Source organism: Mus musculus, chromosome 4, assembly GCF_000001635.26.
Source record: "Mus musculus strain C57BL/6J chromosome 4, GRCm38.p6 C57BL/6J".
NCBI lineage: Eukaryota > Metazoa > Chordata > Mammalia > Rodentia > Muridae > Mus > Mus musculus.
The window spans coordinates 143,094,385-143,218,240 of NC_000070.6; the positions used below are offsets into that span (position 1 = coordinate 143,094,385).

The following is a 123,856-nucleotide window of genomic DNA, read 5'->3' on the forward strand; positions in this document are numbered from 1 at the left end:
ATATCTGCACTGTCATTAGGTACACCAGAAGAGGGCTTTGGATTCCATTACAGATGGTCTTGAGTCACCACGTGGTTGTTGGGAATTGAACTTGGGACCTCTGGAACAGTAGTCAGTGTTCTTAACCACTGAGCCATCTCTCCAGCCCTGTTGATGGCACTCCTAACAGCAGGAACACACGCAAAGGCTCTACCAAGCTTCTTTTCAAACAGTGAATGCCACTTCTTTCTTCCCTCCCCCAAACAGCTGTCTTCCCCAGCCCAACTGTGCCTTCTGTAGCCGAGCATAAGCAAAGTTAACGTTCCATCCTAGACTGAGAGCACAGGGAGGTCATTAGACCCTTGCTTGCGATTCAGCCACTCCTCCTCAGCCATTTGTTTGCAATTCTGCCCCCACTGTATGTGGCCTGGGAATCTCAGGGCATACAGTGCTAAGGTATATAGATCAGAAGAGGTTACCTGAGAGATACTCTATGCTGGGGAAGACTTTCCAGGGTAGTTGCTTTGGGGGGTCACACATGTTCCAGACAATAAGCCCTCACCCATGCTTTTAAGGGCTCCCAGTAAACTCACTGTCTCACTAGGGTGGTCCCTGGTGGAATCATGCTTTGGTTTGACATTGGGATCTTGTGAGAAGGAGGTAGATATCATGTATGTATCCCCTCAACAGGTCACAAGCCAGCGTTGACCTGAGCGTGATGGTCATGAGAACCCAGAGCTTAACCGCAAGATGTTGTCATCAAGTCTCCATCAAACTGGGGCTAGAGAGGTGGCTCAGGGGTTAAGAGTACTGGCTGCAATTCCAGAGGACCTGGGTTCAATTCCCAGCAACTACATGGCAGCTTACAATTATCTGTAAATAAATAAATTACTTTAAAAATGTTTTGTTTTGTTTTTTTATAAAATCAAGCCTCCTCAATCAGACCAATTTGTTCTTGTGTATCTTGTGATGTTACATATGCCCCTAAGGCCATACATCAAATCCTGTGTTGAAGAAAGTACTCTAAGCATTAGTGGACAATTCCATCTTGGTAGCATCCTGCAAATCCCTCCCCTTCCTGTATACACAATCTCACACTCTCCAGGTCAAGACCGCACTCTTAGCAAAGAGCAGGGCTCCACTGACTTGCAGGTGCTCCTGCTGTAGCCTTTAAGTGGGGGCACTGTGCCCTGAAGTACGTAAGAGAGCACAGGCCTCAGGTGAAGTATTGGTTTGGGAACTCTCTCCGAGTTAAGGTTTCTGTTGCTGAGATAAAACACCATAGCCAAAAGCCAACTAGGAAAGAAAGTCTTTCAGCTTAAACTCTCCATCCCTGAAGGAAGACAGGGCAGGAACCTGGAGGCAGGAACTGAAGCAGAGGCCCTAGAGGAGCACTGCTTACTGGCTTGCTTGTCATGGTTTACACAGCTTACTTTTTTAAATATAGCCCAGGACTACCTGACTAGGGATGGTACTGACCACAGTAGGCTGGGCACTCCCACATCAGTCACTAAGAAAATATCCCACAGGTTTGCCTGTAGTACATTAATGGGAGCATTCTCTGCACTGAGGTTCCCTCTTCCCAGATGACTGGAGTTTGTGTTAAGTTGACCAAAAAACAACCAGAACAAACTTCTAGGAGCCAGCACAGCCCAGGATCTCATCTTATGGACAGGCAAGGTCAGTGACAGGTTCTCTCCCAACCACTGTCTCAGCAGATATCACCGGGAACCTGTATGTGTCCCGTCAGCACATTTATGAGGGCTCACCAGAGGTAGTGCAAATGTGCATGTGTGAACATGTGTATTTTCTAAGCCCAACGAGGCCCTGGTGGGGACAGAGTTACATTTTTTTGCCCCTGGGACGGGACCCAGGTATGAATCTCCAGGAGTGAGGCTGGTATGGCATAAGGTTTGTTTGTATAATAACACACATATTTCACATTCCTTCAAGGACTGTCCTCTCTGTCAATGTTAATGACTCCATGAGAATTAGAAACAGCTGGAGTCGAGGAGACAAAGGTGCAACTATGTCTCCTATGTCTCTGCAAAATGGCAAACAATGGGACCTTCAGGACAGTCCTTAAGGTATGAGAAAGAGCTCTAAATACATGAGTTTGAAAATACGTAATTCCTCAACTGTACAAAAAAATAAGGCTGTAAAATGAATTATATGAGGTGCTTCACAAATCTAAAGGAACAAAGGCAGCGCATTAATGAGTCAGTTTTTCAGAAAGATACAAAGGCCGGCAGATTTCTGAGTTCAGGATCAGCCTAGGACAGAGCATGGTTAGACTCAGGGGTGGTAGAAATGGTGATCCCAGGACAGGGTCCCACCCAGCTAGTTTAGCTTCTGTGTGTAACACAGGCAGGAAGAGCTCTGAATTCTTCTGCAAGGTTAAAAGAAAATGCATGCTGACTGTTTCCTAAGAATCAAAGTGCTGAGGTCAAGGGATGCAGAGTCTCAGGATAACCACAAGGCAACCAGGAATAAACAACTCAAGTGACATGTAAAGACAAAACTGGGCTTTGGGTCTGCATGAGATGAGCTCGCAGAAAACAGAAAATTCTACTTTAGGATTTTCTCTAGTGAGAGCTGAGCTGTCTAAAGATCTCTGGAGAGCAAAAACAGCTCTTCAGGGATTTTTTTTTCTTAACAGGATTTCTGACTTGGTCAGAACATCCGAAAAGTTTTTATAGTAGCTTTTCTGACTTTGTTCAGAAAACCCATGAACTATCCAGATAACTTTTAGAATTTTTATTAGCAGAGGAAGCTGTCTCAACCAGAGAGTTTTTAGAATAGCAAGAAAAAGCTATCTAGAGGAGAGAGAGAAAGAGAGAGAGAGAGAGAGAGAGAGAGAGAGAGAGAGAGAGAGAGAAAGAGAGAGAGAGAGGAGAGAGGGAGAGAGAGAGAGCGAGAGAGCGAGCAAGCACAGGCTGGTCCTTGGCATCTATTCGTGTGTGTGTGTGTGTGTGTGTGTGTGTGTGTGTGTGTGTATTACGTAGTATGTGTGTTTCTGCATGTATGCACATATTTTGGCATGTTTTAATGTGTGCATACATGTGAGCCTATGTGTTTGTGAACTTGAGTATGTATGTGTATATTTGTATGATTGTGAAGGTATACATGCACGCTTATGTGTATGTGAAAGTGTACATGCATGTGTATATCTACATATATGTGTGTGCACATGATCTGTTAAGGAATGTAGAGTTTGGGAATCTGAAGCAAATGAAATAATTCTAACTTAGGTCATTGAAGGTGCGTTGAGGGCATCATGTGCCATGCCTTTCTTCATGGGCCCTGCAAGGCTCCTGCTGCCCCCAACCCTTTAGAGAGGGGGTAAACCCCACGATATCAGACCTTCAGAAGCAGAAGCAGCTCTTCCGAGCAGATGTACACACAGCTGGTGCCAAACATAACTACCTGGGACTTCTAGTTCCGAGGACTCCTCCCCAACACCAGAAAGACAGGGCATAATTCAGTAACAGAGCATAAACCCTATGCCTGTTCTCTTTGACCTGCTCTCCTTCCTGCCCAGTGCTTGAGGGGAGCACAAGGCACTGATTGGCACAGAAATTAGGGTTCTTGGCTTGTGTTGTGTTTACCTCCCATTAATGATTCAAAAGCAAAGGAAAAAGATAAATGAAGGGAAAACTAGTTGTTTGAACCCATGTTCTGTAGAGGCGCTGCCCACAGCTATGGCAAGGGCAAAGGGCACATGGATATTGTGACCCATTGGACCTAGAACCTAGATAGAAATAGACCTATGGATGTTCTTTCTTACGTGAGTGCCACCTATGCCCGGAGGGCTTTGTTTTAGGACACCCTCAAAGTCTACTCTCAGCCAGCAGATACTCTGTAGCATCATGATTTAGAGAACTTGAACATAGGAACTTTGAGTGGCATAAGGCAAGCTGCAGAGCCTTAGGAAACCAGGAAGAACTTTGTGCTCTAGGCCCTTGCAGCAGCTGGAGAACACTTCCTGCAGAAGGCACCATAGTCTATCTCCCTTGGCCTTTAAGAGTCCTGGTGTCTTGCTTCCCCTGTGAGACCTCAGTGGAGGCAACCATCCTTTTTGGACTTGTTTCCCTCTCTGTAAATTTGGGAGCACTAGCGGAGCCCTCCTTCCCCACTTCTACAAGTCAGGTACTGGCCTGCTGCATATTCAGTATGGCTTGTCAGTATGGCTCCCCTCAACACAATCATCCCAGCCCGATATAGACCATCAGGCTACAAGCTCACAGCACAGGGCATCCTTACTGGGTGCATGGGAAATCTCAGAAGGATTCTGAACACTGCCCACATTGGAAACCTTATCACCATCACTGACGGATGGTAAAGGTAATGGCTGTCTGAGAGTTTGCTTAAGGGCCTTCTATCACTCAAGCCAGCCTTGACCTCACCTTGTAGCCAAGGATGACCTAAAATTCCCAATTCTCCTGATCCCATGTCCCTGATCACAGATACATACCACCCTATCTGGTCTATGCCATGCTGGCAATGGAACCCAAGGCTTCATGCATGCTAGGCAAGTACTCTATTGATCTAGCCACATCCCCTGCCCCGACAGTCTTAGAGCTTAAAAATTAGTATGGACACATTGCCACTAACAGTCTGTAGGCCAGGGTTGATGTGCTTTTACTTTAAAAGCAAACTTAATTTTCCCAACAACATGCCAACTTTACAGACAAGCAAACTGAGGTACAGGAGGCACAACGGCACCTCAGGGCCACAGAGCAAGTTGATGGCACAGTTGGTCCTAGTGTTTATTTTTACAACAACCTGGAGATTGGAGATCTTGTTAGGTTTTCTCTTACTTTTTTTTTCCCAATTACTAACAACATAAACTTTCTAATTTAAACAAAAATAGTGTTTTGGGAATCACACCAGTGCCTTGGTGCTAAGGATGCTCAAATGGGTCGTCTGTGTGGTTGTTAAGGGGTAGGCGGGCAAACCTAAAGCCTTAGAAGCCACTGAGGGAGAGATAACCAGGGGGGCAGGCTTCATTCTTCTGGTCTCAGGTAGGGCTTTTGTGTATCAACCCTGCCTTCCCTCTCTTGGTCCTCAGCCCTCCTTAAAGTATTTAATTGCACTTGGGTGCCACAGAGTGGATGCATATCAAGGCAGTTCCCTGAAGCCCTTAGCAACAGCCCACTAGGAAACGCTAGCTCCCCCAGCAGAGAAGGGAGCTCACTGCTGGTGAAGCCCTTTCTCGCCCACAAATGCTTTTATTTTGCAACATCCTGCCAGCCATTGCCCAAACAGATCCTCTTACTCATTCCTCTGCCTCTGGGTCTTTATATCAGATGGCAAGAGAGGGCGGCTATGCATTTAAAAACCAAAGCGAGATAAAATCTCGGGCATAAAGCAGAAGGCAGAGCCACAATCCCAAGATGTAAGTGGCAGGTGTCAAGAGTCACTTGAACACTCTTTAAGAGTCCTCAGGGCCCCACTTGACATTCGGTGACCTTTGCATTCAAGGCAGGAGCTACTCTTGAGAGCAGGGGAGTCGCTGCTCCAGCAGCTGGGCTAAAGGCCAGTTGACTGTTGAGCATTCGGTGTCAACTGAAGACGTCTCTCAAGCTGATCCAGAGGAGAGGGACAGTGTAAGGGCAATTCGACCTCTGCACAGGGCTGCCAGACAGGGCAACATGGGATGCTCAGGCACATCTGAATTTCACATAAACGGCATTTTAGTGTAAGTGTGCCCTGTGTGATATTATGAATGGACTTACACTACAACTTTTTTTTTTTTTTGCATGTGTGATTTCCAAAAAGTTCACATTTGATGGGCATCCTGTATCTTAATCTGACAGCTGCTGTGGGAATCCGTTTGTTTCCTGGGAGGACACAAACAAAGGCCTACTTTTCCTTGTAGGCCACTGACAACAAACCAAAATATGATTCCACCAAAGCCCAACTTGGGGAAGCGATGAGTTAACTGGGCGTAGGGGAGGGCTTCCTCAGAGGAGCGTGGGTGGCTCCAAAGCAGCTGTTATTGCTGGAAATTCTCACCCCAACACGAATGGAGACTTTCCCATAGCTGCAAATATGTAGTCCTCCAATCAGTTAACCTTCCAGCCTCTAAGCACTAGCACTGCCTGAGGCCATGAGCAATTAGGGCAGAATTACATACAGATAACCAAAAGGTACAAGAGGGAGTGGTTAGCATCTCCCGAGGGTCCAATAATCCTCCCCACTCCTTCCCTCCATGTGGGAATGCCAATTGTCAACAAGCCCAATCACGGGAGTTTCTCATGAATGTCACAGTGTGGTCAAGGAAGATGGCAGCTGTATACTTGGAGGATAGCACTGTACAATAGCAAGATACCTGAGAAGCAACATTTACAATAAAGACACCTCACTTGGCCCTTGGACCCAAAGGTGGGCACACAGAGAGCTGACACAATAGCTGAGCCAGGCACAGAGACCATGTATAGAAGTGAGGACAGGCACGTAGCCCCTGTGCAGACAGAACACTGGTAAGCACAGGGCTGAATATTCTACCCAGCTTGACATCTGCAAACCAGTCTTTCCATACTGTGATGGTTTGTATATGCCCAGCCCAGGGAGTGGCACTATTAGAAAGTGTGGCCCTATTGGAATAGGTGTGTCACTGTGGGTGTGGGCTTTAAGACCCTCATCCTAGCTGCCTGAAACTCAGTATTCTGCTAGCAGCCTTAAGATGAAGATGTAGAACTCTCAGCTCCTCCTGCACCATGCCTGCCTAAATGCTGCCATGTTCCTGCCTTGATGATAATGGACTGAACCTCTGAACCTGTAATCCAGCCCCAATTAAATGTTGTCTTTTATGAGACTTGCCTTGGTCATGGTGTCTGCTCACAGCAGTAAAACCCTAACTTAAGTAAGACACATACCTTGAAGTTAAAAACAATACAGCCAAGGCCTCTCTGAAGTCTAATCTCCGACACACACAGAGGCCTCCGGTGCATCTTACAGTGACATCCTCCTGAGGCCAGAGGGTGGAGCTGGCAAAGGATACAGAGCTGGTCTTTCTGCACTCATAGAGTTGATGTTTGAGAGAAGCTAAAGACTGGAAGATCCCATCCAGCACCAGCTACAAATAGAAAGCTTCTGCCAACAGAGTGGACAGAGAGAGAGATCCTAGGGAGGTGGCCTTTCAGCAGAGATCCATGTGGCCATTGAAACAGGGAACAGATTTAGTTCATGCCAACACCTCATAACAGAGGATAGCTTATAGATCCCAGTATACCTTAGTGAAATGCAGCTGCTATGGCTGGGCTAAGAGAACAAGACACAGGAGGAAGTGATTACTCAGCCTAACAAACGCACAACACCTGGACCACAATAGGGGTACCCACGTAAGGTAACTGGGGTACAAGATTAGAAACGTTCACTCTCAGATTCTCTTGAGTTGGGAGGCTGAGATGGATTATCAGCTGATAAGATCTCGCTGCCAGTTGTAATGACCCGGGTTCAATTCCCAGGACCCATATGGTGGAAAGCGAGAGGGAACCCTTGAAAGTTGTCCCCTCACCTCTACATATGCACACCTGCACGAGAGAAACAAGTGCAATGAAAATGATTTTAAAATAATTTAGATTTCCACGAGTACCAGTTCTCACTCATAGCTCTTCCGGTAGAAGTTGGGTGGCAGTTATCACATGACCGGGCAACCTGAGCCTCTGAGCAAATATGGCCCTATTTCCTGAATGACTGTCCAAGTGGAAAGGCCAGTCAGAAAAGACAAGGTGAAAGGAAATTTACTTCACACTCCACCTATGGGGCCAGGTGGTTAGTCCCATTTTCCGATCGACTAAGGAACTACACCTAACAGGCTGTTATCATCAGAAAGGGGCAGAGACCAGCTTAGGCTTGGATGAGTCTCCTATGGGGATTCTAAAAGGAAGCTCGGTCTGCTCTGCTGCCTTTGGTAAAACAACCCAGAACCCTGAGTTTATGTTCCTCTAGTAGCAGAACCCCACCCTGGGGACCAGGCAGACAGGATGGAGTTGGGCATCTCACCCCAGATCATGGCCTTTCTCCCTTGCTACACACCCAAGGGCCATACCAAGCCTTCCTTTCCAAGGCACAGAAACTCCTGGCTCCCTTGTCCCACCAGACGCATCCTGTCCCTGCCCAGCATCCTGGAGCCCCAACTCCAGGGAGGACCTGTTTGCTGTCAAACAGGTTGAACCGCTGGGTACCCTACCAGGACCTGCACAGCTTTGGGGTTAACCTGACTTAGGCAATGGATGAAATGAAGAAATGGCAGACACGTGTACAGAAAAGCTGGAATCAGGTGGGGTAGGTACTCTAATGGAGACACACCAGAAACCTGAAATTTTGGTGCATTTATTAAGTACAACTGGATGAGGAGGAGGCCAGTTAGCAAATCTTGGTAGGGGTACATTGTAGGGAGCTGTCACTCATCCAGGAAGAGGGAAAGCTGTAGTTGATAGCTTCCGCATATACTGACTGTCAATATGGGTACACAGACCAGGAGAAAGCCCTGCCATTCCCCATGGGTCTCGGGCATCGGTGTCCTTGCTGTGGTCCTGTTCATGTCAACAGTACGTACGCTCAGGATTTAATCTAGTCTCCCTAGGCTTCATTTCCTCCCAGTTACCCAGGATGATGGTCCAACTTCCCAGCCAGGACTCGAAGCAGGTACTATTTAGGAAGCACTGTGCATTCAACTCCAGTCCTCTGGCATTGTTTGTTTTGTTGTGGTCACTCAGCATTTGTTATACCCCAGACTTCACCAAAGTCCTGCTTTGCTGTGATTCCCCACTGGGTTTGAAATCATCCCAGAGAAGTTGAGGCCATTCTAACAGCTGCTGCCACAGAGGGATATGGAGCCTCCTATCTCAATAGACTGTCCTTTCGTTACCTCTTTGGAGCCAAGTAGCTGGGTGCAGCAGGCTCTGGGAAGCACCTGGAAGATACACAGTCACAAGAAGGCTGGAAAGACAGATAGCTCGATCAATTGTGTGCCTTGCAACCATGACGACCTGAGTTTGAGTCCTCAGAGCCCACGTGGAGCCCACAAGTTGAGCCCTAACTTCTACACACACACACACTGTGGCATGTGCACACATACACACTGAATATATGTAAAATAATTAACTAGCCATGTGCAGTGGTGTGTGCTCATTAATTGCAACACTGACAGAGACACGGGGCATCCCAGGGCTTGATGGCCAGCCAGTCTAGACTATTTGGTGAGACTCTCTCTTAGAGATGGAATTTCGGAATGGATGTCAGCTGTGGTGCCAGGGAGAGGGACTGTGGTCTGGTGTGGGGTGCCCAACTATTTCCAACCTACCAGGTCTCCAGGGTGGCATCTAAGCATGACAAGTAATGTTTCCCTCTGTCCTCTACATGCACACATATATATGTGCATACGTGTGTAGGAGGTATACACATACACTTGAAGACACCTGTGCATCCGTGTATGCATGTGGACCTGCACACAAGAAGAATCATCAGGATGTCAGAACTACGTTGGCAATCTCAGTCTAGTGTCTGGCTCAGCTCTGCAATGCTGGGCTCTGATCTAGGTCACTCAGCTCTGCAGTGCTGGGCTCTGATCTGGGCTGGTACTGCAAAGCCTGGCCTGTGAAACCTGAGCCTCTTCTATGGCCATGAACCTGACTTGGAACAAAAGTCTGGCAGCTGAGTGCTCTGTCCTGGGGGTGAGACTGGTCCCTGTGGCAACATTCCCATCTGCTGGAGAAACCAAACCTGTGGAGGAGGAAGGAACAGTGAGGGCAGGAACCAGCAAGTAAGAAATGTCTGTCGGCCATTGGTCCCTCAAAGGCTTGTGTCCAGTTCCTGGTCCACATCCACCTGCTGTGTGATGCTGGCCAGATCGTTCAACATCTCTAAGCTTTTGGTGTGATGGTAATTGATGCCCACAGAAATGGCTTGTTGGGAACTGCCTGGCACATCATGGGACCCAGAAGCTGGTCCCTTGCAATGGCACCCACCTGCCTAAACACTGAGTAGATATAGTCTGGATGCATTTCTTAGCTTGCCAAAACACCACCTGCAGAGAGGAGCCTTGGGACCTGCCCTGCCACACAGAGCCTGTCAGATGAGATAGAACTGCTGAGACTTGGCAAGATTCCCAAAAGCCCCTCCCTGCTGCTTCTATTCCTGTGGTTAAAATAAAGCCCACCATGACCAAAAGCAACTTGGGGAGGAGATGGGTTCATTCTGTCTTACAGCTTGTAGTCCATCATCCAGGAAGGGCAGGGCAGGAAGCTGGAGGCAGGAACTGAAGATAACTATGAAGGAGTACTACTTACTGGCTTGATCCTCATGGCTTGTCCAGCCTGCTTTTTTATATTTTTGGTTGTGAGCCTAGCCTTTAACAGCTGAGCCATCTCTCCAGCCCCCAGCCTGCTTTCTTATATGATTCAAGACTACCTGCCCAAGGGTGGCACTGCCCATGATGGGCTGGCCCTCCCACATCAAACACTATCAAGAAAATGTCCCCCAGGCTCATACACACACTTTCTCAGTTGAGGTTCCCTCTTCCCGAGTGACTGTAGCTTGTGTGAAGTTGACAAGAAACCAGCCAGCACACCATCTGGGAAGCAGCAGCAAACATCTGGAGCAACATCTTGGGGAGGAAACTCGGAGGAGCCCACGTGTTGGAGGAGGCAGAGGTACCGACTGAGTTCTCAGACCTGTCCAGCTGCCTGTAAGTTATGCAGAGATCCTGGGTTGCTGCTTTTGTGTGCCATAACGCAATGTGTCACCTGTGCTATGGTGAACTTTTCAGAGATACAGCTGCACACATCAGTCCTGTGCCCATAATCCCTCACCTATGTTCCTGCTAGCCCCATTAAAAACTCACTAGTTCATCAAGGCCAGCAATGGCCCCACAGTTAAGAGCACTCCTGCTCCTGCAGAGTACCCAGGTTCAAGTCCCAGGACTGACATGGCAGCACAAAACCGTCTGTGTCTCCAGCTCCAAGGGATCTGGTGCCTTCTTCTGGACTGCCCAGGCTCTGCGTCTGTGTGGTTCACAGGCACACATGCAGACAAAACACCCATACACATAAAATAAAAAATTTAAATATACAAAAACAAAATCTCATCTGCTCACCAGGTTAGACTTCAGTGTAGTCCTTATTTATTTATTTATTTATCTATTTATCTATTTATTTATTTATTTATTGGTCTGTCCTGGACTCCCTTTCTGCGATGAGTATGTGTGTGTGTGTGTGTGTGTGTGTGTGTGTGTGTGTGTGATCTCTCCCCAGGAAAAGTCTGTCACACAACATTGCTACACAGAGAAATTACTTCTGGTGACCAAGATGGAGATCAGCTGAGACCTGATTAGCATCAGCCAGAGTTCCTGCGACTCCTTCCCTTCTAGAAAACCCTGATGGCCAACTCCAAGCGCTCTCAACACCCACGAGGCAGGCTGACCTCCTTAGCCGCTCTCTTTAGCATCTCAAATGCTCTACTTTCTCCTGCATGAACTCAGCTGGCAGTCTTCTTGCCGCCACCACTGTGGGGTTCCAGAGTGAGACCTGTGTGAACCCAGCCCTGAAGTCCAGGACCAGGGATTGAAGGTGCAGGCTTCACCGTGTGAGGAGGTTCACCTTCACATTGCTCCAGGGTGGGAGGTTGTATGCCGTGGTCAGTCCTGCACGTGGGTGGAAGTGAACACGGGATCAGGTTGAACCTGATTTCAAGGTATCTGAGGTTTTCATATGAGAACACCACTTCTTCAATCCCAGAGGATGTACGAGTGTGTCCGGCCTTGTACAACCTCTGGAAGGGGCTGAAGAGAACAAAATTAGGTGGAGCTCTGCCCGATCCTTGCCTGTCTTAGCATGAATGACCAACTGACACAGCATAAATATTCCCCTCTTAATTGAGTCTCAGTGCAGTCTGTGTACTTATCAGGTTGGCACAAGCTATTGTCTTCATTGATGTAGAACGGCCAAACCTACAGTGGGCTCTGTAAGAAAGCTAAGCATGAGCCTGTGAGTAAGCCAGCATCGTTCCTCATGGTTCCTGCCCCGATTTCCCTCAGTGATGGGTTGCAACCTGGAAGTGGAAGCCAAATAAACACACTCTTCCCCAACTCACTTTTGGCCCAAGTGGTTTTGTTGTTGTTTTGTTTCTGTTTTTGTTTTTTAATCACAGCAACAGACGGAAACTGGAACAGTACCCCCACTTAGGTGGGGCTGATGTAGCTCACCTCCTCTCCTGACTTGGGCCTGGGACATTCTGCTGACACCACTGGTTCTCAGGTCCTTGGACCCAGACTGAATGGTACCCTTTGCAAAGCTTCTCAACACCATGCTTGCAGACAAGCAGATCATGGTGCCTCCTTTTCCATATATGGAAATCTCCTCCTATTGGCTCTCTCTCTCGGGGGTGGGGGTGGGGGTGGGGGGTGCTGATCTGCCACTTCTGCTTTTTAAAGAGTGTTCAGGTGAAAATAGAGAACTCTGTAGAGAACTCTGGACTCTCTCTCCTCATACAGTATCTGGACATCAGAGAAGTTTTGCCCATAACATAAAACAAAACACTGATGCGTGTTCTTCTGTAAGTCTACTGCATCCAAAGCAAATTAGCTCTCAATAAACAATGGGGAGGTGGCCCGGGAGTTAGGAGCATGAGCTGCTCTTGCCAAGGGCCCAGTTTGATTCCTTGCACCCCCATGTCAGCTCACAGCCATATTTAACTCCAGATCTAGGATATCTAGCATCACTGTTGGGGTGCAGGGCCCCCCCCCCAACACACACAGGAAGACGACAGCGTATTGCAATCACAAGAGACTGACCAGCTGTAACTGAATATGGTAACATACTATCTGATGCAAGGGAGAGTGACTTGAAGCTAGAGAAACCTTGCCCAACCCAAGGACGTCCCCACCACTGGCCTTCTCTAAGCCTCTGGTTTCTTTCATTCCTAAATCAGAGCCTACCCCACCTTTGCTCCACCAGCCCACAATCCACCAACTCGGGAGATGAAGTCTGAAAACGGAGAATGAGCGTGCGCACACTCGGGATTCACAATCGCTCAGCACTTTTATTGTTCACTGTCTTCACATGGCAGAATACTGAATCTTCTTCACTGGGACGGAAATCCGCTAGCTTGGGAAGACCGCCACTGACCAGGAAACACCTCGTCTGACAAAACTTTCTCTTTGTTTTCCTGACAATCTGGGAAGTGTTGAAGGGTGACCCAGCACAGTTTGCACATGCAAAGAGAGGGAGGGAGGGAGGGAGGGAGGGAGGGAGAGAGAGAGAGAGAGAGAGAGAGAGAGAGAGAGAGAGAGAGAGAGAGAGAGAGAGAGAGAGAGAATCCCCCACGAGCCCAGCAACATTTTCCAAGTTTGACTGAAAGCAGTTTGCTAAGGCTTTGGGTTCGTGCGGTTTTTCCCGGCTGCAGGGCGTGGCTGGGATACAGTGCACGCGACCAGCTGTAGGACAGACTGTGTCAGTGGGGTTGGCGACAGCCATGAGTCCATGCTTTCGAGGACTAACTGCAGGGTGCGTAGAAGGAGAAAATTCCAGTTGAAGAAATAAAAGAGGGGCACGCCAGAGTCTGGCTGGGTGGGTAAATCGGAAAACTGTGACACTGGACGTTGATGGATGTTTTCCTGCCCATGTGAGGGTCTCCAGGGACCCTTTTTCCTGGACCAGTCAGTCCCCTTACTGCAGCCAGTCAACTGATTAATTAAATAACACATGTTATAAAACTTTAAAAATGGGGCATTTACAGCAGGGTCCATAAATACGTGCTTTTAAAAGTGTCTACATACATATCTACAGAGTTGCAATATCAACCATAGTAGCCCTGAAAAAGACAGCCCCTCTCTTGTGTGACAACTCTCCCAAGTTCTGTCCTCCCACTTTGACAGGTAGGGACCAGATCGGAGCTGAGGAAACATTACCAAAATCGTCTCAGGCATCCTCCGCCCCAAAGGCACAAAACCCAAGGACCTCAGTGAGCAAGGTCCGTGTTTCTGCCGGGCTCCAACTGTCCACCACAGCAGAGGTCAGAGGTCAGCCCTGCCCTCCCCTGGCAAGCGGTTTTATGGCATCTGAAAATCACCCGTTCAAATCCTCCTGGTTTTTGTTTGTTTGAACCCATCCATATACTTTTTATTTCCCTTTTTATTATTTTTTTTCCTTTGCTTCACTTTGCAGCTAACTTGCAAGGGTCAGATGCTAATGGTGTAGTGGGTCCCACCATGGGAGACAAAGAAGGGCACAGGAGAGTCACATCTCCACCCCAGCGTCCCTAGACACTGCTTCTACTAAATGAGAGACCAGGTCTGAGAACGGCCGCGGAGGCTGCATCCTGAGCGCGTGGGCTCCGGGGTTCCCAGTGGAGACTTCAGAGCAGTGGACTCCTGAACCTCAAAGGAGGAAATGACTTGAAAGCTGGCAGCTCCAGTTGCTTAGGGAGAAAAGGGGGTGGGGTTTCCTAGTGCTAGGGCCAAGGCTCAGGCTCAGCCCTGATGGATCTATATGCTATTTGCTATTGATTCCCAGAGACAGTGTGAGGAAAAGGTCGGTGGGGGCGGTGGGGAGGGGTGGCATGAGGGGCAGCTTGACCTCTGAAAGGTCATCCTTAGCTAGGACCCCTCCCCACCCCTCGGGGCCAGATCAAAGTCCCAGCGATGGCAAACGCACAGCTCAAGAAGCACGAAGCAGGGCCAAGGAACTCTTTTAAAAAATTGCATAGAAGGAGACGCCCCTCCCGGGCAGGATGGCTGCACCACAGAGCACGGTTCTGGGCCATGTCCAAGGATCATCCAGAGGATGACATGAAGGTCCTGCTCCTGAGGCTGGGACCACACACATGCACCAGCACACACATACATGCACACATGCGCTCTCCTCTCTCTCTCTCTCTCTCTCTCTCTCTCTCTCTCTCTCTCTCTGATCCTCTCTCATGCTCACTCTCTCACTCTCACAACTGGGAGAGGTCAGTGCTCTCTGCAGGGCAGACTGCTGGTCCCTTTGGCTTCACTGATTCCAGGTCACTTCAGGTGCTGAGGAGAGACAAAAAGAAAATGACAATGTCAGCCAGTACTCGCTGAACTTCCGATGTGATCTATGCGTTACATTAAGCAGTTTCTTAAAGTATGATGGACATATGGATAAAAGCCCCACTGGATATCTTTGAGGCATATGTCCAGCATCAGATGAAGATGCAGAATGTGACCCCAACCCATCCTGAACCATCCCCCTCAGGATGCCTCCCCATGCACAGCATCACTTTAGACGGCTTGCCCTTGCCTGTCTCCCTGACTTCCTTCCTTCCATCCTGGCCTCCTGCCTCCCACACTCTAGCCGCGCACCCTCACCACTGAGCAACATCCTCAATGCCTCTTTACTTTATTTTGAGACACTTTCACAATGTGGTCCAAGGGGACTTCAAACTCTGAAATCCTCCTGCATCAGCTTCCTACGTGTCTGGAACTATATCTTGCACCACCAAGCCTAGCTCATTTTTAAAAACTTAGACAACACATTGGGCACCTAAGGCTCTGTGCTTCAGTTTTGCATGTCTGTGAAGTTCTGGGCATGCAGTTATAGCTCTGTCTGTCTGAATATGCTGTGTTTCTGTCCATCTGACCATGTGGGTGTAGCTTTGTCTACATGCTGCTCTATAATATGTGGAAACATGCCACATCTGTCTGTCTGTCTGTCTGTCTGTCTGCCCCACTGCTGACGCACAACTCAGATGTTTCCGGTGGGTCAGTGATGCTCCTGGCGTGGCACCACTGGAACTTCCTGTGTGGGTCTAGAAGCCATGGATGATGTACCTGTGCCAAGGTGATGCTGGCAGAGGCACTGCTAAGCCCAAAGGAGCCAGGAGGTCAGTTTTGGTGGCCACTAATGGCTGGTTCTCCCTGTGAGCCAGCGTTTGCCCCTTGCTTCCCTCAACGGTTCACACAGCCTCTGCGGCAGACAGCGCAGACGCTCATGCATCATGAAGGAAACAGGCTCAGAGAGGACTAACTTTTCCTGAGATCACAGGACGTTTAGGTCCTTCTCTCCTACACGCACATGGGCAGCTCTCCCTCCCTGGGCATAGTCACCTATGGTTCACCTCCATCCATGCCAGAACTCAGAGGACCAGAGTTCTGATGCACGTCCTACCCATCCAATTCCCTCTTGAAACAGGAGGGTGCGGACCTGCGTGCTATCATCTTGAGCTGAGATTCTATGTCTCAGATGTCCAAACCTTTCTGTACCTGTGTCTGGTAGGTTCTACAATGAATTGTGTCTCCCTGAAAGCCCTGCGTTGTAGTCAAATCCCTCAGTGTGAAGGAGCATGACCTTGTAGAGATGATTAGGGCCCATCATGTGCGGACATGGTAAGAAACAAGATACTGTCTACAATCCAGAAAGAGTGTCCTCACCAGAACCGACTGTAGCAATCCTGAAGGTTGTCCTCTGACCTCTACATACACGTGTGCATACACACAATGCTTTGGAATATTAGATTTGTTATTTGTTATTTCCTTACGTGTATACGAGGCACGCTGGTGACTACTACCCTCCCTTGACCTCCCTTGTCTCCTCCCACCCACCCCCCCTTTTCGAGCCCCTCTCCCACTAAGTTCCTTTTTAGTCTTCCTGAGTTGTTTTGAGACCCATTGAGTGTAACCAGGGCTGTCTGTGTGATTGTGGGTTTGAACCTCTCCACTAGAGACATCTAGTGGAGCTCACCAGTGGGTACTCAACTGACGGCACTAGCTCCCCATTTCCCAGAGTCTCCCAGTGGCCATCGCTTCAGCAGTGGGAATACAAGGGCCGTGCAACCTCCCTTCCATGGTTGAGGGTTGGCAGGCCTGGTGTGGGCAAGCATATGCACTGATCTCATCGCTGGACCAGTTGTATTACACAATGTTAAAAGAAGTCTCTTATTGCCTGAGTCTGTTTGGGATGCCATAGCAAAAATATCATCCAATGGGCAACATCAACACAGAATGGTTTGGCATTCTCCCCTCTGGAGGCCGCAAGTCCACCTTTACACATACGGAAGTTGAGACTTGGAGAAATTGACTTGTAGCCCTACAGCCAGTAAATGGTGAAGCTAGGGTTTGAACCCTGGTGGTCCAGAATCTTCTTGCTAAGCTATAAAACTCATGCCTGCAGAAGGCCCCGTGCTAGCCTGGAGGGTGCTTGACACACCATCTCTCCCGCTTACTCACTCACCCAAGATGTACCTGGACCCCACCCTCGGACCCAAGAGCCAGGAGATGGTGCCAGGGCGCCTCTGTCTCCTACCTGTTAAGGAGCAGACAAAGTGCCTACTCTTTGAAGAAGGGTCCCTGGAACTGAGTTGCTGCTGCAGCCTTGACCTTTCTGCATTGTCTGGTGATATAAGGGGCTGTTGATGAGGCGCATCGCGATGCCAGGCGGAGGCTGTAGCTGTATGGAAAGAAGAGCGCAGGTCATCAGCAGCAACCAGTTTGGGCCTCTGGCATCACTGAAGGGGCGGGGATATCTTTGCCGCCCATATCTCCCAGGCCCACGCAAGGTGGCACTTCCTGCATGTTCGTGCCACGTACCTGGAGGGGTGACAGAACTTCCTAATGGAAATGTCAGTCCAGGGCCCTTTGTGTTTTACTTTTAAAGAAGTGTTGGAAGAGAGATGATCCCACCCACTTCTTTTGGCACACAGACTGCTTGTGCCCAGCTGGGCTCCCACCTCCTCTGGGAAGGCTGCCCTCTTTGCCTCCTGTGAGTGCACCCCACGCCTCATCCCCACTCTGGCTCCCCATTTCCGTCTCTGGCATCCCAAACTGCTATTGTGGGACACAGGAGCTGCTCTCCTCCTGGGGCACTAAGAGCTCAAGGTCATGGCTCCTTAGCTGCTGCTGCACCATTGGCTTAGCATGACAAGAGCCAGAATGGCTGTATGTGCCTGTAACCCCAGCAGCCCAGGAGGCTGAGGCAGGAGAATGGTGAGATTGGAGCTAGCCTGACTCATACTATTGACTGTGCTTCATATAGACCAGCTCTCTTCTTCATACAAGCGACTGACTCAGACTCATATTATCCTGAATTGACAGAAGGGAAAATGGAGGCACAAAGAGCCCAGGAGCCATCATCATGGGAAGCAGCATTATTTAACCAGGGCATGTGCTTGTCAGTGTCTGGTAGTATTTGGGTTGTCACACTGGAGGTGTGTGTGTGTGTGTGTGTGTGTGTGTGTGTGTGTGTGTCTGTTACACACACATACATACACATACTGCATATGTTAAGCAATGCTCAGGAAGTTATGAAACACCCCACTATGCACAAGGCAGCAAACAGCTATACAGCCAGAGTCTAACACAGTAGCACCCGCCCCTTAGCAACAAGGGATCTTCTCCAGGACACTCCATCCCCAGTGGGCGCTTGAAACTACTGAGCCCAGTACTGAAACAGTCCTGAGCTCAGTACACAGCATGGTTACACATACAAGCTGTAGTAAAGTTTGACTTAGAAATCAAATGAAGCCAGGCCTGGTGGCTCATGCTTGTAACCCCAGCACATAGAAGCTGAGGCAGGAGGATCACATGAGTTTGGGGTCAACCTGTGCAACAGATTCCTATCAGCCTAGGCTAGAATAAGATCGCTGAATGTTCTTTTTCTCTTAATATCTCACCGCACGTTCAGCTTCCCTCTGAGAAGCCTTGACAGCTACTCTCTGGCATCTGATACCACCCTTCCTTGTGAATCTACCCAACATTCAAAATCAGCCCCTAGACACAGAAGTCTTTGCAGGCCCCACCTTCCTCTCTAGGCGGCCCCTCTTCTCCAGGAGGCAGCAAACACAGACATTTCCACAAGGGGGCGCACCCTCTCCCCCGCCCAGGGTTTCTGTCCTAGTGTTTCCCAGCAACCTGCAGGAACGGCCCATTCTGTCATTACCCCTGGGCATCTTTGGCAGGAAGGGAAGACAATTTCAGCCACACTCCCAAGGCCTCTGTGAATTCCACATCCTTTCTCTCTGGATCCTCCACCCCAGCAGTCAAAAAGAGCAAATGATTCTATGTTCATTTCACAGATAAGAAAATGGAGACATGACTCAAGGACAGGGGCTTATTCTTGGGGGTGGCAGAGCCCAGGTCTTGCGCTCCCTGACTGTGGTGGACACCAGGTCACCACCTAGGTGACTGTCATGAAGTCTGGGGTTAAGACTCAACTGTGAGATAGACTCCTTCCTGCCTTGGGAGGTTGAGTGCCCACAGCAACTCTGGACCGAGTTGGTCCCCTGTTTAACCTAAGGATTATATGAGTTCCTGAGCCCCACTGCAGGTGATGACCACCTCAAGATCCTGGAGGTAAGCTTGGGGGGCTGAGGTCTGAACCTAGGGCTGACCCCAAGCCTGACATTTCTCAGCTAAGTCTCCCAGAGGGGACATCACCTGGACATTTGGGAAACCCCTTGAGTTCAGATCCTGACCTCAACTTGTGACACACATCATCTCTTTCTTGGTGACTGGTACTCTCTTGACATCCTGAAAGCCAGACCCACGGGGGTCTTCCTGTCCCCTCCTCGGCTGCTGTTGGAGGCTATCTGGTTCACCTTCCTCCCTCAGTCCCCCACCGTGGACACCTCTCTCCAGGTTTCCTGCCATGTTCCTTCCTCATGGGGCTTTTCCTGGCCACACGGGCCTCCCTCCAGTCTGTTCTGCAGATCTGTGATCTTTCCCCCAAAGGGCACACTAGACCACGACACCCCTTCACCGCACCTCTCCCTCCCACCACCCTCAGGACAAGCCTACTTTTTTTCTAAGGATGTACAGGATCCAGCTCTTCTGACCTCCTAGCCTACCTCAGTCGGTTCAGGGCTCACTGCTTCAGCTAACCCGGCCGGAGGGTTTGGTAGAAGCTGGGTTTGGACAGCTAAGAAACAGAGCCATGTTTTTAAGAGTTCCTTTCAAGCATCTGACTTCCCTGAGATTGAAGCTGTGTTGGGGGATGGGAGGGCTTTCTCTGTGCTTCACACGCACTGGCTCTGCGCAAGGGGGGTGCACCACCCGTAGCTTGCACAAGGTACCTTCCAGAAGCTGCACTTCAGGAAACAAAGTCCATAGGCCGCACACGCCATGCAGCCTACCCCAGTCTGTACGGACAGACGGCACAGTGCAGAGCGCCTTACCCACACCTGGCACTTAGGCAAGGCTCGGAAAAGGTGAGCAGGCAGGACACAACCATTCGACCGGGCAGCCATTTCTACTTCCTGTGTGTGCACTCTGCCAGGCTGTTCAGTCTATCAGGACTCTCTCCCTCTCAAGACTCCCCTTCCTTCCTCTGGATCTTCACTCAGATGCTTCCCTGTTAAAGCCTGTATCCGACCCCTCCGGGAAGATCTATCGGTGATTAATAGCTGCCGGAGGACATGGAGACATGCTATACGGTGGTGTAGCCACTGTCGAGGTGACAGTGATCCCGTACATAGTCCTCGCCCATACTCCTATCAGCAACTCTAATGACTCCCAATGAATGGGTCACAGAAGGGAGGGGGGAGGGGGAAAAAGAAGGAGGGGGAACGAGGGGGGAGGGGAGGAGGAGGAGAAGAAAAGACGACAGCTAGTTGGGAAGAGAAAGGGGACCAGTGAGAGTCAGAAAGGGAGAGGAGAGGACAATGGGAGACAAACATGACTAAATTACACTATATATATGTATCAAAACATCATCATGAAACCTATTATTATGCAATTGTGCATAGCTAATATGTGCAAATAACTCCCACCACCCCCAGCATCCAGGCTTCTGCCCTATGGCCTATAGAGGAACAGCTCTGTGTCCAAGGGAGCTGGGTTCTAGGGCTCAGGCCTCAGGCTGCCAAAGGGCTATGTTCCCTTTTCAGCTCCCAGGAATCCGTGTGAAAGGAACCCAGGTAAGACGGTTTGTACAGGAGAAATGGGAGGAAGTTCAGAAGAGTGAGTGTAGGGGGAGATGGGGATGGAGGGAAGTGATACAGGGGCACAGAGGAGCAGCCAGGAGCAGCCAAGTCTCAGGCTATCAGCAACACATGGTCCCCGAGGGAGTTAGTCTGCTTGTTTGTCCTGGTGACAGAGCCCCAGTGGTTACCACCAAGCCTTGGGGAGCAAGGGAAAAGGTTAGGTCACAACACCTGAGCTTTCTCGGGGACAGGGAACCTGAGACCAAGGTGAAATAAAGCCATAGCAAGAACTACAAAGACAACAACAACAAACAAAACCCTCAGAAGGGGGCTGGGTGTGGCCCGGTTGGCAGCTTGCTGGCAGCTATGGGTTCAAATCTACCAGCACATAAAACCCAACGTTCTGGTGCTGGGGAGGCAATGAGAAAGCCAAAGTCATCCTAAGCTACAGCAGGAGTTCGAGGCCACCTTGGGCTACATGAAACCCTATCCCAAAATAAATTAAGTAGAAGATAGGTAACTCTATCAAGAAGTCGTTTTAATAAACGACTTAAAATTGGCAAAAGATACCAAGTCACTGAACAAATTTCAAATATAAACACTGCTAAGTGGCAGAGCAAAAGAACAGCACATACCATCACCTTCAAAAGCCAGAACGAAGCGGCCTTTGCATGCGAGGAGACACGGCAAACCCAAGAACAAACCCCAGCTTCCACCAGAGGTCCCGCCACAACTCCTGAAGTCTGCCCACGGCACCCCTCTTGAAGCCACATTCCCAGACCTGATGCAGACACAGATCGCTGTCCAGCACAGCAAGGGGACCGGAAGCACAGCACACACAGGGTGTCAGAGCCTGGCTCCCTGGGCTCATGTGTGCTAGACATAGCCACAAGGCAAACGGGCACCCAGGACTCCTCAGCCCATAATGGTTAAGTGATCGCTATGTACAGAAATGAAGGCAGGAGAGAGTCCGAGACCATGCAGAGGGAAGGCAAGGGCCGCAAAGTCAGAGGACGGCTGTGTGTGAGCTGCCAAATGTGGATCTCAAAACACTTGGTTCTTACAGATGCTTGGGCAGAGGCGTGTCTAAAACACCAGAGAGGTGGAGGGGAGGGGAGGAGAGGGGAAGGGAGGGAAGGGGAGAGGAGGATCTTGTAGGCCCTGGGTGAAATGAGAGCTTGCTTGTCCCTGATGGGACAACTGTGGGTTTCCAGGGCCAGAACTGAGAAGACCAGCCACCAGGCACTTGATGCCATCCAGGAAAAAGTGATGGGGGCAGAGGGCTGGCCTTCGTGAACTCCTGGAGGCTGAGCAGTGAAAAGCCCCAGCTTTACACAAACTGGGATCATGGTAGGAGAAGGGCAGGTAACGACAGGGTTGGACATGGGTGTGTGAAGAGAACATGCAGTTTAGCTTAGCTCCAAAGCAGGATGAGTTTGTCCTGCTGCTGTGGGGAAGGGACTCCAGGGAGAGCCAGGCCAGTTAGGAGCAGAGCCACCACACATTTAGTCTCTCAGAGGCCAGTGTTAACCTTGGGAGCTGTGATTCCCACAACTGATGGACACAAATGTTCAACAGTGACTTCAAGAGAAGGCCGAGAGGAAAGCACGTGTAGGCAGACACTAGGTCATGGGAGCAAAGTGAGGACCTTGGAGAGAGCAGGTGACGTAAAGGGACAGGAGCTCTCCAAGGCATGAGGGTGGCTGCTGGGTCTCTCTACCTGGCTTTCACCTGGCTCCTCTCTCTCTCTCTCTCTCTCTCTCTCTCTCTCTCTCTCTCTCTCTCTCTCTCTCTCTCTCTGGCACAGATGACATTGGGCCTCACACTGATGCCTTACCTATCTCTATAAATTTGTGGCTCAGTTCACTGACTGGCAATCAGTTCTGGAGCGGAGGTGGAGGGGAAGGCCAAAGGCGTGGAAGCTGGTGTCAAGGGAAGACAAGCCTGAAACCTCTGCTGAAATCCTCTGTGTACTGAGTGAAGAAGCCACCAGACACCTCCAGCAATGCCGGTCACCTGGCATTTCCCATTATGGGCACCTGGGTGATCCAGGAGGCCCCTCTCATTCAGAGCCTAGCTCTGCCTCTGACTTGCCTTGGGGCCTCCACAAGATTCCTCAACCTCTCTGAGCCACAGGAGACTCTCCTGCAAAGTAAGTACCTCAAGAAGAGGTGGTGGCATCGGGCGTGGTGGCGCACGCTTTTAATCCCAGCACTTGGGAGGCAGAAGCAGGCGTATTTCTGAATTCGAGGCCAGCCTGGTCTACAAAGTGAGCTCCAGGACAGCCAGGGCTATACAGAGAAACCCTGTCTCAAAAAAAAAAAAAAAAAAAAAAAAGAAGTGGTAGCATGACAGCGTTTGTGACCTGAACACTGGGGGTCGGGGGAGGGTGCTATTTTGGGTCCTTTGCAGGAGTTCTTTGAATCACCTCCCCTGTGAGGCAGGGCGCCATGATCCTGTCTTATTGGAGGGGAAAGAAGAGGTTCAAAGGAGTGGAGGCACCAGCTAGCAAAGTTCACAGGGAAGCAGTCACGATACGAATCCAGAACCGTGTGCTCCCAAGCCTATTTGCACCCCTGACATAGGCCCAGCAGCAGTAGCGATGAAGGGTTCTTCAGTGTGGGGCTCCTCTGCCCTAGATCTGCTGACAGACCTCAAGGAGCATGCTTGGTCTGCTTTGAGTTGTCCCTTTCCAGGCTCAGAGGAAGCTGGGAACAGAGGCTTTCTAACTCAGATGCCCTGGTAATGCAGAAAACACCCAAGATAGGGCTCAGAGCCTCAGATATTTGGACTTGGCTCCCCCCTCCCCCCAATAGCTCAGCACTGGGCATGAGAGCAGGCTTGAAGAGTTGGTGAGCTCTGTACTTCTGCTCAAAATGAGGTCCACGGATGGGCAGCACAGTAACCATGTAGGTGGGACCTACAGACGCTCAGAACCAACAGAAATCTTAGAAGAAACTGACGGGGGTGGGGTTGGGGGTGATATGCTGAAGCTGCGAGGACCTGCAGCTGAGGACAGGTAGGTAGAGCCAGATGTACAAATATTTTCTGATCTGGGTTGGGGCTGGTGTCCAGCAGCTGTAAACAAGTCCCTCTAATAATGCAGGAGTGGGGAAGAAAAGGCAGGTGGTCCCAGAGGGCCAGAAAAACGCTGGCCCTCCTGGGTGGCCCGATGGCTCAGCAGGTTAAAATGCTTGAATAGCTTAATGGGATTGCTGGGATTTACACAAAAACCCCAGAAGTAGTGGTGCATATCTGCAATCCCAGCACTCCTACAGGGGGAGGAGACAGGAGACTCACTAGCAAGGCAACTAGACACTGTTGTGGAAATAAGAGCAATCTTGTCTCAAAATGAAGTGGAATGCACCATGAAATGAGTACATCTACACAAACACACACACAAATTTTTCAAAAAAAAAAGCAGAAAGAAAAAATTCTTGGGCCTGGATGGTTCTGAGTCTTATGATACTGGGGCAAGCTGCAGTTGACATGGGCAGTCGGCAAGCACAGCCTAGGCGCCTGCTTTTGGGGTCTCTTTTAGTTTCGTCTCCTCTTTAACACTGTAAGACGCCCGTACCCTTTTGATGGAGGAGGGTTTCTGTTCCTTTCCAACAGGCCCACAAGGACCTGGCCTCTTTCTCACCTAAAAGGTCTTATCTATTGGGCTCTGTCCTGTTGGGGCTTCTAGGTCAAACCTGTTTGGTCTGAGCACCACTACTGGCGTTTTAATGTCTAGTGTGTAGCAAGCTCCTAACACTTGACCCAGTTAACAGGAAGGCTGGCAGGCCAGCCAGGCCTGAGGACCTCAGCCAAGGAAGTTGCCAGTGGGGAAATCCCTGTGCGGACGCCTCCCTTCCAGCAAGCAGAGGAAGAGGCCAGCAGTGCAGTGTGGTAAGGAAGCTGCCACTGGCTTCTGTTTCACCAGGGCAAGAGCTGGTGGAGTGTAGGGAGCCCTAGGAACACAGAAGGAAGCTTGGGAGTCGGGAGTCTTAACTGGATAGACTCTCCTTTCCCTTCCAGCTGAACCAAAACAACCAACTGCAAAAACGCCAAAGGACAGCTTGTATCTGTCCATTTCCTACCTATGGGGCCATCACTGCTGGGGGCACAAAGGGGCGCCCAGAACGCGCATCCTAAACAATAAGGAACAAATCCACATCCGAGCTCTCCAACATGCAGGTCCCTACTCCCAAGAGTCAAATTCTCCAAGCACTTGCATCCCAGAGGGGTTCACTCACTGCCAGAGTCCTGCCCAGAACATGGGTCAAGGTGTCTGTTTTGAACAACTCTGTGAACACATCTGAAGATTCAGACCTCTCCCACAGACCCCACCCCCATCCCACCTAGTGCTGCCTCTTACATTTCAGGGACATCATCTCTGCAGGAACCCTGCTACCGCTTGAGCCAGCACAGGAATGATCCCCCTGACTTTCTCCTCTCTACATCTACTTCCAGGTTCTTTTTTTTCCTCCAGTTGAGTGAAAACACACCATTTGCAATAAAGCTGAGAAGAGAAATAAATACACGTGCCAGGAATGCTGACTGCCAGAAAATTAAGACAACCAGTGTGGAAAACCTAAAGAGGGATGCTCTTCCCTGGACGGTACATGGGATTGTTCTTGTCAGTGACAACGTCCTTTGGAGATGCTGAAAACATCATTAGGACCTGTCTTTTAAAGATGAGCTTAGCCAAAGATGTCAAAAGAGGTGAGTTCCAGGGCCAAGCAGGGCTCAACCTTCATGGGGTTTGCTATTGGTAGGCTTCATGTGATGTCAGTGGTGAAGATGGTTTATCCTAAGAACAAGCCCAGAGGTAGGTGTGCAGCTCACGAAGGCCTTACTGCCCCCACCTCCGTGAAGCCTGGTGTTCCTGGCTGGCAGTGAGTCCCAGACACACGGCTGGCACTGTCACTGGAAAGGCATGCTTACCATGTGAACGCATGGCATTAGTCAATGAGAATGGAGCTGCCAAAAGAGCAGGGATATCGTGGGATGGGGGCCAGGTCCCGCCTTCGCTTCTGTGCCTTCCCCCAAAGTCCTCACCCTGTCTGGCGCCAACCTCAACAGTTTAACCTGCTCTACAAACTGGAGGAGACAGTGTGGCCTCAGGTCACCTGTCCCACCCTGGGCTGCTTCTCCAGCTCACTGGGTGGAGGCCTTCTAGAAAGGCTCCTCCTGGCTGGGGACAGACAACCTGGCCCAGCTACATGCTGCTTCTAACTTGGGGAATACACAGGCTTGCAGCCACATGTAGGCAGGTATAGAATGGCATTCTCTCCATTTCTTCCCTTACCTGCCCTTGCTAACGGCATGCTGGGGGCCTTGTTCCTGGAGATTTATTCACCAAGAACTGTGAGATGGGTATGCCAGCATTTCACACAGGGTAAGCACCTTGCCCAAACCCAGACACCTGGCTTGAAGAACCAGGGTTGAACTCAAGCAGTATAGATTCGAAAGGATAGGAGGCAGCTCATTACTGACCCAACTTCTTTCCCCCATTTATCTAACTTGTTGGCACTATGTGATGTAGCCTTGAGCCAGGCTCAAACACTGCATACCCGGGAAGGCAGAGAAGGATGTTCTCCAAGGAGACGGATTTGCTCAGGGACCTATGCTAAGCCTCAAGAAGACCAATGTATAGTTTAGTTTTGTGTGCTCATGTGCATGTCAAAGACAGAGGACAGCCTCAGGTGTTGTTCGCCTTATTTTTAAAGACAGGATCTCTCCTTGGCCTGGAAGTCACCAAGGAGTCTTGGCTATCTGGCCAGGGAGCTCTAAGAAGCTACCCATCTCTGCCTCCTCTGGACTAGGACATAACTGAATCACACTAGCTTTCGGGAACAATGTTTTCATTAATGACTACTGGGAAGCAAACACTGGCTCAGTGGTGGTCAAGATTTACAGAGGCACCAAGCTGTAACCATTGGGTACAGTATGCTGGGGTGACACTAAAGGCAAATGAGCTCAACTGTGTCATTCAGTCCATAGCTGGTGTCATAGCAAAAAGTCAGAGTGTTTCTGGGGCCTCCCCACCTTGCCAGCTCCTGTGCTTCAACACTTTAGGCAACAGTGAGCATTCGACACACTCAGTGACTGAGACCAGTTTTCTTCATCTGCAGCCATCACCCTTTGATTCTGCCAGTTGCTTTATTACAGCAATTCTGACTCATGGGCGTGATGGAGAAATCACTAAGGTGAGTGACATTAGGCTGTGGAACAAGGCTTTAGAGACATGTTCAAACACAGCTCAGCCAAGTGGGTACAGCACTGTGCAAATCAGCCAACGTAGATATCAACAGGGGGCTTCCTTATTCTGGGTTTAAAACAAACAAAAAAAAAAAATCAGAAGACACAAGAGCAGTGTCTGCAATGTATTCTGGGTGGCAATACTGGAAAGGGTACCCACAGATGCCAAGTGTCAGGACTAAAGTAGGAGATGATCCTATTTGCAGCTCCCAAACTTGGATGAACATAATGGAAAACCTTGTAAGCCTATGTGGCTAGCTCAACTCCCTACGTTCAGGTGGCTTGGCTGAGGTCACAACTTTCCTGTAAGGCTTCAGGTGGACTGTGGAGACAGCAGCCAAATGTACCCGTCTCTGAATGAATGAATGAATGAATGAATGGTGCTACGCTGTTCTGCCAGCACATGCAGCCTCTGCAGATTGTGGATCAGCTGTCATGTTTTTCAAGTATGAACATGTGTAAGTACACATGAAAGCCAGAAGACAAACTTGAGGGTCATTCTTAGAAGTGTTCTCCATGTCCTGTGAAATAGGTAATTCTCAATGGCTTCTAGCTTGCCAGTTAGGCTAGACTGAAAGGCCACCCACCGGGTTGAAATGTACCTGTTTCTGCCTCCCTGTAGGAGGGTCTGGGGATTGAACTCAGGCACTTGTGCTTACAAAGCAAGTTCTTTACCCACTCTGCTACCTCCCCCAGACCACACCATGAGGGTTACAGTCTGGGGTACAAACCCTTAGTGGGGTTGGTCATCACCTGGCTCTACAAAGTAGCCCTTCTCTCTCAGTAGATTCTAATTGATCATTGCAACAGCTCCAATAGTCACATTTTAACCGAAACTTAGTGGAGTTAGTTTCCTTAGGGGGTCTTTGAAGTGGAGTAGCTTTCTTTTCTTTCTGTTATCTCACCAGCTGCGTTTCTGTATAGCTGTCAGGGCTGTGGCAGGTGCTGGGATAGACACATGGGATAGGCGGGTGCTACACCAAGCTGACCCAAGTAATGATTCAAGTTCCTATTTCCTTCTCAGGAAACTGCAAAAGGACAGACAAGCCAGAGAACCCTCAGTTCTGACTTTAGGACAGCCCTGGACTTTAACACTGTCCCTGACTTGCCAGTCACTAGAGGGTTATAAAGACGAAGAGAAAACATGCATGAAAGAGCCTGACAACTGAACTCTATACCAGGGAGAGACGGTAAAAGCAAGAGGAATACAGAATTAGAACATGAAGGAAAGTACCTGAAGAGTAATATATATCTTTTAAGATGGAAAGGAATCCGTAGTCTGGTCACAACTCATTTGGGAAGCCGATTTCAAAGTCTCGGGGGTTATGGTTTAGCATATCTAGAACCTTCCATAAGCTTCCCGGGGCTCTGGGTCAGACACAGAATGGTACCATTCAACACTCCAGCAAAACATTCCCCTCACCTAAGCAGGTCACTTAGAGCTCGGAATGTCACCCCAGTGAGACGGTGGCTCCCAGTGCCACTAATGGGCTTTTGAGAATACACATGCTTAAGGACAGCAACAGAAGTGATTTTGCACAGCAGTTACTTTGATCCCCACGACTGGGCTCAACCTGACCACCACTGGAGACAAGCAGCAGCAGGGGTTTCTTCAGCAGCCCCTTCCCTCCAAAAGTCCTTCAGTGACCATCGCCACGAGACTGCTCAAAGCACTTCCAATCCACTTCACATGGAGACAGTTCCTGAATGTCACCTGGCAGGTACTCAGCGACACCACCCAAGATTACGTTACTTTGGTACTTGACACCAAGTGGGTGTTGACAGCCGCTACCAGGCCTTCCCAGGAGCCTGTGTCACCTTTATTAACACTCGAGGCCACCACGAGTGGAGGCCTTGTCCTTACTGACAGAACCAAGGGAATCTTAGTCGTTCAGCTGGAACCAGCTCCAACTCCTCTCTACTGAAACAAAACCGAGCTCCAGACAGTGATGTATGTGTCAAGCTTAGAGCTATAGAAATGATTTTAATACAACTGTGGCTCAGCACAGCAGCTTCATCAGACTTTTGGGGTGTGGGGTCCCCTTACAGTAGTGTGGAACAGGATCCAAGTGCTGTCACCTCTCCCTCTGGGTTGCCTGTACTGAGAATCTACTTCCCCCAGATCCCAGGAGAACAGAGAGTGAGGTTCCATTATACACTTTATACAAGGAAACACACTGGCTACTTTTGCTCAACAGGATTAGTGCATTCCAGGCATCATCTCTAAGCCCAGGGGCACAGGGATGCTCTCCGGCTCCAGAGTAAGATATAGAATATAGCCAAATACCTGGTGATCCACGCCATGTTCTCTGACTGGCAGGAGCTAGAGGCCAGACTGAACACATCCAGTCAGTAAATGAAAACAGAAGCCATCTGAAATGCCACTGCTTCCTAGCTGCGCTGGCAGTGGCTGGCCCTGGTTATAAGTGAGAAGAGGATGCTACGACCACAAAACTAAATCCAAGAGGCTTACATGACTTTACCCCAGCAAGGAATACTGAAATATCTCTCAGCAGAAAACAGCTCTGAAAACAATACAGGGATTATACCCGAAGGTTGACATACATTCTTGCTGCTCATGTCTGCTGCAAATTCTACGTCTCCATGACAAGAATCCGGTTTAAAATTTACATTTAGATTGATGCCGACTCAATACATTATTAAAGTAGAACTCCAGTAGATACAGTCAATGTCTAAATACTGACAGGAGATCCCTGCTCGGAACATAAACGTACGCTTCAGAGTCCCAGACTCTGTGGCTCCCTACCTAAATGACATTACAGGTCTTGCTCCGTTCGTCTGTCCAACACCCCAAAGAGCACTTATCACAAGATCCCCAGAGAAGCGGTTTCTTTAGCAAGCTTTCGGCTCTGCTTTGTTGGCTAATGTCTTCTTTAAGATGTTTATGTCCCTTGTGACATCTGCCTGGATTTCTTATCACTTTCCTTCAGAGGCTTTCGAAGGACACCAAGCCAGCACAAGTGAGGCAGAAAACACAAGTATTTTCAAGACCTTCATGGCTCAAAATTGAATGACTTTTGGAATCACTTTAAGTACTCTAATGCAGTCACATAAGCGTGACCCCACCCCATCTCTAGTTCTCAAGATTAGTGAGAAAGTAAGTGAAGCTTACAGAGACCCTTAAGGCCCTAACACTCTTGTTACAATACAGGGGAGGGAAAGGCTGGTTTAGTTCCCAGCACATGACAGCTCACAACTGTTCGAAGCACAGGCAGGCATGCACTGCACATACATAAACACAGGTAAAACCCTCACAAGACAAACTTCAAATGACCTTTAAACATACTATAGGCAGATCTGAGTTTGCACTAGGAGCAGTTTCTGGGGTGGGAGGCGGCTCTACTGGCCTTCCTTTGGGGTTAACACACAGCTGACTATCATCTTCGGGCTGACTTCTTAAGAATCACTGTCAAATGCAAAAGGTGTGATGCTAACAGACTTGATTATATGCGAATGCACTTGGTTCCTGTTGCAGTCAACTGTTGATGAAGCAAAGGGTTCCCCCTGAGAAGGACAGTGTGGTGACAGACCACCTAGTCTGAAGGGAGGACAGGAGGACAAGGGAGGTGGGGCAGAACTGCCACCTAGGGCAGTCCCTCAGCCATAGTGTTCCTTTAAGATGACCCAAGGGGATGGCTCCTAGAGCAACCCTAATACTTCTGGAAAAGGGACGGGGTACAGGGAATGGAGCACCATTGAGTAAGAAATGAGCAGTGGCCCCAAGGCACAACTGAGACTACAGTTTACAGCAGCTGATGCCTTCCCTAATCACACAGTCACAAACCCCAGGTTTTGTCCTATTCATTATTCCCCTGTATGACACGGACTGCTTCTTAAACGGGATCTTAATGCAACAAAGATGTCATCTTCACCCTCAATCTGGATCTATTATTTGATACTGCACAGCACTGTTCACTTAAGGTCCTGGCAGGTAGACCTAAGTCTGAGGAGGCTGTGGTTGTCCACGCTCCCCTAGGCTCTGCACACACACCCTAGCCCTGTGCCACCAAAGCATGTACACCCCCACCCCCACCCCCGGTTCAGAATCCAGAGTTCAAGAATGACTCCTGCAGAGCTCTGGCTCTCCAGACATGTCCTGCAGGATGGCCACGAGGCACCAGGAGGTTCTAGAGCCCAGATCCCCAAGGACTGAGCTACACACTCAACTCGTGTGTGTGTGTGTGTGTGTGTGTGTGTGTGTTGGCTGAGGGACAGCTCTTCAAGTGAACTGCAGAAGCCCCAGGCTAGGCCAGAAGGAATGTGGTTCTCTCATAATGGCCTGCCCACACATTCTAGCAGAAATGTCACTGAGCATGCGATAGTGGGGCATCAGGGAACAAAGGCTAAAGGCCTTTCTCTGCATCTGGAAAGCCAACAGAGAAGACTCTTCTTGGTCATCAGGCAAGTCCTGAGGGCACCTGAAAGGTGGCCTGCATATTCACAGGACCCTCTTCATCTAGCGAGGTTCTAATCCATTTTCAAAGTAAACTGCCTGCCCTCTATAAAGTTTCTTATGGACATCAGTCAAGTCAAAGTGAAGCTCAATATCCAAATGCCGCAAGTGTAAAATGAGCTTCGATGTCAGTAAGCATTTTGACCCAAGTATGAACATCTGCATTTCTGGGACAGCAACACTCAAACATAAAAGTTGGTTACATCTTTCCTGTCACTCGGTTTTGGGACAATACTCCAAATACTAAGAATTTAGTTGACATTTAATTAAGAGGAACGGCCACTAGGAAAAACACAGGCTCACAGCAGTTTTGCTTGTTTTTCCGAGACAGGGTCTTACCATGTACTCTTTCTAGTCTCAAACACAGAGGTCTGTCGTCTCCCCACCCCCACCCCGCCTACGGAATGCTGGGGTTGATGATGTGCATCATGGACCTTCCTGGGGCAATCTGAACTCATCACTGGAAATGACATGAGGAGCCTTCAAACAGTGAAAGGGACAGAAGGCTCCAATCACTGAGCTTTCTAATGTTTAGAAAATATTTCATTCTGCATAAAGGGTAAGAGCTCTGGAACGGAGCGGCTCCTCCAGACGGACATGGATGGCATAGTTTCTGGGGAACTATTCCAATTTGGCAAATGCGTGTGAGGATCCAGCGCCTGTCAGAGCGAGGGATGCCATGGAGACAGGGAGAAGAAGCACACCCTGCTCTGTACTAGTGTGGGTGGGACCGCATGCAGACCCAACAGCGATCCACTCTTTGCTTTCTGCGTACTGGAAACGTAAAGATCTAGAAAACAGCACTCACCCAAGGCTAACCCAGCATACACCAGGAAAGCACGAGGGTGCCACGAGTGGATGCTAAGCAGGCAGGTGGAAGGGGCGCTGCTTCTCTTTCTCGGATGACCTCCCAGATCTGGCTTCCTGGCGGGGCACTGCAACGCACCTGCATGCATCTAGGTACAATGCCACAAGAACTACTGCTGAAGACATTCCCAATTTCCATTACCCTCCCCTCCTCCTCACCGGGTTTCCTGGAACCTCGTAGGTAGCCTTGTGACTATCTGGACACATTGTCAGGCCTGCAGTCCCCTCCCTAGAGGAAGGTCAGACAGTGGGCTCTCGGATGAGAGATGAGTGTCAAGACTACAGGAAATGCCTCCTAGCCACACATGAAAACAGTCCTTGGAAGAAAGTTAACACAAGCGTCCTTGATTCCTGTCAGTCTGCAAACTAAACTGCAGGCAGCACAGAAGCAGCTGAGATCTGAGGTTAACAACTCCCCCAGTCCTCTGTACTCTTTCACACTCCACAAGGTACTTCTTGATCCAGCTAAGTATCTACCATCAAAGAGGAAGCAACTACAATTAGCAAAACTTGGTTGATGCCACGCAGACACAGGTGGAGAGAGGTCCCAGGTCAACGGCTGACTACCCGTCTACATACCAAACAAGGTCCAAGTGGCCTGTTTCCCCTTTATGGACAAAATGCAGTCCTTTCACAAGTGTTTACAAAGTGTTTATTCGTTACAATGATATAGATTGTATCATCCAAGTCTCCCCTAGTTATCAGGTATTTTAAATAACATGAAAAAAGAGCTTTCTTAGACATCTGACAAACAGAGGATGTGTCCATGCTAACAGGGCAAAGTAGCAAACATCACTCTTGTGTGTCTGTAATAAAAACTCTGTCAAGGCTACATTGGTTAAAAACAATGAACAATCCCTTTTGTATGTCAAATTATAAATTTTAATGTTTTCATTAGAATAATCTTTATAGCACTTTGCGACAAGAAGCAATAAAATAACTAACAGCAAACTTCAGTACAGCAGACACCTTCCGGATTAACAATGCAAACACAAATGTAAGCTCTAAATCACAGAATACAATTGAAGCACCCAAAACAATTTAAATAATTTTAAATATTTTATTTTTAAACTGCTACAAATGCTTTATACAGTATTCCAACATAAAGTCTCCTGAACAGAAAGGTAACAAAATGGGAATGGTAGTGAAAGGTTAAAGTGGCACAAATTCATCACACAAGTATTCAACTACAAAGTGTAAGAGGTAGATTACTTTTAAGGTTGAGTACAAAACACAGTATGAATAAAATGTAGCCGTTTTCCACCACCTCGGTCATTACTCTGGGGGAAGCATCAGCACTCATGGAGAAGTGGTGCTGACCCGCTACAAAAGGAAGAGGCTGATCTGTTGCTTTGAATCTACTGAGACAAGAGTAAGGCCTGGTGTGCAGATAACAAACAGCTATACAGGCCTGGATGCTTTCCGTGCACTGATACACTGCTACACAGCATCTCGTAATATAACAGCTATAAATTAGTGCCAGACAGTGAGAGGGTAACGTCCAGTTGGACACACAAACACTAACAGAGGCATGAGAAGGAGTCCTATCCAATCTGGGATCCTCTGCATTACGCTGGCAATCTGCTTATGATTTTTTTTTTTTAAAGGGGAGAGGGATAGGGATCAACTAAATGCCTCTCTGTATAATTCACATGAAAGAAGGCATCGAGGGCTGGTGTAACGCAAGCGTTTTGAGGTGGGCACACCCGATCTGTCATCCCTGAAACTAGGACCACTCATAAAACAAGGGCACTTGCTTTGCAAGGTTCAGTTCAATTGCTCTCTTAGCTGCTCTCTGCCAGACTCAAGGGCCACACTCAGAGCTGAGCTGCCAGTCCGGTGATGAGGAAGAGCCAGTCCATCTAGCCCATCTTATGGCACCCTTCTCTTTGGATTTCAATCCCCTGAGAGCCCAGCACACACGTGAGCTCCACCAAAGAGACGGATGCCTGACACTAACCAGGGCAAGAAGCCTGTCGGTAAGCAGCTGTATGTTACAGCTTTTGAGTCAGCTTCAACTGGTCTTGCAAGCTGGGTAGATTTCGTATCCTTTGCCGTAGTGCTTATCCTAAGTTGAGCATGCAATATCTTTTAGTCAGTTAAGGTTTGTTTTGTGGGGGGGACTTTTCTACAGGAAGTTCCTAGAAAATAAGAAAACTGAAGATAAATGACAACATACACAACCTTGTATGAACTGACCAATTAAAGAAAAAGGTGAGGAGACTGTACGACAAATGTCACCAAGACAGAAACACATAAACAACTCTAATAGTTAGAAACTCCACTCCTGCTCCCAAGACACAGGGCAGTTTCCCACGCACAGTATGCAGTGGGGGTAGGGGCACCTGGTGGTGGCAGTGAAGAACCTGTCTTGGACTTGCTTCTTCTCTAACTTCTGGACACAGGGGTAGTGGGCATCATGAAAAATGGAAACGTTGCTTGGATAGAACAGCTCTCTTTGGATTACAGGGAAGAACATGGAAGAGTCTGCTCTTCTCTCTAGAAAGGAACCAAGCCAAAGGCAATAGCAGGAAGGTCCAGGCAGACTGGGACAGACTCAGGGAGAGGCTCACCGGCTTTTCTGATGGCTCTTTATCCTGGAATGGTAAACCAGCTGGTGCTTCAGGAAGTGACCAACCGGCAACCTGTGGAGCCTGTGCTCAATGCTGTTCTGGCTACAGCTATGTCCTTGAAAATCTGCAGAACCCTATGCTGGCTTTCAAGTGTCAAGTGTCTGATACTGGACATGACTTATAACCATAGTTTGCTGCAATCAACAGGCAGGGAAGGAACAAGCTATGTGTTCTACAGAGCTGAGGACAGAACATGGAAGCTCCAGGCATGACAGCTCCTTCCATTAGTCTCCTTTAAGCCAACTGAGACAACCACCGGAGCTGAGGACCTCTGTCAGTAAACACTCCTCCCTAGTCAGCACAAAACACACAAGCACTGAAAATGAGCTCAGGCTAGTCTGTAGCAGCCCTGAGTTAGAGGACCCTGGTGTGTGGATGCTAGTAGCCAGGAATCCTACTGTTGCCTATATGTTTGCTAGGGGTACTAATGACTGAAATACACTCTGCAGAAATAAATACCCACTCTCATGTCTAGATAGTCAAACACGATGTTCAATTGGACATTTGGTTTTTAATTGTCCAAAACAACTCACAAGGTCATAATCTCTTGGAAAGTTATCTTGGATGATGTCTCTCATTCTGCAGATCTGTCTAAAACACAGGGCAGTAACTCGCCAAGGAAAAGGATTAGTCACTAGGAACAACTCAGTGTCTGTAACTGAGCACACTATTCATGATTTCGTTATCTGTAGCTTTAAGTGGTGCTTTTTAAGCCAACTTTTAACTCCAGCAATATAATTCTGTTAACTATCAAAATAGTTTAAAATCCACTGGAGCAAGAGAAGAGACATGTTTTGGGACACATTTAGCCTTAGGGAGTCTTTAAAACACCAGGTAAGAGTGAAGCAAGTGAACTTTATACAAGCACACTCAGCTCTTACGTTTTCATACGTTTACCCCTGAAAAGTCTACAGGATCTAGTACAAAACAGTTAATTCTTTTAGAAAACACTGGAAGAAAGCACACTCTAAATCATCAGTCACCTACATGCTAATCCAGGATGGTTCAAAATGCTAAGGTGGTGTGGAATTCCCTAGAGCAGAGGCCAGTAGCAGGTAAGGAGCACTGGCGGCTGAAAGCAGTGCTGTTCCTCACTACAGCCAACTCAACCATGTCGCCCAAGCACCTGTGTGGCTAAATATGACCAGATCGACAGCAACTAACACTCAGAACGTTTCGAAGTGCCTTCCAAAAGAGCTCAATCCTTCAGCACTACAGGGAACTGTTGTGCCCAATGTCTAGAACTTTCTTTTGCTATGCTTCAAGGCACACAGCACCAAGAACTTTACCTGAGTGACACTGGAACCTTGGTATGCTTAGGTCTTCTCTCCAAAACAAGTCACTCCACAGCTGTCCCTAACTCTGTTTGCTTCCAATACCCAGAATTACAGTCATGACAACCCAGAATCAAGACAGGCTGCATAGGTGTCCAAATATTTGCAGAGTAACCTTCTGATGATGGCCACTAACCTGTGGACATTATTTGGGAATAAGAAGGAATTCCAAATGTATATCAACTCAGCTTGAGAAGTCAATATAACAGGCTATCCTAGGGCCACATCACTGTCCCTGAGAACCATGTGTATATGGGGAGAATATGGAATAAGGCAGTAAGGTCAGCTCAGATCTAAACTGAGAAACCTAACATTATAGGAGAAGCACTGAGCCCCAGGGCCTGGCCTGCTCTTCTTCCCCATTAGAACCTCAATTGCTAGTCTCTCTATTGCTGTAGGCAGAGGGCTAGAGGGGAATATAAGGCATTTTAAAGATATATGGTGATTTTATTTTAAGCAACGTGGAAAAAATTTTAAATTCAAACACTAGCAAATGGAAGTATTAACATTAGATATTTAGACATCATTAACTATGCTTAAGTCACAAACTACTAAACAAGAGAGCACTGAGGTTGCTACTGGACTTGTCGTCACCCACTTAACCCTAAGGAGCAATGCAGGACCAGGAACCAACACAGGTGGCCTTGGAACACTGCCCAAGATGTAAATTAAGAGAACTTCATCTTTTCACACAGGGAACTGGGTTCAAGCTCCATTCAGAAATTAAAGAAATGGTACCACTTTGTGAGCACTAAGTCTGAAATCATTGTATTTATTCATCAGTACAGCATCAAAGTAGCAAGGGTATGCCACAAGATTATGCCAGTGCCACTCTGCTAAAAGGACAGACGTCCTCCAGGCCAGCTACAGCTCTCCAGCAGTCCTCACCTCCCCGAGCTCTGGGCTTACCTCAAGTCCTTCAGCTCATGCCTGGCACTGCTGTCCTCTCTCCTGCTTTCACTCAGGTCCGCAGCAGCTGCCAGCTGAAGGCTTCGGGTGATTGGGCCCCCGCTCCGCTCTCTAGATTTTACTATGAACCGGTCTGTTCTTTTCTTGCTGGCCAGGGCAGTCTTGCTTTGTAGAACAGCTTTGCTCTTCTGCACCTTCACGTGCAGGCTTCGGGATGCTTTGCTTGAGAGCTGAGTAGAATGACTCTTGGCAACAGCTTTGGATTTTTTGCCCTCAACATGAGTAATCTTAGCCATTCTTACGGGACTAGAATTCCTCAAGGATGAAGAGCTTGCTTTTTTGGACTTGACTGAAGCTGCAAACTTGACATTCTGTCTGGATCTGAAGGATGAGGAGGGCAGCGAGGCTTGGGCAGGGCCTGTACTCCGAGCTCGGGTCTTGCCCAAGGGTGCCTGCATGCTCTGCATCTTGATCTCCGTATCTGCGGTGCGCCTCCGGGGATTGCTACTACTGTTTCTGTCACTGCTGGCAGATGATGTGTGGCCACCTTTCTTAGATGAATGAGAAACTTTTCTTTTGGAAGGAGAAAGGGGTTTTTTAGGACAGCTGAAAGCAGCATGCTTATTCAGGCTGCCGATGTACGTGAACTCCCTGTCACAGTAAGGGCAGATATGTGAGGACGCCTCGGAAGTGTCCCTCAGGTCTGCCTTCTGCTTCGCAGATCTGTTCTTCTGAAGGATCGCTTTCTGTACCAGCTGATTTTTTTTCTTCAATGCATTTAGCTTGAGCTTATTTGGAGACATTTTGCTGAGTTCAACATTGAAGCTCAGTCTCTTAGGCTGCCCCATCCGTCTGAAGGCATTTTTCCCAGAGTTGTCTAAAACCAGCACTCCATTTTTGGGCTGCACCGTCTGTCTCAGCGGCACTGGGTTTTTCTTAGGAGTGTACCTCTTCTTGTCACTTGCAGATGCACACGCCAAGATGTGCTTATGCAGCTCAGGCATGTTATCAACACTCTTGCCACACTTTGTGCAGCGGATGGCAGTAGTGAAAGTCTGTGGGATATTGTGGGTGGTGAAGTTTGTGGCTGTTACCCCAATCCCCATAGGGTTTCGATGGTGGTACTGAAATGGAGGTGGCTTAAAGCTCGGGTAATGCTGGTTGAGACCAAGTCGAACATCTGGCTCTTTCGTCTTTATTCCGGAAGCCATTATTTTGATGGTCGTGTAAAGCTCTTCAGAGGAGTCATTTAACTCCTCCTCTCTAGAAGCTTCCGCAGGCTCTTCTGGCAAACTCGGCATATGCTCCACATGGGCCTTGCTGGGGTCTGTGAAGTTCTGGGGCCTCAGGGTCCCACTTTCAAACTCGTGGTGTGTGCATAACTCATCTGGGTGGAGATCACGCTGATGCTGCTGTAAATTGCATAAGAAGGCAAATTCTTTCTTACATACAGAACACACAAAGATATTTCCGACTCCATGAAGCAGAAATCGGTGCTCTGATAGATCGGTCTTACCCTTAAAAAGCTGCACACAAAACTCACATTTGAAGGGCCATTCTTCAGCATGGACAGACAAATGTTTGGTTAGGTCTTTAATGGAAAGAAAAGGTGATGCGCACACATTGCAGACGAAGTTTCTGCTGAATGTCTCTTGGACAGCGCTCTGCCCACCTGCAGCTGGGGCCTCTTCCTTGCGTTTCAGACCTTCACTCTCTGACTCCTCCTGTTTGAGAGTTATTGCAGGGAGAGATGCTTCCAGGTTGTCCCCAGAGGACACCACAGATGACACTGCTGAGAGAGGGGGTGGTGAGGGGGAGGAGGAGGAACATGAAGAGGAAGAGAAGGAAGAGGAGGAAGAGGAGGAGGAAGAGGAGGAAAGTGTCGGAGGACCAGGGGAAGCAGCAGACATGAGTGGCTCTACAGGAGGAATAGGAGAGGGAGAGGGGGACACTGTTGGGGAGAGAATCGGAAGAGGAGACTGAGCAGTGGCATTTGAGAATGGAGAGGGGCACTGTTGAGGAGAGGCATCACAAGAGGGGTTGGGGAGAGGGACAGTCGGAAGGAGGGGAGGTGGTGGAGTGGCAACAGTTAACACAGGAGGGCAGGGCGGAGGGGAAGAAGGCTCTGTGGGGATCAAGAGAGGAGGCAGCTGACCAGAGGACAGGGAGGCTGCCTGGAGAGGGGGTGATGAAGGGCCAACAACCTCAGGTGGAGACTCAGCAGTGGGGGCTGAGCAACTCGAGTCAGTAGCAAGTTCAGGATCTGGCTGTGTGTCTGGTGATTTACAAGGACTTGGGCTCCTGGTCGCCTCTGGTGTGCTTTCTGTAGGTAAGCTAACACCATTATATTCATTGAGAAGAACCTTTTGTAGCATGCAGGTGGTTGGTTTTTTCTTCTTTGCAGCCGGCTGTGCCAAATGGTTCTCTTTGAATTCCTTGCCTTCAGAATCACAAGGCTTTTTATGCACACTGAGATCCAATACAGATTCCCATGGGACTGGAGTCTTGCCTGTGCCCTCTGACTTCTGTTTGACACCGCTGGATAAATCCAACGGCTGTTGGTTGCACACGCTGCTGAAAGTAGAACTGGCTGCCCATTCTTTTGATATTTTGTATTCATCAAAACAAGGAGGGCTTCCAGTTTCTCTCTCATCTCTCCCAGACAAACTCCACGCTGGTGAGTCACTACGACTTTCTAACTTCGGTTTCTTGGAAGTCAGAGCTGTGTCTGTCCATGCTGCTTTCCCATCACTCTGTTTCCCAAAGTCTCGAAGGGCAGGGCTGTGCTGTGGAGAACTGGGGGGAGAGCTGGTGCGTCTCTTAAACCTACTAGAAGTCACAGCTAACATGGATGCAGGAGCAGATACACACACGGGACCTAACTTAGGAATCTCAGCTGTTGAAATCCCTGCAGGAGGAGTCAGTTTGTCCTGGGTCTGAAGAAGCTGCTTGAGCTTTGAAGACAAATAGACACCCTTCTCTTTATGGAAAGACACCACCTCTGTTGTTGATATGCTCAGAGGCAGACTTAAGGAACACGAGGGTGCCGTGGAATCAGAATCTGTCTCTGCTTTAATTTTAGGGAGTACAGGTGGACTGGCAGTCCTCCGTTTCTTAGACTCGCAATTTGTGCTACTGGGAGACTCTTTAAGAAGATCATCTGTCACAGAGCCCTGAGTGCTCTTTATGTTTTGAGTAATCTCTACAGTTACTGGAGTGAGCAGACAGTCTATGCCATACAAGTGTGCAGAGTTAGACTCCATCTCAATCACATCACAATCACTAGTGCTGTTGTTGGTCTGAATCTTACCATCAATATAGTAATTTAGGTTCTCAGAGATGTTGCTAGAAATGTCCATGATATACACATCATCTGCGTCCCCGTCCTCCTCGGGCTCTGTGCTTGGTACATAGACATTCTGGGAGGGCGGGGCCTGCTCTGCAGGTGGCTGCGGCTCTTCTAGGAGGCCTCCTTTTCGCCGGACACCTTTGGGAATCAGGTGGCGTTCGTGAACTCTACGCTGATGTCGTCTCATATTGGTGTGAGTTCCAAATACCTTTTTGCAGTATTTGCATGGGTGAAGTTCTTTAACTTCACCATTCTCTTCCACAAAAGATGAATTCAGTATTTCCTGTGAGGTTTTCTCTGAGTTCAATATCAAACAGTCTTGCCCAAGTTGAGGTGGACTCGACTCATCTTTAGAAGTAACATTTTCCCCCTTGCCATCGTCTGGGTCCTCTGAGGATTGTAATGCCATGCTGGGTCTTCTCTTCAACCCTGTTTCGTGGCGCCTTTCATGCCGCCTCCTGTTGATCTGTGTGCCAAATGGTTTCCCACAGTACTTGCACTTGAAAGCGTGGTTGATTGTAGAAATGTGGATGTGCATGTGACGTTCTAGCCCCTGCTTCGTTGCAAATTTCCTTTCACAATGCTGACATGGAAACATGAATGTTTCAAGCCCCTCGCCGTTGGCCTCCTCTCTAGCCCTGGGAGCGTGGGGAGGAGGGGTGGCGCCTGGGGAGCCTTCAGAAGTTTCAGTTGGCACACTCCGTGGCTCTTCCAGTAAATCTTCTGGCTTTTCTTCACACCGTATTTCTGGTTCTTTCACAGAGCTTTCATTCGGCATGTCTGCTTCTTCCTCCCCATCTTCTCCCAACTCCTCCTCCTCTTCTTCCTCTTCCAGCTCCTCCTCCTCCTCCTCCTCCTCTTCCTTCATATTGTTGACCTCACAGTCTGTGACTTCTTGTTTCCCATCTGCCCCTGGCTGTGACTCGCAGGCAGGAAGAGGGATGGCCACCTGTGGAACTGCATCCTGGCTTACCACCTCTGGCAGAAGGGCTGGCTGCTCAGGTGCAGAAGCCAAAGGCCTCTCATCCTCTTCTTTTGGACCTAAGGAGCAGAAGCACAGAGATGAAGACACAGCGCTTGCTCTGTAATCAACTCCTATGACTCGATTGCTAGAAGCTGCTAAGATATGTGAACAAAATTATTTCATTTGGAGGTTGAGCTGGGTGCAAATCCCTTCCATTAACTTAATTAACAAATGTAGAAGACTGCTAAGGACCAGGCAACACTCTATAGACACATCATGACAAGCATGCCCACAGGGTACTAAGCTTTTCGGCTTATAAAAACTAGTGCCTATAACTGTGTTGGAATAGCCAACATTAACTAATGAGCCTGGTTACAAATTCCAATTTCTCATGATTCAAACTATCAGATTAGATTCTTGATGGTGTACCTGAAGGATGGAACTTGTTCTAGATGATGAAATCCACTCTGCTAGTCAAACAAACTTCCTATCTCTCAGCAGCCTAAGGAGCAGTTTACTGAGTAAAACAGCCATCCCCAATCACTTGTCTATGTTCATCCCCCTGAATTAGACAGGCCAGAGAGGGCTTGCTAATGAGGCCACAGCTGATCAGAGACATTTAAAAAAAAAAAAAAAAAAAAAAAAAAAGCCATGCGGGAGCCGGAAAGATGGCTTAAGAGCACTGACGGCTCTTCCAGAGGTCTTGAGTTCAATTCCCAGCAACCACATGGTGGCTCACAACCATCTGTAATGGGATCCGATGCCCTCTTCTGGTATGTGTCTGAGGACAGCTGCAGTGTGCTCATATAAATAAAAGAAAAATAAATCTTTTTTTTTTAAAAAAAGTTATGCAATCACCTGGTAGACAAAATGCCTTGGGCAGAGGAAGCAGCAAATAAAATACCATGAGCTATCTCTGAGTCAAGATGACCCTAAGCAGGTTCAAAGTCAGGAAGGCTGTAGAGAAGAGTTGGAAAAGGCCAGGAGATGAGACTAGGGTGAGCCAGTGCTGAGGATAAGATACCATGAGAAGCTGCTCACTGCCCCGAGTCAAAGAGGAGTTCTAACAGAGAAGTCATCCAGCCCCACTGGGAAGAAAATGGAAGCCCTATGGGGAGAAGGGAAGGAGGTGGGCAACAAGAGCTCACTGCTCCAGGAGAGGTGCAGGTAGAAGGCTAGGGAAGTTGGTAGAAGTAATCAGACCCTGAGAACTTGTATTTTGGAAATGAAGCTGACAAAATGTGCTTGCTGACCAGGTGTGATGAGAAGCCAAAGAGGACTGCAAGAAACTGCAATAATCCTGCTTACCAAACCAAAGACTGCAGGAGGAACAGGAGGACTATAAACACATGGGGCAGAAAAAAATTAACTTAAGATGAGCTGATGGGACCTCATAAAATTGCAAAGCTTCTGCAAAGCAAAAGACACCGTCAATAAGACAAAAAGGCCACCAACAGATTGGGAAAGGATCTTTACCTATCCCAAATCAGATAGGGGACTAATATCCAATATATATAAAGAACTCAAGAAGGTGGACTCCAGAAAATCAAATAACCCCATTAAAAAATGGGGCTCAGAGCTGAACAAAGAATTCTCACCTGAGGAATACCGAATGGCAGAGAAACACCTGAAATAATGTTCAACATCCTTAATCATCAGGGAAATGCAAATCAAAACAACACTGAGATTCCACTTCACTCCAGTCAGAATGGCTAAGATCAAAAACTCAGGTGACAGCAGATGCTGGCGAGGATGTGGAGAAAGGGGAACACTCCTCCATTGTTGGTGGGATTGCAAGCTTGTACAACCACTCTGGAAATCAGTCTGGCGGTTCCTCAGAAAATTGGACATAGTACTACTGGAGGATCCCGAAATACCTCTCCTGGGCATATATCCAGAAGATGTCCCAACCAGTAAGAAGAACACATGCTCCACTATGTTCATAGCAGCCTTGTTTATAATAGCCAGAAGCTGGAAAGAACCCAGATGCCCCTCAACAGAGGAATGGATACAGAAAATGTGGTACATTTACACAATGGAATACTACTCAGCTATTAAAAAAATGAATTTATGAAATTCCTAGGCAAATGGATGGACCTGGAGGGTATCATCCTGAGTGAAATAACCCAATCACAAAGGAACTCACACAATATGTACTCACTGATAAGTGTATAATAGCCCAGAAACTTAGGATACCCAAGATATAAGATACAACTTGCCAAATGCATGAAATTCAAGAAGAACGAAGACCAAAGTGTGGACACTTTACCCTTTCTTAGAAATGGGAACAAAACACCCATAGAAGGAGTTACAGAGACAAAATTTGGAGCTGTGACGAAAGGATGGACCATCTAGTGACTGCCATATGCAGGGATCCATCCCATAATCAGCTTCCAAATGCTGACACCATTGCATACACTAGCAAGACTTCGCTGAAAGGACCCAGATATAGCTCTCTCTTGTGAGGCTATGCTGGGGCCTAGCAAACACAGAAGTGGATGATCACAGTCAGCTATTGGATGGGTCACACGGCCCCTAATGGAGGAGCTAGAGAAATTACCCAAGGAGCTATAGGGAACTGCAACCCTATAGGTGGAACAACAATATGAACTAACCAGTACCCGGGAGCTCTTGTCTTCAGCTGCATATGTATCAAAAGATGGCCTAGTCAGCCATCACTGCAAAGAGAGGCCCATTGGACTTGCAAACTTTATATGCCCCAGTACAGGGGAACGCCAGGGCCAAAAAGTGGGAGTGGGTGGGTAGGGGATTGGGGGGGTGGGTATGGGGGACCTTTGGGATAGCATTGAAAATGTAAATGAGGAAAATACCTAATAAAAAGATGAGCTGAAATTTAAAGTATGGTAGTATGTGTCTCAGTGAGGAGATTTAGTAGAATTTCGTAAGATCTTAGGTCAATACAGAGGCTGCAGTACCTGCCTCAGGAGAGAGAGTTCATGAACAGTGAATGGCACACTACCTAGAAAGTGGACAGACAAGGAAGGATTATATCCCAGACGCTGAGAGGCTAAGCATCTTTCATAGCTTGCCTTACCTGGGAAGAGGGAATCTCAGCTGGGGAAGAGCCTCTATAACACCAGCCTATAGGCCTGTCTGTGGGTATTTTCCTGATTGGTGGTTAATGCTGGAGGGTCCAGCTCACTGTGGTCCCAGGCTATGTGAGTAAGGTAGCAGACTATCAGCTCTAAAGCCAGCCAACACAGCAGGGGTCCTCCACAGTCACTGCTTCAGTTCCTTCCTCGGCTTCCCTCAATAATGGACCATAACTCACAACCCAAATAAACCAGTTCTTTCCCAAAGTTGCTCTTGGTCACTGTTTTATCATAGCAACAGAACACAAACTAGAACTTAAGAATGAGGAATGGCCAAGAAACAAGTCACAAGGAAGGGTAATAAACATCAAGGATAGAGAAAAAGGCAAAAGGGGGTAATCAAAATGTGGGATAAAGAGCATCCAGTGCGCCATCTGAATACAGCAGAGTCATCTGGGACACGAACTACGCGGTAGATTAAGAGATTGAGAAAAAGGCTTGAATACTGAGACCAAGGAGAGCGTGGTACTGTTGGACAATACTCCATGAGACAAAGGCATAAAAGAGTGGCTCAACTGTCATGATACAACAGGCTGTCCACAGACAGGGAACAGTGGGGGAGAAGATGCTAAAGAGTAGCCAAATGCTACAGTCTCTACAAACACGAGTTAGGAACATAAGCTCACTTAAACACCCAGACCTCAGCCCTCTTGCTGTTTCCTAGAATGAGGGCCCTGCCTCTACCATCTGTGGCTACTTCATTAGCAGTTAGCCTCTGTTTCTAAATAGAAATCAAAATGTTCTCCCTTGGACACATTTGATACTTTCTATGTGCTTTCAATAAGCCAGGACAGCAGTCAATGGCAGTAATAGCACATTTCAAATGTGCTCTTAGACACATTTTCAACAGACACCCAACACTGGACAAAAAAGCCAACAAAGGATAACAGAAATAGGCTAGCTCAAGATGTCTTTCTAGAATTTGTTTTCTGTGATAATCTGTGGTTTCCTTAGTTTTAAAAGCTGCTCCCTACAATTGGTGATCAATCTGATTTGAAACTATTTCAATGGTTCTCAACCTTCCTAATGGTGTTGACTGTTTAATACATTTCTTCATGTTATGGTGACTCCTAACCATAAAACTATTTTATTGCTACTTCATAACTATACATTTGCTACTGTTATGAATAGTAATATAAATATCTGATAAACCGGATATCTAACACGCGATCCCCAGGTTAAGAACCACTGGTCTAAAGTAAGGAATAGGAGCTTAAGGTGTACAACCTTACTAACAAGCCAGGTCCCAAAGCACTGCCTACTTTCTTGGGCTTTCAGACACAGGGCTGGGAGACCTCCGGTCATCAGCTACATTAGGCAGAGCAGCCCTTATGTTGACCCAGTGCCAAACACTGGGCCCGAGCATCAAATAACTTTTTCATTATGGTAGAGGGAAAAAAAAAAAAAAGCCCAGAACTCTTGAGTTACTAAAGAGATCTCTTAAAATTTCAAGCTCTATTTTTTGTTGTTGTTGTTTATTTTTTGTGTCTCAAGACATGGTTTGTGTGTGTGTATGGCCCTGGCTGTCCTGGAACTCGCTCAGTAGACCAGACTAGCCTCTATCTCCCAAGTGCTGGGATTAAAGGCGTGTGCTAATCCGTGCTCACCTTCAAAGTCTACCTTTTTAAAAAAAAAAAAAAGATTTATTTATTATATGTAAGTACACTGTAGCTGTCTTCAGACAACCCAGAAGAGGGCATCAGATCTCATTATGAATGGTTGTGAGCCACCATGTAGTTGCTGAGATTTGAACTCGGGACCTTCAGAAGAGCAGACGCTGCTCTTAACCGATGAGCCATCTCTCCAGCCCCAGAGTCTACTTTTAAATAAAAATTGTTTTGCATCTTTTTGTATTGCTCAAACAAATGTCTTACCAAATTTGCTGCTCTCAGGAGGCAAAAGTTAGACCTAAGACTAAGAAACATACTTGTCCCACTTCCTACACCGTGTCAAGCACAGAGGAAGGGCGGGGGTGGAAGGGCGGGGCTGCCCTCCTTCCAGTTAAATCCTGTTTAAAAAAAAAAAAATCACACTGACCTTCTACCTGACTCCCTCAGCCATACTAAAGGCCATGTACACATCACTCACAATGAACCCATCCATTCTTGATTCTCAAAAGGGCATAAAACCTATGATTCTTTTGATGTTATCACAAACAGGGCAAATTAAATGGCCATAAAAGGTATTCAAAATACTGACCTCCCCACTGCTCACACACACACATACACACACACAGTGTGTTTTCGTTTTTGTTTTTTTTTTCAAGATTCACAAGTCTATATTCTGAAATCTGCCTGTCTGTGTCACAATCAACAACCCAAACAAGCTCCTGTCTCTGTGTAAATTCGTCTGTAACAAACTGAGGCACACAGACGTCCCAAATATGGAGACTCAGCTATGCTGAGCAGAGTAAGGTAAGTGATTTAACTTTCAAACTGCTTCTCTGTAAATGCTCACATCATGAAAGATCTAGAGTATCAATGTTCAGAGGCAAAAATAACATACAATTTTAAAATTCTGGCACTAAGTAGAAGCACTTTTCATTCTGCTATACGGTATGGAAAATGTCTGATATTTGTAAGTAAATGTTTAACTGACGACACACACACTAATACAGATAAACCACAGCTGTATCACAGACAAATTGTTCCCTATGTAAATACAGCCCTGTACTCACTGAGCAGGTAGGTCAGTCAGAATGCCACACTGCTACTAGCCTAGTCTTTGTTTTTAAAACAGTCAACATATGTCTGCCCGTCTATCTAGAAAAAATGTGTAGTCGGTCTCACTATATAGGCCTGGCTGGCCTTGGACTCAGACCCACCTGCCTCTGCCTCTCTCGTGCAGGGAGTCACTCTGCCTGTTTCCCTTTATGAAAAGAACCACGTTTAAGGGGAGAATACTTTCATTCTGAAGAGGAAGTAGGGTTTGGAAAGTTCAGCTTACTACAGTAAACACGTGTGTTCACCAAGCATGGCCAGCACTGACCTTCTGCAGAGCCCCTCATGTTTGCAGAGGTGGAGTCCAGCTCGCTCGCCTTCCGCGCTGCAGCCTGGGTTCTGACGCCTTTGTTTTTATTCTCCTGTGATTTCTTCTTCCCTGAAACACAGCATATATTTATTTACTCATTCATTCATGATACTCTGGTCCTTGAGACAATTAACCCAAGCAAAGTAGACTGAATTTGTAGACAACTATCATTTTGATTTCCAAAGAAAAGAATGAATAGTGACTAAAAATATCATCAAATCTGTCAGAAAAAAAAAACAAAAACCAACAAACAAAGCTCGTAGGTCCTGCATTTTTAGATGTTTGGTCCTTAGTTTCACAGCATAGTAGCTATCAAGTTAATGAACACTGTATTCTCAAAAAGTTAATAATACTAATATAAAAAACTCTAGAATCAAAAAAATTTGAAATCATATAAATAATATGGAAAATACCTATTAGAGAGAAACAATATGTCACAATTTAAAACATTTTATTGGTTAAGATAGGATAATCCAGGACTACAACTTCAACTTTGAAAGTAGGCATTGCACTGCATTATAAGGGATACATATGGTCTCTCTCAAATGCAGAGAAATCACAAGCATGGCTCCTATTGAATTAATAACATGGAGGCACACAAAGTTCAGAAAATACTAACTACACGCAAATGATCCCAAACTATAGAAAGTTAAATTAAACCATGACCTCTCTTGAGAAGCTACAACAATGAACTGAAGCCCCAAAGGAACACAGTATATTGCAGTAGTGGTCCCAAACTGGTCACCAAGGTTACCAGATCCGGGTGAGTCTCACGTCCCTTCCCAAGCACTTCCTTCTCGTCTGGCACTATTCTCCTCACACACAAGCCACCTCCACTCCTAGAGATCCCTAGGACAAGCTCCCTGCTTTTCCTGAGCAAGACTTCTGCCTCCTCCATAACCACCTTATCCAAAGACAGGAAAGACACCACTCATGACTATGGAACACAGAGAAATCAAATTCTACAGAGTCTGAATAGTGGATGATCATGAGAGAAACACGATCAGCTAAAATGAAGACAACGGATAGTTTTAATGTCAGAAACACAAAAATGTCATAATTGAGAAGATCATTAGATTAAAAGTACAGAAATCAACCATAATATAAAGTACTAGTTTAAAGGATTTTGATAAAAATCTAACAGACATAACAAGAAAACAATTTGTTAGTCTTTTAAGGGGAAGTACTAATATATCATTTTAAAGTGCCCAATTTTTTAGCTAGTAAGAAAACAGGCTTGGTGTGTTCTGTTTCCTTTGGGAGTGTGTGTGTGTGTGTGTGTGTGTGGGGGGTGTCAACAATATGTTCCCAACAGTATGGTCACATGTTCCTTTCCACATGCACCTTAAGAACATAAGCACACACATGACCAAAAGCTCATCTACTCTGATATGAAGCAGAGGGCATGGCAATGAATGAACGATCCCATCTCCAGATGAAGACTCATCCTATCTGGTACCACACGAGGCAGATAGATACACAGGCACCTTCCACAGTAGCTCTTCACACTCTCCTGTCAACTTCCTCCTGTTTAGTGTGAGCCTGGTAATTGCTGGCTCAAGCTCCTGAAGGATACGTGTTGAACAGAATCTAATTCTCTCCCTTCCTGTCTACGTCTATACCCTTCCTGTGTGTGTGATGCTCAGTCTGAATGAGATTAGTAACTCCAAACGAAACGCATGCTAACCACAAACAAAAACACAAATGACAATCTGCTGATATAGTGCAACCGAACGGCTGAGTGTCACAAAGCCAGCAGCAGAACCCTCAGACATTCCACTCAAAAGTAGAAGAGAGATCCTTTTCCCCAACCCCCTCCCCCAATCAAAACCACATCTTTTTCTAACTACCAGTACTTCGTGTAATCAGTACTACCCCACATTCTCACACAGACCAAGAAACAGGACCCTTTACTATAACTGTTTACAGGTTTTTAAATGGAAAATTATAATTTAAACATGCCCTCTGCAATAAGCTTCAGATACATTAAAAATAAAGCACATTGTAAAATTTAATAGAAACAGGTATCAATTTGTTGACCAAAATACTCTGGCGAGTATATTATTATAATTAAACAAGTAACATGATGAACTAAAAATGTAGCTGCTTAAGCATGTGAAAGGCAAATGCTATGTTATACCATATTCTGTACCTTAAAACAAAACAAACACCCTTACTACAACTAGGCCGTGCCACATGTCCCCCTCTGAACTCCTCAGCACAGGAGGAGTTTACTACTCCCCAGGTATCCACTGTAAAGCCACAGCCACCATGGAAATGCAATCCATTGTGAGGACAGATCTATCAAGATAGGCATCAGGATGAGTACCCACCTCCTGTGCCTTTCTCAGAGGACTAACAAGAGTTACAAACAGAGAGTTAACCAGCCTGGTTTCTCAAGCAGAACACAAATGACACTCTTGGTCACACAACTGTCTGTTGTGGGGATTGCTGATTCACCAGAGTTTGTTTCACAGCATACTGCAGAGGGAAAGGGTGCTCTACCCAGTATGTGACAGCCTCAAATTGAAAACACAGCAAAGTCTCCGCGGTGCTCTCTCTGTGGGGAGATCTCTCAAATATCAGAGCACTAGACTAATGTACTTACTATATTTGAGGTTACTACAAACATATGTGGCTCTACAGTCTACATATTTATTAAAAATCATGCTAAAAACTAAAATAACACCAATATAAAAATTCTAAAGATGAAGAAATGAAACCACCAAAGTAACTTAGGAACAACAATGAATTTATGTGGCAAAAGAAATCTAGCAAAACTATCATGGAGCTATGACATCAAAATTTTCTCAATCAGAGCCATTTATCAAGATACTTTTGAAGCCCTCTGACTGGAGATGATAGGACTACCAAAAAGAACCAAAAAACAAAAAACACCTGTCTGTCCCATCAGAGTGCTATTTTGTGGATGAAACTGAAGGCTCAGACAACAAACAAAGGAACAAACACATCTGTGACAAAGAACAAATTAAACCCTGCTCCAACTGATTTGAGTGCCTGGTACCACACCAGTACTGTTGGATACATTTCCTTAAACAGTAAAGTTCTTTCCAGGTACTTGGTTTCGGTGTGCTACATTGAAAGAGCTTAAAAGAGAAAACAATATTGTCTATCAGGACTTTTCTAAAGGGAAAAGGGGACTTGTAGCTTCTTAGAGGCAAGAGGTACCACTGGGTGGCTGGCAAGTACACAAGTGCACTTACCAGGGGTTCCTGCAGGGTCCTACATGGCGCTACTGCCAGCTGGCTGCTCCACTTGGTCTAGACAAGAAAGATACAGGAATGAAACATGAGGAGAGTGAAATGGAAATGACAAAGAGTAGCATGAGACATAGCATGTGTAGAGGAAGAAATGTGCACATAAAGATGAAGAAAAAACAAGACAGAGCAATTATCTACTGCATCAAGTCTCTTATATATCCAAAAAAGGCCACTCCTATGTTCTTAATTGCTCAAGTTAAGATCCATGTATTAGGCTCACTGTCAGGTTTATACCATGCCTATGTTATAAGACATGATGCTCACGCTACCTACAAACCATTCTTCTAGAAGACCTTAAAGTACCAACCCATGCCTGAAATAAAGACACCCACAGATCAGAGATGAGAGGTGTCTACCCAGGTCTCACAACTATAGCTCTAGCACCATAATTAATGAAGATAATACCACTCAAAGTGCTCCTTCTCCTGCAGCCATCTCCTCATGCCTCAGTCAGCACACCCCACTCTTGGCACCCATTCATAACCTGGTACACGAAGCAGATACATTAAGACTTCTACACACTCAGCATAAGGATGCCAGTCAAGTTGGAAGGGAGCACTCTTCCATTTTCATTTTACCTTATATCAAAAACTATCAGTCAACAGCACAGATCTCTGTTCCAAACAAATATGATTCAGCAAGGAAACAGGCGTTTCTAATCAAACAGCTGCCATATAAAGACACTCAACAGCTGAAATGGCTGCTCTCTAGACAATGGACAGCCTTATACTGCTAGTGTCCAAGGTGGGAGTTGCAAAATCAAAATTGCTTAAGGCAGCACATTAATAATTTAACCCAGATCTAGACTATGTTCTACTATTTGAATAAACTAGAAAACAACAGGAAATACTAGAGAATAATGTTTCACTTAAAAATGTTCAGGCAGCAAAGAAAATGCAAAATTCCAGGTTTGCTCAAGCAACATTAAAAATTCAGCACAACAGTGAAGTTCCTGCATACGATCGTTTAAGGGAACTAATTTTAGAAATCCATAGAACTCTCCTTGTGTGTTGCCTCCTCACTGAGGAGTTAGCCATCTCTTCAGTATCAACAGAATTAGGGCAGCACAAAAGCCAGGCCCATGGATCTTTCTTTGGAGTTCATACTGTCCCCGTCCTTGGATACAAACAGTTAACCAGGATTATTGTGAGACTCTACGCTTCACCATAAAAGGTCACTGAAGGTCTGAGTGGAGACCAACAGTATCAGCAGAGGCCATCAACCTGGGCTGTCCACTGCCTCCAGTCCTCACCATTCAGCCAGACCAACTTCTCAGCAACTCAACTTCTGTTGCCACCACTCCAGCAAAGTCCATTTCCCGTAATTACCACTAAAGTCATAATTTCAAGTTCAATGTCCCTTCTGTTTCTTTTGTCTTGTATTCTTCCACTGACAATGGGGTAAATAAAGTATCTTCCATCCCTAGAATCCCTCTTCCTAATCTCACAGCATTACCATCCACTATCTCCAGCTTCTGCAAGGTCTTTCTTTCTTCCTGTCCCTCGGGGAAATCTGACAACTGGAAGTATGCTTCCCTAGTAGGCTACAGAAAGACTTCCACAAACACATAGAGCTAGGCTAAGAGAGGCACAAAGGCTCAGTGAGCACACAGAGGGTAATAGGTGTGGGAGAGCTGTTTAGTCAAAGGTGAGAGCCAACAGAGCACCATGAGGAACTTTGAAGACTATTCCAGCTCCCCTGACCTCAAACACAGCTTTCAACTTCACATTATTGTGTGAACTGCCCCAAGTCTCAGCACATCAAGTCAGGACCATCCTGGAACTTTGATTCTCATCCAATTCTCCCCTTCATCCTTTGCGTTCCAAGAGTCCCGTTAATGACATTTTCCAGGTTCTAATTTCACTCTTAAAAAATGAGACACAATGAATCCTTCTATATCTCAGGCAAAGTGTGAGCAATTCATTAAATCACTTAAGCTCATTATACACTTTTTCCCACATTTCTGTACAGCAACGTCGGCTGATGAGCAGCACTCAGGAAATATAGCTAAGATACAAACTTGGGTTCTGAAAACCAGATGAAAAGTTTAACTGGGAAAAAGCACTAAGTACTAGCTCGGGTGGACTGTTAAAAGTAAAGCTACCTCTGATCATGTTAACAAGGTAGAAGACTAGACAGGTAATGGCGACATCAGTACCTTAAGTAGCCAGTTACGTTAGAGAGTAGTGAGCAGGAGGGAAAACAATGTCAGCACTGTCTTCCACTGGAGGTGACTGAATGGTCTACAGTGGGTATAGAGACAGCAGAAAAGCTGGGAACACTTATGAAACTAAGTTCTTCACAAAGAATTCCAGCCAATTTTCTGTATCTGTAGACTTGTAGGTCACCAAAAGCCACTGGAAGGAGACTCAGGAAGCTGAGATGACAGGATTGATGGGGCCCAGTGTCTGAGATGTGGTGCCCAGAGGGCTCTGTAAAGGTCACCAAACAGCACTATGTCCCTGGAACAAGGTCAGAAGTAGCTCCCAGGGAAGAGGCCCTGTCAGTCTACCCGCTTAGCTTGACACTGCTAAGAGGCTGGGACTCGCTTTTCATGTTATAAAAATGAAAGAAACATGCTACACACGTCTCAGAATTTTTTTTTTAACTTAACTTCTAATTTACCTGAGAGTAAAAAACTGGTAAGCTCCTTCAGAACAATTACACCTCTTTTTCTACAGCTAAGGTCACTAAGAGCTGCCTGTAATCACTGAGGCAAATTATCAAAATAAAACCTTCATGACTTTAACTTTGTTCCACATATTAAACAGATCTCTCCAACAGCCTCCAACTGCCTAAGCTCTGCAGCTTTGCTGTGTAAATTTCTAATGTGCCTGCTCCTTCCAGGGTGCTGCAGAGCCTATGTGAGACTTCAGGCTCCCCCACTTCCACACAAGCATACATAGATAGATGCTTCTTCTTCTTCTACCAATCAGGATAAAGGAGAGTGCTGACCCTAAGGGTGGGAGGAAGACTAGGATGAAGGCTTGCCAGACCAGGTTTAGAACACAAGGGGCCTCTGAGGCCCGTGCTCATGGTTGAGGGAAAGGGGCTCTGTCATTCTCAACCCAGGCCCTCATTTTACCTGTTCCCAGTAGATGTTCCATGTACAAGGCCATACATCTTTCTCTTTAAGAACTGAGCTAAATCAAGGGGGCACACTTAATCAAAAGGTCTTCAGAAAAAATAACCTGCAAACCCGAATGGACATACTGCACCGCAGCTCTTGGGCATGATGAGAGAAGTAAGAACTGACCCCATTCATTGCAAGCAAACAGGAACTACCTGGGTACAGGTTGGTGGTCCAGCAATCTGACCCTGACACTGAGAGGCAAGTGAGACCAAGCATACAAAGGAAGCCTGTTCCACCCTGTAAACAGAATCACCTGTAAGAGCAGGGCAGTGGTGGCGCACGCCTTTGATCCCAGCACTTGGGCGGCAGAGGCAGGCAGATTTCTGAGGCCAGCCTGCTCTACAGAGTGAGTTGCAGGACAGCCAGGGCTACACAGAAAAAAAACAAAACAAAACAAAACTGTCTTGAAAAAAACAAAAGAATAAAAAATAAAAAAAGAATCATCTATAAGGAGTACCCATCAGATTCTACTCAAAAAACTCTGGAATCCTCCGAACTTAGAACTCTAAGTTGTCAGCCTATGTTCTGTCATATGCACCCTCTAGCAAATGTCTACGTCAGCCGTTTGTGTTGGTCCTTAGGTTTACACTGAATAGGAACAGAGGTAATTATGGATATGTGTGAGTCTAATGAGGCAGGAAAGAAAAAGTATTCCCAATACCCATAAACACTCTATCAGTGCAGGCCAATGCTTTAGCAGTATAAGATACAAGTGCAGTCTACTTTTACAAGTATAAGATACAAGTACTATCTATTCTTACGGATTTTATTACTCTTAACAAATCTTTCAATCTGCTTTTCTCTATCTTGAACATCCGTTTTACATTTATTTTAATGTGTGCAATGTGTGCGTGTGTGTGCTCAAGTGTGTGTGGACTTGAGAGGACAACTTTCAAGAGTTGGTGTTCTCTCACCACCACGTGCATCCACAGATGGGACTAAAGTCATCAGGCTTGGAGGGAAACACTTTTGTGTGCTGAGCTGCCTCTTTGGCCCCCAACCTAAGTTCTTTGTTTTGTTTTTAAATTAAACATATTGAGGTTCACATTAGTAGTTTTTACTCTTTAGAGAAGGACACCCTGGACACCTTTGAAACCCAGGTAAAACCTAAGGCCTCTCTCCCAAGTTCCTCCATTACTATGGAATAAACACCTTAGTCATGCTGGGCATGAGCACATTTTGTAGTCCACACTAAGGTCTGGGCCTCCTCTTACTGGAAAGCGGCTGTAAGTGCACACAAGCAGTGCCCACTCCACAGAAGCACACCTGTGTAGTCTCTAACTTCTCAGAACCGTCAAATCCCTTTGCTCCCCTCAAAGCCAGATTCAACAGTAACTTCTAAGAAAGTGGTTCTTCACATTTGAGTACAAAAAAATCTGAAATGTATTCAGTTACTTTTAAGACTAATGATTTCTGAGAAAATGTATATAAATTTCATTCAAAATGTCAAACACATAAAACCTGGTTAAAAGGCACGGCAGTCAGGAGTGTTGTGAACTACACAGGGTAGACCACAGAAGACAAACCTTCATCCAACAAGCCAACGATGTTCGACACATACATCAAATGCCACAGGTCATCTGGCCACGCCCAAGCAGCACAGGTGAGCAAGTTAAGGTAACAAGTACAACCAGGCAGACTACAAGTAGGACTGCAGGTAAGACTACCTCTCGAGTAGTTAAACCTAATAGTTAAGTCTGTGTCTCAAAAGCAAAACTGTCCATTTCTAAAGAGCATGTTAAAAAATGTTGAAGCTTGACTTGTTAGATGTGTGCTGGTAAACCCAAGCACTGACAGTCAGTACAGAATTGTGCTGCTTCCTCCATTACTGTGGAATAAGCCAAGGATCAGGAGATGCACAGCGAGCAGCAAGGGAGGAGCCATCCTCATTCTGCGGCTGCTGCTATTCTGAGGCAAAAGTTCTCCCTTTACATCCTAGGCCGGCTCAGGGGCCACGAGCTACCACAACGTGCTCATCTATCTTACCCCAGCTTACAGGGACTTTCACTACAAGGCAAGAACATGGAAAGCAACACTGTTACTAAAACAAAGAGTCAATTTGGCCTTCTTTTTATTTTCTGGTTTTTCAATCTGGCCCTACTAATTCTAAGGCTATGCTATTTATGCTCACTGCAAACAGTCCATTCTTCACATATTCAACACTTGAGGTACAGAGATCTGCAGTACCCCTACCACCACTCCCCACACACTTCAGACGCCATTTGAAGAAGTTACTCATTCGCAAAGTATAGATTTGTATTCAACAAGGAAGCAGCCAACAGTGAATCTGTGCATCCCTGCAATGTGCATTTCTGCTTGGCTTAGGATAAAAAAAAATATTTAGGTCATTATTTTAACTTGTACTTTTGACAATTACCCAAGAGATGTGTAAGACATTGTCTCCTCAAAGCTTAACCAGAAACAGAGTAAGTACATACAATTTAATACTGTCTACACTACATTGGAAATATATGCAACTATGAATTTACTACCTTAGCATACAGAATAGGTTTTTTTAATCTTCAACAGTTTTGATGCAATAGTAACTGCAATGCGACACTTAGACTCCATCTTATCATTAAGCATTCCCATAACCTAAGTAACAAGCAAAAGATATTTCCTGGAATAATTCGTGTAGTTGCTGGTAAAATTCCTAATGGTGAGTACACATGGCACTTTGGGTCCCTAAAAAGAAAAAAAAAGTCAACCAACTGCAGCTAATGACAGACTAATCCTCCTAGATCTAGAATGTGTGGGTGCCATTGTGAACTGCATAGTACAGCCTCTGAAAACACACCAGGAGACTGTCCCACATTGGAGAAATCACAAGACAAACTGACCGCCAGGGCCACTCATACTTCAAAGTTGTCTGTTTATGGACAGACTCCACACTGCCCCCTGCCTGTGAGCACTCACATCCTCACAGCAAAGGACCCAAGGAGGAGGCACAGAGTGAAGCCCCCATTCTTCTCCTAGACTTTGGACTTTAACTTATAGCCAGCAGTCACTCTATCCCTCAGGCAAAGGGGCTCTGACAATCTCAGATTAAAAACACTAACAGCTAGCAGGTCCAGAAAGGCATATTCTACATCTCAGCCTGGCAAGAAAATGAAAACTAAACCTGAGAAGTCAGTAAAAACAACAAAAGACCCAAAGACTGAATCGTCGTCCATTCTCAACTGTACTAGAACTTCAAACCGTGCCCATAATACTGTTCTTAGATCTAAATACGGGCAAACAAACCAGTTTGCCTTCAACCAGTTTGCCTTCATTTTTTTGTGGCACGTGATGTCAAGAAACCTACAAAAGACTGTACCCCAAGAGGTGGGATTATAAACACAGGAGTAAAGATTATCACTATAGCGTGCACACTCACTCTCTCACTCTCTCTCTCTCTCTCTCTCTCTCTCACACACACACACACACACACACACACACACACACACACACACACACACAGAGCTTAAGCATATTTATTCACTGTGTTTCATTTTAACCAATGCAGAGACAAACCCCTACTTAATTAACATAGTGTCCATTCATTAAATGTGAAATTGGTCTTGGGCAAGACACCATTAAACTAGTAATATACATTTGAAAAGGTCCAGGGTATCATGTGAGCAAAGACGCCACCTCATTTCAGAAACCAGAGAATTTTTATATACCACACTAATACAATATCATTGCTTTATCATAAAATTTCTTGGCTCTGAAACTATATTCCTGTCTATTCAAAATAAGTGTGATAGTATACTTTGAATATATAACACGTAAGGTAACCATCCATTCACCGGCTGATAATTAAAACGTCTATGAAGAAGTACTCTGAAGACAGAGTGGCAGTAGAGTACACATCTTTAATATCCACACACTGGGGGATGGAGGCTGGAGAATTTCAAGTTCAAGGCCAGTCTGGGATAACAATGAGTCAAAAAAAAAAAAAAACACTTTATAAATTTCCAGATCATGCCCTCTTTCCTTTTTGTCACCGCCATGCCATCCAGACTAAGGAAGACCTGGAAACTCCGGGGCCACATGAGCCACAGCAGCATCGGTAAGCACAACAAGCACCCAGGAGGCCATGGAAATGCTCGAGGAGTGCATTACCACAGACTCAACTTTGACAAATATCATCCAGGTTACTTTGGGAAAGTTGGTGTGAGGCGTTACCACATGAAGAGGAACCAGAGCTTCTGCCCAACTGTCAACCTGGATGAATTGTGGACGTTGGGTCAGGGAGCAGGCACTGGTCAATGCGGCAAAGAACAAGACTGGAGCTGCTCCCATCACTGATGTTGTGTGATCAGGCTACTACAGAGTTCTGGGCAGGGAAAGCTCCCTGAGCAACTTGTCATCATGAAGGCTACGTGCCTCAGCAGAAGAGCTGAGGAGAAGATTAAGGGTGTTGAGGTGCCTGTGTTCTGGTGGCTTAAAAGCCACTCTGAAGGTTAAATGCTAACATTTTCCATGTGGTCTGAGTAGGTTCTTTGCACCCTCCCTTGTCTACATGTTTGGAATCTGCCTAACATTCTAGGAAGACGTGAGGTGTGGGCCCTTGATAGAGTCAGTCTGTGATAATAAATGTAGCCCAACTTCACACAATTGTAAATTCCTACATCCCTGTGGGCTCTATGTATGGTCTTGATGTTCAAAGAATTGATGAATGCCACTACTTTCAGCTCGGCATGAAGAAACCTGGTCTCAGAAAATCCTGAGAACCAGAAGCAAGATGGGTTTTCCTGAAAATGTAAAGTTCTAAGAAAAACCTTGCCATCCAGATGCTAGCAGTTGCCTGGCTTTGTAAGCTTACTGTAATGGACTGGGCCACTTATTACCGGACAGCTTAGTATGGAAACTTAGGGGAGGAGGTAGTGGCTGCATCCAGCTTCACTTTCTGATGGCATCCAGGTGTTGTTCCTAGGAGCACGCCTGCCTGCAAGAGGACATCAGCACAGCACACTGACTGGGACACTTGACAACCAAAGCTGTGGCCTTTGAACTACTGGCAAGATGAAACTTTATGTAGAGAACTGGAGGAAATAAAACTGAGACCCTGATCGTCTACATCTTTAAATCTGGAACATTAAACCAAAGTTAACTCCTGAGACTTTAGGGAGTGAGGGAGACTGGGCGTGCTTAGTACTGACGCTGCTTTAGTAGTCAAGTGCATGCTAAGAGGCATCACTTAATACGGAAAAAATCATTTTAGGAGGTTTTGGAGGATAAAAGCCTTCTGGCTCTAGAGCTATAGTACTGTGTGTCACTCCTAGTACTACTAGGGGTCCAGATGGTGTATCTGTTATGGGATGGATAAGCATGTGGCAGTCAGGACAACTATAGGGTCTGTAACATGACATTTGTGTAACCATAGTAATTCTCTATATGAAGGTTTTAGACATGTGGCTTCACTGTTATCTCCTAAATAAAGCATATATTTAAACAGGTTTTTATAACAAAACACTAAAAAAATTTTCCAGATGGTAACCAGAGTTGGAAATAATAAACAGCTACAATCACTGGTTCAAAGTTCCCCGAGTTCTCTCGTCTCCCACTCACATTCTACTAGGGCTTAACATGCACTACTTCTGACACTGTAAGCAATATCACTTCCTCAGACCTTCTGGAGAAAATAACAGAAAGGAAATATTTAAGACGTTTAGAAATTGAGTGCAAAGCTACCTCTGCGCTGCCAATCAGGCACGGCTGCCACAGGATCGGGGGGGGGGGGGGGGGACACGACACACAACTGAACAGTCTCAGCCGGAGTTCCCAGATTCACGTTTATCACATTGTATTATTTAAGCAAGAAAAAGATAAAGACTCTACAGTGGGCCAAGTCAGGATGTAATGATGTAGTCAGTACCCCAGCAGCATGGTAAAGTACTTCAGCATGTCTAAGCCTAGATCTGAGTCCAAGGTCCGGTGCTCCAAACAAACAAAACACTATGCACACAGACATAAGCATATAATGAATTAAAAACAATTTCTCATTAGCAGTGTACACTGTGATCACAGCAAATGGGAAACTTATAAATTAAGTTGTTCATTCTTTTGAGTATCCAAAAGTAAACAGTTTACAAAATACTTGCAGCTTACTTCTGCAGACACGTTTGCTGATGTGGGATTTGTTGACTACTTTGTATTGTCTCGGCCCTGTCTACTTCCTGGCCCGCTTTACTCTTACTGATTAGTTCAAGGAAGAGGTGCTGATGCGCGCAGTCTCCTCCTCTGCAGCACACTGAGGCCTTGTCACTGCCGCACTGGTTCATGAACTTTAAGGTTTCCTTAGGCCAAACATTAAGGACCCTGAACAGGATCTAATATAAAAATTAAATCTAGAAACTGATTTAGTGGAGTTCTAATTCATTTTGTGGCTGTAGTAGAAGGAAGTAATGATGGTTGCTTCTTTCCTTCCCTGCCTTAGGATGTAGGTAAGTGTTCTGGTTTTTCTGTTTGTTTTGTCAGATTATTAATTTGTGAAGGGTAGTGTCTCGTGGTTCATTTTGGCTTTTTGGAACACAAATGCACTATTTTGAAGTGGCATCTCCAAAGGTTTGGTTTGCTGACGAAGCTGGTCCCGTCCTAGCTGCCTGACTCATTCTGTAGGAAAGGCAGGAGAGTGGACTTGTTAGGAACAGTTTCCCCAGTCTGGACCCAGGCACAGCACCCCTTCTTCCTCTTTATTTTCTCTCTTATTGCCTTCCTCTTAATGGACTTCTCACGCAGTCCAGACTGGATTGTAAATTTCTGATCTGCCTCCACCTCCTAAGTGCTTGGACAATAGGCATGTGCTGTTAGGCCTGGCTGAACTAACTGCAAAGGTAACTGAGTTTTCTTAAGGAGTGCTGGAGTTCATTTCTTCATTGTGCTTATCCTACAGTACATTTTGTTTTTGAAGATGATCTCCCTATGTGGTTCCTGCTAGCCTAGAACTCCAGGACAGCCAGGGCTACACAGAGCGGGAGAGGGAGGATGGGGGGCACAAGTGCTTTCAGTATCTTTTTCACTTAGAGGAAGCTCTTGCTTCTGTACTGTAATATAAGCTCCCCTAAACTATTAATGCTACTAAAGACCAAACTCCAGATCTCTCTGGCAGCATGTAATACACATAGGGAATCCAAACTACACAGCTCCAGGCTGTTAACCTGGACTGCAGCTTTCAGCTCTGCATGCAGCCTTCACTCAAAGTGCCCATCAACAGTCAATCCCCAGTTAACCAACCAAGCTTTCCATCCAATCAATTCCTAGTTAATTTTTATTTATTCATTCATTTGTTTACTAAGACATGGTCTCTCTATGTAGCCCTGGCTGTCCTAGATAGAACTCTCTTTATAGACCAGGTTGGCCTCAAACTCAGAGATGTAAACTCAGTCTCTGTCTCCCAGATACTGGGATTAAAGACATGCACTACTACACCTGGCTCCTGCTTTCGTTAGAGGCAACTTCAAATATGAAACTACACCCTCCTCTGTTAGGTTCCACGCTCAGGAACACCAAGTTCCCGTATCTAAACACCATCTGTGAACTGGAATACGAAACTGCCTAGGGGAGAGAAGCACAGCTAGTTTTAAACCAATTTAAAAATCAGTTATTTAAGCAAAGAACCTGGTGTTCATATATTTAAGGAAACAACAAAATTGAGGGTTTTAACATACAAGTTATAGTCAGATTAAAAAAACTAAACTAATTTGAACTCATTATAAGGGTCTTCTAGAAAATGCAATTATAATCAAACTTTTTTTTCTGGTTTAGACAAGTCATAGCTTCCAATTCCCTTTTAGACAGAATACACGGCAGCACATGTCAAGAGTTCCTAACACACTCCATCAGATGTCTCAAATAGTTTTTTTATATTAGGATTCTAGGCTGGCAAGTGAGATGGCTCAGCAGACAAAGAAAGGTACTTGTTCCCAAGCCTGACAAACTGAGTTTAATTCCCAGAACCCACATTGTTATGATCTTTACCCTACTCTGCCTCTGGCCATGTGCACAGGCACAGACACAAGCACACAAACATAAAGAAATGTTTGTGAAGAACATTTTATAAAATTCTGGCTAATCCACACAATTTTTCTGTGAACAAGGCTACACATAATTAAGAATCAAAGGCACAGAAACAGTTTCCAACATTTAGCCCAAATCTGGAGCCCCTCAGTGATGGCTCAAGTAAACAGAAAAAGTAACACAAGTTTTCTCCCTCCTGGTGAAAAGCTTAACTGAAACCATCCTGAGCATAGACACAGCCCACAGCAGGAAAGGTGGGCAGGACATGCACTGCTCGATGAAGGCATCTCTCAGATGGATGGCAGCTAGGGCTTCAGGAGACACCGCTGTTAAGACTCACTATACACTTTGCCTGCCACACAGCCTGACTTAACAAGTCTGAGGCCACAAGCACAGGAACACATTGCGTCTGGCTCCACACCTGTCAAGAGGTGAGGGCCCAGTTAAGTCTACCTAAGAACTGCCTACCACCATCAGGCCTCGATCACTCAGCTCCAGTCAGGAATATGCAACAGAGCTGCCAGCTGCTAGAAGAGACCAAGTGATCGTTTCATGTAAGCCAGCCTGTTCTCTGCTTTTATAAAGTGTACTTTTGAATAGCTAACTTCAAATCCTGTACTGCTGCCCACTGCATTTACAAAAGCATGGCCACCTCCCCAGCCCAAACCATCTCCCAACCCATACTAAGTTGATATCCTTCAGCAGATCACCAATCTCAAACATGCTCTTGACGCTCGCCTGAGAAGTGCCCATTCTTCATCTGGAGCTAGGACAAAACACTCCAGAGATGCAAGATGAGTGAGAACACTGGTGGGGGGGCTCAGCAGTCTGCAACTCTCTTCAGGAGGCTGGGCACCCACCACCTGCACACCTTTCCTTCTACACATTTCCAACAAGCCTAACAGTCTTCTTTGATGCCATATATCCCTCACAGGGAAAATTCATTCATTGCTCTTTCTCAAGATCCTTCTCATGACAACCAGGAAGCCTCAAGGGGCCCCTGCTGACCCACATGAACAAGGAGAGACACTTAGTATGGCTTGCACTTGATTGCAATTATGTAGACGAGGAACTTCACAGGGCTGGCATTTAATGCCTAATTTAGCCAGCTCCTGAATCTCCCCAACCAATGCAAACATGGTACCTTGCAGAAAAGAGGCCAATATAGCCATGTATAGAGCTGAGTTTCTCAGTTCAAGAAATTCTCACATGCATGGAGTATAAGCTTGTCTAGATCATATGCCTCTTCTCTGCCTGGAGCCCTCAGCCCCCTGGAACTTCATGTCACTTATGACACAGGTGAAGGAAGGCCCTGACAGGAATTGTGCCACACCCCACACAGATGTTATGAGCCCTTGGCCATCGGACCCTGTGAGAGCAGAAACCTTATCTCATCTGCCCCCGCCCCTACCTGGACTGCGTTCTCTGCATGTGAAACTTTTCAGCTGTTCTAACCTGGCCTGAGCTGCTCAGCACCTCTGGGGAAGAATGTCAAGTATGCTCAATTTCAAAACACGTCAGTGCTCTTCATTACACCAAGAGTATTCCTTTGAACAATTCCATGCAGAGACAGACGAAGCAATTCCTTCTTAAGGTTGACTGTAATTTAAATGTTGTATGTTAGTTGAAAGTCACCAGGTAACTAGCTGATATTCTCAGACAGGACAGAACCTTAATGAACATAATCCTGTGCAGCCCATTAAAGGCTATAAACTTAAGTCTTCAACCACCCAGCTCTCAGAGCCAAGGGACTTCTTGCTCCTATAAATAACTCTTCTCTCCTAACCTGCCTGAAATGGGAGGTCAGTGGGTTAGATAGCTACTAATAAGGGTGAATGGGAGTGAGGCTGAACCTAGTGAAGAAAACAGGGAAGAATCCAGCACTTAGGTAGAGCTCTAGGTGGTCATAAACATTCACTGGCTGGAGGAGCCACCAGCTCAGTAAGTCCTCAACAAGAAACCCACAAGCCACATTAGAATCTAGTTTCCAGCCCGGCATGGTTGGCGCACGCCTTTAATCCCAGCACTCGGGAGGCAGAGGCAGGCGGATTTCTGAGTTCGAGGCCAGCCTGGTCTACAAAGTGAGCTCCAGGACAGCCAGGGCTATGTAGAGAAACCCTGTCTCAAAAACCAAAAAAGAATCTAGTTTCCAAGTGTCTTCAATTTTCAGAAAACACCCTCCCCCTTTTGTCATCCCACGTGTTCCTCAGTGACCAAGAGGTTAAAGATGAAGCTACAGCTAGAGCTCATGTGGCTTCACAATCACCCACTGTTAAAGCTGGAAAAGTGCACCTCAGAACAGTGTCAGACTGGGCCACAGTCCCACACCAGGGAGAGTGAGCCCTAGGTACCTCACGTCTCCCATTCCTTCCAGCAAACCCATCTGTGCAATGCCACTGATGCTCCTCCTTCAGGTAGGTATCTCTGTACACACACTGCGACTGCAGTGAAGTTCCAAAGCCGCACTCCCCACAACTGGGTTTAGTGCAGTGCCGCAGCGCTTGCTTATTAGCACCACAAGACCCGAGTCTCATCTCCAGTGCCACTAAACAAGCAAAGAAAGATTCATTAACAGTTATTACTTATGGTTAGCAAACTCAATTGCATTTCTCAGTCATGAGTAGGAGACAGAAATCAAGAAGGAAATAAAAATTCTCAATGTGGCCTTTTCTGTTCCATTATAATCTATACAACTCATACTTAAATAGCTGGAGACCTTCAACACTAAACCTTCCACTTTTCTACCTGAAAGCTTTAACCTGTCCAAACCAAGCCACTTCTGACATTCAAGCTTACAGAGGCTGCTCAGACATGCATACGATTCAGCAGAAATAGAAAGCAGAGTTCCAGTGAAAAATGCCTAGTGCATGTACACCTGCAACCACGGGAAACACTGCATGCTCCTTGGTCAGGTACAATATGAACTGCCATCTCAAAGCACTATGTACTGTTCTTCCTTTATACATTGTCTGAGTGTTGGCTGAGGGCCAGCCAACCCCTCAAACACTGATCACTGCCTTCCTGGTGTGCCCATTTCCCCCAAGTCTAGGTTACCCAAGGAACTACACAAATGGCCAGAAAGTCCAGCACATGGCAGGACTTAACAAACATTAATGAGAGAAAGAAACAAACAAAAAGAGAGAGGGAAAGGGAGGGAGCAGGGAAGGAAAGTAGAAAGGTAGGTAGGTAGGTAGGTAGGTAGGAGGCAGGTAGCAGACACAGGAACCAGGGCTTCTAACTACCTAATACACCCAAAAGTCCTTATGATCCACCAACAATCTGATGATGAGTTCTGAAAGGTCCCTCTTGGCAACACACAGCTGCCATGCAAAGGAGCTAAGGTCCAGAACCGTGAAGAACTCAGTCCTTTGTTTCCAAAGTACAAGGTTATGCCAAATATCAATCTACTAGACAGCTGTAGATTCCCAACATCTGGCTTTCAGAAATAGTCCACACTGTCTATGAATCAATTTACTTTTATTCTCTCTGATACTATTATTTAAAATGTCTAAAGTTATACAATATAAAAAGTTCTGCCTTCAGATCTTACAAGCTGTTAAGTTAGATTTCACAGCATAATTTAAAAGGCTTGATTCATTAAGTTCTCCAAACTCAAGGTCACAGACAGCAAACAGGCCTTTTCTGAGATAAGCTGCCTAGAGAAGAGAGGCTATATGTTCTAAGAATGAACTCCACACGAGTCTTTTCATTAAAGCTCAACAAAGACTCAGTGAGCTGTCTGCTACTCAGACTCTTTATCAAAATAATGGGGCAGAAAGAAATATAATTACTGCCAAGTGGTGGTGGTCCATGGCCTTTAATCACGGCACTCTGGAGGCAGAGGCAGGCAGAGCTCTGTGAGTTCAAGCCTGGTTTACAGAATGAGTCCCAGGACAGGCAGGACCACACAGAGAAACCCTGACTCAAAAAAACAAAAACAAAACCAACAGACAGACAGACAAAAGAAAAGAAAAAAAGGGCACCAAACAATATAAAACCAGCAATCTTGCCACAAAATGTGTACATTTGTGTATCACTAATAAAACAAAAAGATTATTTTCAGGTTTTTCCTCCACACTGAATTGAATTTCCACAGTAAGGACTAATAATAATAATAACAATAAAAATAATGAAACAGTTCTGAATACACACACCAAAGTTTACACAAAGCCAAGTATGACTACCATCAAATTACAGATCTGATAAAATGTCAGAATTAAGTATAGCTGCACAGTTAAGAAAGTCCCCATATCCCCTAGTTTTCAGCCTCCACAAGTCATACCTTCTCTAGGAAGGCTGGTAGCATGACTCTTGCTTACAAATATACATTAAGTACAGAAACAAGGCAAATAATGGCGTGGAATCAAAATGCTGAGCCTTGGCCCAACAAAACCTCAATGTAGAGTTAAAACACTTGAGAGAGGGCTGGAATTTTCTGGACTCTTTCTTATCTTCTGACCCAGAATCAAAGTATTTACTGACCTAAAACAACAACTAAATCACCGTCAATAAACAGAAAAAATGTATTCAGCAAGCGACCCACCAGCCTTCCCTTGGGTGAGCCTATTTCACTTTGCTGTGAAATGCAAAGGATATGTAATTGAAAAGTCACAATGAGCTCATCAAATATGGCTTGAGAGTTTTCCAAAACCATGTTTATGCTTTTATTTATAGCCTCACTCCCACAAAATACAATGTCTGGGAAAAGAAAAGGCTTGTTCAGATTTACCAAGATCCAAGGGGAGAGCAAAAAACAAAAAACAAAACAAAAAAAACCCAAAGTTCTTATCAAAAGCGACCACCACATCGTGCCTTGGCCTGTATTCAAAGTAGACTCAAATAAAAGATCCCCAAATTCACATTAAAAGTTTTTCGTAAAAATATTCCAGCGACGTATCGGCATGCCAGCTGGAAATATGATATAGCCAAACTATTTTCCTACCCACAAATTATCCCCTCCCTTTTATAAGTGACTGACTACACTCTAGCTTCTGTTCAAAACATCTTTAACACAGATCTGAGGGGACGGCAAGCCTCCTAAACTTCCACAAAGCCCAACACATTCTGTGCGGCAGCCTACCTCCCTCGGTTCCCGGTGCACCCCATCTTTGTCTCTCCCAGGTCCGGTTCTCCCTTCCCGTCTCCCTCCTCTGCCGCGTCCTGCGCTGTCAGCCGGGCCGGAAGGCGCAGGCGGCCCTCCCTCGCGGCGCGGCCAGCCCTATTCCGGGAGCAGGGCCGGGCCCGCACTCGGCGGCCGCACGCGCACTTCCCGCCGCGCGGGCGCTCAGGCACAAGTTCGCAAACAGCCCGAACGCGCTGGGATTGCCGTGATTCAGCAGCGGGCCGGGTGGAGACGGCGGGCAGAGCCCGGAAAAGGTCACCGCGACGCTACGGGCAACGCCCGGACCTCGACCCTTACTTAGGCCGGCGCGGGTGCGGCCCGGGCCCGGCGGCGGCGGCGGCGATTCCTACCTCTCCGGCTCTTCGGGGAGCTCCGCTTGCTCCGGGCGCTGGCTCGCTCTTCCTCAATCGCAGCTGCTATCTCGGGGTTGTCTTCCCCATTGTACCAGACCAGGAGCTCCTCGCCAGGCGCGATTGGCTACCAAAGAGAAGAGACAAGGGGCAGACCAATCAGAAACGCGGTTGTTGGCGGGGGCGGCACGACAGCGGGCAAGAGCGGCGCGCCGACCGCAAACAGCTGTCGGGAGGGCGCCGCCGCCGCGGGCACGCGCGGAGGGAGGCGGGGCCAGGGCGCGCGCGGGGAGGAGGCGGACCCTACGACGTAGGCGGGGCAGAAGGCGGAGCCGCGGCCAGGGCTAGCAGAAAATTCCTTGGCTGGCAAGGCCAAGGCAGGGCGCTCCGGACAAGCAGGACAACCTGGCAGCTTGTCACAGAGGCTCGCAGGAATGCACGCACCGGCTGATCTGGGCCTAGTGCTCAGCCTCCATCAACAGATTCTTTTTTATTTTTTTCGAGGTAGGGTTTCTCTTGTGTTGCTCTGCCTGTCCTGGAACTCACTCTGTAGACCAGACTCCCTCTGCCTCCCAAGTGCTGGGATTAAAGGCGTGTGCCACCACCGCCCGGCCATCAATAGATTCTTACAGCTAGTCCCAAGCCTCATGCCAACAAAGCAAAAGAGAAAACATGAGACCATTTTGCCCATGAAATTTCATTGAATGAGAAATGTAAAGTGCTACTAAGCAAATGGCATGAGAGCTAGCAGCATACGTTTTAGATTCCAAGCACAAGTTAAGCAGGAACGTTGTGCACCTTTATCCATGCACACAACCACTATGTTAAGTATTTTAAAGCTCTGAGCTCAGAGCCTAAGATAGCATTCTCAATGCAGAGTCATCAAAGTAGCGCAGGCCTCTGAAAACACATCAAGAGTGTATATCGCAACTTCTAGTTACAGAAATCCTAAGAATACCTTCCATGAATTATGCTCCTAAAACATTAAATTCTTCACAGTCACACCATCATATAACTACACCTGCAACATCCTGAAGAAATATTTTGAGTAGAAAAGTGAGGCCTAAACAGAACTGGGAAGGTAGCTAATAGTTGTCTTTCATTGTCAGGAACCCATCTGTTCAGAAAGTTCAAGTAAAGCCCATCTAAACCCACATGCTGACACCGATGATCACAGGAAGAGACACACAAAAGGGAATGTTTTTGCTTAGTGTAGAATGAGTGGGAATGAGGCAATTAAAATAACCCATATTGCAATCATCAACACAGATTGATCCAGACAAGGCTCCCCAGTGGACCTACTGTCCTTGGGTGAGTGTGAGAAGTATCAGAACATTTGCTTCCTGTCAAAGCCTCTGCCCATAAACAGCTATCAGCCACAGATGGAGGAAGAGTCTTTATAATGAGTCAGATGGACAGCCCCTGCCTCCTGAGACCACGCAGAGGACAGAGCCCGTCTTGGATGCCCAAAGGCATAAGTGGAATCTAATCAAAAGGAAGGCCAAACTGAGTCTCCTCAGAACTGAAAAGTTATCAAAGACCAAAGTAACTGCCCAAGCCTAGGAGACAAATGAGAGCCAGAGCTCTGTCTCCAAGGATGTGACTGAGTAGGCAGATCAGCTGATAGAATACTGCCATGGTGCTGGCTTCCTCGTGTGCAGCATACTGGGGCTATGGAAGAGTTTGGTCCTAGAGGTTTTGTTTGCTGTTTGTTTTGGCTTTTTGAGACAGGGTCTCACTCAACTATGTAACCTGGACTAGCCTGGGAACTCTAGTAGACCAGGCTAGCTTTGAATTTAAGAGATCCACCTGTGCTCTACCTCCCAAGCTCTGGCATTAAAAGTGTGTACACAACACTCAGTCCTTATTTTTGTTTTAAAGCAGAAATTCAAACAGAAATGTTCAGTTTAGACAGTGTGATGGTTTGTATATGCTTGGTCCATGGAGTGGCATTATTAGAAAGTGTGGCCCCATTGGAGTAGGTGTGTCATTGTGGGTGTGAGCTTTAAGACCCTCTCTCATCCTAGCTGCCTGGAAGCCAGTATTCTGCTAGCAGCCTTCCTTGGGGCAAGAGCCCACCCAGCTAATTTTAGGTTCAGGCATGGTAGTACAAACCTTCAACACCAGGAGGCAAAGACAAATAGATCTCTGAGTTCAAGAATAGACTGAACAGAGCAAGCTCTATGCGAGAATAAAAAAACAAAACACAAACTTAAATCCAGGTTTGGTGGACTACAACTTTAATCCCAGTGTTTAGGAGACAGACATGAAGATCTCCAAGTTCAAAGTCATGTACAGAGAAAGTTCCAGGGCAGCCAAGCTTAGGTAGTAAAGGAGTTGGAAAACAGAAAGCTGGTGATAATGTAATAGAACAAGGGGGCCATGTTCCAACCCCTGCAAGCAGCAGAATTTGGCAGCTTTGGACACATGGCTCTGGCTTGAGAGTCCAGAATAGAAAGGAATACTGGGACAATTGAAGCTGGTTAGCTGCAGCTAAAAAATTAGTGGTGATTAAGAAGAGACCAGTACCAGTCAATGGTGGCACATGCCTTTAATCCCAGCACTTGGGAAGCAGAGGCAGGTGGATTTCTGAATCGAGGCCAGCCTGGTCTACAGAGAGAGTTCCAGGACAGCCAGGACTACACAGAGAAACCCTGTCTCAAAACAAAAACAAGAGAGAGAGAGAGAGAGAGAGAGAGAGAGAGAGAGAGAGAGAGAGAGAGAGAGAGAGAGAGAGAGAGAGAGAACACAGCATCTCTGGTCTTCTGGGAAATCTTCTGGGAACTATTTCTGAGAGCTCAAAGAAGCTGTGTTCTAGAGATAGTCAAGGTTGTTTTTCATAGTACAGCTGAACTTGGTATTGTGTAAGAGTCACCCAAATGGTACTGGTTTTGAAGGCATGAAGGGGTCATGAAGAGCAGCTGAGGCTAGGCACTGTGAGAGGCCAGGGAAGGCCATGGTGAAGGTACAGCTTCAGTAGCAGTTAATGGCCCAGGACTAAAGGGGGTCATGCAAGGAGTTGAGACTTGGAATCATGAAGAAAGCCTATGAGAGGCTATTGGTGAAGCCTAGCTGCAGCAGAAGACCCCAGCGTATTGGAGGTCTCAGCACCATGAGATGATCACCAAGAACAGCAACAGCAGTGGAGTGGATCAACCTGAGCTTAGAGTGCTACAAAGGGCAGAGCTGGAGAAGTGATGCTAGCCCTTTGGAGAAGGCACAGAAGATCATATGTGGATCCCAGACACTGAAACAAGATGTAACACTTAAGTTGCCTTGGAGACCCAAAGATTTTTGAGATGCCAGAGCTGTGGGCTATCTGCTGAAGAAAGCTGCTAACAGGGAGTGGAACCAGCCCAGGAGAAAGAAGTTTGCTGCAGTCAACAAAAGTAAAAAAGGAGTTGGAAATCTGAAGGCTGCTTTGACATCAGCCTTAAAGATTCAAAGTTTGAAGTTTGCCCAGTTGGTTTCCTGTCTTGCTTTGGGGATTACAGTTAAGTGATTGAACAAATCTCAGAAGAGACTTTGAACTTTGAACTTTTAACATTGTTGAGACTGCTATAGACTATGGAGACTTTTGAAGTTGGACTAAATGTATTTTGCATTGTGCTGTTTAGCTTTGGCCCTCTTAGACTCAAGTGTATGAACAAGCCTATGGGGGCCAGGGAGTGGAATGTGATGGTTTGTATATGCTCAGCCTAGGGAGTGGCACTATTAGAAGGTGTGGCCTTGTGAATTAGGTGTGTCACTATGGGTGTGGGCTATAAGACTCTCTCATCCTAGCTGCCTGCAAGCCAGATTTCTGCTAGCAACCTTCAGATGAAGATATAGAACTCTCAGCTCTGCCTGCACCATGCCTGCCTGGATGCTGCCATGTTCCTGCCTTGATGATAATGGACTGAACATCTGAACCTGTAAACCAGCCCCAGTTAAATGTCCTTGTATGTGTTGCCTTGGTCATGGTGTCTGTTCACAGCAGAAAAACTCTAACACTTTGTTTCACTGTCTACAGAACTCTCATTATTTCAAAGTATTCAAGCTGAGTTCAATTCCCAGCAACCACATAGTGACTCGCAACCATCTGTAATGGGACCTGATGCCCTCTTCTGCTGTGTCTGAAGACTGCAACAGTGTATTCACATATATAAAATAAATAAATCTATAAAAAGAAATGAAAAAATTAAAGAACCAGACACTGTTTACTTTGTTCCTCCAAAAATAGCTAAAATCTACCACTTTACTGTTTTTGAACCAATGTCTCATATGTTTTCTTGAGTCAGCTAAACTTAACCAAAATCCCTACTTTGACAATCCATTCATGAGCTAAAACAACCATCACAAACACCTTTTGGCACTCTGATGAGCTAATCTGATTTGTTTGCCTTCCAAAATTAAATTGTTTTTAGATCATATAAATTTTAGTTCAGTTCTTTTTTTTATGCCATATATAATAGATAGTATTATTAAACATTATCTGAAATGATTAGGACCCTAGAAAATATAAAATACAAGCAAAGTTTAAAAGTAAAGGGGAATTTCTCTCTCCAGCAGCCGAGCAAGATGCCCAAAGGGAAGAAGGTGGGCCCGGCCCTGGCCGTCGTCAAGAAGCAGGAGGCCAAGAAGGTGGTCAACCCTCTGTTCGAGAAGAGGCCCAAGAACTTCGGCATTGGGCAGGACATCCAGCCCAAAAGAGATTTAATGCGCTTCGTCAAATGGCCCCGCTACATCAGGCTGCAGCGGCAAAGAGCCATCCTCTACAAGCGGCTCAAAGGCCCTCCTGCCATTAACCAGTTCAACCAGGCGCTGGACAGGCAGACAGCTACTCAACTGCTTAAGCTTGCCCACAAGTACAGGCCAGAGACAAAGCAAGAGAAGAAGCAAAGGCTACTGGCCCGTGCTGAGAAGAAAGCTGCTGGCAAAGGCGACGTCCCAACTAAGAGACGCCTGTCCTCTGAGCAGGAGTCAATACAGTTTCCACCTTGGTGGAGAACAAGAAGGCTCAGCTGGTGGTGATTGCCCATGACGTAGACCCCATTGAGCTGGTGGTTTTCCTACCTGCCCTGCGTCGAAAAATGGGGGTGCCCTATTGCATCATCAAGGGAAAGGCCAGGCTGGGGCACCTGGTCCACAGGAAGACATGCACCACTGTTGCCTTCACACAGGTTAACTCGGAAGACAAGGGTGTTCTGGCTAAGCTGGTGGAAGCTATTAGGACCAATTATAATGACAGATATGACGAGATCCGTCGCCACTGGGGAGGCAACGTCCTGGGTCCTAAGTCTGTGGCTCGCGTTGCCAAGCTGGAAAAAGCAAAGGCTAAAGAACTCGCCACTAAATTGGGTTAAATGTACATTAAATTTTCTGTACCTACATATAATTACAAAATTAAAAAAATAAAAATAAAAAATAAAAGTAAAGGGGAGCCTTTAATCCCAGCACTCGGGAGGCAGAGGCAGGCAAATTTCTGAGTTCGAGGCCAGCCTGGTCTACAAAGTGAGTTCCAGGTCAGCCAGGGCTACACAGAGAAACCCTGTCTCGAAAAACAAAAAAAAAAAAAAAAAAAGCAAAGGGGAATGAGGACAAATGTATACCATGGTTTCCATCACAGCACAGTCAGAACTCTGGCCAGAAGCAAGCAGGAGACACCCAGGCCTCTAAGAACAAGAGTCCTGTACCTAGCTCCTGGCTTCCTTTTCATTGCTCTTGGGTATCAGCAGAGATAGCTTTACTTCACACAGAGAAAAGTTAAACATCTCACAGAGATAGGGGTGAAGCCCTGGGTTTGAGCCTTGACACCAAAGATGGAGAGGGCAGAAATAAATACAAACTCCTCATACAGAAGAATACTTATGTCCACTCAAGTTAGTCTTAATGGAAAACACAACCTAGAACCTGTGTGTACTGCAAATCGAATAAGATAACCACTTACGTGTTGGTAGACTGGGGAAATGCTGAGGGGAGCCCAGTGTGCTCTGTCCGGAACAGCTTTCAGTGCTGTCAGTGACTGAGATGGTGCTATGCTATGGAGCTGCATGCTAATAGACACTCTCTTACAAGAAAGAAAAGAGGTATTTTTATTTTGTACTCCTTAGCATTTTCAAGATCTCTTGCAATAAACCAAAGAAGAGTTCAGAGCCATTCCTTGTAATTCATTTACAAAGCCTGCCTCAGGAATGCTGAATCCTGGAGAACACAGCAGCAGAGCACAGCTGAGGGATCCAAAAGGTCTCAAACATACCGGAACAACTGCCAAAGGTCAGGCCTTCAGGTGCACAAAGATCAGCTATGCTCTACCAGTACAGCTCATTAGCCCACACGTGGAATAGTTATTAACACCCTACACTGACCACAGCATACTGTCTGCAACTATATGAATTAATTTTTTTATGTTAAATATCTACTCCCAGTACAAAACTCTGAAGCCGGAAATGCTCCAAAATTTCAAAGTTATATGTGGTGATATAACCCCCACAATCAAAACCAGGACAATAGAGCCCCTGCATAAAGTTCCAGTATGTCCACTTGTCTCAGATGTATCTGAGATATAAGTCAATTCTGTATTTTCAGGTGGGTCCCATCCTAAAAAACTAAGTGTATGCAGATGTTTAAAATCCAAAACACTTTGATACTAAGCAGTGCAAATAAGGAACGCTTTACCTATACAGCTATCTCCATCCTTAGCTTACTTTACACAGCTGTCTCCATCCCTAGTTTACACTGCCTATCTCACAGCCACGTTGTCTCTACAAGGATTCAACCTTGCCAACAGAACCAGTTGTATCTCCTGCTTGAGATGTATGTGATAAACAAAATGAATCCTTAGTGCTCTTTGAAACCAGGCAGCAGGTCTATTAGAACAGCCTATAGCTACAATTCAGCAGAAAGAAATGGAAAACAAGTTTTGGGCTGCCTAAGTATGAACATGGGGGGAAAAAATCCAAATTCTGCAAAACCTAGAAGCCAGGTTTAGGTATAAACATGTCACAGCGGCAAAGTTAGGAAAATACAATTGAAGAACATTTAACAGCTACACACTAACTCAACTTGCAGAAGGCCTTATGCTACTACACACACCATGAACTCAGGACACTGCCCGAAATGCTCAAGAGTTCTCAACTCTGTGAAGATTTAAAAAAAAAAAAAAAAGAAAGAAAGAAAAAAAAATCTATAGACTTGTCCTTGACTTGTAACATAGATAGAGGAACCAAGTGAATGAAGAACTATTTGTTTGTCACAGCAATTTGGACAGAGGTATCTATTCCAAAAGAGGCTACCATCATCTATCTTTCCAGCCCCAAGATTCCATTCTAGAACATTCCATACATGGAATGTAGATCTATCTGCTACAGAAACATGACCAGTGAAAACCAAAGAGGGAGCCAGAATCTTGCTCGCCACAGAAACATGCTAATATGAAAAGCATCCTAGTAGTAAGGTCCCAAATGCACTGGGTACCTTCATCACCAGCTCTGAGTATGGTCCTCTTCACCTCTGCAATCAATTTTCCCAAGAAATATTTTGACAGGAAGAACTAAATCCCAAATTCTATCCTGAATATAATCAAAGGAAAGGAAAAGCTAATCCAAGGCTTCACGCACTCTAAACACTGCGAGTGCGCTTTCTGTTACAGGCACTACCATGGTACCACGTAACAGCGACGCACAGTGGGCTAAACCTGCCAGTCAGTTCCCAGTGCATCTGTGTCAGAGGAAGAGGAGGGGAGCAGATGCCACAGATAATCAATAGTATGAAGAAAGATGCAGTCTATAATTACTCAACACAGTCTTCTTGCTCTAGTTCTCCAATATATGCAAGGCCTCATGAACCATGTGTTTAACATAGAGTTTTAGGTGTGTGGATGAACCACTTCAAACACAATCCATTCTAGGTCTGGGAAGTTGTTCTTTTCAGTTACAATTAGACTGCATTTAGAGAATGCATGCAAAGTAGCTAGGAGTAGACTAACACTAACACTGTTACCTTTAAGGTTTTATAGTAAATGGCTCTGTTGATTTCCAGTGGAAATAAATTCTGTTCTTCTCCTGAGCAAGCCCAGTTCACATAGCGGAGCCAGTTGCCCTTCTCCGGATCAGTGGCATCAATGCACATCCACCCCAAATTTGGGTAGTACACCTAGGGATGGAGAAGAACAAGCGTGTATTAAGATAGGAATGCCTAAAAACAGTTTCATCTTCAACTTTCCAAACAGCTTTTCTCACTATATAAAAGCACTCTAAAAAGCACTTCATAGAAGCAATATAGAAAAATACAAGCAGAAAACAGAAGCTGTCAAATCTTAGTCTTTCTTTAGGCTTGGTTTCCCCTCCCACCTCCCGCCACCATATGAGGGACTGAAGGCCACTTGCTTGATCTACAAATGTTCCCTGGGCATGGAAATAAGTAACCACTACATTCTCTCAAGTGTGACTTAACAACATGCCTTCTAAGATACTCTATTGGTCCAATCCAGGTCTGTACTGCTGAGGACACAGTTCAGTGGTCTCTTTCTGGCATGATTTACAGAGATGTCAGAAAATGGACACACGTGAATCAATCATGTAGGTGATAACTGTTTTCTAAACTTCACTGTCCCTTAACACCTACTCCATCCAGCATATGTGTTAGAACTAAGGTTCAGCAAACATCTTTGCAAAGTTCTAGGATGCAGAAAAAAACAAAAGAACAAAAACAAAACCAGAAAAGCCAGGACACGGGAACATTCATGCTTGTTCAACTCCTCCTCTGAGATGCTGCCAACAAACTCATAGCTGGTCATGCCTTCATTTGAAAGAACATGAACTCTGCAAGTAGTCTGAAGTTTACTCCCTCTTTCTCACTGAACGGATGAGGCAGTAATTCTTCTTCAAGCAGAGCATAAATGTCCCACAACTTAATTTTAATTCTATGAATAATGCAGTCATTTTAAAATATGTGCATACAGATACGTTTATACCCCAAAACCAGACTGCAAAACACCTAAGTAAATTGAACCAGAACTACAAATAGGCATTCTTTTTAGGAAGAAAGGACTCTCTCTCTCACACACACACACACACACACACACACACACACACACACACACACACACACACACACACACACACACACCTTGACTCCTACCATTTACTCCTTCTTTTCTCTCCCACCACCTTCATCACTGTCATTAGGTGACTTTCCCTTAGAACAAAGGTCCTGCTCTCAGCTGATGGCTAGGATGCTGACTTCCTGAGCAAGTCTGGGTCCCTGAGGTTTCTTCTCTTCCCACCAGCAACCAAGCCTCCCTCAGCTCTTACAGGAGTAGACAGACAGACAGACAGACAGACACAGACACACACACACCGAGTCTGTCTCTCTCCCTCTCTCCCCCTCCCTCTCTCTCCAAATCAAAGGACCCCCTCAAATGGTATGTTTGAAGCCATTGCAAACTTCAATGTTAAACATAGTACACAAAATGACAAAAGCTGCTTTCCAGTGTTTAAGAGCTCTGATTGTCCCGTTTGCTGAAAGTGGAGTGAAGGACAGACACATGAAGGTTGTAATCAAGCCTCTGGTTAGCTCACTGACTCACACAGGTATTAGTATTACTTTGCCCCTGGCCTCAGAGATAGTCTTTTTCTTTCTTTTAATTTTAATGTATATTGGCAGACACCAGGGTCTCACTGGATCACCCCCCACACAGTAGCAGTGCTGACAGGTATCAATGGGACTACAGAGAGAGCAGTAGGAAGCCAGGAAACCCACGGAATAGAAGGCAAAGGTGGCACCTTGACTACACGTCTGCTGTAACAACATCTGCTAGAACTTCCTGGCTCTTAAGTCAAAACAAATCGTTGCAAAAATAACAATGTTCCAGTTGAGTAAACTCTTTATTTATGCATATTTCATTGTAACTCAATGGAAAGTGAGGAATCTTCTAAGGCACAATGATGTATATAAAGAAAAAAGTCCCATAGAAGATGAATATGTCAGGGGATTTAAGAGAGATGTGTTTGCATTTGGGGGGCATGTTTCAGTTTCTGTTTTGTTTTCTGAGAAAGGATCTCACTCTGTAGTGTGCCCATCCATACACACACGAAATCACACAATGCTGACTATGTAAAACCACTCATTGATAAAAATGATCTATTTATTTTTACCTAAAATGTAAGAATATAGAAGAATATATGAAGAGAAAATAATTTAAAACTAAATAACAGTTTTCTCTGAGAAAATGAAATAATTCAGTCATTTTTTTCTTTTGCTTATGTTAACTTTCTGCCTTTCCTCCACTGGAATACCATTACACTGAGGTGGGGTGGGGGAAAAGGCAGTGCTATCCTGAAGGTCTACATCTACATGATGTCTGCTGGATGCCCAGGGAAACCACAACATGGTTTTCCTGTTGCTCTACACTTTAAAACAACAACAAAATAAAAAACAAAAACAAAAACAGCAGCAGCAGCAGCAATGACAGCAACAAAAAACAGCTGGGCTTGGTGGTGCACACCTTTAATACCAGCACTCAGCATTTGGGAGGTGGAGGCAGGCAGATCTCTGTGAATTGAAAGCCAGCCTGGGCTACATAATATGTTCCAGACCAGCCAGAGCTACATAGACCATGTCTTTAAAAAATTAAAATTAAAAAGTTAACCCCTCCAGACCCTATGAAATGCTATTAGTCCCTTTTGAAAATGAGGAAGCATAGCAGATGGGCAATTTAGGAGAATAAACAAGCCACTGAAAATCACAGCCAAGACTCAAACTTGATCCTCTCATTTATTCCTTACACCAAAATGAAACAGATAAGCAGGCAGAGAGCAGGGAAGGGGAGCCCTTACGAACACTCCTAAATCCTTCTTCTGATGGTTAGGGTGTAACTCATAGTAAAGTGTTTGTTCAGCGGCTGACCCATGTCACCTCCAGAAGCACTGAACAAAAGGACAGACCTTTCTCCCCAACTCCTGATACCTTCAGGTTAGGGTTGAGGAAACCCTACTCCGCTGGGCGTGGTGGCGCATGCCTTTAATCCCAGCACTTGGGAGGCAGAGGCAAGCGGATCTCTGAGTTCAAGGCCAGCCTGGTCTACAGAGTGAGTTCCAGGACAGCCAAGACTACACAAGAGAAACCCTGTCTCGAAAAACCAAAAAAAAAAAAAAAAAGAAAAAGGAAACCCTACTCCTTCCCTCTTTCTCACTGAACAGATGAGGTAGTAATTCTTCTTCAAGCAGAGCATAAATGTCCCACAACTTAATTTTAATTCTGTGAATAATGCAGTCATTTTAAAATAGTTCTAGAATAATCTAAATTCAAAATGCAGTACACATGCCCACTTGGCATGCAACCTTCCCTGGTATGCAGGCCTATGTTTTCTGTGAAGATTTGCAAGAGGGTACTAAGGTCTGGATGAGAATCAAAGAGCCATATGTATTGTATAGTCACAGTCTTCTAGCAGGTGCTACTGAGGAATAATGGACCTTCAAGATGTGGGGCCTGGTAGAAGGAAGGCCCTTAGGCCATTGGCACTCAGAAGGAACTGTAGGACCCTATCTATCCTTCTGCTTCTGCTCCAGTCTGAGATAGAGAACTTTGGCTCCTGCATGTGCTCCTGCCAGGAGACACCCCTGTTACCTTACCAGAAGCCCAGCCTGCACGACTGCCCAATTGTGGATGGTTACTCATCAAACCGTGCGCCAAAACAAACCTTTAAAATTTCAGATAACCCGTCTTTGGCATCCTGTCACAGTGATGACGATACACAAGGGTCTACATTACAAAACACTCTATGATCTTTGCTACAGGAAGATTACTGATGGCAACCCAGAGGCTTAGTCTGATTTTGACTCCGGTATAGCAGCTTGAAGTCCTCAAGGAGCTACTAGGAATCCAAACTTATCATCTGGATGATTCTCAGACTCCAGACCAACTACCTCCATGAGATAGAGCCAGGCTAGAAGCACATGTTGCTATGCCAAGATCAATGCTGCAAAACACACAGAAAAAGGCCTAATGAAGAGACATTAAATGGATGAGTAAATAAACTCCCAAGGGGGGAAAAATGCACCATACTAAGATGCTAACCTAAGTCAAAGTAGTTAAATTGTGAGAAATTATTTAATCATCTCTACTTCAATACCCTCAACTATTATAAAACTCTTGAAACAGCATATATTTGGCTCTGCTGTTACTATGACAACCATTCTACAGTTGAAGTACCAAGTTCTGCATAGTGCTGTACCCCACTGGGTAAACCATAACACCAGACACCTCCACATTCACTCCTCTGGCTTGTTCCCCACACTGCCAAGACACAGTAAACTTTCCATAGAGTAATGTGAAAGTATTTGGGGGAGGGGGGCAGACAGGAAATATGGCCCAGGAGTTAAAAAGCTCTTCCAGAGGACCCAGGTTCAATTCCTAGCACCCACACAGCTGCTCACAACTGTCTGTAACTCCGGTTCCAGGAGATCTGAGACCCTCTCCTAGCCTCTTCAGGCACTATACACAAATGTTGCTCAGGCACACATGTAAGCAAAACTTTCCTCATTAACTGAAATTTGTATTTCATGGTATCTTCATGTGCCATGGTGTTTAAAAATATAAAGATGCTCCTTAGGTTTTTTTGGGTGTTTGTTTGTTTGTTTGTTTGTTTCAAGACAGGATTTCTCTGTAGAGCCCTGGCTGTCCTGGAACTCACTCTGTTTGGGAGCTTTAAAACACAGTGCGCAAGTTGGATCTAGAGACACTCTGACAGCTGGACAACAGCAGCGAGCATGACAAGCACCCTGTGAAACCAGGCTCTGCAGAACCAACTGGCAGCTTCCAAATGACATCCAACTACAAGGACACAGCCAGCACTAGCTATCGAGCTCACACACTAACATTTATTCACAATGTTAACTTATAAAAAAGGGGGGTTTTGCTCCTGAAAAAAAAAAAAACCCTGTATTACGAACTTCTCAGTATGCAGTGATCATTTCTGTATCAATTTCTATTGATAAGAGTTCTAGCTCTTCCCTCTGTCCTCTAGAATTTATTGCCAAGATGATCAAAATGCAATAGAAGCAGTCAGTAACCATTCACATAAAAGAATAGTTTTTTTTAAAGACTATTAAAAAGATAAGCAATATTAAGTTTCAAAGGCCTATAAAAATATACTCTTGTTGGTCTTATAAGTCTTTCTAAGTGCTTTTGGGCAAAACCGACCAAAAATGTACAGAAGTTTACATAACTTTTGATTTAACATTTACACTTCTAGGAATGTATCTTAAAGAAAATATCAGACAAGTCAGAATATTGCATGTATAGTGAGTTTATTCTTGGAAGAACTATACATACTCAGCAAAGGATTAAAGCCATTTAAATGTTCAACAGAAGGTAAATATGGATGGCAGACAGACAAACGAGTTATGAGCAGCCACACACACACACAAAAGGCAAACACAAAGCACCTGACACAGGCAGAGACACAGTCCTGGGACATGGTTAGGAAAAAGCATGTTCCACTCCTACAAGTGGTGTGGGGATGGGTACTAGTGTTGAAGAGGCAAGACGGGAGAGGCACAAGGCAGAGAAAAGACAGCCTGTACTACATGAGATTCTGACCCAGGCAATTCCTCACTAGCTTAGTAAACTCTTACTGTAGAGTTAAGAATGCTCATCAATGCCGGGTGCTAGGAGTTTACGTGAGCTTTACCTTTCGGTGAGCTTTTTATATACTCTCATACAGTTTTATGGGAAGTATATATTTTTCTTTTTTGTTTTCTAATTTCAGTGTAGGGGGGGTCTTCTTCCATCATGTGGGTGCAGCGATGGAATTTAGGTCATACAGTTGGGTGGCACCATCTTCACCTAGTGAGGTACCTTGCTAGCACTGTTTAAATTTTTAAGACTTATAACTGGACCAGGTACACACGTCATGAATCCCTGCACTGAAAAAGGGGTTGTGTACTGAATACCAGAGATACTGATGGATGGAAAACCTTTGAGTATTCAGGTCAACTGGGTAGAAATGGCTTCCAAATGTGTGTGCTGTGTAGAGACACAGGGTGTAATGGGCGTTCGGGTTGTAGGAGCTCTGGCTCTGTGGATGGAAGGGTGCAGGTTATAAATGGCTATAGCTTTCCTCTCAAGCTCTGCCTTCATCTGTAATAGATTAAGAAGCGCTCATCAGATACATAGCGCTCTTTGTTCTTGGACCTCTCAGCCTTCATGATGAGCTTCTGTACGTTACACAGGCTCTGGTACCTTATCATAGCAGAACAAAACAAACTGAAACAGAAGTATCCAATCAATTTTTCTCTGAGCCTAACACTGTTCTAAAACAAATCTAATTAGGAGCTGGAACAGTGGTATGTGCCTATATTATCAGCACTCAGGAGGCTAAGGCAGGAGGAGTTTGAATTTGTGGCTAATTTACAACCAAGGCTCTGTGTCAAAGCAATAAAAGCAAAATAAAGCAATTTATCCTTAAAGGGTTATTAGAATAAATCTTGCTCAAAAAATTCTTTTTAAAAAAATCTGTTTTTGGCAATCACATGAGCCCAAAACTTGAAAGGCTTTTTATCAGCTCCAGGCATACAGTAACCCGTGCTCAAAATTCTAGCACATGGGAGATAGAAGTAAAAGGAGACCAGTTCAAAGTCAGCCTAGGCTACAAAGCAAGACTCTGCCTTTCAAAAGGAGGGGAGAACTTTGTATCGGGAATGGTTTCAAAATCCTGTTACTGCTCAACACACCAGGATGGTCAAAAGAAGTGTTACAGACAGCCCAGCATGTCAGGTCCCCACAGTCCTGCTGAGAGCAGGTCAAAGCAAGCTCTCCTCTCTCTAGAGCACCCGCTCCATGCACTCACCCCGAGCATCCTTCATCTTCATCTGGATTAAGAGGGATGTGAATGCTTTCAGTGAAACCTTGGGGCCTGGCAAGATGGCTCAGTGGGTAAGAGCACTAACTGCTCTTCCAAAGGTCCCGAGTTCAAATCCCAGCAACCACATGGTGGCTCACAACCACCCATAATGAGATCTGACGGCCCCTTCTGGTGTTTCTGAAAACAGCAACAGTACTTATCTAAATAAGTAATAAACAGATTTCTGGGCCTGAGGGAGCGAGGCTGACTGGAGCAAGCAAAGGTCTGAAATTCAATTCCCACATGAAGGCTCACAACTATCTATACAGCTACAGTGTACTCATATACATAAAATAAATGAATAAAATCTTTAAAAAAAAAAAAGGAAACCTTGGAGAACTTAAGGAGTCAGACAGTCAAGGGCTCAAGAAAGGCAACTGAACACTTTGTCTTAGGTGAGCACACAATGGTCTACGAGATGGGACGTAAGATTCCACTGCTAAGGTATTTTAAGCAGGTCTTAAGGGGCTTTGATGGAAGAACAATCACCAAGATGCAGTTCTGATGATAAACTCTTTCTATAATATTGGGAAGAGATTTTCTGATACAAGTCTGGGGATAAGACCAATAAGTTAATTTTTCAATTTATTTATGACAAATATGCCCATTACTGTTATTATTCCTGATACTTTGCCATACACAAAAATATACACCTATGTCACCTATATCCTATCTTAACACTTCTTAAAAATAAAAAGCCCTCTCAGATGTGAGACCTAAGTGAGCTTCTGACTTTTCTTCCTTGTAAGGAAAGTCAGTCTTCACAAGAACAAGATGTAAACTTGAACCTGACTATAAAGAAGTGGTATTTTCACAAGGAGTTCCAAACTGAAGCCTATCTATGCAAAGAATCTTAACTAGGATGCTACGTGTAGAGGAACATGAGTCCCTAGGAGTTCTCGGCTGCACATCACAATTCTGAGCACACTACACATGAACTTGAATGCAGGTGATAATTGTCATAAGACTTGAGTGATGGCTTACACAGCATGGCCAATATCACACTGCTACACTGGTTACAAGGTGCCGCTGCATCCCCTTAGGCAATGGTGGCATCTGCTCTACTCGGCACTATCCACAGACTGTAAATAAGCATGTGATTCCCTGACATTCCTCACTTAGATTACTAACCAAGCCAAGCTTCCCTGTTAGCTTCTTTTGAGAAACTTTTTAAATTAATAAAGTGCTTTATTTGAGAGCAATATCGTACAAGCAATACATTTTTAATAATACTAAAATAAAGGTATTATCTTTAGTAATGAAGACTTTTTGTGACCAGGCCATTTTTTTACAATTACAAAGCTCTTTCACTTCCAAACAGTCCTGATCCTTGAGGTAAATTCTTGTTTCCCAAAGCTCCCAGGGTTTGCAGTCAGATACTATCACAAACAACTAACTCTTAAGAAAGAATACAAAATGATGAAACTGTCAGACCAAGCTATAACCTTTATAGCCTTAAGAACTGCCCCCTCCCGATGCCCTGAGACTCTTGGGAGGTACCTGCCTACACATTTCACTGTCAGGCTTATATATGTCAACAAGTATGAGACAGATATGACTCCTTCTCATTCAAAACGGAACTTGTAAAGGAGCCACCCCGAGGTGCTTCCCATGCAACACCCTAGTGAAACGTTTTCAGTACCCCACTCTTTAATGGAAGGCTTCACGGCAAAGTTAAGTCAGAGAACTGCTGTAGAAGCAGAATCCGCCCCGGCAATCTGGGAGAATATGCGTAACTGTCCCACTGTTTCCAGGAGATGTGTGTGGCTCTGACTACATCTGCCCTCCTCAGGCCTGAACGTAGAGAGCAAAGGTTGCCTCCCCATCACTGAAAGCTTCTATAAAAGGCTGCCTGCCACTTCCCTGCTTTGTCCTCCGGGATTGTTGAAGATATGTGAAGTAGAAGAAAATCCTTTCATAAAAAAAAAAAAAAAAAAGTTGTATGTAAATGTGCCATGTGCTATACATGTCTACCTCCGAATATTCCAGGGACATAGAAACTACTTTCTAACATACAGAGACAAATCTAAGACTATTCTTTGCAGCCTTTGGAGTATGTTTTATGGTGTATCTGTGTCATTTATAAATGACACAGAGGTCACGGTCTCAGGTATAAGGCAAAATGCCCTGAACAAAAAGTACAAAACACAGATGTGCCATTTACCATCAAAGACAATGGGGCAGCTTCAAACTACACAGACATGCAAACAACAGTCTACCCAGAAAAGTCATTTTCTCTTTAACGAAAAACTTTTAAAGAACACATTGAAATTACTGTTTTAACTTTAACCCATCAGATCCTGTGAAAACAGGGAGTGGGCTCTTGAAAGTGCTTGAAACTCTCTTACCTCCCACATGTATACATTATTCCTAACCTGGGATCTCTTCTTCTTATCACCAACAAATGGCCCAAACTTTTTCCCTTTTAAAATTGGTTTAGTGGCCCAGACACCTAGAAAATAAAACCAGTATTTTTATAATGTAATGTGGTTATTTTAAATATCGAAAGCATTAATGTCATTCAGTTTTACAATACAATTAAAAAGCTAGGTTGCTTAACAGCAAAGTAACTGAATTCAGTTCAATCAAATCAACTAAAGTCCTCCAGGGGATTCTGAGTGTCCTTCTGTACGCCCTCAGCAGCTTCTCAATAGTCTGTAAAGGATCTGCATTGATTACAACTTTTTAAAAGCTTATATTAACTTTCATGTGTAAAATAGAGCATATGTAGTACAATCATAAACACTTGAAAATTAACATAAGAGAAAATATGAATGGAATAAAGCTATAAATCATTCAAACTCTTCATTCTATCTCTCTACAGACCTCAAACTGTCCTTACTAAACAAAGTCATTCTTACAATTCTCTTATAATCAGGGTTAGGACTTGGGTTTTATAAATAAATACTTCTGAAGTTGATTTGCCTAATTACAGTGGAGACATAGTTTCCACTCATTAGCTTTGTAACACATCGTTCATGAGACATCTTGTCTTGCAGAGTTTCAGAGTCAGCATACATGCTAACCTATGGCATCTCCTATTTACCTGATATAAAACCTATCAGAAAGTACAGCAAACCAATGAAGATGCAGTCAGTAGAACCTCAGGACCCCTGCAGTCAAGAACAACACATTCTGTACGGAACAGGAGGCAGAGGCTAGTCTTGCTGCGTGTGGCTGGGACATACACACCCCACTCCCACCTAAAGTCAGCTAGGAATTGCATCTATAAACACTAACAACCAGTTAAACTGTGAGACAGAACAATATAATAACCCCAGTGCTCAGTAAGCAAAGTTCCAGTGAGAATTAGAAGACATGCAAGTCATATTTACAGCTCTCATCAGAAGAACATCTAAATGACAAAAGAATAGAAGCATGACCTATTCAGGAGTGTGTTCTTACAAGAGCTCTACAACTTACTCTTAGTGTTGTATCTAAATCTTACATCACAGACACAAAAATCAAATACAAACAAGCTTTTATACTCAACAAGAAATTCTAGCCAGCTTATATCATTCATTCAAATACCCACAAAGGGTCCTTAAGTGGAAATGGTAGGGCAATGGGTAAGGCAGACTGTCAGTAACAGAAACAGATGTAAAGTCAACTGAAAAGTAAGGAGATAAATGTGTCTCAAGGCTCAGTGAAATCAGAGGAAACCTCCCACTGTGTAGGATGAGGCCCGCGGAGATGCAGAGGAGGGCACACTGGAACACAGAACCTAGGATCGAATATGCAAGAGGAAGCTGGTTTCCTTTCTATAACCCATGTCTACCCTGGATTCTTATGTAGAAAGTGCACACACACCACTTAATCTTTTAAGTGAGGGTCAAGCTTTCCCTTTTTTTGGCATAATGCCTATCTAGCATGATCCTTGCTCCCCCAGAAAGCAGTCTACTCTTTGCTACCTGACTCCTACAACAAGAGTACTCACCAATCCGAGTCTTGTCGACCGCAGATGGTAAAAGTCTTACTTCCTCTGGAAGTCCTCGAAGCACGTGTTCAGGTACCTCAGCCAGAGTCTCAGTGACTGCCACAGACTCAGTGTTCTGCAAGGCAAACAGCAGAAGGGTCATAGCAAAAGGAAGAAAACCAGCAGTGTTTTTTATTTTGCTTTGCATTGCTCTACTGAACCTGGAGTGCACAAAGCAGAAGGGGACAGGTCTGGAGCTGCTGTATCACTTGCTGAGCCTAGTAGTGAAACACTAGCAACCTTCGAACCAGGGTCTGGTCTGTTCCAGCCACCTGTATCCACTTTCAAAATATGTAAGTCCCCAACACTGCACTGCTCTCTAACAGTGCTCCCACAGAACTGGGCAGCAGAACACAGCTTCCACCTGTTACTAAATCAAAGGCTACCAGCAATACACTACAACCCTAAAAGGATAATTTTGCCACACTCCATGAAGGCCATTTGACCCATCAGATGCTGCCTCCCTCCTGTATCCCTCCAGCAACCTGAGTAGGTTGGACATTCTATAGAGAGTGACAGCTCACTGTTAGCCCTCACTTCAAGTGGGACTTTCCAAGGAGCAATAGCTGACCGTTGTGTATCAGGCCACTGAACAGCAAAGATCACAATATCTCAGAGTTGACAGAAATACAGAATTATGCCTCAAAACTTAGCTGGAATTCATCAGAGTCTTAAATAAGATTAGTATTAAATGTTTATGTAAGGAATAAGGATACTGGTATCAACAAGGAAAACCAGGATGTAGCTTTTAGAATCATTTCCAAATCAGACTGAAAACTAAAGACTAATTTTCTTACAGCAATGAAGCATTTTTAATTTTTGATTGTTTTTCAAGACAAGGGTTTCTCCGTATAGCCCAGAGTATCCTGGAATTCACTATGTATACCAAATTGGGCCCAAACTCAGAGATCCACCTGTCTCTTCAAGTGCTGGGATTAAAGGCATGTGTACCAGGCTTGGTGGAGCACGCCTTTAATCCCAGCACTGGGTGACAAGAGGCAGGAGTATCACTGTGAGTTCAAGACCAGACTGTTCTACATATCAAGTTCCAGACAAACAGAAACATAGAACAGAAATACCTTGTCTCAAAAACAGCAACAAATGTTAGGCGACAAACCAAAGCAAACAAACAAAGAAAAACAAGCCACCCAAACTCAAAACCGCCTGAGTTTCAATATTTATATGTATATATATATTTCAATTCCAACAATTCCAATCATCGTTGGCTGTCCCCTGGCTGGCTTGGAGTCAGAAAGCCCAAGAGGGCATCTATAGCTGTATCACCTCTGGGGCAAGGCCGAGCTACCAGTGCGCTTGCTTCAGAAGCGCAGATACTTTCTCTGCTATGACTTACATCCTTTTCCCAACAAATCCTCCAACATACTTTCTAAAAATAGAAGTTTCAAATTGCCCCCAGCAAATAGCCTCCTGTACTTCTAATTAGCTAAAAATATCAATAAACTTAACAGACATTTCTCACTTCTATATATGCGATTCCCATTTTAAAATGTTTTAATACAGAAGCTAGATATTTGGAAAAATGAATAAGCTTTTTCTGCCAAAAGGGGAAAAGTACTGACCTGACAATATCCTATGGCACCAATAAACAGAATAATACCAATAAATATTAGCCAGAATTATGAGTGTGTGTGTAGGGCTAGCCACTTAGAATAATCAATGAGAGCCTTCTTCCCTTTCCTCAGCTGTAGCCTACCTATCCTCCCTGAGAGGTAGCCCCTACAGACAGACAGACAGACAGACACACACACACACACCTACATACACACATACACACATACACACACACACACACACACACACACACACACACACACACACTTCTAGAAAACTGAGGCTTAGAAAAGTGGCGTATCTGACTCTGAACACTAGTTTAACTTTAAAGCCCAAATCCATAGTCACTGTGGGTTTCCATTAAGACTAGCTGGAATCATCAGAGAGCCTCTGCCCTCAATTCCCAGACTCATGGGAAGGCAGCAGAAGGTACCCAAGGCACGGATGGTCTTCCATAGGAAATGTGTGGCTTCACTGGAGACTTACTAAAACTCCTGAAACACCTGTAAATATAGAAGACCCCAGCAGAGCTGCTGGGGGGCGGGAGGGGGGTTGAGAGGAACTGTTTGTGGGTCAACCACTTATCTAGGGTGTGTCTTATGTTTTGGTTTGCTTATGGTCTTGCAAATAGCCTTGACTCAAGATTTTCCCACCTCAGCCGCTGATGTACTGGGACGAGGAAGATGAGACGCCACAACTAGACTCAACCACGATTTTAATGTGGGTTCGTCTTTATAGTAGAAGCTCTTTTTTCTGTTCACTGTACTTGTCTTCAGTGAAAATAAGATGCAACTAAACTCACAGCAGAACACTCTAGAAACTGTCAGCCATGGCTTCCCCCTCCCATCTGGCTAATTGCTGGAACATCTCCACGGCTGCAAACTGCTCAACACATTCTTAGAAAAGCAAAGGCTTGAGAAGTAGAAGGCAGGCTCAATTCAAACACCCCCTCTCTCCCTATTTTTCTTTTAAAGTTCTTAGGCAATTTTTCATAATGATTTGTATAGCTATGTGTTGAATTGTGCATCCCTGTGAGACTGTAGCAGACACACTCTGTGTCTCTCATTCCCACTGTTGGAAAGTCGAAATAGTTGTTGCATTTACATAATTGAATAAATATATGATTCTCTATAAAATGATTAATGTAAAATCTTTCTTCTTCTTCTTTTCTTCTTTCCTCCTCCTCCTCCTCCTGTATGCGTGCTATGAACCAAACTCTTATATTTTTGGTTTTGTTTTGTTTTTAAAGATTTATTTACTTTATATATATATATGAGTACACGGCACCTACCTTCAGACACACCAGAAAAGGGCATCAGATCTCATTACAGATGGTTGTGAGCCACCATGTGGTTGCTGGGAATTGAACTCAGGACCTCTGGAAGAGCATTCAGTGCTCTTAACCACTGAGTCATCTCTCCAGCCTCCAAATGTAACATTTTTTAAAAAAAAATATTTGTGCTGGGCAGGGTGGTACACACCTTTAATCCTAGCACTCAGGAGTCAGAGGTAGGCAGATCTCTATGAGCTGGAGGCCAGCCTGGCCTACAGACAGAGCTCCAAAACAACTAGGGCTAAACGAAGAAACTGGCTCCAAACACCAAAACCAAACCAAACCAAACCAAACCAAACCAAACTCTGTGTGTGTGTGTGTGGGTGTGTGTGTGTGTGTGTGTGTGTATGGGTGTGGGTGTGGGTGTGGTTGTCTACACGTATACAAATGCACCTCATGTGTGCTTTGTGAACAGAGGTCAAAAGAAGATGCCAGATGCCTTGGAACCAGAGTTACAGACAGTTGTGAGCTGCCATGTGTGTGCTGGGAATCAAACGCAGACCATCCCCAAAAGCAGCTCTTAACTGCTCAGCCACCTCCATCACCATCACCCGACCTCTCTTAAGACAGACAGACTTAAACGAGCAGGGTCATCTCTCAGAATACAGTTTTCAATGTATGCCAGAATGTTTTGGATTTGTAATAGATAATCCATAGGGCTGATACAGTTGTCCCCAATTGGTCCAGAATCAGAACTTATCCTACTCTCAACCACACATCTGCAGTAACAAAGTCCAAAAGTGCTCAAAGTTTCTTATATGAATAGCACAAAATGTGCATATGATCTGCACACATCTTCTTATATACTTTAATCTGCTCAGTGTAGGTTAAACACTATGTCAGTACATGGTATACCTTATTATTTAGGGAGCACAGGCAAAAACAAAACAAAACAAAAACAAAGGCTGTATGTGTTAAATGCAGAGGCAAGCTTGCCTTCCAAATACTTGCAATCTCAACTTGATAAAGTCTAGAGGAGCAGAAACCATAAATACTGAGACTTACTACACAAAAATCCTTTTTATTAGAAAATGCAGTTTTAGCCAGGCAGTGGTGCCTTTAATCCCAGCACTCAGGAGGCAGAGACAGGTGGATTTCTGAGTTCAAGGCCAGCCTGGTCTACAAGTGAGTTCCAGGACAGCCAGAGCTACACAGAGAAACCCTGTCTCAAAAAACCAAAAAAAAAAAAAAAAAGAAGAAGAAAGAAGAAGAAGAAAGTAGAAAGAAGAAAGAAGAAAGAAGAAGGAGAAGGAAGAAGGAGATGAAGAAGAAGGAGGAGGAAGAGGAAGAGGAAGAAGAAGAGGAGGAGGAAGAGGAAAGGAAAGGAAAGAAAAGAAAATAAAATACAATTTTAGAAACAAACAATTCAGAAATAAACCTTTGGAGCAAAAGAATGTTTTTTAAAAAGTTGTCTCCCCACTCGGGAGGCAGAGGCAGGCGGATTTCTGAGTTCGAGGCCTGCCTGGTCTACAAAGTGAGTTCCAGGACAACCAGGGCTACACAGAGAAACCCTGTCTCGAAAAAAACCAAAAAAAAAAAAAAAAAAGTTGTCTCCCGAAGCACTTTTAAGCTAGACACTTTTGTACATTTACTTAAGACAATATTAGATGTATTTTCATACTTTGAACTGACCTGCCTTGGTTCTTACATGAAACAATCACAACTGTTTCTCTTTCCAGTCTTAATCTAAAAGAAACTACAATATCTATCTACTCAATATTAATGCATCACTATATTTCTGAGTCCCTTCTGGGCGTCCCCTTTGCCCCAACAATGCCTCTATGTAGTAAGAAGAGTCAAAAATGCAAAATCCAAAAAGTACCCAATGCTCAGAGTCCAGATCAAGTGTAGAAGATGAGCGGGGAGGGGACTGAAGTCCAGGGGCCACGTCAGAGAAAATGCTTCAAGTGTGACGAATGCAGACAGCAACAGTAGAAACCAAATCACGATTAGGAAGAAGCCTGGTGAACTCAGAGAGCAGAAAGGCAAAAAGGTCAATGTGTTCCCAACGGAGGACATGAGAGAGAGCCGGAGCTAAGGCAGGAACCGCCAGAGGCGAGCCTGGAGAGCAGGATCCACCAGCATGCAGCGAAAGGCAAAGGAGGCAAACAGAATGGATGTGCTCAGCAAGCCACCCACGGCTTCCTTAGACTCGCAGGCCTAAAGTGTCTGTCTGTCCTTGCTGCTGCTGACGATAGGCATGTCCCTGCTTTGGGGTTAATGAGACCTCTGTGTTCTAGATGGAAGATGTCACCAGATTTTTCTTTCTGCTTTCCTATAATGAGGATCAGCAAGCCAGAAGTTTAATGTGGTAAGTTAGTGAGTTACTGAGTCTTAACTAATTGACTAATATTTGTCAATCTGATGCCCTCAACTTTCTACTCCCTCAAACCAAAGAGAGCCAGTTGTCCCCAACTGATGGTCACAGGTCTCCCTTCTTCATTCAATCATTAACAAATCCTTCCATGCTGGCATTGTGCTGAGTAGGAAGGAAACAATGGTGAGTTAACACCTGCCAACCTCCTGCTCATTAAGCCATCTATGAGGAACCTCTGTCCCCACTGCCTAACATACAAAAAAAAAAACCCAAAAACCTTAAAAATGTGATGTTCCAGGTCTGACCTCACTGCAAAGTGTGAAGAACCATATGCTTTTCCCTGCATCTATCCCTTGGCCCAGGTAACTTACTCATGTTACATCATACATGGGATGATGTAGGATTCCATGGTGATGTTGCTAATCTGAGAGAACAAATTAGAACGTTCTAGGATGTACTGCTATGTTCCAGAGTCCTAAGCACAGTGATCTTTCATCAGGGCTGCAGTCAGGCCCAGGAGAGACGAGAAAACAACACAAAAGAGGTCCCCTTCCCCGCTGTCAGGCCCAGGAAGGAAGCCATACCTCACACCAGAACCAGCACCTAAAGGTGCCGATTTGTATTTGTACTGCAGCCTCTACGCTTCCCCAGGATCAGCCAGGCCTCAAGTCTGTCTCCACTTTCCTCCCTACAAGACTCCTGGGGCTGGAATTTAGTGAGCCCTTACTGGCCGGTGTGTCAATCAAGAGCAGGTTTAAGGCATGTACTCCTCTGTCTGGTGTCTTCCCCAGGCTAGGAGACACAGAAAAGGGAGGGCTATGAACAAATGAGCAAAGGTCCAGCTTCAACTGCCAAAAGGTCTGAGACACAAAGGGATAGATGAAGAGTACGTGGATTCCTGGAAGTGCAGAAAGAGTTCATGGGAAGTAGAGAACTCAAGATGCCATTATCCCAGAGTGAAGCAGACAAAGGGAGAAATAGGTCCTTGTATTAGGAGCCATGGCAGAGACAGAGGAATCCATGAAATAACGTCATCAAAGCAGAAAGGAATTCCAGAAGTAATGTGTCCACAAACCAAGATGACTGAACTTTTTCAATCTATCGTACCTGATGCTCTTATCCACTCCACTGCCCTAACGCCTGAAATAGCAAGGCAATCTCTACTACACCCACACATGCACAGTGAGTGTCCCATGAGCCAATGAAGTAGGGCGGGTCTGACCAGTCTGCAGCACCCAGGCTGACACACACACACACACAAGATCCTGCCCCACGGAAGACAAGGTCTAAATTGATACTTTAATTTTAAACTATTTTTATCAAGGGCAGCAAACAAAGTCTACAGACACATTGTCAGATGGAGTTTGCTTGGTCTACTGTGTGCTTTAAAGAGAAAAAGAGAAACAAACAAAAATCCCACAATTCTGTGGGGGGAAAAAAAGGTTGCCATCTTGCTCTGGCCGGTGACAACAGCAGGCATAGCCTCTGTGTTCTTCCTCCTCTGGATCAAGGAGTCTATCACAAGGCAGGTTTTCATGCTGCTGCTTCTCCTAAGCCTCCATCCTTCCAGCCAGTCAGTGTCTTCTTCATCTTTCCAAGTTCAGTTTGAATCCCAGCTTACTCATAAAGAGAAACAACTCACTGTGACTACTCCTTTTGAGTTTCCATCACTTTTCTATCGTAGACACACAGGACACAAGGGCCATGGAGAAGCTGTCAGCAGCACAACTGTACCAGAACAAGCAAAGGTCTGAGTTCACATCCACCATGACATGTAACAAAAGGCATTAGAGGGTAGCAAGACAGCTCAGCAGGGAAAGCTCTTGTCATGCAAACATGTCCTGAGTTCAAACCCCAGACTCTACAGTGGAAAGAAATCAGACTCCTCAGAGTTATCCTCCAACTACCTGTTGCACGCATACCTCCCCAAGCACACAGTATACACCTACACATAGTAACAATAAAGATTGTTGTTGTCAACAACAAGGTACTAGGAAGCAGAACCACAATGTAGCTGCTGCTGGCTGAAGTAGCAGCAATAATCTACAGTGTTCCCACTTCCCAGGTGCAGCCCAGAGGCTTCGCTTACCCATTTACCATGACTGTAACCACCGGCCTAACCTTTACCTATCAGGATGCAAGCCTGTCAGTCACAGAGGGAGTGATGCTCACAGTTGAGCATGGGGAATGAATCAAGGACCATAAAGCTAAGGCAGTCAAACAGCCCTAAGTCTTGTCTACCATAATCCATGCCCAAACAACACAAAAAAGCAAAGCCTTCCAATTATTTAAAGAAATACAATCCAAGTTGTTTTTTTTTCAATTTTCAGATAATCTAATCATTTCATTAAAAAAAATCACACCCATGTTTATAAAGATTATTATATATCTAGCAGAATACTAGATTTAAAAGGAGATTTAGGTGCCATTATTAGAATACAAATTTCTTAAGATAATATTTATTGAGATCTAAATCATAACAACTAGGAGTACCTTATGGAAGTCTTTTTAAATCTGAAAATTTAAATTTGTATCTATAATTATAAACACTTCTTTGCTCCATAATTAGCATATGCTGAAACAGTCTATTTTTAGGGTCAGAAAAAAAGGAAGAAGATAATGAAAATGAAATCAAGAAGTCGCCACAGTGTTAACCACCTGGTAGAATCATACCTTTGAACGGAGTGGGCCAAACTCAGACAGTCTTTAAAACATAAAAAAATTAAAAATAAAAAAATAAACCTCTGCAAAGAAAATGCAGCCACTAAGCAGCAACAACCCGGATGGATGACCAAGTCATGGGAAGATAAACACAGGATGTACTCCGTGGGACTGCATAGCTATGACACTAGAGAACAGGACAGTAGAGACACCAAGTTCGTCAGCAGCTGCCTCTTGTGAAGGACTAATCAGCAAGGGAAGCCTGGGACATTGCAATGTCCCACAGCCAGCAAATGGCCATATCTCCTTGAGTGCAGATGTGTGTCAAATGGGTACACCATGAGGCACACAAATCACACCTCAGGGGTTAAAAAATCTAGAAAAAAACTGGCCTAGGAGTCTCATTTAATATCAAACAACTTAAAATTTAAGCTCAGAGATAAACAGCTGAGGTAAAATGTTAACAAGATACTCAGAAAAGAGAAAACCAGAAATGACATACAACTACAATGGCAAGCTAAGGCAAACAACAAGAGTTTACCTAACAGCAGAAAAACAGTAGCCCAGAGGGCAGAGTTCAGCAGCCCTACATCTTAACAAGAACTAAAATGATGGGAAAATACTTAAAACATGAAGAGGGAAAAGAAACCATGAACCAGTGTCAAACTGTAAAAATACCACGACTGGAATAAACACAGTGTCTATAGTATTAAAAAAGAAAGGAAAAGAAAACCCAAGTATGTTCATTTAACACCTCTTTGCAGCAAACACTAAACCGGGCTGGAGCTGGCTCTGGACGCCAGCGTCCCCAGCAGGAGGCTCGGAAGCATCTGTAGCTCCAGCTGCAAGGCCTCCAGGGCATCTACATACAGACACATGCACACACATACAAACAATATTTTTTTTTTTTGAGACAGGGTTTCTCTGTATAGCCCTGGCAGTCCTGGAACTCACTTTGTAGACCAGGCTGGCCTCGAACTCAGAGATCCACCTGCCACTGCCTCCCGAGTGCTGGGATTAAAGGCGTGCGCCACCATGCCTGGCTACAATAAATATTTTTAAACGTATGAAACTAAGATAGAGTTTTAAATACTTTCTATTTACAGATAGAAAGGCCAACTTACAAACACATGAAAATCTAGCTAACCTCATAATTAATAATCCTAAATATTTATTAATCATTAAAGCAAAATGAACCTTTAAGTCATCAGACTTAAAGAACAGGAATATCAGTATAACAGAACAGAATGTATCATTTTAATTAATATTTATTAACACAATTCAAACATTCCTATACTCAGAACTGTCCCAAACTCCCCCATCCCTCAAGCAAACTCTCCTCCGATCTTTAACAAGGCCCATGAAACTGACCTTGTACCTCTTTGCCTGGCTTCATGTGGCCTCAGGACCAGCCTCTCCTTCCCTACCACAGCCCCTCTCTTCACACTCTCTGCCAGCTGACAGCTGCTACTGGTAAAATGGCTATTATAGAAGGTTGCATTCACTATTTCACATAAGCAATATGGATTAATGGCTCTGATTTTTAAAAATATAAGGACTGGGTATGGTGGTACACATCTTTAATCCCACCACTTGGGAGGCAGAGGCAGAGGGATCTCTGTGAGTTCAAGACTGGTCTGGTCTATATAGTAAGTTCTAGGACAACCAATGCTATGTAGAGAAACTTTTTGCCAAAATTAAAAAATAATAAATAAATAAACACCCAGAAAACAAACATATATACGAATATTCATACATAATAAGCAAATTTTACTGGCTTTTCATGAGAAGAAATATAAATAAGCAAATCCACGTCTATACTTTACCCATTTGCAATAAAATATAATGAAGCACGGCCCTGCCCTTTGCACACTGTGTTTCTTTCAGTCTGCCCATTACTTCCTTTCCTGTATTGTTGTGCACCTGGATTCTGGCTGTGTCCCACCTTGGTTCTGAGATCAGTGGCTGTGTAACACAGAGCACTTCCTCTAGCCCTCCCTGCCACTCCTCCTCACAGGGACTCGCTGCTTCACAGCACTTTCACTATCCTCTGGAACCAGCCTTGCCTGCTTTTCTGAGCATCAAGACTGCAGAGCCTCATCCACGTGGTTCTCTGCAGTGTCCATGACATGCTGGGAGGGGTTCTGTGCATGGGAACAAATAAACACCCAGGACAGCAGAGCTACGAGAACTGCAGATGGATTACAACGGTGCTCACAAGCTTCTTTCCTTGTTTTACTGGTCTTTAAAACTAGCACAGAAAGCAAAACTCCCCTGCTACTGGTTAATGGCAGTAGTAACACAGGCCACTGCTTAGAACAGAGAGCTGTTGTGACTATAGTTCCTATACTGCCAGAAAAGATTCCAGGGGGGGAAACTATGTAACTCAGGAAATTAGTAATAAAGGTAGTCCCAGGAAATCCTCATAGCTGTCCTCAAATACTTTGGTTTTTCTCTGCTACCAGATGGGATCACACCCCACCACCACATTAATTTTAAATGACATATGCCAACGTGAGTGTGGCCAATTAATGTCACATACCAAAAGTCCACGATCCCTTGTTCCTGTGTAACTACAATAGGACAGCACCACGACAATCCAGAGTGTGCAGCAAAGACCAGGGAATAAGCTGGGGCTGTGTTAAGCCACTGAGCTGGGCAGCTGTTTGCCACTTCTGCAAACCTGAGTATACCTGGGCTGCTACAGTGAGAGGCTTTATACATCTGACTGCTGCTGACTGCAAAGCTCCTTTTTTCACTCTGGAATGACCATCTCTTGGTCCTAAAGTCTTCCATCACAAAGTGGGAATTCTAATGCCTGCATTTCATAGGTTGTTTTTATAAGAGGAGAATATATATACTTAACAAAGAGCTTGGCAACTGTGCTAAGAACTCAACAGATACAAAATGGAATTAAACTGTAGCATATCTAAGCTAGGCTACTTTGAGCCTATTTACATTGTGCCACTAAATAACCTAGGAAACAGGAAAATATCACAGAGATGATCTCTAATTCACAATAGTCTAAGATACAAAAGAAAAAAGTTGTAATTGCGTTGGCTTTACCTTGAGTTTAGTAGGATGTAATCACATTGTAAGTCTAGGAGCAACTGTATTGGGTTAGTGTGGAATAGTAGTGAGGAAACAAAGGATAGCTATGACCTAAAAACAGAAAATACAACATGAGGGCAAAGGTGACTCCGACTGCCAGCTAGGCACGGCAGTGAGGAGGAACAAGGACTCACCTGCATAGCAAACTATGCTCCCTCTTGGGAGGAGAGAGACAGCAAGTGAGTGGGTACTGAGTGACAAACAGGGGAGAGAAGGAAAAACAAAGAACTCATGTTCTGGGGGTGTATGGAGCCCCAGAAATGGCTGCAGAGGGAGAGCCTAACAAGCTACCTCTGGAGGGGGAACTTGGGACACGCCCACACAGAAGAGGGGTGTGTTCAACACGGGCATGCTTTGAGAGCTATCACCCCTCCTAGAGGATTCTCATAAGCAACATGACCCGACCCAGATCATCCCCGTGCCTCAACTGGCTCATTCATGGGAAAGAAAAGAGTCTGTGCTAGTGTCTCAGAGACCACAGCCATCATAGGACAGCGCTACCTGCTAAGCCGCAACCGAGAGATGCTAATCATTTCCTGGAGAGAAAATTCCACCCAACCAAGAATAACTTCACGATTTTAATTATAAGTTAGTTTTACTCAAGTTCAAACTTTTTCTACCCGAATTGTGTCATGTAGTTATTTAGAAATTTTTAGTACAATCTGACTGACAACAAGAGTGATAAGTGCAGGAACAAAACTATAAACTACTCTGAATTTTTTTAATTACAAGAACAATTGTGGATGAATGTAGTGTTCCAATTTAATAAAGAAATTTGAAAGTACTAAAAGTTTTAGTCAGAAAAAGTTAAACAGTCTTATATTCAAAATAAAACTTTCCTTATTGTCAGAGCATTTCAATCACACACGAGTCAGACATGCGCTGCTTGTTAGAGCACTTACTTTCCTCCTGATCCTTGGCGTCAAAGGAAGCCCTGCACAAATCTAAGACTAAGCCTTGTCACAGGTAACATGAGATTGCTAGAGAGCCAAAAGCTGCAAGGGTTAGTATGACACCTCTCCTGAAATAGCATGCACACTTTTTGTTTGACACAACTGGGATGTACGTTAAAGCAGAAGTATAAAATATCAGAAACTAATAAAGTCTAAACACACTTGGTTCGTATAGACTCAGTAGGACATGAGAATCAATGGACAGTTAAGCCTAAGCTTACCGTCAGCTCCTCAGATAAATGAGCACAGAATACCACACCAAGAACAAAGTCTGCATTCAAATTCCACTTTGGGAAGTCACCATCACTCCGCCCAGAACTGACTCCTCTAACGAGCCCCAGACGCTGAAAAGCCAAAGCTGATGACCAGGTTCACATTAAGAATCAATCTTAAGTTAGGAAAATAAATGAAATGCATACATAAATATACCTCTGATGGATGATCCCCAAAAACACATTCTGCTTTTTTCCTAACTGCTCACCATTTCAACTATAAGCTGCCTTCAAAAGCACGTCAGTAAATCTTCACCTATTACTGTAATGGAGACCATGTGCCCATGTGCTCGCCAGATTCCTGTTTATGAGGTACATACAGTCCTGTGTATTAAAATAAACTTATCATTGATAATGAAAGCAATGAAAAGAAATCAAAATGACCCACTCCAACAATTCATCTCTCTCAACGCAACATGGGACAGAATTTATTAAACTTCATCACCTCATGGAATTATGCTTGGGCTTTCTAGTTAGAAACACCTGGAAATGATTTTTTTTTAAGTATCTAAAGTTTCAATTGATAAGATACAAAATGTTTTCAAGTCTTAAATGGTTTAAGCTATGAAGTAATATATATATATATATATATATATATATATATATACACTTTATATTTTTATTTTTCACATCTTTTAAAAATTTGCTTATAAAAAATTTTAGGATAATGTTTCTGACATCCATATTGGATTTCTTTTTTTGTTTGTTTATTTGTTTGGTTGGTTTGGTTTTTTTGAGACAGGGTCTCTCTATTCTGTAGCTCTGGTTGTCCTGGAACTAGCCCTGTACACCAGGCTAGCCTCAAATTCACAGAGACCTAACTGCCTCTACCTCCCAAATGCTGGGATTCAAGGCATGCTTACAAAAACTTTTAGGAGATTGTTTCTGACATCCATGTCTGTAACTATGAGAATGAGACAAAAAATAAGAAAATTGCTCTAGAATGCATTAAAATCACATAGCTAATACCACTGAGGCTACGTTACAGAAATATCCCATAGCAGAATAGTTTAATCTCCTGGTAAACACACATCCTCCTGCAAAAGAAAACATCTTACATTTCAGTATCTGCATTCTGTGCTTTATACAAAGAACTTTCAAGAACAAGATACTTGAAAGTTTGTTTGAGCATTAGTGTCTCTAAAATTGATTTTTAATCTCAGTAAATTACAAAATAAAAAGTTCAGAGAACAAAAGATTGATATGTAACAAACAAACAAACACAAAAACCCTAATTCTAAGTGCGGCAAAAGAGGAGTTAACAAAGGAAATCTGAGCTAAAGTTCCTGAGTTAGTCTCCCTCAGGATCCAAAGAAACACCAACACACTTCAAGTAATGCGCATGCTACACCACACACAACTCACACTACGCAAACAAAGGCAGGGGGGTAACGGTGTTAGGAAACAAAAGCAAACATACAGGAGGAACGAATGAAGGAGTGTGCCTGTGTTGCTATCTTTAAAAATCAATAGCTTACCTAACATCTAGGTCATGAATTTGTATAAATTTTTATTTTTAAACTCACCTGATGCATTTTCAATTCCTGTTGTGTTCTGTAAAGATACACACAACAAAGAAACTTCTTTGATTACATGAGCCCTAAAAAGAAAAACAGACAATTGTAATATTCACCTGCCTATAAGTTTACAGTGATTTAAAACCACATATGAACTACAGAATGTGCTGCAAGGGCTATTCATAATCCATGCCAGTTAAGCTCAGTCCACACTGACAACTAACGTCTCAGATTCATTATAACAATAGATAAATGCCCTTCTCGCTAAACCTTACTAGGATTTCAGTGTACTCTATCATCAAAGCAGTATCATCAGGATGACATATTTTTTTTATTAAGAATTATATCACTCCTTAGGAGAAATCAATTAGCTGTGTTAATAGTCAGAAACACAAAGCCTGAAGGAGGGAGTAAGTGGTGTGCAATGAAGATAACCTTCTTTTGCTTTCAGTATTTGCTACATGCAAACACAATTAGACTCCATTACTCTGTTTTTCAAGCTCCTGAAGCAGTAAGGTGGATTGACTACATGGAATTCTCTTCAAAGGGAAGAATAAAAAGCAGACAGTACCATGCAAAGGCTTTTTTAAAAAGGTCTGGAAAGAGCTACAATTATATCTCTAGAGTGTTACGTTTGACATAGTCAGACATGACAACGAAAGTTCTTGTAAATACATATGGCATACAGTCATATACCTCATAACAATAATGCAATCAACCACTGACCACATATACAGTGAGGAGCCTATGAGATTGTTTTGTTGTGTCGTGGTGTAGCACTGGTCTCAGCAATGGTGTACCAGTACATACTGACATGCAGAAACAAAACTGCCCATGATACATTGTCAGAACATTCCCTTAAGTCACTTATGTCACTGTATCCATTTCTAAATAATAATCTACTAGAGAGGTATGGTGTCACATTGTGATTCCAGCGCTTAGAGACAGGAAGATTCAGAGTTTAAGGTCAGCCTGAGCTATGTAGCACTGTTATCTTTAAAGTCAATGCAGGGCTGGAGAGATGGCTCAGTGGTTAAGAGCATCGACTACTCTCCCAGAGGACCTGGGTTACATTCCTAGCAACCACATGGTGGCTCACAACCATGTATAATGGGATCTAATGTCCTCTTCTGGCACACAGGTGCACATGCAGAAAGCACATATGTGTGTGTGTGTGTGTGTGTGTGTGTGTGTGTGTTCATATACATATATGTGTGTGTGTGTGTATATATATACATCGCCTACAGGGTAACTGTCCGATGTGACTATAAATAACGCAGGGGCGTGTGATATAATGATACACATTTTAGACGGGAAGGGTAAGAAGGAACAGTGCTTTGATAAGCTGTGTGTGTGTGTATATATATATATATATATATATATATATATATATATATATTTTTTTTTAAAGTTGATACAGTTGTTTCTATATAATATATGCCATTATAGGCATGATGGTTCATACCTGTAATCCCAGCATTTAAAAAGTTAAATCAAGAGTTCAAGGTTATCCTGAGTTACATGAGACAGCATCCAAAAAATAAAAATAAATTAATTTAATTAAGAATTAAAAAAATAATTAAAAAATGTAAAGCTACAACATGTTTTAAGTGAATTTATGATTCTTATATACAAATTATAACTATTCAGTAGACTCTCCACTGTAGCACTGTAAATGTCTCCAGTAAGCACATATAAACATACCATGAAGTATAAGAGACCAAGACACAGGATTTTTCCCTGTCCAATTACATTACTTCCTTGATCTAGGAGACATCGCCTACAGGGTAACTGTCCGATGTGACTATAAATAACGCAGGGGCGTGTGATATAATGATACACATTTTAGACGGGAAGGGTAAGAAGGAACAGTGCTTTGATAAGCTGTGTTCTTAGCTAGTTCTAAGGGGAGTTGCCTTTCTGTTCTTCCCTGAGCTGTTGGGAACCATCATGGATGGCTTTTTTTTTTTTTTTTTTTTTTTTTGGTGTTTTTGAGACAGGGTTTCTCTGTGTAGTCCTGGCTATCCTGGAACTCACTTTGTAGACCAGGCTGGCCTCGAACTCAGAAATCCGCCTGCCTCTGCCTCCCGAGTGCTGGGATTAAAGGCGTGCGCCACCACGCCCGGCTCATGGATGGCTTTTAACAAGCAAGGTCTTATAGTTAAATCTGGACATGCTCATCTGAACTAAGTTTTATGTTTACTGTGCCCGAGGAATGTATTCCACAGCATGCCATCTTGTTACATGGGTCAGTTCTGGTTATATTCAATAGATAAAATGTGAAGGTAACTTAAACATCTTTCTCATAGATATTCAATAAGACCTTCCCTAGGATATGTATAATGCAGTAAACACAACTGCCCCTATAGCCTGAGACTTAATCTGTTATCCTATTTGAATGTGGCTCTGGGGTATGAAGAAGTCCTAAGGCCCATGGTCTCTTAGATATGCATACCTGAGGTCACTGGCTACTATCAGTTCCTCTAGGACTGTGTGACATCTTAGGCTCCAGTTTTCTGTTACCTTCTTCAAGCTTTTACATATGAGTTTATAAATTCTGCCATGGGAACTTCTTTGAAAAATGAGAAAAATACTACCACCAACTACAGTATTTTGCTGAGAGATATTGGAAGGTAAGACACCTGTGCCATTTTCCTTAGTGTCACTTTTCATTCTCCTAAGACTCAACAGCATCACTGTAACTATCACAAATGAAGCTTCTTCCAGGGACAGCAGGCCTGTGCCATCTTCACACGCTTCCTTTGTTCTGAGGGAAGCATTGGCGTCTTCAGCTTCAGGCAGAATTAGAAAACCTGGCCATTGTGTACAAACCTGCTTCCTGCTATTAGTTAATTGTGTGGTGCTGCTGTTTGATTTTGTTTGGGTTTATGCTGCTGTAATTTAACAGATTTCCTGGGCTATTCCCGTGTCATGTGACTGACTCCATTGAAATGTACAGTTCAAGAGTATTTATGGACTGAGAGATGATGGCTCACTTGTTGCTCTTGCAAAAGATTCAGGTTCCATTCCCTATACCTAAAAGTGGCTCACAACCTTCTATAACTCCAGATCTAAGAAATTCAATACCCTCTTCTGACCTCTGTAGACAACCAGACATGCACATACACATACATGTATATATGTACATAGACATACATGCAGGCAAAACACTCATCATCCACATAAAATGAAATAAATTTTTAAAAAAGATTTAGTTTATGTATATGAGTACACTGTAGCTGTCTTCAGACACCCCAGAAGAGGGCATTGGATCCCATTACAGATGGTTGTGAGCCACCACGTGGTTGCTGGAACCTCTGGAAGAGCAGTTAGTGCTCTTAACCACGGAGCCATAAATCTTAAAGAGAGTATTTGCCATACTTATAGAGTAGTGCAACTGTCACCACAATCCACAGATGTTTTTGTCAACACACACACACACAAAACCTTAGCAGTGACAACACCTGCCCCAACTCCTCCTGCGCAGCCTGCAGCATCAGCAACAACTGACAACTTCCTGTCATATATAGTTATCAGTTCTGAACATTGCACTTCGTCAATCAAGAGAAGTCATGGCAATGAATGACCTTAATGGGCTTTAGTTTACATTCCAGAAATTAGACAGCACTTAGTTCCACACAAGCAGGTAAGTGGCCCTTCACCTGCGCACTACTCCTTCCATCCTGAGCACTAGTGGGCCACAAACAGGAAGTTCCCTGACCTCTAGAGAAGGGGCCCGCAATGAGCAAATACCTGAAATGTGGAGAAAGTGCTATACAGAAAAGCAGAGAAAGGTCTGCATCACAATCTGCCTGTCCCCACACAGGCAACTGCTGCCAATCCAACAAGCTGCTCTGGAGACAGGAAGAAGAGCTGGGACCTGAGAAGGTGTGGGAAGAAAGAGGAAGAACACAAGAGACTCCAGAATATGAGCTCGAAGTCTACACCAAGGTGGTCACTACTTGCAGGTGGCAGTGTCAGGGGCAAAGACAGTGCAGAGTGCTGGTTATGGCATGGTGAAAAAGAAGGAAGAAGTGACTGGGTCCTGGATAAGTTTACCAACGAGCCTGTAACTTTAGCTGCCTGGTTAGAGATGAGTTAGGAAAGAAAAAGCAAGTGGAGATGAACCTGGGTCCCCACGTTCCGTTCCCAGAAGGGAGAATGTGGCTGCTGCTTGCAGGGGTGCTGCCCTCCCCTTGTGTCTGGGTTGCAGTTGGTTTCCCCTCTTTATTTCACATTTGTCTTCTTTCCTTTCCTTACCCTTTGTAGTTGTTAACCCACAGGCACAATTCAAATAGCAGAATTATCTGCTATCTGACACTGGACAGATAAAACAGTACAGTGTTTAAAACATTTCTTTTTGATGCATTTAGCTTAATAAATGGCAATTTTTTTTCTAATTTAAAAAAAACCTACCGTGTAATATGAGTTGGTACACGATGAAGCACAGTCTAAGACTTCCTATACCTCCCCCTCCATGTCCAAACAAAAACCCATTCATCATTTCTTGTTGGAAAAAATAAGGATCTTAACCTTTTCTTTCCTCTTTTCTTTGCTTCTCTTTCTTTCTTCCTTCCTTTTTTTTTTTTTTTTTTTTTTTTTTTTTTTTTTTTTTTGGTTTTTCAAGACAGAGTTAGTCCTGGACGTCCCAAGTGCTGGGGCTAAACGTGTGTACCACCACACCACACCACTGGCTTATACTTTCACTTTTTTTGTTGTTGTTGTTGTTTTTTTGTTTGTTTTGTTTTGTTTTGTTTTTCGAGACAGGGTTTCTGTGTAGCCCTGGCTGTCCTGGAATTCACTCTGTAGACCAGGCTGACCTCAAACTCAGAAATCTGCCTGCCTCTGCCTCTCAAGTACTGGGATTAAAGACGTACGCCACCACTACCTGGCTCACTTTTTTAAAAAAATATTTCTTTTTAAATGAGTACACTATAGCTGTCTTCAGACACACCAGAACAGGGTATTGGATCCCATTACAGATGGTTGTGAGCCACCATGTGGTTGCTGGGAATTGAACTCAGGACCTCTGGAAAAGCTGTCAGTGTTCTTACTTAACCCCTGAGCCATCTCTCCAGCCCCACACTTTCTTTTAAAAGTTCACTACATAGTCATGTTTACTGGACCCTCTTCTCTGTTACTTCTAATCCTAACCATTAGAAAACTCATCTTTGTAGGTAAGGGCACTTGCTGCCAAGCCTGATAGCCTGAGTTCAATCCCCAGAACACAAGTGAATAGAAAGAACCAATTCTCTCAGTTGTTTTGACCTACACAGACACACAGACACAGATACACACATAGACACACACAGGGGGAGGGGGAGGGGGTACTCATGCACCCATACATAAATATTCACAAATACAATAAATAAATCTACCTTTAAAAAAATATTTCCAAATAACAGAATTATTACAAAACCAATAGTTCTTAGCTGATTTTTTAGCATGTGTACATGCATAGTATATACAAGCATGTGCACACACATGTTCACATGTGAGGAGCACACCAGTATGTAAGTGTCTATAAACTTGTGTGAACACACACATGGAGGTCAACAGGTTGACATATGATGCCTTCCTTAGTGGCTCTCCACTTTATTTACTGAGTGAGGATTTCTCACTGGGCCCAGAACTTGGTAAATCAGCTAGTCTAAGTATCTGGCCTGCCCTGGGATCCTGCGAGCACTTCCTGAGGGCTGAGATTACAGAGAGGCGAGCCACTATTTTTATATTGGTGCTGGGAATCTGAACTCCAGCCCTTACACTTTTGCAGAAAGTGCTTTTTATCCACGGAGGCATCTCCCCAGTCTTCCTTTAAAGTATGCTAAAGTAAAGCCATGTATGGTAGTGTGTGCCTGTCACCCTAGCTACTCAGGATAGCAAGATCACCCTTGAGTCTAGGAGTTCAAGACAAGCTAGAACAACCTAGCAAGACCCTATCTGTAACACCAACACCAACAACAAAAACAACGGGAAACTGTACTGAACTGAACAGCTCCTAGCCTGAGACTGTGTCTTTCATTATGGGCATTTAGCACTACCCTAGGCCATCAATGCCAGCAGTGCCTCAATCATTTTCACAACTGAAAACAAAACAAACAAACAAACAAAAAAACCCAAAAAACTAAATACCTTCCTAAACACACGCTCAGGGGCTCAGAATAATCACGTGACTAGTATAATAACATCACATGTGCTACCTATAGCAATGACACACTGCAAACACTATTCTGAAGTATCCTTCTTAAGGGTCCACCAGCACTGCTCACAAGCCCTAAGGCCCTGGCGGTACTCTGAGTTAACACTGGCTAAGACAGCATCACTTTCACATTCCCACTTAGCTAGTGTATGGCATCTCAAAGCCAAAGTAATCCACAAGAGATCCGCAATGGATCCTATCAGGACAGAGAAGAATCTTCTCACACAGATCATCAAAACCATTCCAGCAAATGCTTTTTATAATTTTTTTAAGATTTACTTATGGGGGCTGGTTGGCTCAGTGGTTAAGAGCACTGACTGCTCCTCCAAAGGTCCTGAGTTCAAATCCCAGCAACCACATGGTGGCTTACAATCACCAGTAATGAGATCTGATGTCCTCTTCTCGTGAGTCTGAAGTCAGCTACAGTGTACTTACATATAATAATAAATAAAATCTTTTAAAAAAAAAGATTTACTTATATGTGAGACTGTTTCACCTGAATGCAATGTATGACTGCCACATGACTGCCTGGCACCCACAGAGGTCAGAAGCAGGCACCGGATTGCCTACAAGTATAGTTACAGATGGTTGTGAGCACCATGTGAGTACTGGGAACCAAACTCCAGTCCTTTGCAAGAACAAGTGCGCTTAACTGCTGAGCCATCTCTCCAGGGCATCAAATTCTTTTTTAATACTAAAAATTCAGTGCTTCTGATTTTCTATTTACTAGCAAATACTGAAAATAGGTAGAAAGGGAACAGTAAGCAGATACATAAGCTTTGAACCTGTCAATCTCAGTCATCAGTTGTTCACAAATAGCATAGAAGCTTGAAATGGCACAAGCTTCAACACCACCATAGGTTTCTAAAGTTCTAACCACATGCACACACTTACTCTTTTTAGATATACTTATTTCATTCTATGTATACGGGTGTTCTGTCTGAACGTATGTATATACCATGTAGGTGTCTGGTGTTCACAGAGATTAGAAAAGTGTCAGATCCCTTAAAATTGGAGTTAGGGGTGGCTGTAAGCCAAATCTGGGTCCTCTCCAAATGCAATAAGTGATCTTGATCACTAACCCTTTTCTCCAGCAATCTTTTTTTTTTAAATAGTGTCTAACCTATGCTAACAGTTCTGATCCCCCTAACTCTGACTTCTGAGTGTTGGGATTACAGGAGTGTACTGCCATTAGTAGTTTATAGTGCTAGGGAGAAAACCCAGAGCTTTTGCCATGCTAGGCAAAGTCTGGGAACTTGGCAGCATTCAGCTGTCCTTTTCAAAGATATTGTTTTCAAATTCTGCAACAATCATCCTTACCAATATTAACCTGTTAATATAAGGGTGACTTGATTACTGAAGGTCAGTACCAAAAAAACAATGAAAAACGACTCAGTTCTCAGTATCAAAACAATCTGAACAACTAAAAAGATGCTCCAAAGACCTGACAATGGAGCTGAGTGGCTATCTTGACCCTGGGTGTGCACAGTCACCATCCACTCACCATCCTCTGAAATTAGACCAATCTAGGGGAAGACACACTAGCACAAACCAAACAGATGTGGCTGGTTATGCTGTCTTTGTGCACATGTGCAAACTTGGGACTTTTACAAAGCTAAGGGAAAAGCAATTATTTTTAAAGTACCAGTTTATGTCTAGGAGAAAGGAAGAATGATGAAAATATTTAATATATTCAACCATAAATCACTCAGCTATTTTTAAGACCAGCTTAGATCTCTTGTTCTTATTTGAAAAATACTGTAATTAACTTCAAACTGTTATTTTAAAATTACATTAATTTATTGTATGCATGTGTATATGTATGTAAATATGTGTTTGCCACTATGCGTGTGTAGGGGTCAGAGGACAACCTGCAAGAGTCAGTTGATTCTCTCCTTCCATAAAGTTCCAGGAACCAAACTTTTGTTGCCCAAGATAATGGCAAATGCCCTTACTTGCTAAGCTATCTCTCTGGCCTAAAAGTCATTCCTGCCACACGTGTACCACCAAGTAGACAATTACTATATATGTTACAGAGCTCTGAGGTCAACAGCCCATGGCTCTAGAGGGCCTTAAGCAATTAAACACCATCATATTAAAATGTCCAGTAGGAGACCAGCTGATATCATAGGAAAGTACTATAAATCTGCACTTAGACTGCGGGCACCCAGGGGTTTTCCAACCAAATGGAATTTTTTTCTAACTTTAAAACAATGGTTCTTGACCTGTGGGTCACGACCCCTTGAGGGTTGAATAACCCTTTCACAGAGGTCACCTAAGACCAATGGAAAATACAGATATTAAATTACAATTACAATTATGGAATGCAGCAAACAATTTTATGGCTGGGGTCACTGCAACACTAAACTGTTGTAAAGGACCACACACTGACAAAGCTGAGAACCACTACCTGAAAACAAAATGGGCTGGGGATCACTCAATCGATAAAGTGCTTGTTGCTGCATAAGCATGGGGACCTGAACTCAATCACCCTTGTTTAAAAAGAAAAAACAAAAGCCCAGTGCCACAGTGCACACACATACAATCCAGTGCTGATACAGTGCCACAGTGCACATGCATACAATCCAGTGCTGATACAGTGCCACAGTGCACATGCCTACAATCCAGTGCCGATACAGTGCCACAGTGCACATGCCTACAATCCAGTGCTGATACAGTGCCACAGTGCACATGCCTACAATCCAGTGCCGATACAGTGTCACAGTGCACATGCCTACAACCCAGTGCCAATACAGTGCCACAGTGCACATGCCTACAATCCAGTGCCAATACAGTGCCACAGTGAACATGCCTATAATCCAGTGCTGATACAGTGTCACAGTGCACATGCCTACAATCCAGTGCTGATACAGTGTCACAGTGCACATGCCTACAATCCAGTGCTGATACAGTGTCACAGTGCACATGCCTACAATCCAGTGCTGATACAGTGCCACAGTGCACATGCACCCACTTGAATGCACCTATGAGTGCAAACATGCACATGCACACACATGCGCGTACACACACACAATCAATCCATCAATCAATATAAAAACAATTAATGGGAAATTCTTCATAAAACATTACTCCCAAGCTGGGGATGGAGCTCGGTGGGAGAGTACTTACCTAAGAAGTATGAAATAATGAGTTCGATCCCCAGCACTGCAAGGGGAAGAAGAGTTCCTAGCATCCGTTAATAGAAAAGGAAGAGCCTGCCTTTTCTAGAAGCACTGCAGTTGTGGCTGCCATGTCCTATACGCGTTGGGTGGCAGAGAGGACAGAAGCTATGTCTATGCTCAGTGTTCTGACTGATGAATATCTAAATGATTAGTAGCCTAAAATTCCTTGAAGAAAGGCAAACCTGAGAGGACCACCGGTCTAGCACTGCACAGGCCTTGATGGCTCCCAGGACACAGAGCAAGCCAGTGACTAGAAAAACCCTGCCCTGGGTCTGAGGCCCTGGGTGGTAATGAGCCCCAGATCCCTCACATGTGATCACTTGAGGTCACTGGGCATGGAGTCAGGCAGGCAGAGCAAGGAACAAACCTGAGATGATCGCCAGACCGGCGCCATGGGGCCTGGACAGGGATCTAGCCTTGAACAACCACCAGTTGGGCACTGCACAGGCCTGGAGGTAGGGGGGATGACACCATGCCCAACATGACCCCTGTCCAACACTATAATTCATAAGTCAGGCACTCCTGAGCTAACCCTAGACACTCAGAGAGCCCAGGCACCACCAAGAGAAGCAAGTGGTGGAGAAAGGGAAGAGAAAAAGAAACAGAAGGATGTGGGCACATGAAGAGAGGCAGATTTAGAGACCTGAAGATACCTGATGTGAATAGCTGGTGATACCACCTAGGACCATGGTGGGGTCCTAGCCTGTTCTGCCACTGGAGAGACCAGGCCTGGGATCTATTACCGCCCTCTTCCTTCATCTCTTGCCATCTACGACAGGCACAAGAGCTGGCCCCAGGGTCGTGAGAGTCGGAGAACTGACCATGCCCCTCACCAACTGCAGCACTCAGAAGAGTGGGCCCTGTATCTCGCCAGGCAGCAGGATAGAGCTGGCCCTGGTTGGGGGTGAGGAGGTGTTGCTGGTGACCCAGACCCAAAGGCATGAGGGCATGAGAGCAGGAGAGCTGGTGGGCTAACCAGCTCGGATACTTGTCCAGGTATCTTTGAATTGTATCTTTGAATTGGCCCACCTCAACATCTATCCCATGGATGAGTGCATGAAGGGGCCAATCCTACAGATCCAAAACTATACAATCTCCATGACCAGGGCAACAACAGGATATCCAACAGGAGTAATAGCAGGGCTCCAGTATCAAGTAGAGTAGCAAAAGCTAGAGGCCACATACAAGCCATCACAATGAACATGTGCAAGCAAGGAAGTGTGGACCAAGGGGGATACTGTGGGACACACTGTGACACACTACAGCTTCCATCAGACTTTTTTCCTCTGTTGCGGGGGAGAGGTTGCCAGGGTGAAGAGCGGGTATGGGGAGACTGGGATGCATGGTGTGAAATTCACAAAGAACCAATAAAAAGTTAAAAAAAAAAAAAAAAGAAAGAAAGAAAGAAAAGAGGAAAAGGAAGTAAAATCAACTCTTCACTAATCCTCAAAATCCAGCCTCAAGAAGAACGTCTAAAGCAAGGAGTGATGTTAATGCTCATTCCACAGTTACCTACAAAGATTTAGTTGATCACTTTGAGTGACCTTTTCCCATCAGAGTTCCCAAAACAGCACTACTTTTGTGGTTCGACTCTGAGAAATATTCAGGATTCTTGCCTAAGCGTTTCCTGAAAAGCAAAAAAAAAAAAAAAACCTACAGCAACACAGACATGGTGAACATGATCCACATAAGTTTCATTTGGTCATGCTTCAAACACTACATGCAGCCCTTCAGATTTGTCCAACATACTGCAGAATGCAAGACAGCTCATCTTGGACATAACTCACACCTGTGATGGGCTTCCCTACACTATAGGTGAACAGCTGAGAACTGCAGCCGACACCAGACACATCACCACTGGCACTGTGCTTGCTCAAGGTACTGGCCACGTGGACACCACAAGGTTCACCTACCACTTTAGTGACTAGATTTTTTTATTTGGAGTGGGAGTTAACTTGTATAATCTGAGGTTTGTATTTAGGCAATAAATGTGTAACAACTGTTCTCAAGACCACTTACACACAGTAACAGTACCTACTGTTTACAAAGTGTATACACTGCTCTACAGTTTTAAAAAGCCCTTGAATGCATTGTTGTTGTTGTTGTTGTGTTTAAGAAAGACGCATTTCTTCAAAATAACTTATTTGTAATTCTCAATTCAACATAAAAGCAAATGTCTAGGAATTTATGATAAAAACATGAAAAAAGTCTCTTCATATTGGTCCACTATTTTCAATAAAATAGTATCCCCGATGCAAGGGTCTAGAAAGTAAGAACAAAACAGGTAGGGACAGTTCTAGGGGCCTTTGGATCTCAGGTTAAATCTGACTTTGACCTTGTGGTAAGTGTCCTAGTTTGCTTTCTGATGACCAAACTTGGGGAGGAAAAGATTCATTCCACCTTACAGCACACAGTCCATCACCAAGGAAAGTCAGGACAGGAACTTAAACAGAGATTGTGGAGGCATGCTATTTACTGGCTTGCTCATTTTGGACTACCTGTCCAAGGCTGGCACTATCCACAGTGTACTGGCCCTCCCACATCAATCAGTAATCAAATAAATGTTCCACAAACATACCTGCAGGACAACCTGGTAGAGGCACTTTTTTGATTAAGAGTCTCTCTTCCCAGATGCCCTTAGCTTCTGTCAAATTGACAAAAAAAACAAGCAGCACCATAGAACTCATCAGAGAGTGTTGCCCTCTGCCTGCTCCCAAGCCCTGGAGATCCATCTGTAGGCTAAGTCAGAGGTGGGAATGCTGAAAAGCAGAGCCAGCATCACCTACAGGACAAATGGCTTGGGACAGCCATAAGGAAGGTCTTATCCACCTGGGAGGATCAACAAAGACTTTCTGGCTGAGGATAAACCCTAAACAAAATAAAGCCTCATATATAAGGAAAATGTAAGCAAGGAACCCCAAGCTAATAAGCAATTAGAGCCGTTTTAAACCATGGAAGGTAACTACCAAGGAGGGCCATAAAAACATCTACAAAGCAAGCAGCCAGGAACAGGGATGGGACTGGGGTGGCATGTGGGATCCATGCTGGCATCTGATGCTCAGAAGGCAAACATCCCCAAAAAAAGCCACATCCATCAAAGGGGAAAACTGGTCCCCACACAGAAGGGCATGGAGGTCAGAGATAGAGATGCAGACATTTTTAGTCTCCCTAGGGTACCTGAAGGAAGAGAACTGCCAAGAGGAGAAATATGTCTATAGTAAGTAGATGCAGGACTTGAAATCGTGAAACTGAATGGAGGAGTCACCTCACACTATATCCAGAGAGGGAAATATCCTAACAAGGTCTAAGGACAATTCTCTCAACAACAGATAATCTCTCTCAAGACCTGCTGTGCTGGAAATATCTAAGGAAATGTTAGTTTTTCAAAAATATTAAACTACTTGCGGGCTGGAGAGATGGCTCAGTGGTGAAGAGCACTGACTGCTCTTCCAGAGGTCCTGAGTTCAATTCCCAGCAACCACATGGTGGCTCGCAACCATCTGTAATAGTGTCCGATGCACTCTTCTGCTGTGTGTCTAAAGTCAGCTACAGTATACTCACATTAAATAAATAATTTTTTTTTAAAAACTACTTGCATTTTTAAAATTTCCTAAATCATATAGTACGTGTACGTGTGTGTGTGTGTGTGTGTGTGTGTGTGTGTGTGTGTGTGTGTGAAGGCATCTCAGGTCAAAGGAACAAATCTTGGGTTATTCTCTTTCCTTCTGCTGGATCCTGGAGAGCCTTAACATACTAACCTATCTTGCTGGCCTTGCTTGCATATTCTTTACCTTGTCAGCTCAAAATACCCCAGTGAAAGGCAAAAGTAGTATTTGTCCCCAGTTTGCAAACATTAAGAGGTCAGAAGAAATGCTACCTACATCCCCCTCACACACCACCACCACCACCACACAGAGCTATGTGGTCCCATGATCCTGTCATTCTGTATGCTGAGGTAGGGTTCTGCTAAGTAACACAGGGCTATACGCAAACACTGCCTCCATGTCTTCTAACATAAGTACACATCTACATTTATCCCAAGAGCCTTCATTTCAAAACCTCTACTTGCAAGTGTATCTTAAAGCCAACATTTGCTGAATTATGGCAAAGTCTTTAAGTCAGAAAATCAATCTGAGTGTCATTTGTATGCTTAACATACATAGTCTGAATAAGGTCTTGAAAAATATACAGGATTCATGCTGAAGTATGTACAGGTTTGGAGAAATCTCACAGTCCTTTTCAAATTTTGAATGCATCATTTAAATTTCCCATGAGAGTTTAAGAAAATCTTAGAAAAACTACATGTAGGTACATATAAAATATGTAGGTTTTACCAATTTCCAGATGGGCTGCCCACAGCAATCAAGCTAACATTTCCACTTAACTTTACACATTTCAGACAAGCTGTGCCAAGAAATAATTCAGCTCTTTCAAAGCAAAGCCTAACATGTAATTTGTTTTTTCACCAAAATAGCTGAAAAATATAGACAGATTCAGTGAACCTTTTTTCCCATGTTCTAAGGGGCTAGTAAGTAAGAACACAGTGTAAACAGGACATGGACCAAGATGCCACTAGTAAATACTACACGGAATTAAGGGAACACACACATGCTTATACCATTGCAATTACCAGGTTTACTATACACAAGGGCTCTGTGCACGCTCCAGGGAGGTGAGGTAGAAAGGAAAAGCATTCCTTTATTGCACTGAAATCATTTAGATATTCCTGTAAGTAAAACCACTCGTTACCAAATATGGCTCCAATAGCAGATTTTTTTCACATGTTGTATTTAATGGTGCATTCTCAATAGTATTTCACAGCCAAAACAAACAAACAAACAAGCAAACAGATAGGAACCACAGCCAATACCATCTCTACTTAGAATAATTAGAAATAAAGATTAGGAGACATATTTTCTCCCCCAGCAGAAAGTACTTCAATGACATGTTTTCCATGAAGATGCATTAAACTAAACATTTCAAAAGTAAGCCTTCTTTCCTTAGGACAAGTTTAGTGCATAAACCCAACTGGTTCTTTTTGGGGTTTTTTTTGTTTGCTTGTTTTAAAAAAAGAAGGAAAAAAGTAGTTTAGAAAAGTACAGTTTAGCCAATCTTCAAGGAGTTGCTTCAAGTCTCATTTTCTGGAAGAGTTATTTCTGTGCTATTCAGCATCATGGACCAAATAATTAAATTATGCATCTACTCTATGCAAATGTATTTAAATTTTATAATAATTTAATCTGCATACTGGGAATGCTGATCCCATGTCATGAAAACGTCATAATCTCCAGCCTACCTCACACTGCCATGTTTCTTCCCATAAAAGGACGTCAATGTTCAACTACAGAGAGTTACTCTATAACCACAAAAGCAAAAGCTAGAAGAAATTTGGATGGGAAGACAATTCCCTTCTTCAAGGTCTAACCCATAGCATCTGTCCTCAGAGTTCTTGGAGACACCACAGCTGCTTCTGTGATTCAACCATCCAACAAAGGAAGTTTCATTTAATGAGCTAGTTTAGAATCATTCCATTTTGTCCCTCCATGGCAATGTCTGGTGACTTCACAGCTTGTCATAACTAAAGGAGGGACCACTGCCACTTGTGGGTGGATGAGGGGAGCTGCTTAAGCATTCCACCATGGACAAGAGTGACATCCCCAAGAAAACTAATCCAGCCCACACATCAGCAGTAGAGTGGCCGAGGAACATTGTTAACTCACCATGCTATCCCTACCAACAGACTCCAGTTTCCCCTGACCTGCTCTAAGAAAATCATTTTTTTATAGCTCTAACTAAAAATTTCTAACTGCAAAAGGCAAGCACTAGGACATGACACCAGGCCCAATCCCAAGCACTGTGACTGCTAATAGGCAGCAATCAAACTATGAAGCCCTAAATGCATGTCAGCAGGAGCAGAAGTGCTCAGCAGGTGCTCAGCTGGTGATGTCCCGGTTGCATCTAGCATTCCCTGAAGATTCTCTGCAGGTGCTCTCTGCATGCAGGTCTGACATGCAGCATTCCCTGCAGATGCTCTCTGCATGCAGGTCTGACATGCAGCATTCCCTGCAGATGCTCTCTGCATGCAGGTCTGACGTATCCCCTCAAGGCCCACATACACTTCCACTATGGAGTTTGCTAGTGAAAGCTGCATATTTGCTGTTGGGTTTTTCCCCTTTACATATATTAAAACTAACACGAAACTAGTCAGAAGACATGAAAATAGCAAATACTCCACAGTGCTCTCCACCCTGGAGACTGTGATTTAACACACCCCTGAAAGGTGTCTAAGTCAGATCTAAAGTTGAAAAGATATCAGCATTCTGAAAAAAGAAAAAAAAATCCCATTAATAAATAAATAGCCAGTATAAAATAATCATCAAAAGGAACTGTGTGCAGATATGTGTGAGCTACAGACACCACAGAGAAATCAGGGAGGTTACTTCTTAGGTAGCTGAAACAAACAAACAAACAAAAAAAGATGTATCATCAGACACTACCAAAGCAGATTTTCCAGTTTTCACATCTTAAATAGTTGCAGAATTTTTAAATTCATCACAGAGAAAAAACTTCCGAAAATTAATGAAAAGAAATGTCAGACTTTAGAAGCCTTGAAAATCAATGTGGGATTGGTTAATGAATGATGGCCCATCCACATATCAGCCATTAAACATCAAATTGAAGAACAGTTAAAGACATAGAAACACACAACAGCATAATGAAAGACAAGCCTCATCGATATACACAACATATCAATTCTCTATAGACTATTATACAGAAGTGCATGCTTCTATAAATGAATGTATGTGAATAAAGAAATACAAGCAGGCACACCATGAGGGACTGACTAGTGACAATCTGCTACAATGTTAACAATGGCTATCTGAGGAGGCGGAAGTTTACAGGCGGTTTCTATTCCTTCTTTGTGCGCCTCTGTTTTCCAACTGTCTTCCAGTGCGACTGTTTTGCTGTTTTGTGCTTACAGAGCTAATACATTATTACAAAGTTACACCTTCTTATCCCGAGCACTGCATAGAAAATGTAAAACAAACCACCTCAAACCTCAACGAAGCCAAGTCTTCCATCAACAAACAGCGAACATTCATTGAGCATTCTCATTATGTCCCTGGTTCTAATAACTTTGTAAATGCATCGACGGCTTTTTTTTGGGGGGGGGGGGCAGGGAAGGGTCGAGCCCTGAAATAACACCAAATGCAGCTGAGTGTTGCTTCCAACAATGGATTTACAGCTCTCTTCCCATGGCTTGGAATAAAGGGGGCTTATTAAATGATCTCTGAAGGTTTTCAAAGCTATGGCGAGATTGCTCATGAAAAAGAAATTTCATCAAATAAAGTGTGTGAAAGAGAGCTTGGAGGGTGGCAGCTGCGTGCAATCTCAAAAACAGAACTCTATAGAACAGGAAAACAACAGAATAATGTCTCTCAGTTCCTCCTCTTAATATCCTAAAACCTCTTTTCCAATATCATCGTGGGCAGAATGATCCAACTGTAGTCTGTGCTATTGTAGGTAAAAGAAAAACAAAAACCAAAAAACAAACAAAAAACCATTGGGAGGTTGTCTTTGCTGTATATATTACTTTAAAGAATAACCTCGAAGTAAACAAAAAAACTTTGAGATACAATTTTAGTCATGTTCTGGGGACACTGTGTACTAGAAACAAACATTCCCGTGTTTCATTAAAGGGTCCTAAGGGCAAGGCACTGGAACTTGGCAAAAGGCAGTTCACGTGTCAAATACACCCAAATCCTCAATACATGAAATGCGGGGGGTGAAGGGAAACCCCATTTCTCTAGGTGTAAATTCCAGCTGGGTAGTAAGAGGCAACGGGGCTTCCCGGCGATCTGTGGGATTGTTTCCCCAGCTCGAGGCCCGACCTAACGGTAAGTGCTAGGCCATTGGCCGGTGCTTCACGCGTGGATCGTGGAAGAACACTGACCTGTTAAGGTCTATTTCGTGTCTCGCTCGTCACCCTCGGAGACATAGTAGATGGATCTTTTGACGAACGCAAACCAGTCCTATGTATGCTAGCGCACACCTGTGACACATGCACGTATGCACCAGTGGGTCGATGGGGGACACTCGAGGAGCCCACTGGCAGGTTTATAGCACACGGAAACTATACGGGGGTGAAAAACACAAAGGCTCGAGGCACAGAACCAACTCGAGGATTGCAGATGCGCTCGCACATTCAACCCGGGACACAAAAGAGCAGAGATCAGCGCAGCCCTGCGGATGGGGACCGCCCGGGGCCCACGTGCGCTCCCCGCCGACCCCGCAGCCGCGCACCCCGAGTCCGCCGCGCCGTCACCAAACGGACCCGAAACTTGGCCGCGGGGACTTAAGAGCCGCGGAGCGGGAGCCTTCGCGCCGCCTCGCGTCGGCGCCAGCGCCAGCCACCGGTTCCCGGCCGTTCGGAGGAAGCTCGAAGGGGGCGCGTCAGCCCGCCCCGCAATCCCCTTAGCGCCCGGCCCGGTCGCCCCCGCCGCGGTGGCCACACTCCTCACTGACACCAAGGGACATTCCCCCGAGGCCCGCCCGCCCTCCCCGGCTCCGCCGCTCCTCACCAGAGCGCGACGTGCCAACGCTTCAGCGAGCCCAGAGCCGCAGCCGCCGCCGTCGCTCTGGCGCCCGCGGCCGCGCCGCCGCCATCTTGGCTCCGGCCGGAAGTGACGTCGGCACGGCGCCCACAACCCCCGACCCCGACCCCGACCCCGCGCGTAGCTCGTGGCCTGCGACCCCGAGGAGCTCAACACGACGGTCAGGCGTGACCCCGGCGGACTGTGTCGCCCTCTCTGTCAATCACGGACTCGCCGCTCGCCCCAGAGCGTTATTACCTCGAAGGGAAGCCCGCGTCGCCATGGCCGGGCCAGCCTGACCACTATAGAGTTAGGGCTGAGAAACTCAAGAGTTGGTCAGAGAAGCCACCCTACTTCAGACGACCGCGACTGACTGGCGTGGTGGCGCACACTTTAATCCCCAAACTCGAGGCAGAAGCAGCCAGAGCTACATAGTGAATTCCAGGAAGGCAGGACCACACCCTTAGACCTTGTTTCAAGAAAAACAAGAGCAGAATCCACTCTGAAGGCCACTCACTAGACCACTGCCAGGCAAATAGACCGTTTAAATGGTGTGCAAAGGACCAATATAGCCACACACACACAAACCCGAAACTTCAGCAAAGCAGATGCAACTGAGCGGCTGTATTCATCCCTTACCAGGAGGCATTTGCTAACTGCCAGCTATGGGCCTAGGTCAGTGCCAAGGCTCTGTGGTACCCAGCATGGCCTTCATCTTGCCCTTGGGAACTGCACCACTATTTACAAACAAGTGAGCTGGAGATGGATTGGATTGAACTGGAGACCACTTCTGACATCCCAGAAAAGAGGTTTGACGGGAACATAGTTGCCAATCAATCTGAAGTTGTAGAGAGATGAAAGTTACTTGTCACATCTAGATGGTACCCAGAGCCATGAGTACTTCAAGATAAAGCTATCCTCTGAGAAGAAAGGAAAAAAAAAAAAAATCTAAGTGTAGTGGGCCGTATTAGTCCTCTGAGAAAAGGATCTGAAAAATAGATAATGTATTATGTTCAAATGTGCCTCCAAAACTTTGGAAAGACCAGACAAGCTCATCAAATGTACCTGTTGTTTAGAAAGTACGTCAATCAACGTGGATTGTGGTATACTCTGTAAAGGATTGGTGACATGGTGATTATCTCATCAGTACTGTTGACAGGTGAGGACAATGTCAAGTGTTGTCAAGGTCTGGATCACCACAGAGCCCGTGGAGAGAGGAAATAAAACCTCAAATGTTTGCTTATGTCTCTCACTAGTCAAGAGTTTACAAACCTAAGAGAGACATGCAAACTTGTCACTAGAATATACACTATTATGGTACAGGCTGCCACTGGAATTTGCACTCTTTATTTGATTAACACCTTACTAAGTATATGCATCAAAAATCATCTGAGGTAGCGTGGGAGCAAAAGGGAGACCACCACCTCATCTACCACCAAACTGCCATAGCCATCATTTTAAAAGAAAATCTACTTACCCCCTGGCATCCAATAGAATGCAAAAGGAAATATAGGGGATTTTGATTTTTGTCAAATCAAAACATGACATGGTAAAACCAGAGAACACCATGCCAAGAAGGCAGTGGCTGTTCTTCCTGTCTTTAATCTGATATGACAATGCCTTTTTCCCCTGGGGCAACGGTTTCAGATTTGATGTCTTAAAACAACAGAAATTTAATCTCCTGCAAATGTAGAGGCTAGAGTCCAAATCAGTATCAGTAGACTCAAGCTAAGGTGTCAGTAGGACCACACTTCCTCTGAGGTCTCTAGGGGAGACTGTTTCCTTCTTCCAGCTTCTGGTGACTGCCAACATTCCTTGGCTTGTCACTATGCCACTCAACTCTTCAAGGCCAACATCATCACACTCTCTTCATCTTTACATCACTTTCTCCTCTGTAGGTAGTGAAATTTCCCTCTGTTCTTTCATAATCTATACAGTTGCACTGAGGATACCCAGCTAAACCACAGTTAATCTCTTCATTGCTGAGTCATAGCAACAGAAGTTCTGCAAGAGGTAATGCTTGAGAATTCAAGGGATTGAGTTGAGGTCAGATGCTTAGTAACGATTATTTAGCCTACCACACTGAGTAAATCTTCGGTCCTTCTAAATACCACCTCTAACCAACCACTGTATACTTTTAATCTGTGTATTTTGTTTGAACATGTTTCAATTCTCTAAACTGTGATACTTCCCAGACTGAACGACACACTTTATAGTTCATCTGTTCAATTAAAAAAGACAAAGGCTATGGAGATTACAGTGAAATTTCATTAGTGATGATTAGCTGTGCGGTGTACTAAATACTACTGTTTTCCTTCTTTGAAATGATGAAATGCCTTGCTAATGAAGGATGATGGGAATAGAGATGCTTTAATCAGAAATTGTGGTCTGTTTATTAGGAGACGGACGTATACAACACACTCACTATCAAAGTCTGCAACGTGAATGAAACTCCATGTTGCACAAGTCACCTGGCTCAGCCCTGGTCACTTATGCACATATTATGTGTTAAAATGGCACATGCTACACTCAAAACCCAGAGCAATGTCTAAGCACTAAATAGATAATACTTACGGGGGGAAAATGGCATCTCCCTGACTCTCAAAACAGATAGAGATAAGCAGTTATGTATAGCCCAGACATTGTATTTTTTTTTAAAAAAAAATGTGATTGTAATCAAAACCACAGCAATTTCTATAGAATTGCCCCTTAAAAGATTAAAAACTTAGCTGGGCGGTGGTGGCACATGCTTTTAATCCCAGCACTTGGGAGGCAGAGGCAGGTGGTTTTCTGAGTTCGAGGCCAGCCAGGTCTACAAAGTGAGTTCCAGGACAGCCAGGGCCTCACAGAGAAACCCTGCCTCGAAAAAAAAAAAAAAAAAAGATTAAACACTTTATAGCTAGTACCAAAGACTTTAAACTACAGTATCAGTGACAATGTAAGTGGACTTAAGACTCCCTGAATGACAATACTTATTCCCTGCTAGGTTCTGTTATAGACATTGTACATGGATTATGTCCCATTCATCACAGCTGTGTGTGGTGAGCGCATGTACAGCTGTGAGAACTAAGGCCAATGTGGATGAAGACATTGCCCAGTTAAAGAAATGAAGCCAGGGGCTGGAAATATGGCTCAGCGGATAAGAGTACTGACTGCTCTTCCGAAAGTCCTGAGTTCAAATCCCAGCAACCACATGGTGGCTCACAACCATCCATAAAGAGATCTGACACGGGAAGGGATTTAAAAAAAAAGAGGGAGGAGGGATTAAAATAAGAGAGATTTGACACCCTCTTCTGATGTGTCTGAAGACAGTACAGTGTACTTACATATAACAATAAATCTTATTAAAATTTAAAAAAAAAGAAATGAAACCAGGTTTTTAACTTGGACAGTTCAGTTCCATAGAAAGCACCCACCTCATTCATCCTTGGAGCACATACATGCATAGACACACACACACACACACACACACACACACACACACACTTAAAAGCTAGACCAGACCAGTAGCCATTGTAGGCAACTGTGTGTGTGTGTGTGTGTGTGTGTGTGTGTGTGTGTGTGTGTGTGTGTTGCCTGCACACATACACATTCTCAAGCATAATTTCTAAGGTAAATATTGTCTTGATGGCCCGTTCAATCACAATTATCAACTGTCATGTTCGAGATCACCATGCTTCCTCTAAGATATTCAAGACTTGGAGTAGGTAAGAGAAGTGTGTGTGTGTCTGTCTGTCTGTTTGTCTGTGCATAAAGAGTGCTAGAACTGATGACTACAAGCATAGCTATATGGGAGGCCAAAACAGGAAGAACCTGAGTTCAAGGACATCTTAGGCTAAATGGGGAAGTACAAGGATGGGCCAGGCAATCTAGTGAGCCCTTCCTAGCAAGTGCAATCCCTGGCCTAGCAAAGTATAAAACAGCATCTGTGGGGCTGGTGAGATGGCTCAGTGGCTAAAAGCACCCGACTGCTCTTCCTAAGGTCCAGAGTTCAAATCCCAGCAACCACATGGTGGCTCACAACCATCTGTAACGAGATCTGACGCCCTCTTCTGGTGTGTCTGAAGACAGCTACAGTGTACTTACATGTAATAAATAAATCTTAAAAAAAAAAAAAAAAACAGCATCTGCATCAAAAGAGCCTGAGCATCCTAAATGTTCTCCCTGAACGAGAACAGCTTTGCAAAGAACAGAAGAGGGCCCAGGATCTGAGAAAACTGTCTCATAACCTCACCCGTCCGGGTAATGTATGGGCTGCTCTCCTTAAGAACCACAAAATGAAACAAAAACAGAATCTCTTCTCTGGTGGATATGAACTATTTTTCAACTAGAAGCAGTGTCTCCTTGGTTTGGTGACTTTGCCATTCTCATTCTCCACCCCTCTGCCACATCATTCACTCAAGCAAGAATGACATCTTACACAAATCACGAGAGCCACCAAGAGATGTGAAGCTCATCTTCTGGATGCTTCTTAGTTAAAACGAATGAACTTCAAAGCTGGGATGCACCTGGATGTGGGACAAACAAGCTACATGGTCTCATAAGAAAACGGCTGCAGCCTCACCACGTAGCTGCTACTCACAGTGGTGACGCTGAACAGTGGGCAGAGGGATGGAAGAAGTCATCTGCACCGAGCATCAGCCCTGCTCTGACACTGGGTCAGCCTGGCCACAGCATTGACAGCTGCCAGTTACCAAAGAGGCTGAAGCTGAGGGTCATTGCTGACAGACAGCTAGTGGCAAGCCGCAGGCAGAGCTGAGGACCTGTGTGGTGTCAAAGTCCAGAATGTGTCCACTGCTCATGATGCTTCCGGTCATGAAGGTGCACCAGGGCACAGGAGACTGAGACACTGTCCCAGCTCTGCAAGAACGTGAAGTTGAGGCTAGAGGACTGGGCTTAGCAAAAGCAGCTTACAGCACAGTCAGGGCTTGGAACCGCACCCTCCCTCTATTGTCATGTTCCTTGAGAGCCAGTTTATAAGGGGAGGGTGTCTTTTACATGTGTGTGCATGTAGTGTATTACGTGGTTCGCATGTGTGGGTGCACATCTGTGCATGTGGAGGTCAGAGGCTGGCATCAGGTGTCTTTCTTGATTGCTCCCCACTTTATTTACTAATGCAGAGTCTCTCACTGAACCTGAAGCTAGAATTCAGCTAGAACTATTCAGCAAGTTTAGCTGGCAGCTAAACCTGTCACAGCCTCAGTATTGACCATAACTGTCAACTCCCCTTTGAGCTTTCCTCGAGTTAGTTATGTTGTAGGAGTGTACTTAAGCAGCAAGCATATTTAGGTTTAAAGCAGTTTCACTTACGTTAAATGTTGCTCTTATACCACAATACATCGAAAACTTCAGATGCATGTTGAAAAACATGCTTTTCTGTAAAAAAAAAAATATATAGGAGCTGTGTCTATGATTCAAAGTGACAACATTTGGCATGTTTGTTAATTTTAGCTTTTTGGTTTAATATCCTGTAAGGCACGTGAGTGTACACTTTCACTTTTTTTTTTAAAGATCCGGAACAATTTTGAGATGTGATACCAATACATTAGGAGTTTGGTCATGTTATTTGTATGGAATTCTGGGGCTTTGATTTAAACCTTACCTTGTATTGTGA

At 44.8% G+C, this 123,856-nt stretch overlaps 1 protein-coding gene, 2 non-coding genes and 1 pseudogene across 15 annotated transcripts; 2 read left to right on the top strand and 2 right to left on the bottom strand.

The window, feature by feature from the left end:
* Positions 1–13,006: 13,006 nt before the first annotated feature.
* Prdm2 (PR domain containing 2, with ZNF domain) lies at positions 13,007–118,385 on the bottom strand. Of its 13 annotated transcripts, none has more exons than XM_017319918.2 (11): positions 118,231–118,353; positions 109,596–109,631; positions 100,277–100,350; positions 86,493–86,607; positions 84,904–85,007; positions 75,652–75,804; positions 67,672–67,798; positions 47,740–47,850; positions 37,326–41,715; positions 17,250–17,393; positions 14,100–15,001 (listed from the first exon to the last, which is right to left on the bottom strand). In XM_017319918.2, exons 3-10 carry the CDS (start codon positions 100,283–100,285, stop codon positions 17,273–17,275), a joined length of 5,130 nt encoding a protein of 1,709 aa, XP_017175407.1. In that variant the 5' UTR covers positions 100,286–100,350; positions 109,596–109,631; positions 118,231–118,353; the 3' UTR covers positions 14,100–15,001; positions 17,250–17,272. The 13 variants fall into 13 exon arrangements, with proteins under 13 accessions (NP_001074824.3, XP_011248477.1, XP_017175407.1 ...); XM_030253091.1 differs by lacking the exon at positions 109,596–109,631 and adding an exon at positions 51,006–51,062 and having other exon boundaries at positions 118,231–118,337; XM_030253088.1 differs by lacking the exon at positions 109,596–109,631 and adding an exon at positions 93,396–93,481 and having other exon boundaries at positions 118,231–118,334.
* On the bottom strand, positions 41,716–41,778 carry Mir7021 (microRNA 7021). Its single transcript, NR_105988.1, has one exon. It is a non-coding gene; the product is annotated as a microRNA 7021 (primary transcript).
* On the top strand, positions 72,213–73,058 carry Gm13039 (predicted gene 13039; annotated as a pseudogene).
* Positions 109,681–109,812, top strand: Gm22039. Its single transcript, XR_003955525.1, has one exon. It is a non-coding gene; the product is annotated as a small nucleolar RNA SNORA17 (small nucleolar RNA).
* Positions 118,386–123,856: the final 5,471 nt, after the last annotated feature.

Excerpts from the sequence above, each read along its gene's own strand:
- Prdm2 (NM_001081355.3), bottom strand. Across the intron at positions 47,851-67,671 it reads CTCCCCGAAGAGCCGGAGAG|GGAAGAAGAAATCACAGGAG; the intron begins GTAGGAATCGCC and ends GCTGTGTTTCAG. Across the intron at positions 41,716-47,739 it reads CATGAGGGGCTCTGCAGAAG|GTCCAAAAGAAGAGGATGAG; the intron begins GTCAGTGCTGGC and ends TCTGCTCCTTAG.